Raw genomic sequence first — 144,179 nt, 5'->3', positions numbered from 1 at the left:
TAAGAATATTATGAAAAATCAAAATAAAAGTATAATTTAAAAAATTTAAAAATAAAAAAAGTAAAAAAACAACAAGGGTTATCAAAGTTAACATTATTCCAGGGTTATCTAACTAAACTAATACTTTTTACATTGTATGGTTTAACATTTATTCCATTTATCATTTAGTTCATTAATACCTTATTAATTAACATCAATTATAGGTCGGCGTGATACTGAATACTATGTTAAATTATGTGGACAAAAATAGGTCTTTTAAAAAATATTAAAGTTTTAAAATCACATTCATATTCTACCCTTTCAACCAACCTACAAGGATATTCATGAATGTTTTATAAATAATATTTTTCTTGCATATAATTTAACCACACCAAGCATACCTGCAAGACAAAAGCCACAATATAACCTAATCCATGACTTGAATCCCAAGGATACCAAGAATGTAACATCAAACGGGGTACTGGAACCAACATTGTTTGGTTAAATGTTTCAGGATTAGGAACCTTCCATACACTTTCACCAAAGAAAGTAATAGTTGTCCAGCTGATCGTTGTAAAAATTGTAACTATCGAAACTATAATCAAAAGTTGTCGCATTCGAGATAATGACTTTGCATGGAATCTGAAATGAAAAATGTCAGAAAATAAATATTATAATAATATATATAAAAATAAAACACTTCAACAGATAATACTTATGTATAAGTATATATTATATTTTATATTCATATTTATTCTACCATGGTCCATGACCATACTGCAATACTGTGTAAATCATATAATTGTATTTATTTATTTTACCAAACGTTTAGAATATTATAATTTTCTTTAAATATAGAATAATAAATTATTATACGTAGTCATTTAGTCTATATGAATAAGTACCTAATAAACTAAAAAAGTAAAAATTATTGTATTGAAATACTAATAAATAGATACCTCCTAATCACTACGACTAATTTAACAATTGTCCTGTGATGGTACAAAATTTTTATCGAATAAAAACTATTTTTTTTTTACTGTATTGTACTTTGTATTGTAACTTAAGTTTTATTTATGGTTTAAATTTTGAAAACAAACATCACAGTATTTTATCCCTATAATATTTAAGGAAAAATAATTTCATAATAGTATGTTTAAATTTTTATTTGGGAGCATAAATGTATGTTTTCCTTACCGATGTTTAACAAACTACAATTAATTTCGTTTGAATATAATCAGATTTCTCACTTCTCAAATGAATTGAGTAATTTTAATATTTCACATTGTATTACTTACTATAGCTTTTAATTTGTTATCAATCATACAACTTAACAACTTAAAATTTAATTTACCTCGAATGAGATTCTGCAAATAAAGGATGTGGAGAGGTGTTGTTCCAACAACTTAGAGTCCTGTAGAACGACTTGGTACCCGTGCTAAAATACATGAATTTGATCATCGAATGGGTGAAAAACAATGTAGTTACTACGCCAGCAGCCAGCTGATCCGAATCGTAGGATTTAGTGACCATAAACATTACGATAAATATGAACTGCGAATATATTATTATTGTGGTGATCCAGCTGTAAATTTTCCGGAACAACACAGCCAATCCAGAATAATCGTCATAGTACTCGGATATGAATAGGCCCGACATTTGTATTAATCGAATATTTGGCCATAGATCTTTTATTAGACCATCTTTCTTATAACCCATGTCTGAAAAACCAAAAAAAATTGTTAAATAACAAAATTAAAGCATATTTCAACCACAACGACATTTTATTCTTGATTCATGTGTTCAATTCTTTATATAATATTATGTAGGTTTCTAAGTTGTTGTTAAAATGTATAATCGTTAGACAAATCTTCGAGTGGACAACGGCTGTTGTTTCATTTCGTATAGGTTTTCATATAGGTAATATATCTGGCATAGGTAATAATTTTAATCACAAAAATTAGCATTTAGTAATTTTAAAAATGGGGTGATTATTTATAAATTTAAATTAAATGTATCATAAATTATATTATTTGTAACAAGAACTCTTTTATTTTACAGTGTTTAAGCATTATTACACCTAAACTTATAATATTTATTCCTATAGACTTTAACAAGCGATCAAATTAACTATATATTTATATGTATAATAATATATAGACTATAATTGTTCAAATGTATAGAAAGATTAATTATAAAACTAAGCTTAAAGATAAAATAACTTTTCTATTGCCCAGCTATGTTGTATTCCATATGTATATGAGTATATAAATCCATTTATAATTGCAACTAAACAAACGTATTATACCTTTATCTATAGCATATTATATAGGTATTTTAAAATACTATTTTATGAATCCCATGGGATTTTGATTCAATACAAGGGTTTATCTTAAACTGACATATTTAATTTTAATAACATATGGGCATGTAAAATAATATTATTTAATAATTTATAACATAATATACAGTAAAATTTTGCGTAGAAATAAGGAACAACAAATTATAAATAAAATTATACTTTCTATCAACTTTAATTTTAATCCACAGCAATTGACTATACAATATCTACTTATAGTAGATTTCCTTAAATTTTTAAAATATATTATATTTCAATTAAATAAAGTATACAAACATTACAAACTATCTATAAATTATAATGAATTAGTTGATATCTAACCTACCTATTGGCTATTTTCATATTATATTATATGGAATGTAGATATTATTTATCTTATTGTTCAATGACATAGCTTTAATTTGTGCATAGTTATATGTTTTTTTTTCAAAACGTTATACTGAAAATAAATAATTTTTATTTATGTTAAGTTTACCTGTTAGTTTACGTGTATTTAAGACAATTCTTCATAAGTAAGTATGGCTAAGTAACGGATTTTATAAATCACCCTGTATAATACGTGTTAAATAAATCATCAAGTGCAATAAATCAACCACTCAATGTACGCGTAATAGCAGCAGTGTAAGTGTAAGAAAAAAAATTATCATTCTGCAAATGTAATGTATATTGTATATATTATATTTATCTACTGTAATATAAACCTAAAATGTATATTATATTATAAAGGTATATACTAATAAGTAATAAGTATAATGTATAATATTGTTTCAAAATATATACAATACTCATAGCTGTTAAGTATTTTAATAAGTGATACGAATACAATTTATATTATGTTTAAATTTAAATTTAAAACATACACAAATGCAATTTTCCATTATATATTATATATCTTCATGGACTTAATTTTTATATTTTAGGTTCTTTGACTATATAGTTATCATAATAATATATAGGTTATCATTAAAAAGCAATGATGAATGAAGATGATAAAAATTATAGACAATTTAAGCTTTCTTCGGATGCATTACGCACATGTATCATTTCCAAATATATATCATACACTTATAAAGTTAGAAACAAAAATCTATTAATATTATTTGGAATACACCTATGTATAGAAATTACGTACTCGTACCTTTCCTTTATTCCAATATAATCAACAACGTATATCCGTGTGTTGAAGTTCTTGAGTTTTGAATTATTAAGACTTTCTCCATGTACCAACGCAATTAGTTAAGTCTCGACTCTAGGTTCTAGAAGGGTTCCAATAATACTAAAGTATAAATGGTATAACATGAGTAGCCCGAAGGGTCATAGAATGGGAGGACTTATTGCCATGACCTACCTAGCAAGGGGATGATACCATTTTAAATATTTAGTAGATTTCTTAGTGACTTTTCCCTTATGTAACGTTCGTGTATACATTTTACACTGCAGACGAACCCATGACTATGGTAATTATAGTTTATAAAACACACTATTTGGTCACGAAAATCAATAACTTCATAACTTATTTAACGAACAACGTTATATCTTATATAATAATAATATATATTATATACATAATAAAAATTAAACTAATCATTTTATAAGTCATGTAATAATTATTAGGAATATTTTACATTCTAAGCTATTGATTTTACGATGACGTATCTATTGTTTTTTATTTTTATTTCTTAAAATCGTATTTAGAGCAGAAAAACAAAAAGTGCTTTAATATTTCTGCCCTGCATATTGCCTCCAATCCTTTACCTGCAACCTATATTTCTTCGAAAATAGTTTGCATTAGCCGTCTGCCTTTTGATAAAGAAAGCTACTGGGGTAACCCAATGCACATTTAACTTTTAGCCAAAATGTTATTAACTATTATAGTTACAAGATAATATGTTAGTAATAAAACTCAACAGCTGCCATTAATAACATATAGTGTATATATATTTAAATATCTAGTATAACAATAGTGAATAGTATTATAATAATGCGATGGTATTAAAATGTGCTATATTAAAGTATAATCATAAAATCTAAAACAAATTAAAAGTGTACTATAAGACAGTGGTAGAAATAACGTATTCTAATGTTTAATGACATTACAATGATGATAGGTATAAAGTAATTAGAAAGAAATAATAATAAAATATGGAATAGGTATATTGTTTGTGTAATACAACAGTAAGCCAGCAACAAAGGAAATGAGAGGATTAATTATTAACGCAGTAAGATTTTAAAGACATATATTATAGATGGCGATGTATTATTAGGTAGGTGATATGATTTTATCATAGGAGTCAGAACTAACGGAAGTAAAATAGTTAGGTATTGATAGCGGGAGAGTTGAGAAAGGGCAACACCATGTGTTTTTTATTCGGAATGTGATGGTTTAATTTTGCGTCGTTTTAGAATACCTTTGTACATTGGATAGCATTTGTAATTAGAAATGTAATCAACTCCACATAGGGAGTAAGTTTAAAACATCAAATATTTATAAATAACTGAAAAAAAGTTTAAATATTTGAAAATTATATCATATTGTATAATGCTTGTATAAATATTTAGTGAAAATATTAAATTCGTGTCCACATTTATAACGATCTGAATTATAAAAAAATCGATTTTGTCGAAAAAAGACTTGCATCTCGTTTATGTTTTTTGTTTTGTAAGTTTTCACAATTACTAAAACTGAGAAAATAAGTACTGAGAATTACTCAATTTGGACATCCTAAATTACCAACTAGATCAAATTTTCTACCATAAACCACACTAAAAGTTGATTATAAAAGCATATAAAAACATGTTCTACTCTAAACAATGTAAGTAGACCAATATAGAAAAAAATTTAAAAACACACTTCATTGTAAAACCAATACATTCCTCGCTCTACTCAGAATCTTAAATGGTATACAACTAGCTGTCGAACACGTCGTTATCCGTGCCAAACATTTGTTTTTTCATATATATTTATAAAAAAAATTAGATGCCACAATTCTAATAATAATTTTTTTTTTATTTATTAATCCACGGCAACATCGGGTGGTTTTTCAACTGTGGGGAGGGTACTGTAGGTTGGGTTAACATGTGTGTTTGGTTTTGGCAAAATTTCGAATTGGGCACCCGTAGGTTTCTGCCATGCCTGGTCGGGGGATGGGAATAATTTATTATAATAGTATCTAATATAGGTAATATGTAACCAATGGCAACCATTTAAATAAACAAAAAAAAAATATTCTTTTTTCGTGAGCTGAAAAATAATTCATGTGTGAGCTATCCTTTAACTACCTGTAGGTTAAAAATTAGCTATAAGCATCCTCCAAGTGTCAATTAATATATTGATATGACTTTTACCGAAAACGGTCGTGAAAGAATGAAAAAGTATAAAATATAACGTTATATTATAGGTGTACCTTAGTTTTAGTGTAGGTACCAACCTCAGTTCCCAGCGAGCCAAATTGGTCAAGCCGTTCTCAAATAATGCAATTACTAACGAACAGCATTTTATTTTTATTTATACAGATCACGATTTATATAGTTGTTAATAATGACTTGTACTGAAGGTATACATTTTCCATAATTTATGATTAGTTTTATTATATTTAATGTAGTAATTCGTATTTTATAAATTATAATAATTTAACATATTGTTTTAATTTAAAAGTGTATTGTGGAAGAGGCATCCACAGTTCAATAGAATCAAAAGATCTCACAGATGCAACTTGGAATAGGGTATTTGATTAAAAAATTACTAACAAATCAAAAATTAATATACTATAGATACGTTCAGTAAAAAAATTGGGTTGAAGAGCTGACTAATCTTTAAAAGATAAGACTATACAGCATACTACCACATTGTTTGTAATTGTAATCACCCTAGTAGATAATAATTAAGAATTATAGACTTAAGTTATATCTCACTCAGATAAGATATCATGAAATACCTACACTGTTCTGAAGATTTGTCGTTTAGGTAGTCAATTTAAATAAAGACATTTGATAAAAAAGAAAATTTTAACAGGTATCTTCGGTATAAATATTTCTGTCATCAATTAAAATAATGCCTAATAATGAGCAGGGTCGGGATTTTATAGCACTTAAAATTGCATAAATATGCGGTATAATATCACCTTAAATATCGCTAAGTATGCAATAAAAACAACAAAATATGTAAAAAAAAAGGAAATTAATTATTAATTAAACTTAAGATTTGAAATAATTTAGTCACTCTGATCAGAATCCAAATTAATTGACTATATACAACGCATTCAAAGCTCGTTCGTTTATAATCGCAGTAGAAATCGACAAAAAAACACAACAAAATCAGCAGATACCAAAAATTAGAACCAAATAGGTACCTAATACGATATTAACGTAATAATTCGATTGACAAAAATCTAAAAACACTTTTACTAAATTATAGTTTCATAAAAAATTACCGATTTTGATTCAAAAACAGGTAAAAATGCAAAAAAGTCTCAATAAGTCAAAAAAAGCACTAAAAAACTAAAAATCTTCTGTGTATTATGAAACACATTTTTAGCTTATTTTGCTATTTTTTTAAGCATCTCGTAAGAAATATGCAAATGCTATAAAATCCCTCCCATCCCTGCTAATGAGTAATGGCTAATGGAATTAATTGTTTCATTAAAATATAAATAATATAAAAAAAGATTATCAATATATGTTTCTTAATAAAAGTATTTTCACATACTCAGAATAGATTAGGTTAAGTATATATTCTAATCTATGGTAATTACTAATTATGTGATTTACTTATTATTATTATCAAATAGTAAGGAGCTAAATGCAGTACCCATTATTGTGTATGTATTTAAAAAGTAAAATAATTTTTTTTTTAGTAAATAAATTTGTCATAAACCTTGTGAGATCAATAAATTTCTATAATCAGTTTTATTACAAAAATCGTCCAAATCCATCAAGGTCATTGATTAAATCTAATTATTCCAAATTTTCAAACTCCTGGATCATTTTGATTTATATACAATTATACTTTAATGATACAGGCTCTACTTTTTAGTAAACCCAGAAACAAAGTATGTAGTATGATATTGGAACTGTGCAATACAAATTTGAGAAGTGTGTATACTATAGTAAATAAGTGTACACAAAAAGTAGGTAAAATTATAATTTGTAAAGTTCATATTATCTTTATTTAAAAAAAATAATGGTTGAAGATGTTTTCAAAATTCAAGAGTCCCCCCTTATCCGGGCTTGGTGATAATGGAAATTGTTATGCGAGTATGCGTCTAGTTATGTGATAAGGTAACTGCTCTGATTACTACAAACTACGAAGCATACACCCATCACCGGGACGTACAAACAAATTTATTAGAAACTCCAGTCAGCTATAACATCATAGTAGGTATGTTTTCATATTATAATATGAAAACATGTAAAATATAAAAAAAAATTCCAGTTCGTGTTCAACAGCCGACCGTGCAACACGTGTTCTTATCGCACTATCCGTTTTATAGCTTTTCGATAGCACAGAAAACACGTCGACATTCGGAAAGGTAATATGTTTTAATTAATATAACACCCAACCGCATATATTCACGAAATGAATAAAAACCCTACGGGCACTACGCCCAAAAACTCCACAACCAATCGTTCATACACACCCATGTCAAATCCAACCATTTCTACACTTAAAACCAAAATAAATAAACCACCACAAAAAACCACGTCGATTCAACAATCAACCAAAAATATAGTAGTGCAAGGCACCGACCGTAATATCGGTGTCCCCTTCACCACAATGAGCAATCATACCTCACGCATCGCAATCAAGAACCCCCTTCTACTCTCCGCCACAACGACACCGTCCAGCGATAACAACCGCACCGCAGACATTATCGATAAACACACAAATAATAATATACCCACTAATGACCTACCTATAATATCTTCATCGAATAACACGGACAACAACAATATAAACTTTGCGTCTGCTGTCGCCATGGAAAAAAACCCCAGCCGTGAACAAGCCTTAGTCTTTAACACTATTGATGGAATACCACAAAAAGATTATGTTCTTGCAATAGGAAAAATTGTTTCTCCTAAAAATATAACTTTTATCTCTAGAATCTCGAATAATCGTTTTTGCATATTTTTGTCCAGCAAACAAATACTCGACAATTTATTTCAAAAAACCCAATCAATCAATATCAATGATCAAACTATACCTATACGCAGATTGCTAAACCCGGCAAAAAGATACATTATATCAAATGTATGCCCATCTATACCCAACCAAGCAATCACAAACGCACTAAACGGCTTAGACATTTTTCCCATATCTCAAATCAGCCACCTCAAAGCGGGTATTAACATTGAAGGTTTCGAGCACATAATGAGCTTCCGAAGACAATTATACATCAAACACGAAGACATTCCTAAACTCCCCAACTCATTAGTTATTACAACAAACGAATCTCAATTCAGAATTTTTTTTCACCGATGATATAGTTACTTGTTTTATATGCAAAGCTAGCGGGCATACCTCAAATAATTGCAAAAATATAAATGCTACACAAGGAAAAAACTCATCATCTAGCCCAAACAAACCCGATGAATACGCTATAAATCAAACCGAATTAATTGAAAATATCCGCTCTCTGACAAGTCCAACCCTTGATATCCTTGACCAAACCAAATCAGACTTGACCGAAGATTTCGAAGAAACCAAATTTTTCCCTCTAACTCAAAACCATCTCGATGAAGCACTTTTCCACTCACCAATTGAAACACAAAAAAGACTTATGTCTGATTCTTCATCATCTAAACCTCCAGATTCCCCTAATGCTTTACCACCATCTACCTTAGTTAAAAAAAATGAAAAAACCATCAAGAAACCAAAAATACAATCTCGCTCAAATTCCTCTAACAGTCTCGATATAAATTTGGACGAAAAACTAAATCCAATCATCGAATACTTCACCGCAAATGAGCACTTACCAATCACATACATTCAATTTAAATTCATTCTGGACAATTTCAACAATAAATCAATAAACATTCACACACTTATCGAAGATACAAACACAAGCATCCCTATCTTAATGGACATAATTGAACATATTCATCCTAAAATAAAAGACAAGTCACTCAAAGCACGTATAACAAAGCTAAGAAATCTACTTTTCCAATCTCAACCTCTTCAGCAAAGTTCCACCTAAAACTAAATCTGCCTATACAAAATATATCAAAACCACACAAACAATTTCTAAATCTTCGAACTTCTTAACCATGGACTCTATTATTCAATGGAATATAAACGGCCTACACAAACACAATACCGACATCCACCGAGCAAAAGTTCTCATCCAACCAATCGCCTTCTGTTTTCAAGAAACCAATTTAAAACCCAACACTATTTTTCCTATAAAAGGATATAATGGTTTTTACAAAAATCGTCAAACATTCCTACGTGCAAGCGGCGGTGTCGCTATTTTCGTCAATAACATCATTGAAAGCACCGAAATTCATGTCCAATCTCCTCTAGAAGTCGTTGCTGTCTCTATACGTCTCAAAACTCCCCTATGCATTTGTAACATTTACTTACCAGATAGTACAGATCTATCACTCAACGACCTCAATGATATAATTAAACAACTACCCAAACCTTTTCTTTTCCTCGGCGATTTTAATTGCCGAAACCAAAGCTGGGGATCCAATCACACCGATTCCAGAGGCAAAACGTTCGAAAAATTCCTAGAAAACGATCAAATAACATTACTTAACTCCGGGGAATACACACGCCACAATGCAGCTCACAACTCTTTTTCGGCCATTGATCTCACAATATCAAATAGTGCTTTCGCTCCCAAAACCGAATGGAAAGTCCTAACAGAATACAGTACCAGCGACCATTGGCCAATAGCCATAAAAATTCTTAACGAATTACCCAAAATACACCCACTCCCAAAATGGCGCCTCAGAAATCCAAATTGGAATCTATACAGCGATATTATAACTCAAAATCTTTATGATAAGCCATTTAATCTTGAATCAGCAACGAACCAAATTCAAATCAACCTAATCATTGACCATTTTTGCAACATTATACTAGATGCCGCTAACAAGACCATTGGCAGAACCAATACACAATTAAAAAGAAAATCCGTCCCCTGGTGGAATAAAGATTGCAATGATGCAATTAAGACATATAAAAAAGCACTAAACCGATTCAAAAAAACCAAACTAGCTAACGACCATATAAACTTAAAAAAAGCGCGTGCTCAAGCAAGATTCATTACAAAAAAAAGCAAAACAGAATCGTGGCAAAAATACACGAGCTCAATTAACCCTAACACATCCCCAACGGAAATGTGGAATAAAATTAAATCGATTAAGGGCATAAATCATCAACCACTACCACCAAACTTACATTTTAATGACGATACTCTCTCACTACCTTCAGATATAGCCGAAGCATTTGCACAACAGTTCAAAAAAAATAGTGACTGCTCAAATTATGACCCAGAATTTATTAAATTCAAAAATACCGTCGAAGATAACCTCAAAAAGGAACTAGAAATCAACTTCCACGAAGAAGATAACCACCTTAATATGCCCTTTAGTCGAAATGAACTCTATACTGCCTTATCCGGATGTAAAAGCAAAAGCCCCGGTCCCGATGGGATTCCTTTTTCTTTTATCCAAAACCTACCCACAATAGGTCATGATATTCTTCTCCAAATATTTAATATTATTTGGATCAGAGGTATATACCCTGATCAATGGCACAATTCGATTATAATACCGATCCCTAAACCCAATAAAAACAAATTTGATATTATCAATTATAGACCTATTTCACTTATTAATACAATAGCAAAAACCATGGAAAAAATGGTCAATAAACGACTTATTTGGCACTTAGAAACATCTAACCTAATAATTAAGGAACAATGCGGCTTTCGCAAAAACCACACTACCATTGACATACTCGCCACCCTCCACACGGATATCTGCAATGCTAAAAATAAAAAACATCACCTCATACTAATATCTTTAGATTTAGAAAAAGCATATGACATGGTATGGAGGAATAGAGTCCTCGAAATCATACAAAACAGTGGCATAAACGGCAAAATGTTTCTATTCTTACAAAATTTCCTAAAAAATCGCAAAATCCAAGTCAGAGCCCTATCAGAACTATCAAAAATCCACCAAACAGAAAATGGACTACCCCAAGGGTCTGTTATTAGCGTTACAATGTTTTTATTGGCCATCAATGACATTTTCAAAAACATACCGAAACCCACAAAACATCTACTATTCGCCGATGATTGTCACATCTACTGCAGTGGACAAAACACCAAAACAACTGTGGATATATTACAAGACGCACTAAATATACTCCAAGATTGGTCTCACAAAACTGGCTTCAAATTCTCTGCTGGTAAAAGCCAATGTATTACCTTCCATACTAACCCTAGAGCAAACATACAATTCCACCTTAAAAACTCCCCAATACCCATTTGTGAAAATCTCCGCGTACTTGGAATGATATTCGACAATAAACTAAGATGGGGCTCACACATAAAAAAGCTCAAAAGTACATGCAAAGTCCGAATGAACATCATAAAAACACTTTCCCACCATACATGGGGCGCCAAAACGAAATCACTTATAACAGTCTATAAATCCCTTATATTATCACAAATACAGTATGGTGCCCAAATTTATATTACAGCCAAAGAAAAGCTATTAAAAACATTGGATCCAATCCACAATGAGGGTATTCGTCTATCAATAGGAGCATTCAGAACCCCATTGACAGCATTCTATGCTATGCTGGAGAACTTCCCCTCAACCTACTTAGAGAAAAAGATCTCCTAAATTATGGAATAAAAAGAAAAAGCACTCCAAACCACATGGGATACAATAACTTTTTTAACGACAAAACCACAAATTTAATTTTTCCAATAAAAAACCCCGTATTATCTATACATGACATCTTCTTCCAACTAATCAATAAACAGTCTTCGTGCGGCGTTCATCGTAACAGGTAGTGTGTACACCTATCCCGCTCGCTTATCTTTACCGTCGCGCGTGTTTATAAATCAAAGTTCAGTGTATGGTGCAACATGGCAAAAACCAATACTTCCCAACATTCGGGCCACAAACGTACTAGTAGCGCGGCCCTGTCTCCGCGGCTAACCAACAAAAATAGATACACACCAATCGCAAATTATGAAGATCAAAATGTTGATAACCTCGAAGAAGAGGACATGGATCTCGAAGAGGTAAAACAAAAAATTCCTCCACTGTATATATATGAAATCGATGATTACATTAAGTTCCTTGATAAGATCACACCTATGATAGTAGACAATTTTAACATAAATAATAAAAATGTATTCTTGAAATTAAATCTAACAACTGTCGACGACTATCGTACAATCACCAAATACCTATCTGAAATTAAAATAAAATACCACACATATCAACTTCCCGAAGAACGAAATCTATCAGTTATAATCAGAAACATGCCAACTTCCATCCCTGAAGAAACAATATTCAAGGCCCTTGTTGAGCTAAAATTCAATGTCACATCGGTCACTCGTCTCCAAAACCGTCACAAATCCCCTATCCCAATCGTAGCTGTCTTACTAGACAAATCGGAAAAAAATATTTTTTCACTTGATCGCCTACTACACTGCGTTATCGCAGTTGAGAGCCGCAAAAGCGATTCGTCCATACCACAATGTAAAAACTGCCAACGCTTCCAACATACAAAAAATTTTTGTAATCTTCCCCCTAGATGCGTCAAATGCCTAGAAAACCACCACTATTCTGAATGCACCAAAGACATAAACACCCCACCTACATGCGTCAATTGCAATGAAAGTCATCCTGCTAATTATCGAGGTTGTAAAATTTATAAGCAAATTAAAATTAAAAATAGCTCCAAACGTTTCAGGAACGCTCCTAAACATATAATGCAATCGAGCAATGTAAACGATAATAATAATACCAAAACCCCAGTCTATACTGTCGATCACATAAATACCCAAAATCAAGACCCAATCCAAATAACTCAAAACTTAAGCAACACTCCAACCTACGCCGAAAAAACAAAAAATAAAACTAATCAACATCAAAAAGAAGAAATCAACAACTCAAATATCACTAACGAGCTTATAAAGTCATTAATGCCACTAATCAGCTCACTCATCTCACAGATTATTAAAAAAGTTATCGAAAATCTACCAGCTCTATTAAATAATATCAATGTCGTTTAATAATTTAAATAATATTAAGCTAGTTATCATAAATTGGAATGCCAATGGAATTAAGCAAAATCGTAACACATTTGCAGCGTTCTTATCAGCACATAATGTCGATATCGCGTGCGTAAGCGAAACACATCTAATCGCTAATGACAAAATTAAATTTAATGGGTACACCACTTATCGCAAAGATAGGCTAGCGGTACGACCATCAGGTGGTGTCGCTATAATAATTAAAACAAAAATTAAACATCAACAATCATATCTACCTACATTGAAAACTCTTGAAGCAGTAGCAATATCTATTTCAATAAATCACTCAATCACAACAATAATTAGTGCTTACCAGTCACCTAGCTTTCAAATGTACACAAATGACTTTGACAAAATATTAAATAGCTATCAAAGAATTTTGCTAGTTGGTGATCTAAACTGCAAACACACGACTTGGAACTGCAAAGTTACAAATGCAAACGGACGTAAATTATTCAATTATCTCTCAAACAGTTCCACGATAATGTGTGCTCCAGATACACCTACCTACTTCCCATATGATCAAAATAGAAATTCTGATATATTAGACGTAATTTTACAAAAATCGATTCGTTTTTCCATTCACCAAGAACCACTATATGAACTCGATTCAGACCATTTGCCTGTAAAAATTACAATAGATGCATCTCTATCGTTTTCAACACCCACCCGTAAACTTATCACCGGCAAACCAGATTGGGAAAAATTCAAACAACATATCACTCAAAATCTAATTATTCCCAAAAATATTTCGAACATTCCCAACGCAGATAATGCGGTAAAACATTTACGCGAAATCATTTGCCAAGCGGCCGACACATGCACAGCAAAACAAAACACGATAACAAATTACAGTCCTAATCAACTTCCCCATACAATATTAAAATTAATCAAATCAAAACATCAAACGAGGAGACTCTGGCAAATACATAGACTACCGCAAGATCGAAAAAAATTAAATTATCTAACAAAAAAGGTTAAAAACTCACTCGAAGAACACAGAATTAACTGCTATCAAAAATATTTATCTACAATCCACCCTGCTGACTCTAATTTATGGATTGCAACCAAAAGATTAATCAAACCGAATACCAATGAAATCCCCCCCTTAAAAGCGGGAGATGCTTATCTAAATACAGAAGCTGATAAATGCGAATTGCTTGCTCATACTCTCGAAAATGCATTCACTTTAAACAGCTCACAAGATAACTCTACAAACTATCTAGTCCAACAAAAACTTAATGAGCCTGATATTCAACCACAAAATATTTTACCATACTCAAGCCCCAACGAAATCTTAAACATAATCAAAAAATTACCAAAAAGAAAATCACCCGGACACGATTTAATCACTAATACTATCCTAAAAAATATTCCCAAAAAAGCGATAACATATTTGTCCATCTTATTCAATTCCCTAATAAAAATTGGATACTTTCCTACAGAATGGAAATTGGCCACAATAATACTGTTCAAAAAACCAGGTAAAGATAATTCTAATCCCAGCAATTACAGACCTATAAGCCTACTGTCCTCAATTTCAAAAATATTTGAAAAAATTATTCACTTAAGGCTTACTAATTACTTAAATGCAATAAATGCTATCCCTCATTTCCAATTTGGATTCAAATCAAACCACTCCACTGCTCAACAACTTCTGCGACTAACGGAGCATATAAATGATGGATTTGAAAAAAAACTACATACAGGGGCAGCCTTCTTAGACATAGCCCAAGCCTTCGATCGGGTCTGGCACGACGGACTTTTATATAAATTAAAAACATTAAACACTCCAACCGCAATATATAATCTAATTAAATCCTACCTCTCCGATCGCTGCTTTAAAGTTCGAATCAACGATACTACATCGGGAACAAAACAAATTAACGCAGGAGTACCACAAGGTTCAAAAATTTCACCTTTACTTTTTAACTTATACGTCTCGGACTTCCCTACAACAAATAATACTGAAGTAGCACTATACGCTGATGACAGTGCTATATACTCAAGCGCCAAAGACACCGAAACAATAACCCAAAATATTCAAGCCCACCTGAATGAAATTCAAAAATGGGGAGATAAATGGAAAATTATGTTAAACCCTCATAAGAGCACTGCGGTACTCTTCTCCAACCGACGCCCGAAAACTCCTGGTAACTTAAATTTGTGCGGTAATAATATACCTTGGTCACCTAAAATAAAATACCTAGGTGTAGTTCTGGACAGAAAATTAACTTGGAATCCTCATATCACCTCCAAACTACAACAAGGATACCAGAGGCTAAAAATACTATACCCATTGATCAACCGACAAACTGCTTTAAGCTGGAGATGTTCTCTTTTATTATATAAACAAATACTACGACCGTTACTTCTATACGCAGTCCCTGTGTGGGGAAATTGTGCAAAAACCCACATCCACAAAATACAAGTTTTCCAGTCAAAAGTTTTGAGAACCATTTCTAATGCTCCTTGGTTTGTACGAAATGATGCACTTCATAAAGATTTTCAGCTACCCACAATAACAGAGTACATAAAAAAATTAACTATCAACTTCTTCGATCACATCAATTATGCTCATAGTGCGAAATTCTATAAACTAAGTGACCCACCTTCTGTACGCCGACTCAAGCGTGGACGCCCACACGACCTATTGTTATAACTATTATTTATTAATATATTATTATTTTTGTTTTTTTTTTTTTTTTTTCTTTTTTTCTCTTCCGTTTTGTAAATATTTTAAAACGTAGTCGATAGTTTCTATTTTTACTAATAATTTTTCTAATTATTACTAATTGTTATATTTTTTCCAAATGTTAAAAAAAAAAAATGTATCTAATCACACTAAGTTAAGATGACATATGTCAGTAAAACTTTATTTTAATAAAAAAAAAAAAAAAAAAAAAAATAAACACACCATACACACATCTGTCAAAAACAAAATCACATACCCAAACCATCCCACTTGGTTTTGGAAAATCAAAGTCAATACTGAGCTTCTACAACTTAACAAACACGACACAAATCCCAATATTATCACCTCGCAATTTTATGAAATTATCCAAGACAAATATTCACACTTCGAAAAAATATACACTGATGCTTCTAAATCCACTCAAGGTGTTGGATTTTCAATAATCCAAAAAAATATCACACTCCTTCACAAGCTCCCACCGGAAACTTGTATATTCTCGGCTGAATCTCAAGCCATTAATGAAGCTATCATATTAGCCAATACTATCAACTCAAACCACATTCTAATTTTAAGTGATTCACTCAGTGCTTTACTTGCCCTTCAAAACCCACTACCCTCAAACGAAACTACCCAAAATATCCAAATAATATTTAAATCGACCACCAAAAACATCGAATTTATGTGGGTTCCATCACACATTGGTATTACTGGCAATGAAATGGCTGACAAGGCAGCTAACCTTGCAACCAAAATTATCCTCCACCCAACAATTTCCGACCTACCGACTAATGACATTAAATCATCCATCAAACGCAAAATACATGCTAGATGGCAAAATCATTGGGATGCTATTCCGCCTACCAACAAGCTGAAATCAGTCAAGAAAGACACAAAAAAGTGGAACCCACCGTACTTCCTCAACAGACGCCAAGAAGTTGCCATCACAAGATGCAGAATCGGACATTCCTTCACAACCCACGCTTTTCTCATCAACAAAAACCCACCTCCCACCTGCGACGAATGCCATGCCGACCTCTCAATACAACATATCATCCAGGATTGCTCAAAGTACAGGGACGCAAGAAACAATCTAGCTATACCACCGAATATGGATGAAGCACTAAACGAAAATAATATTTTTAAAATTATCTCTTTTCTTACTCAAATCCACCTAATAAACAAACTTTAACAATGTAAAAACCCTTTCCGTAGTCATTAAGCTATACAATTTTTTTTTTTTGTCTTGTACTCTTAATTCAAGCTAGGCTAATGACCTGTGATGTCGAAGCCTTATTTTCCTAATAAAAAAAAAAAAAAAAAAAAAAAAAAAATTCGTTTTGCCTTAACATCATACTATAAATATACCTGTTACATTACAACTATACAAAAACCAATTATTCTTCTAGTCACCATGAGGAGGGGAATTCGCCCCCACTGATCCCTCTAAAATACATCACTGCTAATGTTCAGTCACTATACACACACAGTCACGTACCTATGATGTATGTTAATAAGGCACTACAGAATTTTCCGCCCCCTAAATGTTGCCACCCTAGATGGCAGCTGCTGCCTTGTCTACTAATGGGAAATCCTCCTCTATCTATGCACGAGAGCGCGTTTACATTGTATCCTTGTTTATAATTTGTTATAACTTATAAAAAATACTAACAATTAATTGTGTCGTTCAAAAAATTGTTATGGTTTTTTTTTATGAACAAATTTAATATTTCAATGTTTATGTTATTACCATTTACCAATACCTCAATACCTTCAGTTCTATAATTAATAATTATTGATAATATTAACCAAGGCTTGAGGCTGTGCGTTGGCTGCAATAGTCATGCAACGTGACTGAGACTTGAGATTAGATAACAGCTGCTGCTTCTAGTTCCCGGATGGTTTAAAAAATACTTAACAAGAAATTAACGATCTATGTCTTCCAATTTCAAGCTGTTATACTCCTATATAGTTCAAATCATCCACAATGCCAGATTTAAAACAGGTGCTACCAACCTAACCTAACCATTTAAATATACCACCCCTACCCCAAGAAAAAAAATTTAATATTTATTACTAATAAATTGATTTTATTTTAAACAAATTAGGTCAGTAACTACTAAAAACAAAACAAGTAGTTATAAATTATAATAAACAATAATACATTATTTTTCAATTTCTTACAAAATTTGCCACCCTAGGCAATAAATCCCTGATCATCCAGAGTTAAAATGTCCTTAACTAAATAAAAATAATTGCAATTGATTTATTATTGATTTGGCAATTTGGGTAGTTGAGGGAGGAGAGACGGACCACGTCATCCTGAAGTCTGAACTAGTAATAATTTAAATAAATATAATTATATGGTGTTATCTAATTGGAAACCATTAGACAGCAGCTATATTCAACCATTATTACTAACTAACATGAAAATATTCGAAACCTCTGTAATATGCATATCAATATATCATATTATGTTTTAAAGAGTAATTTTAAAACTTACAAAATGTGTAATAGTTACGTTATATTTAAAAATGAGTATTGCGGATTTCCGCATTTCGGTATAGTAATGCCGTAATTCCGCCGGTAAGTAATTGCAATAAAATATAATAAATAGGTAAATTCATAATTTGAATAGAACATAATTATATATTAATTAACTTTTATTGGGTTAGTTATATTTTGTGGTATATTTTAAAAAATGAATTCTTTCAATGTATTATAATTTATAATATACTGTAATTAATATAAATTATATATAATATACCTAATGATGGGTTTTCTAACATTATTGACATAAATTATGTGGTTATTGTAATTATCTATAATTTAAGTAGAATACCTATGACAGAGACACAGAGTATAATTTTATATAGGTAGTGGGTTATCATCAGCTTATGTAAAATAATTGATAATAATAATTTTGTAAAAATAGTTTAATGAGATATATTATTATAATACAGCCAGACAGAAAAATTAAATACCTAATTACCTAGTTTCAAGTGATAACTAAAAATATATCATATTTAATCCATATTAGATGTATAATGTATTTATATTTTATTTGCCATAAAAAACATATTACCTGTTGAAAAACGATGAGTACTTTTAACTGCAACTTACAAGGTCGAAGTACTTAAATAAGAATAACGCTAATGGGTCACGGAATTAATTAAATAATTGTTTTTATACAGTTACAGCTTTGTGCGTGATTAACTGATAACTGATAAGTGATAAAAAGACAAAATATTTTATATATATTAAATTCAAACTTTTAAAGTGTGTGTAGGTACCTACTATGATAATATTTTTCATCTTGATGGATTTTGAGTTTAAAAATATTGATTAATATTCTAATTTCTAAAAGTATAAAATCTCAAAAAGGTATTGTAAATTCATATGGTTATTGTGTATTAATTAAAACAAGTCTTCTACTTTATTTTAATTTATTACACACATATTCCATGTTTCTATGACCTATGTAATATAAGACATAAGTTCTACATAATATTTGGTTATGTATGAATAATATATTTGTATGATATTGATTATCGACACATCGTAATTAAAAACATAACTATATCTATATTTCAAACATTGAACACTTTAAAGTTTAAAGGAATATAAGCTAAGGAGATAAGTGTTAATAAATGTCTAGAGCTTTTGTTTGTTAATTAATTTATCATAATATTTGTTGATTTCATTCAAAACCCGACATATAATAAATTTAAATTCCTCTACGCAAATGTCATTATTATGTATCTAATTAAAATGTTCTTAAATTAATTTATGTTCTACCATGTGACATCATAATATAAATTACGATTTTTCGATACTTACTGAAGATTACTATACTATTAGTAGATAAACATAAATTTAAAATAATCGTTTTTGTATAGTCATGCCAAAATATGCGTCTTCTCTTCTCATTTACAAAAAAAAATAAAAAAAAATTGCCAATTATTATACTTTTGCTGATAAAAATTAAAAACAAATATCAATTATTATAGCATGGAATTAATTCTGAAAATATACTGTCTATTGTATTTTGGAGGGGATATTATAACTTGTTTACCTATTATAGGGGCTGAAAATTGTTAGTGCTTATAGCCGTAAAAAAGATAAATCCGCCCATGTGCATAGGCCACGCATATACCTATATTGCATCCTGCCATAAATAACGAAAAGTGTCGTTACCTTGTGTTCAAAGTTATTTCGTCCTTTTGTAATTTAATATTATTACGGTTATCGTTACACAAATAAAATATAATAACTACGTATCTGTGACCTGTTCAATACAACGTTAAATAAGCTAAAGATTATTTCATAATATTATGTTATGGCTTGGAACATAATATAGCGAAGTACCTATTTATTTTATTCCTCAATATACAGTTTAGGCATACTATAGGTATAGCACAACATTTTTATATTTATTGATAATCTTTACTCCGAAATAATCTTTTAATATAATAAAAAATCTTTTATTTTTTGGGGGTGCACAAATTCCCTGCAATGCAACTAGCTAGTTGCACCAATAGGTAGGTACAATAAAGTATAACTATGAAATACCTACATAAACACTCACACGCATACTATAAAATATTAATCAGAAACATTCTGTGAACAAATCGACAGTGTACAATTATATTATTGCCCCTCCCAACACCAGAAAATAGGGTGAGAGGTGTAAAAATAAAAATAAATGGTTCATGAATGGTTTTACTATTGTTTTATTGATGCCAGTTTTTCAATGACCATTCCAATTTTTAAAATATTTTATTTCTGTACCTTCTAATATGATTTCCAACTGCCATATATAAATAAAGGGTAGGTACTCGGGTAATATATAATAAATATATAATGTATACAATACATATATTATCTATACATGTTACATATTGGTATCTTGTATATAGGTACCTATAGTTTTTATTTATCTGGCACTTACATCCTAATTATCATACCAAAGTCCAAAAGTCATAAAAATCCTAAAGAAAATATAATCTATACTAAGATCCACTTAAGTAGGTACAATTTCCTAATATATAGTTACCTACGAACACAATTGAGCATAAAACACCTTTTTTGCGACCCGATCGAGCAAATTTGTCGTTGTATCAAAAGATATAGAAATACTATATAATTGTATTATAATTCAAAATATGGTAAGAATTAAAAAATAACATGATTCTATAGTCAATAATAGTCACTTTTCATAAACCTGTTAATCGAACACTGATATAATTTCTATAATAATTTTGGAATTGTATCTTAATTATCTTATATTATATTCCCCTAATGCAAAATGTTTAACACGTCGTATATTAAGGATAAAACCATAGACCTATAAACTTAACTTTAGTTTATAGGTACCTAATATTTATTGCTCCGGAACTAATTTAATAATCTAAAACATTAATCGATAAAGCGGGCTCAGCTCGCGGCTTGTTTAAGTTCGGAGTCATAATAATTGGTGTAATATTACATGAAAATAATAAATTACTACAATTTCAGCAACGTGAATGTGGCAATGTCGCATAAAATATTCTATGCTCAATCATTCTAACTAAATTTAAATTTTCTTGGAAAGTCTTGAAGTTAGTATGAAATTACAACTGACAAATGTTACAAGATCAGTAAGTTAATAAGTTATATACTTATATCTATTATATTTAGTTAGGAGTTTAGGACTTATAAGTAGGTACTAACTACTAGGTAGTATTTATTCGCTATTCTTGTTGTCAGTATTCTTAGATTTTGGGCCTAAGCGTTGCGATGAATTTATCGATTTTACATGATATTTACAGTGTTTTTTTTGCGTGTCTGTCATCATTCTTCACCTTTTGGGTCAGTAAAAATGCTTCGATTTTCAACTTTTTCACAATTTTTTGTGGTTGCAAGTAAGATCTAGTCGATACTTTCGGGGGGTTAAAAGTAAGAAATTCGCAGAACTTTTTTAAATAACTGAGAAAAAAAATGTGTTACTATTTATAGTATTTATTATGTTTTAAATTATTTTAAACCAATTACAAAAATGTACAAGATGAACATTAAAAACTAATTGATAAAATGTGAGTAAAAAGTTTTTAGTAAGTGGGATTTGTAAAAATCATAAAAATTAGAAAATGAAAAATAAAAAAAATTACCAATAATGACTAAAAAATACCTAAAATTAAAAAAATGCAAAAAAAAGATTCTAAATTAAATTCGTTTGTAATAAATCCAAACTTCGTATTAAGAAGTTATGTTTAACAATAAGAAGTTAAAAATCGTGCATTTTATTCAAATTTACAGCATTGATATACATTTAAATTTCATTTCATTTTATTAATAGGATATAAAATGTAGCTGATATAAGGAGTATCAATATGTGAGGAGTGTGAAGGGTGTCAATATGTATGGTTTTGCCGACAGAAAAATAAATAAAATAATACCTAGTTAAATAGATTATGTCATCAATTCGCACATATGACGTCAAACAAGAAAACAAATAGTGTGCTGATATCCTCTTAATATTACCCTTTTCACAAAATGATATTACAATTTTACTATTCAAAAAAGATGATTAGCCAGGAGTTATAGTATTATTATTATTATATATCTGCTGATTAAATCAACTGAATTAAAAAAGCAACAGTTTAAAATCTTATATTTAATAATTTAGTAATATTTTCATTAAGTAATGACAATATTTTAATTTATTTAATTAATATTTATCAAGTATTACACTTTTATAAGTTTATATTATATTGTTAGAATCTGTGATTCAAATTCTGATATGTTTAATATACTTTAAAATAAACCATATTATGAACTTATGAATATGATATGATTCCATAACATTTAATTCGATTTAACATAAAAATGTTTTTTTTTTCACATTTCCTATGATTCTTTTACTTTTTTATTTTGCTTTAAAATCTGAGCTCTATATTATGTGGTTAAATTTGTAACAATTAGTATTAGTCAAATTGCAAGTATCCAAATTCCAAAGTAATACATTGAAAATATTATATTAATTTTGTAGATCAATAACTGCCTTACTAAAACTTTACCTCATGATAATGAGAACAAATGAAATATTATTGTTTTGTCAAATAATTTATTTTACATCTTTAGCGTAAATACATACATTTATGTCTTGTTATAATGACAACTGTACAAAATATGTATAAAACATTTTGGAGGGTAACAATAATTATATGGGTTCACACAAGTTTTACAATAATATTATATCAAATAATTTGTATATGGCTTATATTCTACATGTACCATGTATAAAATGAAATATCCAATAAGTTGTAAAAATTAATGAATAAATAAAATATTAATGTATAAAATAACTATGGATTTATAACATAATATCAATCCCAAAAAATAACAGTACACAATAATAGCATATTATTAACATAATAATAAGTCATGAACAAATAAATCAACTAATGGAAACTACATACGTAAAATACATAAAAATAAAATCATTACACATAGGTAAGATGTAAAATATGTATATAAAATAATTTATACATTTTCATCATGTAAAATAATCATTTTATTTTCACAAGAAGAGGAACTATCATCATCCTGTTCTAAAATGACGTTATTCATATTATGATGTTTGGGCGCTATATTATCCATTTCATCATCCACTTCTGAATCTTGTTTTAAGCCAACAACAACACTATTTCCTTCCTGTAAAAATAATTAATAATATAATAGTATTATACATACAAAATTAGTTTAGAAAAATATTTCTAATTCTTATTTAATTGCTATTTGCTATTTATTATTTATCAACATTTAGTCGTACCATCAATTTTTGTTTCAAGTGAGTTCTAACATGTTTTTGTAAGTGGTCACTACGCATAAACCGTTTAGGACATTCATTACACTGAAATCTCTTCTCTCCTGTATGTGTTCTATTATGTCTCTATAATTTACAAATATTTGGTTTATAATTAAATATTTATATATTTATAAATTAAAAGTATAATTTTGTACCTGAAGTTCATCTGATCTAGTAAATCGTTTACCACAGTGTTGCCAGTTACAAATAAAAGGTCGTTCACCTGTGTGCCATCTAAGATGAGCACGTAAATGAGATGTTTTACCATACATTTTATTACAACCTGGCACATGACAAATATGTACCCTCTTACCAGCACCATTTCTATAAACAAAATAATAATTGTGAACACTAAGAAATATAAATAGAATTTATCTTTTGAAAATAATAATAAAAGTAATCTAAATACCGTTTTTCACCATCACAGCAATTGGGGCATGTACATGCTACTCTTCTTGTTCGCGGTTTTTCCTCACCTGGAGAATCATATTCAGTTACTGAACTCCCATCCTGGAACATTGTTCCAGCAATTGGAATAATTTGCCATTTTTGATCCATATTTTCTATTTGTTGTCCAGTTGCTATAAAAATAATTCACAATTAAATCATTTATTTAATTCATATAATTATTATATTGAAAAACATACTAGCATTGATAACTTGTATATTTTGTAGACCAGGTGGTAATGTTTGAGTGGCATTAGACGTGCTTTGTCCTCCAAGAGAAGTAATGATTTGTACAGTTCCAATTCCTGGTATATTCACAGTTTGTGGTTGATTTGTGTTTTGGGTAGTTGCTGGTAACTATTGAAATAAATATATTTAATTTTTTTATTTTATATATTAATATATTATATTAGTAAAATTTAAATGGGATAGTTTTTTTTTTTTTTTGAAATATATAATCTGTTATTGTATTTACAATAAGCATAAGTGAGTAGGTAGTTCATATGAACATAAAAGAAAAATTAAAAGAAATACCCAGCAGTAACACTTTTTATGAGATTTTTTCCATAGTAAATAAAAATAGTACCTGAACAACATTATTTCCTCTAATAGTAACACCATTATTGTTTTGTAAAAACTGAGGAAGGTTGTTTGCTGGTATTACTGTTAATTGTTGAGGATTATCTAAACAAATAAGTTTGGTTTAAAAAAATTAATATTTTGTGAAATAATTTAATTAAACTGTTAAATTGTTATCAACTCTTACTTCCAAGAGTTAGTTGTTGAGGAATAAGTTGTAAAGTTTGTCCCGACTGTGTTTGAATTGTCACGGGTTGTGGTTGTGGACTATTTTCATTACTACTCGAAGATGAATTTGGTGATGAATTTGTCTAAATATTTTATTGGACATTAAATAAAATATTTTAACGCTAAATAGTAATTAAAAGAAAGTATTGACTTACATGCATAACGTTTGGTGAAGTAGCTGGAGTTGTTGTATTTTGGTACTGATTATTTGCACTGGATGTATTCACTAACTGTATTTGTTGGCCATTACCAATTGGTGATGTTAATTGCACGGTCTGTATCTGACCATTACTATTAACTATTTGTGCCATTTGAGGTGACTGAGTCATTTGAGCCAACTGGGGGATTTGCATCAATTGGCCTTGATTACCCTGTATGATGTTTGGTAAAGAAGAAGCAAAAGACTGTATAGGAAGATGCAATGTTTGGTATAAAGTCTGACCATTAGACGATATAGGCACTTGAACAGGTATAGTTTGCTGAACAGACGGCAATTGTACAACTTGTGGCATGTTCGATTGACGTACAGAAATGTTTTGCCCTGAAACATTGAATTTAAATTATAAGATACACATGTAAACATTCATCTATTTTACAAACCAGATTGAAGCTGTATTGTTTGCAATGGTCGTACTATCTGTCCTGTTGGTGTAAATATAGTAGGTGCCCCTTGACCATTGTTAGAATTTGTAGGAATGAACAGTGCTTCTTGTCCATCAACTGTTATTGTTTGATTATTTTGCTATTATGATTTATGAAACAATAAGACAATAAGACAAGCTAGGAAAAACTAAAAATATAGAATATATAAGACTGTTATCTACCTGAATAAATTGACCTGGTAAACCCTGAACTGAAAATATTGGTTGTATTGTTGTGCCGTTTGATGTTATAGTTTTGATGCCCTGATTTTGTTGATTCTGAGTCAATTGTTGTACTTGCTGCATAGGCAATAAATTCTGCAGATTGGCTAAAGTAATAATTTGAGGTTGGCCATTGTGCATTTGTACTATAGTTGGCTGTTGGTCTTGTTGTTGTTGTTGTTGTTGTTGTTGCTGCTGCTGCTGCTGTTGTTGTTGTTGTTGTTGATGTTGCTGCTGCTGTTGCTGCTGCTGTAACATGAATTTATTGTTATCTTATATTATGTTATTATAGGAATTTAAACTCAATGACTTTTTCATATTAGTTTAAGTGTCCCATAACATACATGACTCGAAGAGAAAGTAGATGTGTACCTCAGTCATGTACATGACGGTATATATATTATGCATTATGACACTAATTCAGAAACATTTAAGACTACATAGATAGGTAAGTACTAGCTTTAAAATTGACGATATTTATCGCAATCCTGCAGAAGTCAACAAATAAAGGTTTGAATTGTATACGAGGACTACATATTTATGCCAATTTAATATACCCATCATAAATACGTGTTTGCCAAATAGCTATTGAATAATGATTAAATTATACCTTAACAAAAACCTTTGATGAAGCAACCATCTGAACTATGGATTTTAGTTGATTTATTAAAAAACGGTCTATTTGGACGCCTAGCGTCACCTTGTGGGGACAACGGCAAGATAAATTGCATTGATTTGAACATTTTCAAGGAAGATTATAGACCCTTAGATGAGACATTTAAGTCAGACATTCAAGTGACGTAGACATTTAAGTCAAAGTGACGTAGACGATAAGTGCCAAAATAAATATCAACTATCAGCGTAGTAGGACTCAGGTTTTAGATTCATCGCTCTGCCAACAGTCTTGTCCGGTGAGCCGTTACCATCCCAATTCCCATTTCACATAATGTTCACCACCGAGATGGCTGTGGGGAAGGATAGAGCTTGGCTCTTGGTGGGGGGGTGTACGCGGTGTGTACGACGTTCGGAACGCTTTTCGTTACATCCTTAAATATCGCCCCTCCGCCCATTTTCCCGACCCCGCGGCACGTCCGCGATGACGAAGAATGACTCCTCCCCCCCATTAATGTCACGCGTAAGCACGCACACGAACACACAACCACACACAGCACACTTAAGCGAGTGCGGTCGTTCGCTAACTCTGCGGTGACTACCACAAACGTAGGGAATTTGGCGCGTTTTCGCCCGGAAAAGTTATTTTTCTGTTAAGGTCGTAGTCGAATTGAAGCAAAATATGGACCCGATAATTGACGGCGGTTATGACGTCCTACTAACTACCACCAGCCACTTTTCCCATCCATCAATTAACACTGGGTCGAAAGTAGTGACGGGCTCTCACCAACACCTTCACGTCCTTGTCGTCTTCGTTATCGCTCATAGATTCCTTGATTTCGTCGTCCTGATGATCGTCCGCCTCCATCGTGACTTGAAGAACCGCCGCCGTTCGTCTGGTTTTAACGCGGAACGCGCGACGTAAGAATATGAAAATATATTATAAAATCGCGTTACCGTTACTAGTTGTCAGCGGCGGCGACAACTGACGAAACGACTAAATAGTAAATACGAGCAGCATCGCGATAGGTGACCACCTGACAATATAATGCAAATGTTGAAGTCGTCGCTGACGAGTACAACGCGAACACGGTGTAAACAAAATATTATACACACGACGATGAGACGCGTACGCAATACAAAAATAATTTCCAATACTAATTAAATGCAATAATAACAACAACAAAAAAAAAACCTAATCACAACAACAACAAGAAAATAGTGCGTGAACGTTATGAGGCGGTGTCGAAAACCGGAGCCAGATATTACGGACCAAGCCCAAATGTCCCCGATTGGCAGTAGGCCTCGCTCGCCCTACCCTACCGCCCGGGACCAGCACACACAAAAGGCGGCCGCTACGATAATAGAACGTTACGGTATTTATCGTGCACAGGACAAAGTGCAAAAAAACTTATCAAATTTCCTTAGATATTCGCAAACGATTTTATTCGCAATGCAACGTTGTCTCGTCATGACCATAAATTATGGGCCGTAAGTGAATTTTACATCACGTAGCCCCTGTGACACGAGAAAATCGAAAATTTCGACTGTCCCATAATTACGCCTGGTTTCTAAAACAGAGTTGGTAAGCCTGTACCGCACAAACGCACACGACGGCTTGTCACGAGCTACAAACAAAACTGTGCCCGCCGGCGCAGCCGCCGCCCAGACATTGGTTCTCAGTTTGGCGATCAAATCGTTATTTTTTTTGTAAAGAGTAAAGACTTTTATACATTATTTTTGAAAATTTAAGCGTTCTGATCATTATTAGTTTATAGGTCTATGAATCTGACGACCAAAGAACAAACTTGTGCAACGCGCTTACGTTTTAAACTTTTGATCTTGGTCAGATTTACGTAATTATGCTCATTGGCCATTACTCATGTTATATAGTCACATTTTAGGTGCGACAACTTGAAATATTTTCATCATAATTCTTATGTCAGCACACCACACCGAATGCCTAGATTTGAACCAATGCTATTAACATATTTGAGCCTGTATTTTGTGGACCTGTCTGTCGAGTGTCGGAGAGTCGAACTGAGTATTAAAATTCGGTCGAACACTCGAACGAGGCGTTAGAAACACAGAAAAACATTGGAAACCACTGGCCGACGGCAACGTTCTGTTGCTGGCACCGATATTCCTTTCTAAAAGCATTTTTTCACAGTGTCGGTGGCATTGGCTTCGGTGGGCGGGGGCGTAGAGGCGGTCAACGTACGTACTCACGCAACGCACACGCGGGGGTCCCCCGGTCGTTCCTTCGCCGCCGACACAGCCTTCGGGTGACCCACACCCACGGGTGTGTGCCCAACAGCCCTCCGACCACCCATCACCCCTTTTGCCGCGCGGGTGATGGGAGGGAATATAGTTTGCGAGGCGTTTCCCGTGAACCTGGGCGCGCGCGGCATTATATTAATAATACGGGCCCCAAACATCGGCAACACGCATTGCCTCCGACGTAGCGACAACGTTTTGACATTATTATTATTATTACTCTTAATATTATTATCATCATTTATTTTGTCGGCTCTCGGCCACCCGCAGGCGCCCTCCCCTTTCACCAAGGACACGGCGCATACCATTCCAGCATCGTCCACTTGTTATTGTTCGTTCATCGCAAATTATCCGTCGTTGTGGTGGGGGCGTTTCTTGCCTGTTCCCACGTGGTAACATGCACCGCAAATGTATTATTTTTTCACGATGCCGTAGGTAATGTAAATTAAAATACTGAATGGTAAAATTAATTCCTACATAATTTCGATTTTAATATTACAATTATTGGAAAACCTATATGGATATACGACACATTTGGCTGTTAGGACATTTTATCCAAAAACTTGACACGTTTAGACCCTATTTATTCATGCACCTAACACGTGGTTAACACGTTTTAGCACCGTAGTCCATAGGTACAAATAAGGGGAGGGCTTCACGGGCCAAGTGCCCCCCCCCCCACCAGAAATTTCCATAGCCTCAAACATTTCCTAAATTTTGTTTTAAGCTTATTCAGTAATATCAAAGTAGGCCTTTAGCCCGCCCAAAATTTAAACGCTATTTGCGCCTAAACTGTAGTCTATAATAAATATATATATATCTACGTAGGTATTTTAATTTTTATGTAAGTAAAGCATATATTTTTAATATAAGATAAACATTACCTATTTAAAACTAAAAGCTATAAGTGCGTCATGGAAAAAATAATAATAATGGATATTTGATTTCAAAAGAATACAATTTGAACAAATGATTTAGTTATTATTTAATAATTATTAAATATTATATTATTTGGTAAACGGTTAAAAGCAGGTCCGGGGAAAAATGTATTTAAAAAAAAAATTATTCAATTAAAATTATAGTTCGTAAAAAAATATTAGAAAAAAAAATTATTAATTATTAATAATTTTCAAATTGTTTTAATAGCTCTGTATACTTTAAATCAACTTACTAGAACCAATCTACACTTTCGATTTGATTTAGAAATAAGAGGATGTTTTTATCATCACGTCAAAACACGTACCAAAAATACAAAATGTATACAAAAATACGAAATTACAGATATTGTACAATACCTAACTATATCATTTTAACAGAATAATTTTATAATAATAATTATGATAATGGTAAATGCAAAATCAATAATAATTTAATATTATAAGAATAATAAATAAATAAATATAAATTATATAATAAATAGTTTTTTTTTTAAATCTTTTTCCGGTCTTTGTTTTCCTAATATGAGTAATATCATACTATTTCTATTATTATTTTTTTTTTTTTATTGAGTAATAAACGCCCGTAGGGCATGGAGTACAAATAGTATCAATATATTATACATATAAGGATAAACAATTACAATACAAGTAAATAGAAAAAGAATATTATTTAAAGAACTTAAGTAAATAAGGGGATAGTAAATAACATGATTAAAATTAAGTAAATTAAGGGGGATTCCATACCATGATTTTCTGTTTTTGTCTAACACACGCGCGACATAGGATTTTAGACGGATTCTTTGCCAAACATATCAATTGATCTAATGAAGCGATAAGAATTTTGAAAACAGATTTGAATTCGCCGTCAAGTTCACTTGAAATTAACTTTCCCACAATTTTAATTTTTTGATTTTAGCTTCTCCAAAAATTGAAATACAAAAATATTTAAATATTCTTTTTTAATATGACGTTTTCTAGAATTTGGGGAATAATATCAAAAATGTGGGAAAGTCGATTTCAAGTAGACTTGACGACGAATTCAAATCTGTTTTCAGAATTCTTATCGCTTCATTAGATCAATTGATATGTTTGCCAAAAAACACGTCTAAAATACAATGTTGCGCGTGTGTTAGACAAATACAGAAAATCACCTGGTGGAATCCCCTTAAGCACAAAAATATTATAAATTATAATAATTGTTTAAACAACGTTTCAAATCATGAAGAGTAATAGAGAATGGAAAAAAATTCAAAGTAATCAACCTTGTTTCCTAATGTTAACATTCGGTTAACCGGCGCGAAAAGACAATATTTTTTTTTGTATGGAGGAACGTAAAATGTAGAGGTAGATCTGAACTTGAAATTTGGCACATTTAAAAGCATTATAGCTAGTATTTCAGGACAATCTATTTTAGAATTTAGTAAATAATGTAACCAAGACAAATCATTATATTGCCTTCTAAATTCTAATGTTTCAATATTAAACTCTATGGATAATGATTTTAGTGATAGTTCGATTTTATTTGTTTTATATGCTAACATTCTTAAGAATCGGTTTTGGATTCGTTCCAATTTTTGTATAAGATAATTTTGGTATGGTCTCCAAATTATTGATCCATATTCAAGAATTGATCGAACCAGGGAAAAATATAAAACACGTAAGCATATGGGGTCGTGAAACTCATAGCAGTTACGGTTCAAAAATTCAAGTACCCGTAAGGCTTTATTTGAAATAATATTTATACGTTCAGTAAAAGATATTATTCAATATTGTTATGCAAATTAGATGTAAACCATTTTAATTATCATAAATATTATTAGTAGGTATCTACAGTCCTACAATACCTAGGTATTATATAGTATTACATTATATGCCAGGGCCCAGGAGTCGGCAATAAGGTAGCGTCGAGGAGATAACGCCAACAATATTTTACTTTATTGCTGAATTTTGTTTTTTTTTATTATTTGTCTGCGAGAACTGAGAACCCAAAATAACTTGCTAAGCAACAGAAAAAAAGTTTCCTGGACCTTGGCTTTTTTTTAAATCATGATTTAGGTGCATCCAGACCCCCTTGGAAAAACTAATTTCCAACCCTGATACATGGCTTATATATTTTCTTAACACTAGATATAACTTTTTTCATTTTAATGCCCAAACAGCAAACGTGGTATCTTTAGGATATCGAGTGCCCAAATGTGTGGATTTTGAATAACTAAACCGAACAGCCAACAGGTAAAAATACCCAACCCCTATACAGGTATATATTTTGGTGTACACTGTACAGGCGTATACGCGGCTGTAATAGGATTACAAACTACGATGCTGATTACTGATTAGTGATTACTGTAGGTAATATTCTCGTCTTCAATATTGTTTTCAATTATATGTCACAATTTTTTATTTATGATTCATCATGATTATTATATGATATATTGATATGATAGCCGATTTGTCTAAAATCTAAATACCCAAAGAACGTATAATCTATAAAAAATATACAGAAACAAATGATAAATTATTATACACGATTGCACGGTTCTCAGCTTTAAATTTCAATGTTCTTCGAAATTCCATTCAAATGTTTACATTATGGTAGTATGATACTATGATATGTTATAGTATATAAGGTTATTATATTACCAAGGTTTTATTTTGTTCATGCATTAGGTAAGAACAATTGACAATGTTATCGCTTTGTAGTTTTGTACTTTGTATTTAATTTCAATAAAGTATTTATATATAAAGTAGGTATAAATGTACAACACAATAGTATGCAATTTAGTGCTTAATGGACGTGGGACCTATTTTCGTGAAATAATTTTTATTTTTGTACAATCTTTTTTTGATATTTACAATATGTTAAATATTATAGTCTCTCACTCAAACTAATCGCATTTCAATAATTATTTAATTCCATGAAAAAAGTGCTAATTTAATATTTGTATTTTATACAGATAAAGGTAATTTAATTATGTAAACACGTTCTTATAGTAGTTAGTAACAAAGTTGCCCACATCTACCAAACGTATATTCAATTTGTAAAATCCCAGATTCAATACCTCTTCTTAGAAAGTCCTGCAGAAACAACCAAGTTGAACTAACTAGCCTAAATTACTGCATGATGTTGATAGAAATATATATAAATATTTTATCAAAAATAGTTTGGTTGGATAAATTTTGATTTATTATTTTCTTTTATAGGTACCTCTTATTCCCTAATAATTATGATCTATACATCTATTCTGTACTAATAACACAGAATTAATGACAATTCATTTATTCTGTGATATAATACTAAATTCTATAATTTTTCACTCCTGCCAGGTGCATTGCTACTGCACTATAGCTATTATCCACAGCCCACAGTCTATAGTCAGAAATGATTTTCTTTTCTTTTCAAATAAATGGGTACTTACAACATTATTTAGAATAACTACCTAATAAGTACCAGTCCAAAAATATTTAATTTTAAAATTTTTTTTACGCATCCAGTATTTTTTAGATAGAATAAAACAGAAAATGATTTTGTCAAAAACTCGGGTGATATTACTAAAATATTCCCGGGTTTCCGCTTTACAGAATAGACCATACTTTGGTTAGTTTTTTACATAATTATTAAGAAAAGTACTCAGAATTTCTGAATTTTTAACATAATATTATTATGGATCCATATTCACCGGCTCTGATTGACCCGCATGTAATACAACTAATTACAGATTATTTACAAGTAATTGGTAATGGGTAATTACCCATAATTGTTTGGCGCGCATTATTATGAAATAAGGCCTTTTCTAGGGCCATCAAAAACGTTTTCATCATATGTATAATTAGTTATTTTGTACACATCTAGATTTTATAAATCAGGCTATCGTCTGATTACCGTAAGGTTAAGACCTTGACGACTAAGTTAATCCCGTCGGCGTAAAATGTTGATATCGTCGATGTAATACAATAGGCATGAATGCATGATACCCTTTGGCCTTTAGCGTATCTGCCCGCTATTGTACCTAATTCTTTTTATAAAATTAACAAAAATAGATTTTAAAGATTTTTCAACCAATAGGTACATTACCAGTTTCAACGTCAGCACCAGAAGTCCAGAACGCAAATTTTCTACCATTAAAAGATTAAAAAACTATTTACGAAACGAATCAGACCAAGTACGTCTTACATGGTTTTACAAGTCTACTAGCTCTTTTGAGTGTACCATATTGGCGTACGCACAGGGGCAGCAGGGTGTGATCTTGCTGTCCCTGAACCGATCAACTAGATTTGTAAGGGCCGAACAAGCCCAACTGTCTAAACTAGATCATCGTATAATACTATATAAAAAATAAGTAAGTTATCTAAAAAGTGCACGTGTATGAATTACGAAGCTGCTCTTTTCTGTGGTTAAATAGGTCTATCTTTAACACAAACCATAGTATTTTATAATTTTTATTAACATTCAAAAGACTTATATCGCGTATATCTAATATAATCGATCGAAAACTTTCCTGTGTGGCCGTGTCCTGTCATAAGGATGCACTAGGTACACAATAATATTAATTTCATTTCCACCGTTTCCCGAGATCATGTATAGGCCATTTGTATAAAAGAAATGGGTCGGTAAAAATGTTAGCTACCCCCGATTTGAAACCGCGCACGCCTATATATGGAGTGTGTCTAAGTGTATCACTTTGATCGAAAACGTGCCGTACTTATCTATCATTCATGGATCCAGGCCCGAGGGCTTTAGCACCAAATGGAAATGTCATATCTTATATATTATTAAGTACATTTTTATAAAGGTAATAAATAGTCCATAAGTACGTTTTAAAATCCATGAATTTAAAAAAAAAATAAAACTATCAATATATTGTATCAAATGTATCTATAATGTATGATGCATTTATGCACTAAAATTATAATTGTATTTTTTTCTGAAAAAAATGTGTTAAATGTTTAAATGTCTAATTATAAAATATATATTATGTGCTATAGACATGTCGTGCACGAGAAAAAAAATAACAATATACCAAAGTCTGTTATTTCTTGTACAATTGGATATTGCATTACTTTATTTTACACAAAATGGCCAGTTCAGTTATATAGTTGTTATTTTATGTTTTTTACAAGTCATATTTTATCGAAAATATTGGAAATTACATAGCTACGTGTAAACACGAGATACCAAATATTACCCAGTTTGTACCTACAGCAATACGATCTCGGATCTAGTATCAAAATTACACACGTTTATCATAATAAATTGTATGAAAATCCACAACAATAATCATATATTTTCGTCAAGCTTATCAGTAATCCTATTATTATAATATTTACTTTTATAGGTGCATCGTGTAGTGTTTGTATTTATATCATACAATACTCGGTAAACATTATATTATTTATTTATATTGCATTATTGACTTGCGACAATGACCGTCATCGGCGGATATCACTACGGTACAGTCGACGTTTCTCGTATAATAGTAATAATTATTGCCGTACACGCATATTACGTGCCGCCGACCTGTTGTTGGGTGCCGAAGTCCGTTGACGTTTACCACGGCGAAGAAGATATAAATACGTTCAATTGGACGGATGACGAAGACGATGAAGACGACGATACAGACGACTTACTACCGGTACAAGCTGACGACGTCGTTTCGGCCGAAAAAATGACTGCGTTTTTCGAGAAGTTGAATTCACTACGCCAGCGACGCCGCGAAGACCGTTCGAAATCGGCAGACCATTCCTTGCAGAAGCCGTTTAGACTCAGTGGTTAGCGAATATTTGACATTTCGAATTGATTATGAATTTATAGTATATTCATTATAATTAATATAATGTTTGAGAGGGTGTCATCGGCCAGCGCACTATTTGTTTTCTCTCTTTGGCCTACGCGCAACATAGACAAAACGCATTTGCGCAGAATCGTTTTTTCTATGTTTTTAAGTAACCTTAGAGTAAAATCACCCATTACAAAAAAGATAAAGAATAATATTTTTGGGGGAAATGACATATCGATTTTATGTTTTATTGTTATTTGACTTTGTATTCGACTTTCAAAATAAACAAAAAAATGTTGTAAATTTAAATGATGTTTAAATTGTTTTGAAACAATATTTAAAGAAATCGATATGTCATTCTCTCAAAAATATTATTCTCCATCTTTTTTGTAATGGGTGAATTTACTCTAAGATTACTAAAAAACATTGAAAAAACGATTCTGCGCAAATGCGTTTTGTCTATGTGTTGCGTGGGTCAGAGAGAGAAAACAAATAGTGCGCTGACATCCTCTTAAGATCTACCACTTGTACGTGATAACAGGTGGGTCATTTGAGGTATTGCAGGGTAGCGTTTGCATTACTATGCATATACCTATCATTTATCAATATTACATTTTGACCTGACTATAACTTTTCTGCGCAGTGCAAAAATATTTTTTACTATATTGAAACCCTAACTAATACTCTTGAATTACAGAAAAATAGTCTCTAATTACAAGTGGTTGTTATTTTTAAATTATGTATCCATCATATAGATACAAGTTGGTATTAGTAAATTATATTTGATACCATATTCAATATTCATCAAATTATTATAATGAATAATGATAATATACGTTTATAGTTTTATACTAAAACGAAATATATTATAGTATGTTTGTGTTTCATAATTTTTGAGGTTCGACTTCCCGACAGGGGAATATGCAGGGATAAGCATTTTATCTCTGTAATCTATAATATATAGTAATATATATATATAATTGGATATTGATCTGTCTGTAATTAATAGACATAAAAACTACTGGGCCGTTTTCAATTAAAGTTATATCAATAAATTCCTCGAGAATTGGAGTGTGTTTATAGCTTAATTTTTCAACCCCTATAGGTTAGAGCTAAAAGGAAGCTCACACATGAATTTTTTTTCATTTCACGAAAAAATAATATTTTTATTTATTTATTTAAATGGTTGCCATTGGTTATGTACATATTATATTAGTATATTACTATTATAATTATTAGTAGAAATATAATACCTATACATTTTTAGATTAGACCTATTGATTTTATAGGTATCCGGACATTTCCACCCTGTTTTTTTTTTGTTTTTTACCAATTTCGAATATAAAACTATTATTTATAACACATATTTTTTAGCTTCTATTCATATTTATTTATTTTTTTATTTTTGTAAATACTGTACGTTAACTAAAGAATATTAAATCTTAATTTTAATAAAAAAAATAATAAATAATATTTCAAAACAAGTCAAGTAAAAATATAATTTTAAATAAGAGATTGTCTAAATAATATAATACAGTCCAATACAGCTGTCTAAAAAATCCGACATAAAAATAAAAAAAGATTGTATAAACAAAATATAATTAATAGGTACAATTGGCTAAAAATTCAGACATTAAAATGATACGCAGTTAGTAAAAAATTCTTTATTTCTGAATCATTTGTTATTCCTAAACACATATTTTTTAGTCTTTTTTCATATATTTATTTTTTTATTTTTAAAACTGTACCGTTTGAATATTTATAATTTTGTATACATATAGTCTTTAAAAACAATTTTTAAACCTCCTCTGTCTGTTTTAAGAATTTGTATTTTATCCATGACCACAAAAAAAAAAAATTATAACAACAATTTTTATTTTAAAACGTAATAATATAATTACCATAACCACTAAACCACTACTAAACTGCTTTGAACAGTTTTGATATAAAATATTGACTCAATGCTCATGACGATGTAAGATTGTATAAGAATGTTATCTTAATAGTCTTAGTAATTGACTGGGGGGAGGACGGAGTGCCAGAGTGGTCTAAGTCGTCGGTTGCTACGTGCGCCGTCGCTGGTTCGATCCTCGGCTTCGGCTCCGACCGGGGCATGGCAGAAACTTACGGGTGCCCCATTAGAAATTCTGCCAAACACAACACACACGTGTGAAAACCCAACCGTTACAAACCCTCTACTACCTACAATCATAAACACCCCACAATCAGCTAATAGCCATGATAGTCGCCAGGCTTTTGAAGATCAATAAAAAAAAAAAAAAAAATTGACTGGGTTTTGGACACAATTTTAGATTTCAATATTACCCATCTAATTCAATATTAGTATACCTACTACTATTTTACTTTTATTTAAATTAATATTAAAGATTTTTTAGTTAACGTACAGTTTTTACAAAAATAAAAATAATAAATATGAACAAAAGTTAAAAATATGTGTTAAAAATAATAATTTTATATTCGAAGGTAAATAATTAAAAATAAAAAAACAAAAAAAAAACGGGGGGGAAATGTCAGCCATTCAATTTTATAATAATGTGTCATGTGTGTTTATTTTTTTTCTGGTTGTCATCCCCTCTTTGTGCAGTAAAATGCTCCAATTTTCTACTTCAGCATATTTTCTGGTAGTAAAGTGAATCTAGTTAGAAGTTTGAGTGGTCAAAAGTAAGAAATTTCCAGTAGGTACGTCAGGAAAAACAAAACAAAAAAAATGAGAATTTTTACGTAAAACCATTTTTTGACAAAATCAATTCTGTTTTTTTGGTGTAACTCAAAAACTAATAACCGTTGAAATATTCACCAAATGTTTATATGAGCTAGAAAAATCTTAGTAGTCGCATATTATATTATATTATATACATAAATAATAATATTACTAGGATTATGTTTAGTTAGGTTCTTTTTATAATAATAATACATATATTCGTGCAGTACCGGTTGGAATCAAATCCTTAGACAAAGTTGCGGCGGCGGAGGACTACACGGCGATAGAGGTTGGGAATCGTGGCATTTTTGAGATACGGGATAGATCGGCGGCTTCAGTGGTGACAAGTGGTGAAGAGGCGGTGACAGTGGTGACAAGTGGTGAAGAGGCGGTGACAGTGATGACAAGTGGTGAAGAGGCGATGACAGTGGTGACAAATAACAATTATTATTATGAGTCACAGACGGCCAAAACGATCGTAGACGGTTACTTGTTAGATGCTGCAGGTAGACCCCGGGTCCTGCAAGCGACTGCAGCCGTTGGATATTTGCACATGGGTTGGCGAAGTGCACAATGCCTGTGGCGTCAGTATCGGAAAGCTGTCACCGAGCAGGAAACGTTAGCTGTCCTCGAGCGGTTCAATGGTTTCGTCCGGTTCTGGACGCCAGTGGTCGCCGTCTCGGTGGTTGCCCTGTGGTCCATGTTCGGATACTTTCACGAACTGTTATGTTTTTGCGTCGCCGCGCCACCGGCTGAATATGCCAAAGATGTGAACAGGTATCTGATGATGGTACCGCCGCACGTAGTAGTAACGAACAAAGGAAAAATGTTCCGGTACCAACCGTCGGCCGAAGAACGTTTCCTTTGGGAAAGCGCAAAAAGAATCGCAAATTTCAAAATATAAATATTAACTTTATAGGTACGATTGTTAGTTGATAATCGTTATATATTATTTGTGTAATCGCTACACAGTTCCATTTATTCAAAACATAATATACGTTAATATAGCTAATAAAAATAGGTAATTAAAACAATTAAATTGTTGTACATTATATGTATCTAGCATTATTTATAAGTATGTAGTAAGGCTATAATCCATGGACGGGGGGAGTCCAGGGACATAGCAGAAATCGAGGGGGGCTTGAGGGGCTGAGCCACCCAGAACTTTAAAGTACAAGCCTTAGCTCCCCTTCTGGCCCTCAAAATTGTAAAGTGCCTTAATATACAATTATTGTTATAATAATTGTAAAATGCATTATCAATAACTGTTAAATTAAAATAAAAAAAGTTATACCTGGGCAAGAGGGTGTCGCTTTACTTTACAGTAGCCAGTAGGTAACAAGTGGATCACTGTAATGGATGGTGTTACATTTGAATTCAATAGTATAATATCAGTGTATACGAAAAACGATTCTGAGTGAAGACGGTCAGTCAGCCTATACCTAATACCTATATGATATATTAGTATATTAATTGATGATATTATTGTGAATAAAGTAATTTTCACTATAAAAATTGAACATTTTATAAATTTTTAACTACAAAATCAGTTTTAAATTTTAAATTTTATCAATTTTGTCAAAATTTAAACTTTAAATGCTTATAAAAAAATGTGTGCTTATGTATTTTTAATATTTTTAAACCACTATTGTAACAATAAACCAGGAGCCTTGTATTACATTTTCACGCTTTTTATCCAACAAATAAATTTTTTTTTCGACATTTTAATAGAAAATAAATTTAAATTATTTAAAACTGAAAATGTCCGTAATGAAAACGAGTCAACATTTTTTGAAAATTGTATCAATTATAGGAATTGTTAAAATAAACATATGGTGGAAATTTCAAGTATCTATACAGTTATTCGTTTTTGAATAACAGCAAAATAAGAAAATCGCAACAATCCGATGTTGTAAAAATTTGAACATCAAACGTTCATAAAAATGAAATTTGACTTATTGTAGGTATAGATTTTTTTTTTGATAAAAGTAGACAAATTTATGAAAAATGTTGAATTGAAAGATATTTAAAAAAAATTTTATCGTGTATAGACAATGTTAACATAAACATTCAGTGATAATTTCATATATCTACGGTTATTTGTTTTAGAGTTACACCAAAACAAAAATAAATTTTGTCAATAACCGATTTTGCGAAAAAATTACAGTTTTTCCTTAATTTTTGTTTTGTTTTTCCCTGCGCTTTTGAAAACTACTGAGAATTTTAAATGTTGTCAATGTTGACCTCCCGAATGCACTAACTAGACTTCACTTTCCCATAGAACAAGATACTGTTGAAGAAAATTGAAGCAGCGTTACTGCCCCAAACGGCAATGAGTGATGACAGACACAAAAATAAAAATAATATTAAAAATTAAAAACAAAACACACATCATTTTAAAATCAACACATTCATCGCTCCGCTCAGTTTCTAATATTTCGTGCAAAAATTAAATTAAATTCGTACGATTTTACAAACTTACTATCATAACTTGGAACGATCTTAATAATTAATGTAATATTAATAATAACCGCCAATTGGCAGTGGTTGTTTCTGCAATCTGCAGTCGTCCGCGTCTTTGCACGTGACGGTCGTCTAGATTTCAATGAAATTACGTTATAATATGCTATTTTTTTAAACTAATTATGATTTAAGAAGGTGGTTACTAACAATATCTCCAGAATCGGTAGTCACCATAATCGACAAATTTTAAGTATTTTTGTTTTTCGCTGCATATCGCATTGAGACATTGAGTGCTTAGCAATACACTATACACATTTTATAATTATGTCTAAAAATTAATAATTGCGTGCGGCTCAAGATGCTAAAGTACAGTATTACATATATAGGTGTAATCAAGGCCGTAACTGGTGGGGGGGGGGATTTTTAAAAGTAGAAACATTTTAGTTGTGAATATAGTTTATTGACTATAAATTATAATATTGTACTAAGAATAATTTTATATTTTCGTTAAAGCAGTTATTTTAAATAAGATAAAAATATAAAAAGTATCATTTTATTTTATTTTAACGTCGTAATAAGGATTAGGATTAATGGGTAAGATAAGCTAGATATATACCTATAGGTATAATTGTGATCGTCACAGATAATCTGAACTTATATAGGTATACGAACGTCTGGCACAGAAAATTCAAATTATTTAAGATAACGATATTGTAGAACTGTATACTGTATACCTAGTGTATACCAGTGGCGGACCCAGAAGGGGCAAAGAGGGCATTGCCACTCCTCCCAAAATTAAACCCTGGATCCGCCACTGGTGTACTATAGTATGTGTTATAGATTTTTTTTAAATATGTACTGTGTTTACCAATAATTACCATACTATAAAGACCACTTAAAAAATATTACTTTATTTATTTTAGACTGATAATGTCCCCACTGTCCAAACACAAATATAATATATAGATTTATCATCTAATCAGTAAATACTGTGTAATATTTGGTCAAAAATTTGGAGGCAAAGCCAATAATCAAAAACTTTCATCTTTAGTAGTCAAAATTTATAATAATTGGAAATATGCAATTGAAGTAGGTATTTAGTGAACATTCTAAAAAATATTTTCATAAAATCAATGCTTTACAAGGTAACAATTTCATAGTTATTCATAATACAATATTTTATATCCATTCAAAAAACCATCAAAATATTGCACAAAAATTAGACTCAATGCGTGCAAAGATTAATACCGATAATTGAAGATAATTGAAACTATAATCTTATGTGGCCGACAAGAAATAGCTTTTCGTGGTACCTACTAATAATTGCGGACCACTTATATTAGAAAATGTCCAACACAGTGATGGAAATTTGCGTGCTTTATTGCGAATGCGTGTTTCATGTGGTTATAAATACTTAATTGACCATTTGGAAAATAAAAAACTGAATGCTTCTTATTTAAGTTCTCTGATTCGGAATAATTTTATTGATATTTGCGGAAAAATTATACAGGAACAAATAGTTTAAAAAATAAACAAATCCAATAATTTCACCAAATTTCCGCTTATGTATAATGAAAAAACTAACTGCGCGAATATTGTTTATTGACTATTTAATTAAGAATACCTAATTTAATTTTTTTGTAAATGCAGTAATAATGAGAATAAAGATTTTTATATTTTGAACATATTATGATGAGTGTCCAGTTATCTAGCTATATTTAAAAACTGTTGGACCCCCAAAATTTTTTTCAGTTATACGGTCATGATAAGTAGGTATGTAGGTATATACGAATATGAGTATACAACTGTATTTATGTATAATTGGTAAAGCTGTCAAGTTATCTTGTTTTCGCATAATTGTCTCAAAAAGTGATAAGCTATCTAGGCGTGACTGTATATATGTAAATTGTACATAGTAATTTTCGGTGAATTTTTTTTAAATGCGTAAAATATTATGCACACTAGTAGGTAGATACATAATATTTTACAAACATAATATTGTGTTTAAATCAATTAAATTGTAAATCATTATTATAACTGATAACTGCCACCTGTTACAGAATAGTTCTTATTTGATTTACTAATTACTATTATATTACATTAAGTTTATAGGTAGGTATATTTAATTTGTTTATTTTTTATGTTCATTCTTCAAGAAGGAAATGGACCCTACTGAACATAATAATATAGCTATATTCGTTAATACTAAGCATATTATTGTACGTATACGATAGACCTACTATACCAAGTATAATCTATAATGTTAACTGTCGTCTAAGTACCTATTAATTATTTAAAGTATTTATCATTCTAAATTAAACTGCTCTACAATAAAATTTTTAAAATATTATAGGTAATAAAATTATGAAAACCCGGGTAAAGGTACGAACGACAGCCGCGTACCGCTATTGGCCTAACTACATAGCCAGATATGTATGTTATATTTGTATTATCATATATATATATAAATATATACAGACATAAAATTGATTAAAAAACATTTTAATTAGTATAGAAAAAAAATAGAAAATCAAATAATCTAATCTAATATATTATTCCGTATCGGTAAATAAGAACTGCAAATTTCTTCGTTTTATTCCAAACATATTAATGACATCCTGAATGAAAATATCCTTGTTTATATTCACTCTTTCACGATGAAGGCTCATCATACACAACCTATTTAAACGATCTTCACCTGTAGTCGACTGAAGCCACGTTTTTACTCTTCTCAATGTACTAGCTGAACGATATTTCTATTGTGCACGTTGTAGAAAGCAGTGATATAAAAACATTAAGTATTTGAAAAATTGCAGGATAATATTCGCAATGAGCCAATAAATCAACGAACGAAATTTCATCACACTGAGAGTCAATTAAATTTTTATCAATCCAATACTGCTATCAAATATTAGATTCCTCTATCATATTTTAAATTTTATAATGATCACTAATTAGCTTAATTTTTTCTTTGAAATCATTAATTGTGTACTTTTTAATATTTGTAGGATGCAGTAGACTTATTGAGAATGCTATTTTATTTGCGCTTGAAAATCTTAGTGAAAGAGATGATATTAGTGAATCTAAATTAGGAATAAAGATAGAAAGTCTGTAATAGCGTTCAGCAGAATCGGTTTCATAATTTGATCTATTTTTTTGTTTGGATGTAGTACGTGGAACTTTAATTTCTGCGCCAATTTGTTCTGCCAAGTATAAGAAACTATTAAAAATATCATTGATAACAATATCTGATTGCTCTCTATATTATTATTAAATATAGCCAATAAATCTTGAAAATGATTTTGGACCGAGTATAAATCAATAGATTTTTCCTGCAGTTTGTTGCTGGTTCTAATTGAGCTGAGTATTTGGATATGACATTTAAGGATAGGTATAATAAATTGTGAAGTTTATGTCACACATGATAGTTGGTGAGCTTTTGTGCTAGTAGGTGTTAACTTTGAAATCTGAATCATTGTTATGAGATAGTTTTTCCAAAACTGATTTAATACTGATAAAGTTTTCAGCAAAAATGCGAATAGATTTATACTTCGCAGACCAGCGAGTATCACACAAAATCACACATTTTTAGTAGGTACCTGAGTGATGTTTATGGGTTTAACAAAAATTATCTGCGATAAATAATCTTATATAGGTACCTACGGGCTACGGACTACGACCTATATATGGTATTAATATACTATATACTATAACAATATGTATTTTTATTTCATATCTTAAAAGTGATTTTAAGAAATAATTTGCCTTGGTAATCAGTAATTACTAATTAGGTTATATCATGGTAATATTTATTGAACTACAAGTTCATATTATTTTTTGTTCAGGGGGCAAGTGCCCTATCTTGCCCCCTCCCAATTGTTGCCCATGTAGCCTTCTATAATGAATATATATAATATAATATAATGATATAATATATTATATAATGAATAGGTGTCTTTCGTTATAGAAAAATCACTCAAATAAGATTTGATAGTTATGTTTTTGACTTCTTTTATTTTATCATGTAAAAGTTTACGAGTGCGGTTCTAAATAGTTTTATCCGGAGGATCTCTCGTTTGGTGCCATATTTTTTCCGTGCTTTTCGCTTTTCTTTTAGTAGTCCGCCGACTTCCAACAGAATAAGTGGGTGATTTTACGATTTATTCTTGTTGATATTTCAGGTTTTGCCAATCTCACTGTTTTGACGACGTTGTTATAGTTAGTTGTTCCACAGCACTATCAGTTTCAAATAAATTAATTTCAAATTGTTTTGTATGGTAGTTCATTTTTATTACCTGATGGTAATAGTTATTTTATGTTATATAATATGTCCTCATTATTATCTTGTAGTTGTAGATCTACGAAGAATAAAAGTAGTTAATACGCTTCCATTCGCTATTTTTATTTTTAGGTCAGATCTTTTCTTAATCTGTATATGGGATATTTTTATATTTGATTACTTCATGACCAAGGTCGTAGAATTCGTTTATTATTATTCCCTGATTCCCTGATGAAAGGTTTATCATTTTTTAATTAATACCGATGGTAGGTAGGTATTCAATTTTATTTTCCTCTAGTATTTTTACCGCAGTGCTTCTGAATTCATTTTCGTTTGTTGTTAAAACTTTTATCTCGTTATTTGATAAAACATTGAATTTTTGTTAATATTCTGATGGTTTTTCACGTTAGTATCTAATTATTTCAAATTAACAAAGTGTTTCACACATTTGAGTATTTGATAGTTATTGGTGGAGGTAAAAAGGCGCTGGATTTTGAAAATGTCATGGATGGCTGAGTGTTTTTTAAACACACGTACAGTTTCACCAAAATAATTTTATTTCCCATAAATTGTTCGTTAAACAATGAGTAATGACAAAAATATAGTTATTTTTTGTTGTGTAGTTATGTTACAACCTTTTAATAGTATAAATTAGCATCATGAAAAATTGCAAAACAACAATCAAAAAAGAAGAACAACGATTAACGAAAAACGATTCTGAGCGGAGATGGTGCGTGAGCCTAGGCCTAGCTCAGTGGCGCCGAACACGTATGGCTACTGTGGTAAATACCTCAGAATTGTTTAGGTGTTAGGTGGGTAGATGAAAGACTGCTTAGTGCCTGACTATATTATAGGTATTATATAATATAGTGTAAAGAGCAAAATAGTATACATGAAGTCATAAATATAATTACAGGCGACAGACATACAGTTTGACACCTAGAAAAAGAATTTACCCCAGTGATATAAAAAAGGTTTGGGACCACTGACCTAGCTTAATTTGTAATAACAATAATGCTGTAGTAATACTATATGGCCAGAACACGTCTTCAAATAGATTTCACCAGATTACAATTGTCACAGAACTGCCTACTAACAAAATAAAATCATTTTTTAATACAATACAAGATTAACAACAGTTCTATACATACAGTTTGTTTGTAAATTTTACATAATATAATATTAAAACAAATTATTAAAAATAATAAGCATTAGGTGGATAATTAGTTAGTTAATAAATAATAAAAGTCATGACACTTGATATGTTTTGAAACCAGCCAGCTAAGGAAATAATTTAAGGTCTTGTTGCATTCAATAAATTACTACAAAAATATACAATATCGTACAAATTATATATTCAAACGCTCATAAAAAAAATATTGTTACTTAACGCTCAACTTAATTGTTTTGTTATAAGTCAAAAATGTTGTTGAGAACCTTTTTTCAAAATTTCTTATCTTAGCTATGAAAAGAAAAACTTTTATGAATTTCTATAACTGAAAAATAGTTAACACAATTTGAAAAAATTATCATAACTTTAAATAGCTCAAAATGCGTCAAAATAGTTGGAAAATTTTACCTATATGGAAAATACTGACATAAATCTTTGGTGAACATTTCGTGAGTCTTCGGTTATTTGTTTAGGAAAAACTACAAAGTATCAAAAATTGATCAATAATTTACCGCTAAATATAAAATATCATATAAGTTATAAGTTCAAAAGCTCATAAAAAAGTTATGTCTCGTTTAAGTACACTTTTTTTGTTTGTTATAGGTAGAAAAACTTATGCAAAATCTTCTATTAAAATTTTTAATCTTAGGTATAAAAATAAAAACTTTTATGAATTTCTAACTAAATAATAATTTACAACATTTAAAACATTTCTCATGGCTATTAATAGCTGAAAAAGTTTCAAAATTGTTTGAAAATATTACCATGCATGGATAATGGTCGTTTTATCATTAGGTAAAAATTTCAAGTATCTAGATTTATTCGTTTTTAAGTTACAACCAAATAACAAAAATTGATTGATGTAAATACTTTAATTTACCTATGAAAATCCAATAACGTAAATTTAAATTTATACACTAATAAAACATTAATGTTGCTTTTCGGTAATTTTTTTTTTTTTGATTAAGGTAGGTAAATTTGGGAGGAGTCTACTTTCAACATTTATAATGTTAGTTTTAAAAAGTAAGCCATTTATGAATTTCCAACTGAAAAATGTTCGATATTTTATTGAATTTTGTCAAAATTTGAACTACAATTGCATATAAAAAAAAACATGCCTATGTATTTCTCATTTTTTGAACTCACATTTATGAAACTTATAAGGAATCTTGTATTAAATTTTCAAGTTTTTTTACTAAATGAAAAAGTTTTTATGGAGTATAGTTTAAAAAAAATTACAAATTACTAAAAATTTCACAAGGCTATAACAATCTAAAAAAAATCAAAATATAATGAAAATTTTACCAATTATGTGAAATGATAATATAAATATTTGGTGAAAATTTCAAAGGTCTACAGTTATTAACTTTTGAGTTCCACCAAAAAAATAAAATCGATTTCCTCAAAAATTTTCACTTTTCTTTCACTTTTGTTTTGTTTTTCTCTACGCTTTCTAAAACTACTAGGAATTTCCTATTTTGAACTTCCAAAAATACCAATTAGGTTCACTTTACTATCAGAAAATATGCTGATCTAAAAAATCGAAGCATGCTTGCCATCCAAAACGTTGCTGATACAGAAAAAAAACACACAGCATCATTGTAAAACCAATAAATTCTTTCGCTCCGCTCAGAATCTAAAATGCCAATTTATTTTTGAAAGTTTTATATAAAAAATATATTTTTCTGCACTTAAGAATTATTAATGGATTGTTTCGCAACAATTTCTAAATTTATTTCTTCATCACGGTAAGCATGAAGAACGAAATATGATGTGATGAAAATCTTTGAAAAGTCTTTTTCCAATTTGAAAACCCACTAACTGTAAAAGTATCTTTTGAATTCTGACCAATAACAGAATTTATTGGTAAAACAATGTTGCTATCTACAACGTTTTTACATTCAGAACAATACACTTTGTCTAATATACCGTCATGCACAATCTATAGATCAAACCATTATCATAACGTTCAAATATTGACATGGTGACATACCTACCGTTAATCAGACACCAGTTAACCAAGAATCTAGTTGATTACCAAAATCTACACATTTTCTCTGTAATCAATATCGAAAAAAAAACGTTTCTTTCTCAATTAATTTGTTATAAATAAAATTAATATTTTAAGGATGTAATTTACAAATATTGATTTTTATTATAATAATACGTGAATCATAGGGGGGTTGAGCTCCGCCTTACCAAGCTCAAGCTTATGGGGGCATGCAACCCACCTGCAGCCTCCTGGCGTCCCACCGGGAGGTTTGTCATTTGTATATACTTTTTGAGTACCTATCGACGCTAATTGGCATTTTGTTGTTTTTTTGTGTATAGCTATCAGTGGTGCAATCAGGGGAGGGTCTCCCGGGTCCAGATGGGGTCAGCCCCCACCCACTGAGCCATTGGGAGGGTACTATAGACATATTTACTAGTTAATATGTCTATCGCGGGTATACAACCCAAATAGTATGCAAAACATTTCGTAACGTTTCAACAAGTATAGACCCCCTTCCACCACTACCCGAAAATTCTGGTTAGCCACTGGTAGCTATTGCAGCTACGTTATCATCGTTTGATACTGACGAATTAAAAATTTATTTTTATTAAAAACTTTTAGCTTCCAATAACAGTTCGTAATTTTTAAGTTGTAATAATTTTTGACCTGCCTGAAATTCTGCCACTTCGTAATGGAGTTGTTCATTATTTTGCATTTCCTCGGTCATTACATTGTGCATTTCTGCATACGTCAGCGCATCTACGTCCATGGCGGTGCACTGCAGCTCGCGACGGTGGGAACCACCGGTTCGTCGTTGCACGTGTGGCCTACTTAATTATATTATGTGAACACTAACCAACGTACTGTCAGCGTGGTAAGCATTTTTGATTAAAATTACTGAAAATAACACGACGCACAAGTACGGCACCCGAAAGCGAAAAACATACGTGTTGCTCGTTCAGCAAGCAAATCGCAACTATCATCATAAATATAAATATTTACCTACTTACACTACAAATGTGAACAAAATAATATTTAGTCTGTGATTTAAAAAAAAAAAACATTTCAATTTTGCATCTATTTATGATTTACAGTGAATTTTATTAGTTCATATTAAAATAATTTATGATATTTTTCAGTGGCGGTTTTGAGATGTATTTTGACATGAGGTTACCAAGCATTAAATACCCTATTGTCTATTACTCCAACACAGTAACACATGTAGGTATAATATGTTTATTTATTTACTTTACATTACGAGCTATGCTGAAGTATTCTTTAAAATTTAAATGTATTGATAATGATTAGTGATTAATGGATCATTGATGAAAGATTAGCAAGTGCCAAGTTATGATTAAGTCACATGACGATCGACGGCCGTGTAGGGGCCCGGGGGTGCCGCATAGCAGACAGCAGTGAGTAGTGACAACAGCGCCCAGCTATGTGAGCGCACTAGCGCAGTCCCCCCACCCAGCGAGTAGCTCGGCTGTATACATCGTCCCCGGTGGACAACGTTTAGAGGCGGTGGATTTTGATCGCCTACGCCGGTGTTTCGCGCATGCGCCATTTACACTATTTTACGTATTTGCGCGTTTGTGCGTAAACGCATCTCATGCACTGTCTAGGCGGCGGCGACTACTTATAATATACTAATCTATGCTACCGCCTCTGTCGAATGTCGTGCACTCGTGCATCTATCGGTTGCGGCTATAATAGCTCTTAGCGACGCACAGCCATTCTCGCATTTCGACGTTTTGTGCAAGTTCGGTACAAAAAAATTGAATATCCCAAAATGTTGTTTATCTAATGCATCTAATAAATGTATTGAAAATATTGTTTATATTAAATATTTTTAATTAAAGTTAGGTAACGAATATGATTCAAAATAGTACCAATATAATGTAAACAAATATTTTTTTTAATTTCTGAAATTACAATTGAGGCGGTGTCTTACTTGTCTCACCCCTAAAATTGCCACTGATATTTTTAGAATAATAAAAAAAAAAGTTTAAAATTAATTATATTATTTATTAGTTATTACTATCAAAATTATAGAAAAACCGAAAATGTCATAGGTACACACCAGATTACTTGAACATCGTGGACTCTATTCCAAATTTTCAATTTGGTTTTAGATTTAACCACTCAAACTGTCCAACAATTTTTCGGATAACCGTCAACCAAACACATAGGTAAGTTTTTCGTTTGAAAAGTCTCGTCATACTGGAGTTGTTTTTAAAGATATTTCTAAGGTGTTTCTCCGTCAAAATAAATGACAATACATCTGACCTCACGCCTCCAAATTTGGTCTCATGTATAATTTAACATCTGTGTTTCTGACATTCCTCAGTTACCTCGAAGAAATATCGACCTCTCCGCAGACGACACAACTATCTAGTATTCTAGTAGGTAGTAGGTAGTAGGTACCTATCTATAGTAGACAGTAGTCACTATTACTACAGTGAATCACGAAACATTGGAGAGATGCCGATAACTACAAACCTAAAGATTATGTAAACACCTGTAATCTTATTGAAATTGTGTAAAAAATACAAAAAATTAAAAAATAAAGGATCCAAATTAATTATTTTAATAACTACGACCCCCATGCAATTAAAACCTGTAAACGAATATATACGTTGGCAACCATTAGTAAAATACCTCGTCGTAACTTTGGACAAAAAGCTAATGTGGTAATCCCATATTTGAATATTTCAACCAAACTTCGACAGGCATACCAGATATTATTATGTTACACTCGATTCTAAATAAAAAATCTACAGTGCAAAAAAAATGTTATCCTCTAATATACAAACTAATTCTACATCTACTACTAACTTATGCTTGCTCGATCTACAGCGAAATGCGCGATCTCTCACAATAATAAAATAAAAGTCTTTCAAAATAAAGTTAGGTTCTACTAAGAATAAACTCAGATGCCTCTTGATTCATAAGAAACATACACTTACATAAAGATGTCCAAATTCAAGATATACAAGAGTACAAGAACCAAGACCACATAAAAATCCTATTGAAAAATTGACATGGATATATACTGCTCAACTCAACAGGTTCACTTTATACAATCTTAATGTAGACTAAACTGTAGCTGTTCTTACGACCTTCTTAGTTAGCTATAAGTCACTCGTATAATAGATAAAACGTTTATTACCTATTATTATGAATTATTCTATTATCACTAGGTACATTGTTATGTTATTATTACATTATTAATAATTGTCAAATCAACTTTAGTGTATTATGTTTATGTATATTGTTTGATGATAATATTTATTATTATTATTATTCTCAATATTATTTATTTATCATGTTCAGATAGTCAAAATGTATTTATCACTGTAAATATCCATAGATGTAGTAGTTCTATTGGTTAGGAATTTCTTATTAAAATTAAAAAATATATACATAATATGTATAACAATTATTGGGGGTTGCTGGTTGGGAATTAAAATACATTAGAACCAAATTAATTAAATACTGTTTTACATTTTATTAATCACTTACTAATTGTTATATATAATACATACAAAAACCTATTAATATTATAAATAATAATTTTACTACCTACCTATTAAAATTTATAGCTACATACATTTAGATTTTAGAATAATTTAGAAACTAAAACAGTTTTATAAATACACTTTAATTAATTAGAAAAAAAATCAATTATACATTTTATAATTATAATTTTACTAAAATTAGACTTAATTGTGTACTAACATCCTCATTCCACATATGTTTGGTTTGTAGAACAAAGAAATAAAAGTCAATATTTATGATTGCAAATTTAGGAATGCAACATAATTATTTATCAAGTGTTTAATTTTGTTCTTTTGTCATGATAATTCATTGAAATTAACAGAAATAAAAATGACAAATGTACATATAAAAATAAAAATAATATAAAGGAAGTTATACACATATATATTTCTAATAAGGAGAAAAAAGAGACCATAAAATGAGTAACCATCAAGTAATTCATAACACAACTTTTTAATTAAAGTTAATTATTGGTATGTCAGGTAAGTCTGTTTAAAATTTGATCTAAGCTATTCAATATCAACACCACAATTGAAGCTGTGTCGGTTATTTTCACTAGGAATATCATCTGAACCAGAATTATTTTCTTGAGGTGCATTTAACATGTTTAACGTCACATCAGCAGAGTTACATTTTGTACTAAGTATATTTGATGATATTGGTGATGTTAAGGACATTGGTATTCTTGTCAATGCAGCCGGATTAATTGCTCGATTCTCATAAGATTTTCTTTTGAGAGTTGTATGTATTTGTGATCTGGAAAGTTTAATTAGGTAATGAATTGGAAGACAGGAGAATAAAGATCAGTTAATAAATATAACGTATATATTTTAATATAAAATCAAAATTATTTACAATTAAAAGTTAATTTAAAAGTGCATTGAGTTTTTAATAACTAATAAAATATCACTTAGCATTAAACTGTATCACTTTAGTCTCTGAATTTAATACAAAAACATTTTGAAAGACCTTAGGTTATTATTGATTAATAATATAAAATAATTACACTGTTCGCTGTTTGATTTGGTCGCAGATAATAGCTAGGTCATCTGTGAATTTCTTTACAGCACTTTGTAACATTTCTATATCGTCATCAGTCCATTTGCTAATAGTAATCAAATGCAAAAATAACCATCACAAAAATGCAGACAAATAATAATAATAATGTAATTTAATGTTGTACCTGTTGGGTGTAGGAGTATCATTTGTTGGTTGCAATGTCAATGTTAGTTCGCCTAATCTACTGAATGCGGTACCTGCAGCACTGAAAATCTCACCGACCTAAACATAATAATATACATTATTGAGTATTAATTAATTTAAATATTATATTATTTAATAAACTGTATAAAAGTAATGGTTTACTTTAGCCGCTGAACTTTGATTGCTCATTTTGTTCACTCGTTGAATTTGGAATACTTTAAAAAACGTCACTGTAGATACTAAATTTCATAAAAAATTTCTAAAAATAATTAAAATTAATAATTAATAATATTATCGTCTGTAAAAGATAATATTATACTATGTACCTACTACCTAATGATATTGGTAAAAAAAAATTTAATTTTGTTGATTGTTGTGTTCTGATAACATCGAAATGACACAATCTGTGCCGTAATTCGTAAAAGCGATACCACAAAATAGATTACGCGCCATTTTGTACGAAATTCTCAAGTATCTATAAGAATAATAAATAATAACATGTACGAGTACTTAAATCATGATATTCCGCAGGACTGCTGGTAGTTGTTCTCAAACCTCGAGAATTAGAGAATATTAAGTTTTTCAAATAACAAACCGATTAGTGAAATATAAAACATATGTACAATGTACATACCTACACTTAATTATAATATAATAACAATAATTTAACACGATAAAAAATAAAAATAAAATATCAAGTTTGAACGGGCAAGGATTTGTTTTCATTTTTTTAGCCACTCCTGTCTCTACCGCGGTAACACTGGTTGCGGTATTCTCGGCTTGTACCACAGAACATAGTTCTAACTATGGAGGGGGTACTGTCCGGCGGGCGGCGGCTGCTCCCGCCCACCCCGCTCCCCGCCAGTCCAACGATCCAATTCCGTCGGTGACGAAGTTTCAAGTTTATTGAACGGGATCCGTTTGTTTTTTTTTCTCTCCATTCGTATTGTGCTCGTATCTACATTCTACAGTTATAATAACGCAATTAACCGTGCAGTGCGTTAATACTCAATAAGTAGCCGGACGTTTATCGAGAAATGACAATTCGTGTATGAAGGAGAAATAAACAAAAATCATATTCGTAATTGGTGCCGAGCGAACAAGGTAATTAGACGTTTTATGTTTTCGTGTAATCGATCCCGGCGCCACCGAAGCCGTGTCGCTTTTTCTCTTGCCACACCCAGCTTGGTGATTACATTTACTGCGAAATTTTCTCATTTTTCATTTTGATGGGGCCACGGGTGTCTGACATCCGCCCGGTCAAGGGTCTTGCTCGTAATTTATGTGCCGAGCTGGAAGTCCTAATCGTATTTGGCCCACCACTACTCCACAATAATGTCTTCGTTATAATAATATGTACCTACCTTCGATAATATATTATATTATTGACATACCTATTTTATAGGCACTTGATATCTAAAGGTAGTTTATTAGTCGTATTTCTATATAGTATCTGTTCTGCAGTTTCTAAGACTGCCCACTAACTGTAAAAAGTTAACCCATTTAATTTTGTTAATAGGATTTGTACTTTTGTAAATCGACAATATGACATCAGTGCTGGTTTTGCAATGCATGACTCAGTAAAGGTTAAGTTGTTACTATTTTTAAAACCTTAATTAATATTTTGTGAAATAGTCTAATAGTCATGTAATTAAGGACTATATTATATTGAATTTAATACTACAGATATCGTGCTTAGTAAGTGGTGTTTGATTTTATATTTATTATCATAGATCAAAAATATAGTTAGATTTAAATTGAATTAGTTTTTCTTTGGATAAATATTATTTTATAAGACTTTAAAATCATAATTTCTCTAATATATAATTGAATATAAAGACTTCAGACTTGTTAATTATGCCCGTATACGTAATCAATTTATGTGTCACATAAGACATGTTAAACTATGTCTTATGTGACACACAAATTGACTATGCATACGGCCATTAGACATTAGTGTACTAAGTTTCTTAGTAACTAATAGTTACTTATAATTTTAAATACCTAACCATTTAGAGTTAAATTAAACGCTTGTCATATTATGACAAAATATTTAACTGGAGTATACCTATCAAAATATAATCTAAACAATATATTTATTATTTACACATATTATCAACTATCTAGAATATACCTAACCCACATTGGTTGTATCCTACTATGCCTTATATTTGTAAATAACTACTACTAGTTAAGAGGATGACCGAGGATTCTCTCTATTTCTCAAACCTGTAATTACCTACACCAAAAACATTTAACTAAAAAATATTTTAATATCTGTTATTAATATTAGACATTAAAAATTTTAACCTAGCTAAAACAACGATTATAAAATCAATGGAGACCTTTTATCAGAATTAAAACAACAAATAACAAATTTACATCTTCTAATGTTGTGGTAAAAACAACTAGGTATCTTTATTTTAATATTTTTTATTGTACTTAATAAATTTGACCTTGTGATGATTTTAATATTTATTTAAATTTAGTTTAAACTATTTAAAATTATAGCATACTTAAACAAAATAAAATAAAACTATTAACAACTAGTTGGTATGTACTTTCAGATAATTTTTTTGCTAAAATAAGGTAGAAAATCATTTTTATTAGGTACCTACTTATAAACAGATAAAATAATTAAATTTGGAATCATTATACATTTTAATCATAGACATATTAATAAATCTTAAATAATATTAATATGTCTATGATTTTATTGAAGAATTAATATTTTGTGTTTACTATTTACACTACAGTATATCTGATATCAGTTATCACAATATATATCAGTAAATAATAAATAAATAAATACAATAAATCAGTAAACTCAATATGATAATCTACTAATTAATAATTTTCATTCATAATTATTTTAAATAATCATCACTATTTACTATATTTAGCCAATCTTTAAATAAATATCAATCATTACTTATTATACTAACTGAACATATTAAAATGTTGTCACTGATTTTAAATTGTAAATAGATAATTTTAATAAAATACCAATATTTTTAATTTTTAGATATTTTCATAATGGATCCCTTGATTCCAAAGGAGGTGAAAATCCTTGAATCTGCTGAGGATATCCAAAATCGTCGTTTTCAAGTACTTGATCGCTATAGTGAATTCAAAGCAGAAGCCCGTTTAAAAAGAGAAAAACTTGAAGATTCTAGAAGATTTCAAGTAATTTAAAATTAAACTATTTCACTTTTAAAATTATTTTGAGAAATGTTAATTTGTGTGTTATTACAGTATTTTAAAAGAGATGCAGATGAACTTGAATCTTGGATACTTGAAAAAACACAAGCTGCATCAGATGAAAGTTATAAAGATCCTACAAACTTACAGGTTATTATTACTTATTTTAATTTTATACTGATAAAAATTAATTAATGTATTGTACATTTTTAGGCTAAAATTCAAAAACACCAAGCATTTGAAGCTGAAGTTGCTGCACATAGTAATGCGATTGTGGTTTTAGATAACACTGGAATGGGAATGATTAATCAAAACCATTTTGCATCATCAGAAATACGTCAGAGACTTGGTAATTTAATTTGTATTAATACATTTTTGTAAGAAACATCATTCGAATGGGAATATTTTGATGTTATACAAAACAGTTGTATTCAATTTTTAACTAATCTCCTATATTTTTATAACATAAACCAGCGTTTCTTAACTATTTAATATCCACCTACTACCTGTTTTTTTGCTTGTATTGCAACTGAAGTGGGAACCAATATAATATTTATATACGCATACTACCTATACAGTTAGACAATTTTCATGTGACACTTGATCAAATAACGTTTTTTTTTTTTTTGCTTCATCAAAAATGTATAGGTACTGTATTTTACCTGTATCAAATTTTATTTTATTTTTTTTTTTTCAACCCGAAGGTTGGTTTACAACTCCAATTCTCCATTCTAACCGATTTCTCGCCTTTTCTTTGAGTTCTTTGAAGGTTTTGACTTTTGCATCGATTTTAATTTGTCCTATATACGAGTTCCGCGGGCGTCCTGCAGTTTTCTTTCCTTCTATCATACCTTCCAATATTATATTATGCAATTCTTCCGGGTGTCTCAGGGCATGTCCAATCATTTTCCAGCGTCTTTCTCTAATCACATCTATGAGTGTGCGTTTTTCTCCCACTCTTCTAAGTACTTCTTCATTCGTTTTCCGCTCTATCCAGCTTATCCTTTCCATACGCCTCCAGCACCACATTTCGAACGCTTCTAATTTTTTCTTTTCGGTATCATTTATTACCCAAGTTTCACATCCATATGTTGCAATACTCCATACATATGTTTTTATAAGTCTCTTCTTGATATTAAGATGTATCCTTTTTGAAGTGAGCAACTTTTGTTTTTTACTAAAGGCAATTTTTGCTAATGCTATGCGTTGTTTAATCTCGTGGACACTCTTGCCATCAGATGTGATTTTACTCCCTAGGTATACCATTTCTTCTACCTGTTCCAGTTTTTGATTACCAATGTATACATCAGCTTTTACTTTTGGGTCTCTGGCACAGACTAAGATCTTCGTTTTTGTACTATTTATTTTCATTTCTGATGTTCTGAGCATTTCATCCATTTATTTCTTCAACTGCACGCTGTATGTCACCTTCACTCTCCCTTCTTCTCTCTTTTTATTTTATTAGGAACTACAAAATGAGATAACATAAGCATTTATTGGATTAAATGAAAATAAAATATGTACAATTATTATTAATGTCAAATAAACCAAATAATATTAATTATTAATGATTCATTCCATTTATTTTATAAAGGGAGATTTTCTTAGCGTACAACCTTTGAGCTTTCCATAAGTTGAGAAACGCTGGCATAAACTATGAATTATTGGTATTAGGTATATTATAATATAAATGTATTTTAAACAAATTAAAAATGTTTTATGAATATTTATAGATAACTCCAATTCATTTTAAAAACTTTGATAAAAATACAAACGTAGATAGAAATTAATGATAAATTATAAATAATTTTAGAGCAATTACATAAAGATTGGGATTTACTTTTGTCAAAATTGGCTGAAAAGGGTGTTAAATTACAGCAAGCATTGGTTTTAGTTCAATTCTTAAGACAATGTGATGAGGTTATGTTTTGGATTAACGATAAGGTAAATAATTAATTTGAGTTAAATAAAAAAAAATATTTAATATATTTATTAATTATACCTGGTATCACCATACTAGGAAACTTTTGTCACTACTGATGAGTTTGGTGCCGATCTAGAACATGTAGAAGTATTGCAACGTAAATTTGATGAATTTCAAAAAGATATGACTTCACAAGAATATCGTGTAACAGAAGTAAATGATTTAGCTTCCAAATTAGTTCTGGAAGGACATCCTGAAAGAGAAACAATTTTGAAAAAAAAAGAGGTAATTAAACAACTTTCCTGTTTATGTTGTTTTTGTATACAAATTTAATGTATGTACTTAGGATTTAAATGAAGCATGGACTCGGCTTAAGCAATTAACATTAATGAGGCAAGAACGATTATTTGGAGCTCATGAGATACAACGTTTTAATCGTGATGCTGATGAAACTGTAGCTTGGATATCTGAAAAAGATGGTATATTGTCTTCTGAAGACTACGGAAGAGATTTAGCTAGTGTGCAAACACTTCAGGTTTGTTATAAAAATATGATTTATATTATTATATTATTATATTAAGTAGTATTATATAAAGCTGGGTTCACGCTACATCATGTCGTGTAGGGTTAAATATATTCAGTTTCTAGGTAACATGTTACCTAGGTATAAATATATGGAAATGACATGGTTTAGTGTGAGGCCAGCTTAAGGTTGGCTTACTATAAAAATGTTTCATCTGTAATACACTTATGTAATTTATGAAATACAAATCATTTAATATTTAGTCTGTTTATTTAAATTAACATTTACTCATAATTTCGTTCAAAAAGTTAGAAATTGTGTTTACATTTTTTTAGCTGTACTTAATTTTTTATAGTAAAATGTAAGCAATAATTTATGATCTTTTATTATTTTAGAGAAAACATGAAGGAGTCGAAAGAGATTTAGCAGCTTTAGAAGATAAAGTTTCAATTTTGGGTCAAGAAGCAGATCGTTTATGTGGAATTCACGCTGATCATAGTTCACAAATCCAAAATAAGCGTGGAGAAATAGTTGCTTATTGGGAACGTTTGACTGCTAAAGCACAGGAGCGTCGTCAAAAGTTAGATGAATCTTATTTACTTCAACGTTTCTTAGCTGATTTCCGTGATTTGACTTCTTGGATTAATGATATGAAGGCAATAATATATTCTGATGAATTAGCAAAGGACGTGGCTGGCGCTGAAGCTTTACTTGAAAGGCATCAAGAACATAAGGTATATAAATAATAATTATATTTAAAATTTAATTTTTAATTAGTATAAAAATAACTAATTGTTTGCGTAGGGAGAAATTGATGCTCGTGAAGATAGTTTCCGTATTGCATTAGAATCTGGAGAACACATATTAAAAAGTGAAAATGCTCCTACATTAGTTAGTGAAAATTTAGGTAATTTGATCAGTGAAAAGAGTTCATTGTTAGCTTTATGGGAAGAAAGACGTATATTGTATGAACAATGTATGGATTTGCAATTGTTTTATCGTGATACTGAGCAAGCTGATACATGGATGGCCAAACAAGAAGTAAATAAAAACATAAAATACATAAAAAGATAAATAATTAACACAGTATACAAATAATATGCCATAAATTATGATAATAAATAACGGAATTATTTTAAAGTAAAATAATTTTTCATAGGCATTCTTATCCAATGAGGATTTGGGTGATTCACTGGATAGTGTTGAAGCATTGATTAAAAAACATGAGGATTTTGAAAAATCTCTAGCAGCTCAGGAAGAAAAAATTAAAGCTCTTGATGAATTTGCCACAAAATTAATTGAAGGACAACATTATGCCACTGAAGATGTTGCACAACGCCGTGAAATGGTATATAATAAATATCCAATATAAAAATTGTATATTATATTAAAACTACTTTTTTTTCTGAAAGATATTTTAATTATTAGTTAAATTACCTTTTAGTTGTTAGAGAGACGTACAGCATTACTTGCAAAATCATCACAAAGACGTAGTGTTCTTGAAGATTCATATAGACTTCAACAATTTGAAAGAGATTGTGATGAAACTAAAGGTTGGATTAATGAAAAATTAAAATTCGCTAATGATGACAGTTATCTAGTAAGTAGTATTATTTTTTATTAATTTGGGTTATATATATTATTATAATGAGTATTGTTGCTTATTAGGATCCAACCAATTTAAATGGTAAAGTACAAAAACATCAAAACTTTGAACAAGAACTAAACGCTAACAAATCTCGCATGGAAGAAATTACTTCTACTGGTCATGCTCTTATTGAATCTAAACACTATGCTTTGAGTAAGTTAATTTTATGTTAGCAATGTTTTTTTGAAGTGTAATTTCTTTACGGAGTGTACAATGCAAATTTGTAAAGAAATTATGCTCACAACATGCTAATTTCTATGACAAAAAAAAATAAATATAACATAAATCTTAGTGTGGAATAGTGAGATGTAGTGTCGTTTTAATATATTTTACTGTAAGTTAATTCAATTAATACATAAATTATTATTAAGGCTTCTTCAACAATATGTTTTTGAATATCGATATCGTTTTGTTCAAAATATTTTAAAATTATAAATATATATAATAAATAATAAATATTCCGAATTATCGATAACTCTATGACTATAAAGAGATCATGCCGGGCACCGATCAAAACTGTTTCCTCCACGCGACACCCTACCTTTAAGAACCCGGTTTCGATAACAGGGTGACATGGGGTGATGCGCAGAACCGACATGTTCTCTCATGGGACAAGGTATAGTAAACAAATGATTTTTATAATATATTATACAAATTCATTGGCGTTAAAAACAGTTGGTTTCCGGTAACCCGAATATAATAAAATAATTAATTTTGATTATGATATATTTTGAGTATTGATATATCGTACAGTTATCGATGTCTAAATTTCTGAAAAAAAAGTTTGCGATATCGATATCAAATCAAAATATTCATATTGTTGAAGTAGCCTATTATTACTATTATTGTTTATTTATAAATATCAAAACAATTTCAAGTTGTACTATGGTTATAACTTAAGCTAAACAATGTCGTTTATTAAATAAAATCTGTTAATAAGTAAAATAAATAGAATAAATAAAAAGAATCAAACAAATAAATTATTTTTTGTATCACTAACTTGAACTTAAAATCATATCAGTTCATGCAAGTCCTTGCTGTGAGATTGTTCATTTTTATCACTAAAAACTATTAAAGGAAACTACTTCATAGTTCATATATGCGTGCTTGCACTCACATTTTTTATCTCCTTTTATTTTTTGTTAGGTCGTATTCAACTAAGAATGGATGAAATTGTTCATTTATGGGAGAATTTAGTTACTGCATCAGGACAAAAAGGTTCAAAACTGCGTGAAGCTGCACAACAACAGCAATTTAATCGTACTGTTGAAGATATAGAGCTGTGGTTATCAGAAGTTGAAGGACAATTATTAAGCGAAGATTATGGAAAAGTAATATTAGTCAATAGTTCTTTCTTAGTTTTTTGTCCGGTTTATAGTTTTTTTTTATACTTAAAATAATATTTATTTGTTTTCTTAAGGATTTAACTAGTGTACAAAATCTTCAAAAGAAACATACTTTGTTGGAAGCTGACGTTGCCTCACATCAAGATAGAATTGAAGGCATAAAGATAACAGCTGATCAGTTTGTAGATGGAGGTCATTTTGATGCAGACAACATTCATGCAAAACAAGTAAGTACTCAGTTTTGTTTCTGACAAAAAAAAATATTAGTTAATATTTTATTTGCATATTAGGTTGTGTTATGTGATCGTTATTCATCTCTAAAAAAACCGATGGAAACACGTAGACAACGTTTGGCAGATTCACTATTAGCACAACAATTATTTAGAGATGTTGAAGATGAAGAAGCTTGGATTCGTGAAAAAGAACCTGTAGCAGCATCAACAAATCGAGGTGAATATATGTTTTGTTTATAATAATACAGTAGTAATAAGTTTTTATAATTTATTATTTAATATTTAAAATGAAATAATAAAATTAATAAAGTTAATTAAATGTATAGGTCGTGACCTAATTGGTGTACAAAATTTAATGAAGAAACATCAAGCTGTTGTGGCTGAAATCAACAATCATGAATCCCGTATAGCTGCAGTTACTCAAGCTGGACAACAAATGGTTGATACTAAACATTTTGCTTCAGAAGATATTAAACAACGTTTAGCAAATCTCAATAAACATTGGAATCATCTTAAAGAAAAAGCATATCAGGTATAAATTTACTATAGAAATTGGTAATTACTTATTTTATTTAGTTATCATTGATAGGTACTACTTTAAAGTGTAAAGTATCAAAATAAATTATTTTTCTTATCTCACTGAAAACCTTACTAAGCTATAAAATAGTTTTGAGTTTTCTATTTTATGAAAGAAAATTATATTATTTTCAGCGCAAACAAGATTTAGAAGATTCTCTTCAAGCGCATCAGTACTTTGCTGACGCTAATGAAGCTGAATCTTGGGTTAAAGAAAAAGAACCAATGGTACTAAGTCAAGATTATGGAAGAGATGAAGATTCTTCTGAAGCTTTATTAAAAAAACACGAAGCATTGTTGTCAGATTTAGAAGCATTTAAAACTACAGTTGGATCACTTTCAGAACAAGCTGCTGCATGCAAGGTAAGGAAAAATAGTTCTCTGTTCAGTCATTAAAACTTTTTATTGTATTGTTTCTAGTTAGGTTTTTGTGATAAATGCATTTTTATTTTATTATTTTAGCAACAAGAAACTCCTGTAGTAGATGTTAGTGGAAAGGAGTGTGTAATGGCATTGTTTGACTATACTGAAAAGTCACCAAGAGAAGTTTCCATGAAAAAAGGAGATGTTTTAATCCTATTAAACTCTAATAATAAAGTATGCATTTTTAATTTTTATAAATTATAGTCCCAATAATTTTTTATTTTTTTTTAATATTTAAAAATATACCCTTATTTAACCAATTATTATTTGATTTTATGTTATATATATTATATAACAATATTATATATTGTTAATGTTTAATAATTTAGGAATGGTGGAAAGTAGAGGTTAATGATCGTCAAGGATTTGTCCCCGCTCCTTATGTCAAGCGACTTGAAGTTTCTGGTCTGAGTGCATCTCAACAACATTTGGCTACTGGTGGATCTATTGCAGCCAGACAAGCACAAATTGAAGCCCAATATACCAGGCTTTTGAATCTAGCTAAAGAACGACAAACTAAACTCGCTGAAACTGTTAAAGCATATGTACTAGTTAGAGAAGCTGCAGAATTGGCCACATGGATCAAAGATAAAGTTAGTTCAGATTTTACACTGTTGATAAGAGTTAGTAAATTAATAAATTATTATGTTCAATATTTAAGGAAAATCATGCTCAAGTGCAAGATGTTGGTGAGGACTTAGAACAAGTGGAAGTCATGCAAAAGAAATTTGATGATTTTCAATCTGATTTGAAAGCAAATGAAGTACGATTGGCTGAAATGAACGAAATAGCAATGCAGTTAATGAGTTTAGGCCAAACAGAAGCAGCATTGAAAATAAATACTCAAATTCAGGTATGTAAGATAATTATTGCTATTGCTGTTAATTATGTATATTATCTACTGGCTATCCGCTATTGTAAACCAAGGCATTTTACACTTTTATCAATGATTTAAACCATTTTGTAAAATACTAAAATGCAGTTTAATTATGATTTGTTAATTTTTGTCAAAATTTTAACTTCAAATGTCTTTAAAAAAAATGTGGCTGTCCGGTAACTTTTTTTGTTATAGATAGAAAAACTTATATGAAATGTTGTATTACATCTTAAATTTTTAGGTAAAAAAAAAAAGGCTGTTGCATGCGGCTAATTTTTTTAGTGGCCTCGGCTATCAATATTAATTAATATAATTTAAGTCTTAAATTATGATCATATTATTTATATAATATATTAATAGTAAAACATTGCTAATTATTATAATTATTGAATATTTATTGGTATATTCATATTTTATTCCAATTTAAATATATTTGTTAATTCTTACTAATGATATTGAATAGGATTTGAATGAAAAGTGGACATCTCTTCAACAACTTACTCAAGCCCGAGCTACACAATTAGGATCAGCACATGAAGTACAAAGATTCCATAGAGATGTTGATGAGACACGTGATTGGATCCGTGAAAAAGATGATGCTCTTAATAATGATGATCTTGGTAAAGATTTAAGAAGTGTTCAAGCTTTACAGCGTAAACATGAAGGATTAGAACGTGATTTGGCTGCATTACAAGATAAGGTTAGAAATATATTTTTTTGTATTATTAAATAATAATGTACTGAAATTCAAATAAATACCCAATCTTTTTGTACTAGATCCGCCAATTGGATGAAACTGCTAATCGCTTAATGAACACACATCCTGAATCTCGTGATAATACTTACATGAAACAAAGAGAAATTAATGAAGAATGGACTCAATTAACAGCAAAAGCTAATTCAAGAAAGGAGAAACTTTTAGATTCTTATGATTTGCAGAGATTCTTGTCTGACTATCGTGATTTAATGTCTTGGATTAATTCAATGATGGGTTTAGTTTCTAGTGACGAATTAGCATCTGATGTCACTGGAGCTGAAGCGTTATTGGAACGTCATCAGGTAAAATAAACAATTTGAAATAACTGAATTTTTTAGATACCAATATTAGGTTTATGCTTAAAAATATCCACAGTATTAATTAAAGCATAATTATTTTTTATTTATGTTCTATCATTTTTGTAGAGTTTGAGAGCTGAAATAGACTATCGTTATGGTATAGCTCAGGTATAAAATGAAGTATTGGTTTTTGTGTATATGTCATTTAAAGTTTGCACTTCACTGACACTATTAAATATATTTCTAAGTTTGGTTTTTGATATTCTAAAAACATTATTTACTCAATACTATTTAGTATTTAAAACTATAGTGCCCAGATCCTTTATTTTATTTACATTTGGAAACAAGTTGTATAATTAATAGATTTATCAAAATAAAATTCTGAACACAATATTTTACAACTGTGAATGTTATTAAGTGCGCTTTATTGTTGTATATACAACAACACTGATATTTGTTATCTAATCAATTGATAAAAAAAAAAATATTGAAGTTTCATGCAGTTAAAAATTTCCAGGGTTCCTTTGGCGTATATGTATATTATAAAATCAATAAGAATACCTATTATATAATCGGTGATAAAACTTTCATTATTCAAAATTGTTTTAACAAAACATTTAAAATTTAAATATTGAATAGCAAAGTGTATCCAGCTAATTATTATTATGATAACAGATTAAGATATTTGATAATTATTTAGAAAATTAGGGAAAATGTACTTATATTTAAGAGTTTATCAAAGAATAGTACAATTTTACCTATAGAAAAAGTTTTGCAATTATCTGGGCCTTGATAGTAATTAAAATAAAATTAATTAATTGTTTTAAGTTTGTATTTGTATATAACTCTATAACTTATTTTTTTATTATAACAGTATTATTACTTATAAGTTATAACTTATGATGTTACAATCATATAAAGAAATTGTACACTACTAAAATACACCAATATATTTTTCACTTCAGATATATATTTTAGACATTTTCAAACTAATATCAGTAATAACTATCAATAACATTTTACAAATGATATTTCCGTGTTTTTAGTATTACTAAAAAATTAATATTTCATTCTGTCACACTTATTCACTACTAAGATTCATACTATTATTATTCTTTTTTATATTAATTTTATATTTTAGGAACATCGTACAGAAATTGATGCTCGTACTGGTACTTTCCAAACATTCGAAATGTTTGGACAACAACTCTTGCAATCTGGACATTATGCCAGTGTTGAAATACAAGAAAAAATTGAAAGCATGACTGAAGCTAGACAAGAGTTAGAAGAGTGAGTTTTCAGATAGTAAGAATACATTTTCTCAGAGTCTATTAATATTAAATTGTACACGCAGAGCATGGATAAACCGCCGAATGCAACTAGATCAATGTTTGGAACTGCAACTGTTCTACAGAGATTGTGAACAGGCTGAAAACTGGATGTCAGCTCGAGAGGCATTCCTTGCATCTGAAGAAGTTGATTCTAAGGGAGATAATGTGGAAGCTTTAATTAAAAAACATGAAGATTTTGATAAAGCTATTAATGCACATGTAAGGCTGTTATTGAAATAATTATTTTCTTAGTTTTAATTTTAAATGTACTAATTTACAGGAAGAGAAAATTGCGGCTTTACAAACACTAGCTGATCAATTAATGGCTGCACAACATTATGCTGCAACTCCAATTGATGAAAAAAGGCAACAAGTTTTAAATAGATGGCGTCATTTGAAAGAGGCTTTAATTGAAAAAAGATCAAAATTAGGCGAATCGCAGACATTACAGCAGTTCAGTAGAGATGCTGATGAGATTGAGAATTGGATTGCGGAGAAACTTCAACTGGCTACAGAGGAAAGTTATAAGGACCCAGCAAATATTCAATCTAAACATCAAAAGCATCAAGCATTTGAAGCAGAATTAGCTGCTAACGCTGACCGAATTCAAAGTGTTTTAGGCATGGGGCAGAATTTGATTGATAAACATCAGTGTGCTGGATCAGATGAAGCTGTTCAGGTACTAGTTAAACTATCAAATATATTTTTCATATTTATGAGAATATATGTTTTTAATTTAGTCAAGATTAGGATCAATTGCTGATCAATGGGAATATTTGACACAAAAAACAACTGAGAAATCATTGAAACTTAAGGAAGCAAACAAACAGCGTACCTATATTGCTGCTGTAAAAGATTTAGATTTCTGGTTGGGTGAAGTAGAATCATTGTTAACATCCGAAGACTCTGGAAAAGATTTGGCATCTGTTCAAAATCTAATTAAAAAACATCAACTTGTTGAAGCTGATATTCAGGCACATGAAGATCGTATTAGAGGTTAATATTGTTAAATAATGTATATTTAAAAATTAGAAGTTATTATATTTTTTAGAATAAAATGTTATCATACTCGTTAAATAATTAAATGGTAAATACATTTTTTTTATTCAGATATGAATAGTCAAGCAGATTCATTAATTGAAAGTGGACAATTTGAAACAGGAAGTATCCAAGAACGTCGTAGTTCTATCAATGAAAGATATGAACGTATTAGAAATTTGGCAGCCCATCGCCAAGCTCGTTTAAATGAGGCTAACACTTTACATCAGTTCTTCAGAGATATTGCAGATGAAGAATCATGGATAAAGTAAATTGAATATTATATATATTAATTATGTTTCATGATGATATGTATTTATTTATTATTATTAATAGGGAAAAAAAACTTTTGGTTGGATCTGATGATTATGGTCGTGATTTAACTGGTGTTCAAAATCTTAAAAAGAAACATAAGCGACTTGAAGCAGAATTAGCGTCACATGAACCTGCTATACAATCAGTTCAAGAAGCTGGAGAAAAATTAATGGATGTTTCTAATCTTGGCGTTCCAGAAATTGAACAGGTAACTTTTAAATTGTTTTAAAAAGATTTTTTTATTGACTATTTTTTATTTATTTTTTTGAAGCGATTGAAATTATTAAATCAAGCATGGGATGAATTGAAACAAATGGCTTCAAACCGAGGGAAAAAATTAGACGAGTCTTTAACCTATCAACAGTTTTTGGCCAAAGTAGAAGAAGAAGAAGCTTGGATCAGGTCAATTAATATAACATTTATAAGTTACCTATGTAACTATAATGTATTATTTAAATTTTTTATATACATGTTTTATGTCAATTATTTTATTTATTTTATTATTTTAGTGAAAAACATCAATTATTATCTGTGGAAGATTTTGGTGATACCATGGCAGCTGTACAAGGTCTTTTAAAAAAACATGATGCATTTGAAACTGATTTTGCTGTTCATCGTGATCGTTGTGAACAAATAAGTCATGGAGGTATTGACCTTGCAGATTCAAAGAACCATCATGCAGATAGCATATTACAGCGTTGCCAACAACTTCAGGTATCTGTACAAGTTATTTGTTAACTTATAACCTATAGTTTGAAAATATTTAATAAAATTGTGTTTCATAAATAGATTAAGTTGGACAATTTATCTGCATTGGCTGCTAAACGCAAGTCAAAGCTGATGGATAATTCTGCTTACTTACAATTTATGTGGAAAGCAGATGTGGTTGAATCATGGATTGCTGATAAGGAAACTCACGTTAGATCAGAAGAGTATGGTAGAGATTTATCTACTGTTCAAACTTTACTTACTAAACAAGAAACATTTGATGCTGGTAAGGGATACAACTAATTTTATTTATAAAATGCAACCAACATAAGTAATAGTTAAAAAAAAAATTATTTAGGTCTTCATGCGTTTGAACACGAAGGAATACAAAATATCACTGCTCTAAAGGATCAATTGATTACTGCTAATCATAATCAATCGGAAGCAATATTAAAACGACATGCTGATGTGATTGACAGGTATTAACTTATTATTTTATTGATTGTATAATATTGTACTTTATTTGTTTGATTTAATATTAATACTATAAAACATTTTTTAGATGGCAAAAATTATTGGGAGATTCTGATGGCCGTAAACAGCAATTATTACGTATGCAAAACCAATTCCGACAAATAGAAGAACTGTATTTGACTTTTGCTAAAAAAGCTTCTGCATTTAACTCCTGGTTTGAAAATGCTGAAGAAGATTTAACAGACCCTGTGCGTTGTAATTCCATAGAAGAAATCAGAGCACTTCGTGAAGCACATGCACAATTCCAAGTAAATAAATGATTTGTGAAAAAAATTGTTTTTGATAGTTATTTTTTATGTAAATTTATTTGAATATTATATAGGCGTCACTGACATCTGCTCAGTCAGATTTTGAAGCATTGGCTGCTCTTGATCATCAGATTAAGAGTTTTAATGTAGGCCCCAATCCATACACATGGTTCACAATGGAAGCTTTAGAGGACACTTGGCGTAATTTACAAAAAATCATTAAGGAACGAGATATTGAATTAACTAAAGAAGCTCAGAGACAAGATGAAAATGATACACTTAGAAAAGAATTTGCCAAACATGCCAACACTTTCCACCAATGGTTAACTGAAACCAGGTATAATTAATACTGTACTACTACTACTGTATTAGTTATTATTTATTACCATTGATTTTAGCAGTTATTAATGCATTTTTTATCTATTCCCATTATAGAACATCAATGATGGAAGGATCTGGTTCTTTGGAACAACAACTGGAAGCCATTAAAGTATTATTTTTATACTAAATATTTAAGTTAAATATGCGTTTTATTTATTCAATTTAATTGTTTATTAGCGTAAAGCAACTGAAGTGCGTTCTCGTCGTTCAGATTTAAAGAAAATTGAAGACCTTGGGGCTATTCTTGAAGAGCACCTAATATTAGACAATAGGTATAACGTTTTTACCAATCTTGAATCTTAACAAAATACAACAAAATATACTAATATTAATCAATCATTGATTAGGTACACAGAACATAGTACAGTTGGTTTAGCTCAGCAATGGGATCAACTAGATCAATTAGGTATGCGGATGCAACACAACCTAGAACAGCAAATTCAGGCTAGAAACCAATCAGGTGTCAGCGAAGATGCTCTGAAAGAATTCTCTATGATGTTCAAACACTTTGACAAGGATCGGTCAGGGCGTCTTGATAAAACCGAATTCAAATCTTGTCTCAGAGCTTTGGGCTATGATTTACCTATGGTAGAAGAAGGACAGCCTGATCCTGAATTTGAAGCAATACTGGGTATTTTGTTTTTATGATATTGGTTGTGTTGATATTTAATTTGTTCGTTTTTTTCAGATGTGGTAGATCCAAATCGTGATGGTTATGTATCTCTTCAGGAGTATATGGCATTCATGATCAGCAAAGAAACAGAAAATGTACAAAGTTCAGAAGAAATTGAGAATGCGTTCAGGGCAATCACAGCCGGTGATAGACCATATGTTACAAAAGAAGAACTGTATGCTGTAAGTATCAATATATACCTGCTCATTACCACGGCTCTTGAAACTTTATATTACACCATATATTTTGGTTGTATTAATATTGATTTGTGTTTACTCATAGAACCTTACCAAGGATATGGCTGATTATTGTGTTGCTCGTATGAAACCATTTGTGGATACGAAAACGGAACGGCCAATCACTGGGGCCCTAGATTACATAGAGTTTACTAAAACACTTTTCCAAAATTAAACAATAATACTATACTGCACGCTACATCAGAGATTTTTTTATAATAGATTTATTTACGTATACTTAACTATTTATTTAGCTTAAGACTAAATCATGTGAGCAATTTATTAATAATTTGCATTTGAAATGTTATGTCAATAAAATATTCTATTTTTATTTTAAGTGTCTAAATTTTAATTGAGTGAATTTTTATTTGATGTATTTTTATGTTTGACATTAAAATGTTAACCATCAATGAATCTACCTACTACTAACATGTTTTTTTTTTTTATTATTATTTATTTATTTTATTACTTAAGAATAGAAAGAGATGATTATATTTATATTTATTAAATTGCTTATGCTTGTGAGTTTTATTAATGCAATTATGTTTTACCTAATTTATTTTTCACATTAAAGTCTCGCCAAATAATAAAACTTGTTTTTTCTTTCATTTTGTCTCTTAGTTTTTAAAATGTCAAGAATTAACAACTTAAATCTACTGTATAATATTTGGTTATTTTCATGAGGTGGGTATATCATTATTAAGTACAGTGGCATACAAATAGTATAATATGTCTTCTCGAGATAAATTAAAATTATAGTTTAACAAAAATTGATCACTTCTAAGCCAGTAGCAGATAACCGAGGTACATTATAGTTTCTTAAATCATACTTATTATAGTTGAACATTTTTAATTAAGTGTGATTGTTTAATTTAACAGTTTTTAGAAACTTAAATTTATATTATGTTATTATTTTTTTTTTACTGAACACCTATTATTGATGAAAAGAATTTTTTTAAATGCAACTATATACTATTATTATTGAAACTACCGCCTTTCTGTTAAATTTAATTTCTGGATTACTAACGTTCTGTTCATTTATTTTCTGGGAAATAGTGGGTGCCCATCCCAGCTTATTAGGTGAAATTGGCAATTAAATCTATAGCTGTGTTATCTATATAATGTGTAATGTGTATAATAAATATTTTATACTACCAACACTAAACAAGTAAAGATATAGTTGCAATGACGTGTAACATAGGGTCCTTAGGTTGCTCAGGCAACACCATACATATGGGTGGAGTGGGTGAGTATTGATAGAAGAAAAATAGGAAATTTTATCGGTAGGAATACAACAATATTATATGAGAGGTGGGTTACCTAAAATTATTTGTGCAATTCTCATTTTTTTTTTTTTTTTATACATGCCACTGTTTAGTTGTTCATTTGTTGTTTGTACTATATCAAATTTGTATATTAGTGCATTACCGCTATGTATTTATAATAAATGATTATGTGTGAAATAACTAATTTTTTTACATGGTAAAACAATATTTTTTTTAAGTTTTTACTTTTTTGAATTACAACATACAGTTTTAATATCTTCTTCGAAAGCAGTTTTTTTGTGTATTTTGATACATAAAAATTGAATATAGGATGAGTAGTTAAGTATTTAAAGTTTAGATGAGCAGAGTAGTGGACCAACATTCTGTGGGGTAACCACGTAATACTACACCGCTCATCTAAACTTAAAATACTTATAACACTCATAAACTACTAGTCCTATATTAAATTTCTATTTATTGAAATACATAAAGAAATATGAAATTAAAATTGAATTGTGACAATTAAAAAAGTAATAAATTTAAAATGTTGTTGATAAAATATATATATATATTTAAAGTTTTTTGTTTTTTAACGATTAGAAACTATGTAAAAAAAAATGTTTTCAAAATCATTTATACTTTTTGAAATAATAAGTGTGCATTTTTCAATTATAAAAGAATCACCAGGCTTATACATAAGATGTAATACTGATGTATAACTATTTAAATGTATAGAACTATAAGAAAACACAGAACAATAATGAGGTGGGATATCCTCCAGCAATAGAACCCAGCATGATAACACCACTCTTAACATAAGTATGTGTTTACTACTATAAACACAAATGTACCATTAACTCAGGCTATTGTAATGTAATCGACTAATGACCTTATGCATATTCTTCACTTATTTAAAATGTCTTAAACCATTTAAGCATTATTATACAATACATAGAACTAGATTTTATTTTGCTAAATATTTTACATATTTATATACTTGAACAATAATTTAATCATATTATATTAATATTGATGTTCATCAAATGTAGTTACAAAATATATCAATCACTTGCTATTGACAACATCCAATAAATTTATCAAATATTCTGCTAAATTCTTGTAAATTTTAACCTAAAAATTAAAATACAATACGCATTAATAATAGAAAGAAATTCAATAATTCCAAAAAAATATTTTCATAATTAAAATTACTTGTGAGGATTCCGGATGAGTAATGACAATGGGCTGACCAGAATCACAACCATTAGTTATAACAGGATCCAAAGGTACAGAAAACAATGTATCTATTTCTGAAAACAATATTAAACATTACTATCTATTGAACAAGTTACCAACAAAATAATTAAATACTTTCTTGTGTAGCTAACTCTTGAACACTATCTCCAAAAACATAATTTTCATGTGAACATTGCAAACATTTCATGGTACTCATATTTTGTACTATTCCCAATATAGGAATGTTCAACTTTTTAAACATTGTTATACCTCTCCTGGTCACACCAAGAGCAGCTTTTTGACCAGTAGTAACAATTAAAACACCTGCAATTCATAATTTTGTTTTTAAAATATTTGATATAGTTTATAAATATCTAACTTTATAATATTTTTTTCCATTACCGCTTATTGGAAGATTTTGAGCAAGTGATAAGTGTGTATCTCCCGTCCCTGGAGGTGTATCCACTATAAGGTAATCTGTATGGTCCCACGAAACACCTCTTATTAATTTATCAATGGCTCCCATAACCATAAGACCTCTCCAGATGGCTGCTGATTGATCAGTTATCAAGTTACCCATTGACATGCTGTGATAGTAAAATGAAATTAGATTTCAAAAAATAAATGGACTTGAAACAAATAATTTACCACTTAACCCCATAGTTAACGAGAGGTACCATAAGGTTATCTATAATTTATAAATAAAGTTTAATTAATTAATATTTAATACTAATTGATTCAAGTACAAGGAATAGCAACCTTACCATCATTAATTAAAGGGGTTTCATGTAAATCCATCATTAATGGTATAGATGGACCGAATACATCAGCATCCAATAATCCGACATCTTTATTAGGTGCAACACACTTTAAAGCTGTTGCTAGATTTACTGTGCAATATACATTTATTTTTATTATTCAAGTATTATATAATTTACATTGTAAAGATTACAGCATGAATTGTAATAGATTAGCTTACCGGCAGTCGTTGATTTGCCAACACCTCCTTTACCGGATGCCACCAATATTATGTGTTTCACACCTTTAATTGGTTTTTTTTGAGGCAACTTTTTCCTCATGAGTTGTGCTTGTTTTTCGGTTAGTTGTGATAAATGTTTTGCACATGAACATTTTAACTTATCCTGGAATAATATAGCCGTTTAACCAATTTAAGAATACCGAAATTAAAAACAACATTTTCTCACATTAATCATTGGATAGATCCGGTTAATTGTAGATACTAAACTCGTTGTAAACATAATAAAATATAATATTCTAGATTGACAAATAATTTATATTATTTATATTTTTAATTTCTGCCACAATTCACATATCAGTAGTATAAATTATTCTGTGGTAGTAGCAACGAATTCGGCATTTATTTCGGCAGAATATTTCGAAAATCACATCTTATCTCTAATCTCCATGTTTTAAACAATTTATCAATTTATGATAAGAAATTATGTTTTGCGTGATAAAGACTTGGAATGTTATGAATGCGTTGGAATGTTAAAATCATGACGGTGAATAGTAATGTTCACGGTTAAAATGAAACACAGACCACTTCACTATTGCTATAATAGCCGAAACTACTTCATAGTTATTAGTTGGGAATTGTCCCGACGCAGATCCAATTGTAATTTTGTAATTTATTTAGATTAGAATATAAGACCTACGATTATTTTCTAAAGACCAGATACGAGTATACTATCAGTGTTTTATTCTGTGATACGACTCATAGATAGGTTCGGCCGTGCGTTATTATGTCGTGGGCGTGCGTGGAAAACGGGTCAAGTCAACAGCTATGAACTTTTCAGAAAATTGAGTTTTGGAACAACATGTAAGATCGTGTATTAGGGCAGGGTAGATATTTTTTGAACAGGACAATACTACACGTCGTTTTGTACTAGGTACATCTGATAAAAAATTGAATTCATAAAATTAAAAAACAAAATAGTTTTAACTTTTGGAAATTTAAAATACTGGATATTGTTTATCCATTTCGTCATCGTGCATTTTATAATTTACGTCTAATATATACCTGGCTTCATTAAATACATAGAAAAATGTTCGTAAAATACCATTTAATATTTTCATAATTTAAATTTTCAAAACCATGTCATAATTTATATTGCTATCCCTTCTAAGTCTATAATCTATTATTAAGCCAAGATATGGTTGAAAAATAATATTCACCCCGCCCGAAAAGATGATATAATCACGGCTGAGTTACCAATTCACCAGAAATATTCTATATTATTTGACATACAAACAAACCAAATTATCCACGGTCCATGCGGCCAATTAAATCCAAATTCTAAAAGTATGAAAAATGTAAAGTGTAAATATAACTAACTTTGACTGTTGCTTGATGCAACGAGGATGAATTCTAATGGATACCCTTTGTATGGAAGTAGTATAGATATCCAATGTTGTAAAAATTTGAATTTCAAACGCTCATAAAAATGGATTTTGACTTTTTTTAAGACATTTTTTTTTTTGATAAAGGTAGCCAAACTTATAAGGAATCTTGTGTTACATTTTATAATCTTAGATTAAAAAAAAAGATATTTAGGAATTTCTAATGTTCCTTTTAATGCAAATGTTCGTGATTTTTACGCGTTATTCTTCCTGATACACCCAGTATTATTCCTTCTTTATTAACACTTTTATAAATTAGTTTGTTTCTATGTTGTATGCCTTTGCTTAAATTTGTTAATATAGACGATTTGGATTTAGAATCTTTACTTAAAGTTTCCACCTTACAACTTCTTTAAAAGAATGGATATTATGATGAATTACAATTTACAATAAATTATTTGTGTGTTTTCATTTTAAAATACCTATTCATTTTTCATGTTTTAAATTTAATGAATGGTACCTTCTGCTAAAATGTATAATTAAAATCGTTCAGTTAAAATTAATAACAACAATATTTAAAACTCCGTTTAGAAAACTTTTTTATAAAGTTGACAAACAAAGTTTTTATACCTATTAACTATTAATTAGGTATTAGATGATATTTTTTTTAAAAACCAAGAAAAATATGCAAATAACAAAAATAAATGTTGTAAATAAGAATATACAATATTAAGACTTATTATAGGCATTTGTTACATATTAACATACATTACATTATATACCTACTTAAAATATATGTAGCACGTCCTAAGTGATGATAGGGCTAATCCTCTGTCATCCTATTCTCATGCACAATTTAAATTGATTCTATGCAAATCGTATAATACTCAGGAAAAAAAACGTTTGTGATAAAATATGAAATTTAAAAATCTGCTAGCTAATGCATTTAATTTTAATGTATGGTACTAACTACTAATTAATTTAATTTGACAACCGGGACAACGTAAACGAAATTGTGACGTATACGTTGTACGGCAGTACAACATGTTATTCTGGAGGTCAATTCATTATATAATTTACTAACACGAATCAATTGCGTGTCGACCAAGCACCTGCAATTTATACATTCGACCATTTTCAATTACATGTCGCAAACGTCGTCGGTAAAATATTATTAACACGCATATTTCACATTCTGCCGTTGTAATTTCTGTGCTTACATATAGGTCACTATTGGATAGGTGAATATTATATTATATATACCTAAATTTAAAAAAAAAAACAAACAATCAATAGTCAGAGGTAGGTAAGTACGTTATATTATATTATGCATGTACCAAACTGTCATATCCGTTTATTACAATAAATACATATATAAAATTACTTTGCAGATAATATGGTTTACTATAGGTATACATGTAGTGTAGGACCTAAAGTTTGATGGTGCAAAACACAATTATGCGGAAATTATTAGTTTTTTAGTAATGTGCGAAAAAGAAATATAAAAACTTAAAAACGTATTTTTGTATTAATTTCCTTACAACAATGAAAATTGAAACAAAAATAAAACATTTGTTTTTACCCTGTTACGTGCCTGAGGTGGTTTTGCATAACAACTAGATAGACATTTTTTATTTAAATTTTAAACTGTCCGAGCAAGCGACCTTGTCTGGTGACTGGTTTGTATAATTACCTACAGGCTACAGCAAATTATTGTTTTTAACACCCTGTGTAAACTGACCACGAGGTGCATAAAACCCCTGAAAATGAGGCATTTAGATAGATACCTACATAGGTATATTTTAAAGCTCGACTTAAAAACTAATGATTTTCACATCACATTTTAATTGCACCATCAAACAAATAGGTATATACACGGGTTTCAGAAAAAAAAAATATTTTATGGGGTTCTAAACTAGATTTGTTCCGAAAATGTAATAATTTGTGAGTGCAAAATCTCGACCTTTTCGAGACCGAGTGACCGACAATAAAAGAACAGCTATTCGCGCAAGGGTGGTATCAGTGAGTTTATTGGATTTTGTTCTTAGTCTGTAGGTTTACTATATAGTATATATAATAGACTATACTGACTATAGAGTATAATAATATAATGTATTTAATATTATATTATTATATGGCGGTTATTCTTTTGGGTATTATATTAAGCTCCCAGACTCATTTCGATTTGTATGTCGTGGGGAGGAAGATGGGACTATTCAATTATTCAATTAAAATAGATTTTCTCGGAATAATGCGTTAACTTCGCTATAGTACAGCTCCTGCTGTTGCCACTGACGCCGCCGTCGGACAACGACCGTGTTTAAAATACAATTGCGCTCTGTGAACCGCAGCCGCGATTCCTGGTACCGCCGCCACGCCGTAGTTACCGCAGCCAAACCCAACCGACCTCCTCTTGGATATTTCGATTATCCTTTCGCAATGTGCTAGATAATAATAATTCGATGCACCATAAAATAGTTGTCCTAAAATAAAAATAATTTTCAACCTTGGAAATGTTATAGCGGCGTAATTTTTATTATATTATCGTATTGCTTAAAAGTGGTGAGAATATACCTATTATACCTATACTAATAATGTTTAGAATAAAATTAGAATTGTACAATTATGTTAATTGTATATTATAATTATTTTATTAATTTATAATACCTCAAATAAAATACCGCACATCGATCCAATGTTTGTAATTACTCTCATACTCTTATATTTTAAATATTTTTAAATTACTTTTAGAGCAACTCATGTGGGATATTAGTATATTACATTAAATTCCCATTTTTCCTTAATTTAATTTTTTCTTGGTTATTAAAAAAAGTGAGGTACGATGAATTTTTTTAACCTATCATAATTTGTTACTAGAAACTACCCTACGAGTTGAAAATGCAATTATTTATACCATTCAATAAGGTAATACCTTAAGGTACAATCATTATAAAATTAAGGTAAACACGGAAAAACAAATAAGTTAAATGTTGATGTTATAGGTCAGTAGCAGCCAAACGGGGGGGGGGGGGGTAGATCCCCCACCAATGAATTTTTTTTTAAATATTTATAACAATTTATAATTAAGTATATTCTATAATGCATTACATTTTGTTCTATTTTTTTCTAAAAACAAATTATCAACTATTGTAAATTTCGACAGAATGTCAGAATATGTTTTTACGTGTTTATATGACATGACTATATTACAAGGTGTATTGATATCAATACACCTTGCTATATTATTATCTAGACTCATATCTAGGATATTATTATTATTATTAATATTTAGTTGTTTACTCAAAATATAATATGGGAATCATCCCTCTCGATGATCCAGAATTCTCAATAACAACCAGCTCTACACTTTCCCAGAAAAATAGTTGATGGTTACATCACTTGGCCTTTCCACTAATAATCCAATAGGCAATAATAGATAAATAATAAATTGGAATTTTGGATAGGGTTGTTAACGGCTGTCCTTTGTCGATTGAACATTTATACAATCATTAGTGTTATTTATTAGGTATATTAGCAACACTAATAAAATTGCCGTCACTTGTCACCAATTATATTAATATATACCTACCATATAAATTGAAAACATGGCCAAGAAATTGATTTTCCATAATTTATTATTTTTTTTTTTTTGTAACCGGAGTTTTTGAATGAAAAATATTTGATAGATACAAACAAAGGAACGATTCATTTGAGCATATAATCTGATTTCATTCTGTCTTTGAAGCCCTGCTCATACACAATTTATATTTATATTATTCTATTTTCCATAGATTCAATATAAATATACCTACAACCTACTATATTTTATCAACTTACTTAAATTTGATATTAAAAATAAAAATAAATTCGAATACTAAAAAGTAGATGTATATACATATTGTACATTAGAAAGTACTGGAAACCTAAAAACTGAAAAATATGTATAAGTACTAGGTTTTGAATCTTTGAACTTTCCAGAAAACTTTGCTTGCAATTATTTATCAATTTTTTCAATCCACTACAGTATTTAAAATTTTTACTCAACTACAACTTTTATTGCAATTTGTGTTAATATTTTTTTGTGACAATTTGTTTATTCAAAATTTAATTCAATATTTTAAAATTATTTCTTCTAACTGTTTTAAATATTATAATATAAGTTGAAATGATTAAATCGTACTTATATTTTAGTAAACGTAACGTACCTACCTAAATTTAGTATCAAACATATTAATTTTTTTAATTTTAATTATCCGGTAACACACGGAGTACTTACAAGTTGGTCTATAGTTGGTTAGTCCTATAGTAAGGTAGATTGAACAATTTTTAAAGGTTATTTAACCACTAACAACCCATGAATTCACTATTTGGAGGGAAGTGAACAAATATTTAGGATGGGTGGTGTAAAATTATTTAATGTGGGTCAAGAAAAAAAAAGTTCAAGCCACCGTCTGTCTACAACTTACACGTGTATTATAAATCACGGATATAATAATTAAACAATTGACAGCAAATCTTATTATATAATACTTAAATGTTTGGTGTGTTAAATGGGTTGTAACTTGTAATACTTTCTATGTAATCTATAATGGAACCTACATACAATACAATGATAATATGTTTATAAATCACGATAGTAAATTAAAACGATATTAGGTACAAACATTTTGTGTAAAACAAATTTGTGTATTGAGTCTTAAATAATGCTGATTAATTTAGTACTTGTGGGTTAGGATTAATTATTTATACAAGGGACCTATTAATTGATTTAATTTCGACTTTCCAGTGAGTTAATTAGTATTAAATTTGAAATTGTATTAACTATTAGATATCAATGAATGATATTAATTTTATTGAGCATATAAACGTGATGATAATTGATCATAGATGCCAGAAAAAAACAGTGGTTTGTTAGCATCGTGCGGTGTCAGACTATAAGTAAAACATTATCATATATTTACCAACTGAATATATTATATCGACCAAACAAGAAAGAAAAAAAAACACTCAACCTAACCTAACCAACCTTTTTGAATTAATCGCCCACTGAAAACAAATAGATGACCTGGATGACCTGATAAATTTCTTCAAAGCCACCGCAGATTAGTCAATCAAATATGAACATAATATTAAAATTTAATGCCACTATCAGATATTTGTGTCTATATTATGTTAAAAACTTAAATGTTATGTACATAATATACATATAGTCATACAACATCAATGTCACATGCGTAACATGAGACTGAAGTTATGTAAGAATATTAAATAAATTAAGTTAAAAAGTAAAATATATCATCAATTACATAATAATATTATAATATTATAATAAATAATATTATTATAATAACAAAAATATAATATATTATGTCATTATTTATTTATTGGCTTAATAAATTTAACCATTGCGGCATTACATGTGTGTTTTATTTATAAACAATAAAACTTTGATGAAAACAAGTTTTTCAGTTTTTCAAATTAAATTTTTTGATTTTAATACTTGTTGCTTGAGGAGCAACATACATTTGGAACTCGTTTAAATATTAATGTTATAGATATTTTCCAAATTGGTCAAACCCGATAACCAGTGGCGCAACTAGGGGGGTGCAAAAAGGTCTTTAGCACCCCCAAGTTAAAATTTAGCACCCCCTGTTTTTTATATCTAACTTTTATTATTTTATTGAAATACCATGAATGTTATGTTTTTAAATATTATGATAAATTTCCTGAAAAAATATTTAATTATTTGGTCGTAAGTCTTATAATATAATTCAATATAATTCATTCCATACACGGATATTCCCATAATATTGTTAGACAATTAACGATAAGGACGTTGCGGAGAAATATATTGCTTACGTGCTATTTTTAGCCAATAGGTCGTATCAAAAAGCACTATATCTCAATAGTATAATATTAAACTATATATTATAATATATATCATGTACACTGCGGTGGACTGCAATTATACTGGTAAACCCGCATGAGTTCTATTATAACGTTTTATTGGGTAAATCTTTATTAAACAATCTTTAATCTTACATTAATGATTAATATTCAGTCTTGTTTACCGTCAACTTTGAAGACGTGAAGTACTTATTCGAGTGTCTGTTGTGTTATTGCGTTAAGAAATTTACGATTTACTTGTTGGTTGTTAATATTTATTAAGATACTTTAAAATGTTCAGTTTATTTAAAAAACATACAAATGTAAACTTGCATGACCCAAGTGTGTCTTGTTCGTCGGGTACATCAAAAAATGACATAGGTGTTAATGATTTGGGAACTCTAAGTACTGGTCCTCGTCGTCCAGTTCTAGCAGTAAGTATCGCATAAATCTTAACCTAACTGTCCTAACTAAGTCGAAACACTAAATTCTAAACATATTATATTTATGTGCTATTTAGTCATATAAAAAAAGTCAATTTGGAAAACAATTAAGATCATTTCGTAGCCAATGGTTTAATGACTATGAGTGGTTAGAATATAGCATTGAGCGAAATGCTGCATTTTGTTATGTATGTCGGATTTTTAGTACAGGAAACTGTACCCAGGATGTATGGACTCATTCCGGATTTGATAATTGGCAAAAAGTAATATTATAAATAATTTACCAATGCAACTATTATTATTAAGATTAGCTTGGTCTATTTTAAATATTTAATATAATTTTTTTTCAGTTTGGTACAAAAGTAAATGGTCATTTCTCTTCTAAAAACCATCTGACAAATGTAGAAAAAATGAATTCATATAAAAAAACAAAAGAAACGGGATCTGTAATAACTCAAATATCATCTTTCCATAAAGAAGAAGTGGCAAAAAATAGAAAATATATGTCTTACTTAATTGAAATTGTATTGTATTTAGCCAAGCAAGGTATTTCATACAGGGGACATGATGAAAAATGTGATTCTTTAAATCAAGGTAAAATTGTATAAAAAATTAAAAAATAATGATTTGTTCTGTGTGATTGATAACAATTAACTATGTATATTGTCTTAGGTAATTTTAAAGAATTATGCAATATTGTGTTTTCAAAATTTATACCAGATTTTGAAAATTTTTATAATAAAAAAATTAGTCAAACAAGTTGGAAAGTACAGGAAGAAATTATAGGAATCTGTGCAGATCTTGTTAGAGAGACAATTATTGACAATATTGTTAAGACTGGACATTTTGCTTTAATGGTGGATGAAGCCAGGTACAATAGTTTTTAATTTACTCATCTAAACAATCAGTATCATAATAAATATTTTATTTGTGTTCCGTATGTTAGTAGTTATTTTTGTTGTAATTGGTACTATATTTTTAACTTTATAGAAGCCATAAACAAGAGCAGTTATCTGTGTGTATTCGGTATGCAGTCGGTCTTGAATCTCATGAAAGGTTTTTACAGTTTGTTGATGTTTCCAGTGGACAAGACGCCAATAGTATTGTTGCTGCTATTTACCAATGTTTTGAAAATTTGAATATTAGTATGAACTCATTGCATATAGTAGCACAATCATATGATGGTGCTAGTGTGATGTCGGGTTGTCTCGGAGGTGTACAGGCCAAAATAAAAGAAAAATATCCAAATGCAATTTACACACATTGTATGGCACACAGGCTTAATTTAGTTGTAGTAGATATGTGTAAAGGAGTTAAGGTATAGAATGTTATAGAATGTTCAATTTTTAATAAATACTAATTATAACAATTATAACAAATTTAAATTATTTTAGTGTGCCCGAAATATATTTAATACACTGGAGATGCTGTATGTTCATTTTTCACGACCATCGAACTGTTCTAAGCTAATTTCAATACAGTCTAAATTAGAGTTAAGAAAAGGCAATGTACTTAGAATATGTGACACACGATGGGTATGCCGATTCAAAAATTGTGATGCAATGATTAAAAATTACCCTGCAATATTGAAGTTTTTAATAAATGAAGTTGAGGAACAAAATGATAAAGATGCAGTTGAGGCTATAGGTGAATTAATTACGATTAATTAATTAATTTAATTAAAAAATAATTCTATAAATTCATGTGTTGATAAATATAATATTATTGTTAATTCATATTTAAAATTGCTTACTATAGGTATTCATTTATATATTAAATATATATATTTTTTTTTTGCAGGTATTCTTAGCCAAATAAATAATTGTAACTTTTTGATTGGGGTAACATTATTGAAAGATGTTCTTTGTATAATTAACATGCTTAGTACTACACTGCAGTCAAAATCCGCTACTTTAGGAAAAGCAAAAGAAACCATTAATGGTGTTATAAAATCTTTTGAACAATTAAGATGTGAAGATGAGTTTTATAAATTTTGGAAAAAAATTGAATTGATGGCTGAAGAGTTTAATATAACTTTACAAATTAATCGATTAGGTATAGTTATTAGTTATATAATATGTAGTTATAATTTGTAAATAATTAGTAATTTATTTATTTATTGTTTTCATATATTTAAATGCTTCTAATTTATGCAAAAATAAAATTGATTTAGGATCAAAACGTAAAAGAACTCAACCTAAATATTTGAATAATTATCACCTACAAACTGTAACTGCAGATGAAGAAGTTGAACAAAATTTCTCATCAGTAAGCGATTTTTGGAAAATAACTGTATATTTTCCAATAATTGATACTGTGATTGCAAATCTAAAGTACAGATTTTCAGAAAAAAACTTATCAATGGCTTGTTCAGTTGATAACTTTATGAGTTTAAACTATGATGGGAGCCAAGAGTTCATCAATCATTATAAGGTAAGGTTAATATAAATTCAAAAGTAAATTTTAATCATTACTAAACACTAATTTATAATAATTGTATAGGATATTTTATGTGTAAAGATTGAAGTATTAAAAGCTGAAATGATGGTTATTAATAATTGCCTACCACCAAACTTTACACTAGAAGATTTGAAAGATAAAGTAAAAAAAGATTCCTTTCCAAATTTGTACAAACTTTTGCAAATTGCAATCACAATTCCAGTAAGCTCTGCTACTTGTGAGCGAAGTTTTTCGACAATGCGGCGGATAAAAAACTGGTTAAGATCAAGTATGCTTCAGCAAAGGTTTACCAATTTATCTTTGCTGAATATTGAAAAAGATTTATTAAATCAGCTTAACACTGAAACTATTTTAAATAAATATTGTATGAAACCTAGAAAAATTATGCTAATTTAAAATGTATTATATATATATAAGTTATTTACTAACAAAATTATGAAATTATAATGTATCTTTATGTTACTGAAATTTTAGTAAAAAAAAGTATTATAAATTTATTTTCTTTTATTTATGTGAAGTGTGTTAATATATGTTTTAAAATTTTGAGTTATCAAGCATTGCAGGCTTATGTGTAGGGGGTGTGGGGGGCGAAGCCCCCCACGGCTCTGTGGTGCATTCACATATTTAGCACCCCCTGTTTTAGAGGTCTAGTTGCGCCTATGCCGATAACACCACATTATTGATACTTTATTGTTGATCAACTATGATCTATATACTCTATACTCTATGTCTATAGTATCAACTATTATATTATTATAAGAATGTGTAGATTTGTATAATATACATTGCAATTTTTTATCAGAAATATAATTACCTATTTCTTAGAAAATCATTTAGACGGTTCAAAGTTACAAATGATAAATAAATGCGTCGAATATAAAATCCGTCAAATAAACGATTGCCTAATATTTTTGTTCGGTTAATGTTTTTAAAATGGCATATATTATAATATTATATGATCACTATAAAATAACAAACTTAAAGTCAGCATTGTATCATCATTTTATTATTACTGTTATTGCTCATAAAGTTTATTTTATTGCTTATATTAAATTGATTAAATATATCTATTAAAATAAACGTATTGTTTTAACTATGAAAATCACTGCAAGGATTCTAAAGTTCGGTAAAAATACATATGAAATACATTACCACTACGATTAAAACACATTAAAATATAATTTACACCTTACCGAATAACACGTAATAACTAGTTTATATAATATACATTTGTACACACATGATCAAGTTATATAGTTTCTAAGTTGAAATATTGTATAATATTAATATAGGTAACTATATAACTATTAAGTAGCTAGAGTGCTAGACGCTAGTCAACTATATTATTTAGTAAATTGAGATGATGTATTACCTATATTTAAAATAACTTAATTTAAGTTTACTGATAGTTTTTGAATATTTGCGATTAATTACGAATCTGTATAGGTACGTTCATTTAGGGTGCGTAGCATTTTTATTATTATTAGTTATTTAACCTAGGAAAATTTACAAAATACATCAACGTACCTATATTTGTTCCCGTCAATAATTTTTCATATAATTTATTTTTTTTTGAAAATTATTACTGCATTAAAGATTAAAAAGTCACCATTTATAAACATTTTTAAAATTTTTCTTTGTTTATATAAGAATAAATTAAAAGTAAAATTAATTTTTTTATTTATTACACTAACTAGATACTTAGATAACACGATAAATATAGATTTGAAATATGTTTGTTTCACGTCCAAATGTCTAATGGACAATGAAATATTATGCATTCGTCTAGCTCTCTAGCTTATATAAGATCCCTTTCTAAACTTACTATAAATGCTGTATTGGATTTTTAATATTATGTTTCAAGTCTTTAAGGTACATTGAAGATCAAACTTTATAAAGTATTGGAATCAGATAGATTATGAGATTTGGCCCTCTATATAAGCCCTGTATAAAATAGCATACTTGACTAATTCTTTGTTGTCAGTACTCAGTAACAATGTTTCTTTGTACGTTGCACTTAAAAATATCCAAGATTCTGAGCTTGATTATGTTATACATCTTGCATTACTCATAGATCAGTTTACGTATTTGTAATGTGATATTGTCTTATATGATTGAAATACTATTTATAACAATAATTTGAAACTGATAACAAAATCAGTCATTCGTAAGAGTAGAGGTTTACCTTTTTTAGATACATATATAGTTTTGGTCCAAAATACTTGTTAATTGTTTGACCAATACGTTTTAGTACAAAAAACTTACCTATTTGTTCAATTTAAACGGTCCAATAAATGTCTAACCTACAAAGTTTTAAAAAATATACTTTCAAAACGTATTGGATTAAATGTATTAAACTACAATGTAAGACAAAGTAAATATATTGCAGGACTAAAAATTAAAGAACATAATAATATAATACCTCACCTAACCTAACCATCCTAAGCTAAAATTCCTCAAGTTCAAAAACAATTTTTAATTAAAAAATTTGGATCATTTAGGTGAATATGTTTGGTTAGGTATATTGAGGAAGACATACTGTAAGTCTTAAATATTGCTCAACAAAACTAATATAGGCAATATTTAAACAGCTGAAACGCCATAAATCGTCGAGTAAATTCACGGGTATTAAGAAAGTGCCGTAAAATAAAATTACTATGCAAAGGTTAAAAATACCGTAAATATTGTAGGAGATACGACATTTTTGCTGAGTCCGTAATAATATATTTATAAATATTTATTATATTATGATTATAATTAGTTTATATGCTATGAATTATAATTATTTAATAATATATAATATTATCCTAAATTCTTACACATACGATAATTTGGTTTATTAATCAAGTTTCTGTAACTTATATCAATACTAAGGATCAATAAAAAAAGTGAAATACCTAGGTATATTGTTAAAAACGTATTTATATTATAGGTATTGATTTTTATTTTATTGCATTTCTCAGGTAAATTTTCATGTTATAAAAAAACACATATCTTATACTATAATATAAAGTATAATTTATATGTACAAGGTGTTAATGATTTTCAGAAGATGTAAAATATTAAAACACGTTTTTCTAAAAAATAATGTTCGGTGACTTTCGACAATTTAGCTTATGAGCAGCATTGGAGACTAATAATTGGACGAATAAGTAACAATTTACGATATCATAGTGGTCACTGGTCACGACTCACGATAACCCAGATGTGTGACGCAAAATTATAAAGGTAGTCTTGGAACCAAATATTCTGATATCGTGGTAGTTACAACATGCGATAACCCAAAAATAGGTACTTATAAATACCTATACTAATATACTATATTATTATAATATGTTAAAATATATTATAATTATACTATAATAAAATCATACGATATTGACAATAATTAAAAAAAAACTTTAAATAGCTCAGAGTCAAAATATTTTGAATAGTTTATTATATATAAATAAATATGTTGATAGGTACAGTTCTTAGTTTTTGAGTTACACCAAATTTAAAACGTAAATTTGCATTGAAATCTTCTAGGCATTTTTTACTTTTGACCCTTCTACCAGAAAATATGTCGAAGTAAAAAATGTTAGCATTTTTACTGTCCTAAAAGGCGATGTCTGCAGACACAAAAAAAAACATCACTATAGAACCAACACATTCATTGATTCGCTCAGAAATTGAAATTCCCAGTCTACTTAGTTCTCAAAATAAACGGGAGAAACCAAAAAATAAAGGTGGGTAAGTTGGTGTCGCTCAACTAAATAATTTGTAAATTTTCAATTTGAACTTTGAATGATTATAAAAAAAAACCTGCCAATGTATTTTTAATATTTTTCATCTTCTATTGTAAGTATTTGTAACAATATATCAGGAGCCTTGTATTAATTTTTCACGCTTTTTGATCTAACAAATAAAATTTTATTGATATTTATGGAAAAAAAACTAAAGAAGTTGTAATTTGAAATTGTCCGTAAACAGCTCAAAACAAGACAAAATATTTTCAAAATTTTAGAGTGTATAGAAAATAAAAATATAAACATTCAGTAAAATATTTCATGTATCTGCAGTTATTCGTTTTTTAATTACAACAAAATAAGGAAATCGCTACATAAGAAATCGAGTGGGGGACGGAGTGGCCGAGCGGACTAAGGCGTCGGCTGCAACGCAGCCTGCCCGAGTTCGATACCTTGGCCGCGGGCGGCATTTTTCTTCGGGCAAGTCACGGTGTCCGGAGAACAAGTGCCGCCATCCCCCACCCGGGCATGGCAGATACCTACAGGTGCCCAAATTAAAAATTCTGCCAAAACAAAATCACGTGTAAAAATCTACAGTACCACAGGCTAATGACCTGAGCAGTCGAAGCCTTAACCCTAATAAAAAAAAAAGAAATCGAGTGAACGATGTAAAAATACGAACTTAAAACAGTCATAAAAATTTAATTAGACCTTTTTGTAGACATTTTTTTTTGATAAAGGTAGAAAAATGTATGAGGAATCTTGTATTACATTTTCAAATCTTAGATTTAAAAAGAAAAATGCTTAGGAATTTTTAACTCCAAATAATTTGCACATTTTCGTGATTTTTACGTATTTTGTCAAGATTTGAACTTTAAATGTTTATAAAAAAAAATGTGACCAGATTTTTAAATTATTTTCCAAATGTCGTTGTAACAATACAGTAGGAGTCTTGTATTAAGTTTACAAGCTCTTTTAGCCAACAAATAAAATTGTATTTACATTCATAGAAAAAAAAACTAATAAAATTGGAAACTGAAAATGTCCTTAACAGTCCAAAACAAATCAAAATATTTTGAAAATGTTATCGTGTAAGAAAATGCCAATATAAAAAACCATTAAAAATTTCATGTTTATGCGTTCATTTGTTTTAGAGTTACACCAAAAACCAAAACCGATTTTGTCGAAAACAGTTTTTTCTTAGTTTTTATGTTGTTTTTCCTAACGCTTTTGAAAATTACCGGGAGTTAGGTTAGCAAAGAAGGTTAGCGAAGCACCAACTAAGTTCACTTTTCCATCAAACAAGATACTGTTGAAGAAAATCGAAGCAGTTTTACTACCCCAAACGGTGATGACACACTAGTATAAAAAATTAAAAAATTAAAAAAAAACACATCATTGTAAATTCAAAACATACATCGCACCGCTCGGAATCTAAAAAATTGGGGAATTCAAGACATGATACCTTTGACAACTAGTATACAGTTCACTTATATATAGCAGAGTGACTTTTTATTTGACAACATATTTCAACGTACCTACCGGCTATCCGGCTTAAGTATCCCTTGTAATCTGTAAAGTGAATAAGTATTTTTCATATTTTGCGAGTCACGAATATTTATTTATTTTTTATAGATATCGAAAATTAAACGATTACATTTTAGAATTAATAATATAATATATTTTTAACCTTTAAATTGTTTTCTACTTTGTAAACAATATATTGTGAATACAATTTGTATCTGTGTGATATTATTATTATAGCCATTACTGCCCTATTAGACATTGAGAATTTTGCATATTTACATTGTCGTTGTTTATTTTTTTTCTCAGACACTTATATTAAACTACTTACCTATTTAATTAACTTTATCTTTATGTATATTATCTAATATTGGTATATTAGGTACCTACTAATAGGTGTACCCATCGTGTACCTACTTAGAATTATGTATTATAATAATTTCACACATTGATACATTTTAAATATATAAAGTTTGAAATCGGAATTATTATCACATAATATTATTATCATCTTACATAAAGAACCCACAGAATGTTGTATAAAGAACATTTTAGTCGAGTCTGAAATTTACAAACTAAATCTCAATTTATTTCTGAGGATATATCTGTATTCTGTATGACTGCATATCTGAAAATTATATCGGTACCTATAAACTTCATTAGTAGGTAGGTTAGGTTAGGTTGTATAGACTATTACTTATTAGTGTTCCTCGATTTTATTTTATAGCCAGATTCCCAAAGCTTTTCAGTTTTCCAAAATCAGTATTTTAAAACTTGTTAAAAACTTTTATTTACTGCTTCTAAAGTTTCTTTTATAAAAAATGATAAGTTCTGAATAAGTTTTAATGATTTTTCTATATGATGACATTTGTTTAAAGAGTTTTAATGGTATGGACGGTAGAATATTGCATATTGCAGTATATCTGGATATTAACACCAGGATCGCTAGTAGATTCAGCGTATTTTGGACCACAGTGAGTGGTTTAGTGAGATATTTTATAATATTCATAATCAGTAATAGCCAATAGGTAAATTGTATATGAATTCAGACTTGTATTGTATTGTACTATTGTCTTAAGAAGTAATATAGTTTATACGATTATTTTTCTTTCTAACCTTGTTCCATAATAATTGTTATATATTCATCGTATGGATATGACGTGGTATAGTTTATAGTCAGATGACATTCAAAATACTTGGAATGTAGGATTAATGCAAATTGCATTGCCATAGACTATTGACTATTCAAATATTGCCTAAACTAAACTCTAGAGCCAAGAGGTATTATAATGTGTGCGACTTATGTTGCAGTATAAAATATTTGACCATATAGCCTTAAACAATATTATGTTATTTTATCCACAAATTTTACCAATATAACTACGAAGCAGTTATATTTTTTATTAAAACTTCTAAGTATCTATAAATAATCGTATTATAACGATTAATGAACTTCTTAAAATATTTTAGGAAAAATAACTCTCAGCCATATCAATTAAGAATATAAAGAATATGAACAACAAGCTTATTTATCTTCATATATTATTACCTATATAGTATATGTAATGATATAAATCTGATAAATGTAAGTTAAGTAATACAATGTATGCAATTCAAACCTATATATGGATTGTATATATAGGGGGTATAATAGCTTTTACCATTTAAAAAAAAATGTGAAATTATGTAAGTACCTACAACTTGAGTATGTTAATTATTTATTTTTTGGAATTGAAGTACCTACTACCACCTATAATGATTCATGTGTAATAAATATTCATTTATAGATGATATTATACTTAAGGTATTCATTTAGTATGTGACCTAGGACCACGTGACCTAGGACCACGTGACCTACCGCGTATTGGGTATTAATTTATTATGTGACCTATACGGGACCAATAATTAATTTAAAAACAGTCGAATTAAAAATCATAAAATTATGTTAATAATATTTTAATTAATCAGTAAATCAAATATAATAAAATAATACAGGATTACATTTAATAATGTCAAAATCAGTCAAACAAAATATCAGTTTAAAAAAATGTATGAATACATACAATATTATTCAAAAAATTTTATTTTATTTTAAAATAATTTTTAGCAATATACTTTTTGTATATTAAATTATTACTTAATGTATCTTACATGTTGATAGATCGTTACACGTAAATTGATCATAAATAAACGTCTTGGTAGGTCACATACTAAACTCGATTTTCACTCGGTAGGTCGTATACTAAACGAGTATTAATAATATTGTAGATCATTTTAGTTCCATATATTCCGAGATGACTGTTGATATCTTTATATTATATAAATTTAATACTTAATTAACGTATCTCTTGTTTATTTTTATCTGTTTCTTTGTTCTCTACACACTCGGAAACTACTGAACCGTCTTAAATAAAAGTTATATCAATAGACAATAGATTCATTGATATTTAATAGCACTATACACTTACCTTATTTTTTCAATCCCTATAGGTTGATACAGGTGACGCAAACATGCATTTAAATTTGCTTAAGGAAAATTGAATTTTTTGTTTTGTTTATTGAAACGGCTGCCTTTGGCTATAGCCTATAGATGATATTACTATCATAATATTAATAGAAATATGGCATGTACAACTGTTAAAAATGCAAGACTGTAACACATTGTATTACATAAAAATTATTTACTGGCAAAACAAGGTTCTGAATGAAATATCGTTCTAGAAACAAACGATGTACTTTCGAATATAATAAAATATAAAATGCAAATATAAAACGCGTACGAAGCAACTAAACAAACATGTAAATAACTATTAAACACATAAATTAAATTAGTTAAATTAAAAAGGTGGTACAATTTCTTTTAAAACCCTACAGGTGCGAAGCCGGTCCTATATTCAGTTATATTTTATACATAATAGGTATAAAAAATATAAATATAAAATTAAATAATATATTATTATTATTTACTATCTACCATTCCTACAATATAGAATCATACTGTATTTTCCAAACACCATTTAAATTGTTATTATAACTACTTTAAAGCTTATTTATAGAAACAAATTATTATATGGTATGTTTCAGTGTTTGTCTGCAATAGGTAGCTTATTCTATCCACGGTAGTGACTTTAAGTACCCATTAAAAGATAAAATATAAATATTACTAAAAAAAAAAAATAAAATATATATAATAGTACTATTAGGTCACACTAAAGGTATTTAAATGATGGACCCTTTACTTATTTAGTTAAAAAATAATAAACACTGAAAGTAGGCAATCGAAGTGTATTAAAATAATATTATTTTTTTTAAATTTATTCCACCACGTCTTATACATTTGAGACGATTCAATAGTACTATAAGAACTTGATTATTCCTCGGTGATTGTGGTCAAAGCTGATTTTATACACATATATGATATTAAGCTACACTCGATAATATTGAAGTAGAAAATATTGAACTCTGTGCTTGCCTCTAAACCTCTATGTCCTATAGTTATATTCCGACACAAATGGTCTAGACGAATTATAGTTATAAGGTGAATGGACTGTGCCAACACTGCCAGTAACCAGATCGTTACTTTGCGGTTCTGCGAACTAAAGTCCCGCATCCGAGGTGTACGGCGAATGCCTCATGAATAACATTTTATTAACGCTAATGAATCCTATTTAATCCCTCACGTCGTTCGTCGTTATTCGCGTACGCTCGTCAAGTTTTCATTTACATATGAAAGCGCGGGCTCTAGTTGGTCAATTTGGCCAACTCAATTTGGTTCAAAACCACGTTCAATGAACTCCTTATAAACAGATTTCAAGTTCGACCACGTATAATTTAAGTAGGTACATTTTATCTGATTTGCAATCAAAAACCACCTTCGATTAAAATTTAAATCATTTTTAATACTCCCATATTATAATCGACGCCAGGCACATCACCAAAAAAAAAAAACGCAAAATGTTAAACCAATACATTCGTCGAATCTAAAATGATGAGTTTGATTTAATGAATTGAAGGGCGATAATATTTATATTAAACAATTGAGATTAGTAAATATGTATCAATGGTTTTTATTGTGTTATTGTGCTTTGTAGTTTGTATAGTGTTGTGTAAATAAGCGTTTTTTTTGTACACATTCGATTCATTATTGTTTTTTTTTGTAATTGATTAGAGAATATTATGCATTTTATAAAAACCCGTTATTATTTAACAAATAATCAATTGACAAACTGTATCTTGTTTTTAATTTTAAATAATTTCTTAATTAATATAGTATTTATGAACGAATAAATCAAAATTTGTTAATTGGACTTAATTGTACTTAATTGATCATAAAATGTATTGTATACATCTGTAATTTATTATTATATTAAACCTATTATTTATTTATTTAATTATTACGGACAGTATCCAATTTAAAATATAGTAGTAAGTAGTAACTATTGTAAGTTATAAACAATAAATAACATAACGAGTTTATACAATTTGATTTAAACAATATAAGTATATAACGAGAATAAAGAAAAAGAGAAAAATACTATACTTTTACACAAATAAATATTATTTATACGAGAACACGAGAATTTTTTTTTAATCCACTATATGATTTTCTAGGTTATTATATATATACAAATAATATACATTTTAGTTATACCTAATTTTTTAATGTTCACTGAAATGATAAACTATCAAGTTGAGATAAGTTAGTGTTATATAAAAACGTATTTTATTAAATTTTTTTTCAAAAAATATTTTTTATTACACGAATAATGAATGAACAAGATAATTACATTACTTTTCACATTTTTTTTTTAGCTATTTTGGTCTTTTGGTATAATAAATGAATAACGCAAAATAAATAGCCATTTTTACAAGCAACACAACAAATAACAATGCATAATTTACAAGTATTGAAATATATAGAAGTACCTACGTTTGACGTAAACGAAAAAATGTCCAAGGCCAATTAGGAAGTATTGAGTATCACTATATAATTACGACTTACGAGTATAATAGGTTAACTTAAAAAGACTTACGAGTCCATAATACAAACAATCAATATAATATTGAAAGGAGCGCAGATTGTTTTCGTTGTGGGATATTGGACATAATATTATTATTATGGTTAGGTATCTACCCCATAGCATGACAAAATACATAGGTATCATCACAGTTTTTTGATACGCAACCTCCGCTCTTTACTTCACCTATATCGTAGTTCTCCACTTTTTATTGGCTGCCAATATACATATACATCAGAAGTGGAGAACTACGACATTGACCGGAGGTGAAGGAGTTGCGCATACTGAAAAAAACTATTACAACTGTGATGATACATTGATACCTAACTATTTTGTCAAGCCCCATCGACCTTTTACTGATAAACCAGACCACTTCATGTTTCCATCTATAGTCAAGATAGGTGGTGCTTTTCGGTTATAGGGTTTAAGGGTTACTATGATACGGTACAAAATATATCTATATATTCATATTATATGCATCACTGCGCGCCATGTCGGCTAGCGACTATCAATGCTTTTGGTATAGGATGAGCCGGTGTATAAGTAAAAGGTCTATGATCTACCCACAGTAATTTTATCAGATGAAGGTATCATGACTCAATAGTTAAATACTATAAAAGTACAACATTATTATTGATCATATTAAGTTTTTATGGTATACATATTATAATTTATAGTTGCGTTTCTTTTATATCCGTTTGCATAGCTACTTTCTTTGCAATAGAATTTAGTAGTTACTATTTACCATTTACCGATAAAATATATTGTACATTTTTAATTAATTCCTTTATAAAATATAATAAACAATTTGATGATAATATATTTTGACCTAGAGCCCTAGAGGACTCCTATATAATAATATTATAAAGAGGTATCGTTGTCTTTATCATAATATTATATATTATTGTATTGGCATTAATATTAACTAAATCTAATCTCATACATTTACTATATCTACAATATGTTTTATACAGTATTCAGTATTTCAGTAGATATTTACCACGCTTCGTTTAGATGTGTTTATTGTTTAAGTTATGTACATTTCTACACAATATTAACTTGATTAGTAAATATTAACTTTATCATTGGTTATATTTTATTTTATACTCATAAATTACGCATAGAAATAGGTACCAACAATCTCCAAGAACACGCAATATTATAATATTATCATGCTCTTAGAGTGTGCTTTTCTTTATAACTTGTTTAAATATTATAATATTATTGTTGTTATTAGTTAATATTCTATTGGATGGACCATAAACATTACATTATAAATTTAACAAACAGTTAAATCGTCATAAAATAGGTTACACATAAAATTTGATCTAGAAAAATAAGTACTAATAGTACAATAAAACTTATGGTGTACACAGAACATGTACACTTTACTTTCTATTCATTATCATAACTTATTATTAACATGTCGTATTGGTCAAATATGAAAAAGTGAAATCTTTGTGTTTCAAATATTTTCTTCTACTGAAAAGTAATGAAATATAGCTATAAGTATGTAATAATACTATAATAATACTTACTACTAGAAAGTACTTAGTATAGTAGTATTAGTATATAGAAATTATATCACTAATATCTAATACAGTAATACCTTGTATGTATAATAATGCATGGGTAATTTTAAGACGTACAAACAATTTACAATTTTAAAATACTCATAACTCGCTTTAAAATTAAAATATAATAAAAAGCCCACGAGGTTGTCTAGATAATAATCTTACCTTTAAATTTTATAAGAGGTCAATTCACTCTAATTTTTAAACTAACGGAGCTACACGTGTTCTGCTGAACGTACAATTTGCTATTTACGCACTTGTAAGACGAAAACAACATATTTGGGTGAGGCATCCTATTCAATTTTGTTATTTAACAATCAATTGGTTAGTAATAATTATTATTAAGACATGTATCCATGCATAATATTGTATATAAGTAGTATTTAAGGTATATTTATAGCTTAAAGTTTATACCTATGGGCTATGTACCTATACGATAAGCATAATTTTACAAATACATAATATAATATCAATAAATAATAATAATAAATGATAATACACCACATTGATTTGTTATAAAACTAATTATTTATAAGAATATTACACTTTAATATTATAGTAATATTTTTTGTATACATTATTATTATTCCACTTACATTTTGGAACAATTACTATTTATTATACTTCAATTATTTCAAAGATTACATAACACTTTTTAAAGTGGTTCAACATAATTTTTTTAAACAGTGTCCTATTATTTAGTATGATGTACTATACCAAGTATACTGTATACATTTAAACAGTTCTTTGAATCTGGAAATTATTGTTTGTGACTAAATTGCTCTTTATTATTGTATACTTTAAAAAAAATGTGAAGCATTAATTTGTTGTCCTTATTAACTTTCTTGTTAGTTAAATGGATTTCAATATATGATAACTTATAATGCTATAACAAACACAAAGATTACCTATACACAATATGTTATTACTGTTATGACATTGGCACATATCATATAGAATACATAATATATCTATATGTACGTGGCCTGTGCGTACTGCTTAGTGCTCACTCTAAACAGACAAGTGACAACTCATTTTGAATGTAGCTGAACAAAGAACATGATATTTTATAATTAATACACTACTTACTTAAACAATATATAAAAAGTTATAACGAATTAATTGATAATAATATAATATACCAAAATAATTGACTTTGAACAGGGAATAATAATAACATTCTAAATAGTAAATATTATGTTTTAAAAAAAAATTACTAACAATAAAATGCAAGTAAATCATTTGTTAATTGTTTGTTATGTAAGTTAAGTACACCTACATGTATTATGCTTAGACAATTTTATTTATTTAAATTGTGATCAAGGCCGGATTAATAGGGGGCATGGACCCGGGCCCAAAACGGATATCGAACCATATAGTGGGGTAGTACGTTTCCCATAATATATGGATAATTGATATTACATTATTATTATTTGGCCCCAGTCCCAAAATTATCTTAATCCAGGCTAATGGTAATACAACGTTTTTAATAATTGTTTTCATGATCCCATGTATATAACGTATTTAATATACAACACATTGCATTCATTAGGTAATTTTGAATACAAAACATTTGATTAGTTATACAGCGGAGTACCCAGAGAGTATAAATTATATTTGCTACATTTAAATCATAAATCCAAATGAACACAAAAATGAAAAATCCAAGTTATTTACACTCATAGTATCCACATAATATTATCATCAATATACTATAATAATTATATATATGTTTTTATGTTTCATTTTATAAGAGGTCAATTCACTCTAATTTTTAAACTAACAGAGCTAAACGTGATCTGCTGAGCCTGAGCTTAGAATCTGCTATGTTATGCGTTTGACAGATAGAACGCATGCGGGTGTATGTGGGTGTAGCGCCCTCTTAAATTTTAAATATGTACCTACCTAGTTATATATTTAAAATTTTTACGAACTAAGTACCTAGTAATAAACTTGTGTTTATTATAATTATTACATTATTCCCATTTATAGCGATGGATACCTACACCTACATTATTTTTCGCCAAGGTGCATCAATAATTCTCAAGGTCTATGTACCTATATGTATTTATTTTATTGTTCATACTTTTTAAAAGTATCTTAGTAGATATTCACTTAAATATAGTATTTTATATTTAAATTCATTAATTAAAATAGTTTTTAAGTAGTTTCTATCTTCAACAGCTTTTAAAAGAACAATTGATTAATTTTTAAAAGTAGGTATTATTTACAAAATTGATAATATAAAAATATGTATTTATCACAGTACATTAATTATCTAAAAGGATTTATTCTAAGTGTTATGGCTCATAAAACTCGTTAGTAATAAGTCGTAATAAGTATAATAAGTAATAACACTAATGTATAATTTCACAACATCATAACACCATGAAGTTATTATCATGGAAATTAGTTTTACCTAGCATTACATATTAATATATTATATATATTATAGTTATTAAATATACAACTAATAATCGATGCAGTATTAATAATAATATCCTATTAACAAGGCTAGGGTCAACTTTTAACTTTCCTCGAAATAATTGATAACTGTAATAAAAATAAAACGATTAAGTAATTAAAAAATTAGCTTCATATTTAAATATTATTATTTAATATTTATTATGCGATTACAAATTTAATGTTTAATCATCTCCTCGTCATTCGTCGTACATAAAAAAAAAATGTTGAGTTTTACAATCACTAGATGGTGAGGTATTTGAACAATGTTTAGGTTCAATGGGATAATAATCGTATAGTTTTCCCGTACATCGTTACGTTAATGGCATTTGACAAGTTTAAAATATGTCCAAAGCCACGAGTTCACGGCAGTAGTAGGTATATAGTACTATATTATATATAACAATAACGTCTCAAAAACAAAATCGAATTCTTGCTTTAAAGTAATTTATTGTTGTCTGTCGACTGTTGGGTACTGGACGCAGTGGCGTAACTAGGGGGGGGGGGGTGTAGGTGATAAATCACCCAAAACCTTTTTTTCTACTATAAATATTCTTATTTCTTAGTAAAATATATATGTACATACGCATTACAATATATCACCCCTCAAAATAAGGTCGTATAGTTACGCCACTGACTGGACGAATGTGCCTAGTGTGGACTAGCACAAGAGCGTATTGAATATACAATATTATACGCCAAAGAACTATATATAGCATCCCACTATTGTATTGGAATGTATTACGATTGAGGTGTTCAGCGTGATATCTTGTGCAACGTTGTCATATTTACATTTTCACAATTTATTGTATACACACAATATTAATATGTTCTACCTCCGGGCGATACCCGTCTGCGTACATGTACATTTACCCTTTTTTGAGACTTGTTTGCGTACAAATGTACAACTCAATTGAGCACATGCATTTTTAATAGCTGCTTAAATGATCCACAAGAACTTACAAAAATAATGTTTAAATGCTTTGTAAGATTGTTTACAAATATTTTACAGGCTTAGAGCTGTCTGCATACAACAGGCGTGATTAAAAATGTCTTTTTCGTTGATTTAATTTAAATTTAATTTGTCATGTTAGTTTGTTAATTGTTTGTTATGTTATAACTTATATTAATGGTTAATATGTTATATATATTTATGGATTTGTTACTTAATTGATTGAAAAATTTGTCTAAACAATTGTATTTATTCATGGTGTAATTTGGCTGAACATTAATAATATTTTTTTTTATTGAATTTAATTTTAAATCTGATTCTGATTGAATTTGTAATATTGTGTCGATAACTTATTAGGTACCTACATGTTTGGATGTGGCGAGTAAAATTGGCTATTGTAATGATTAATGACGATGAAAACTTTCTATACCATTTGCTGTCTTTGGTTTATTACTTAAAGCACTTGCCCAAATAACTGCAGGAAAATCAGAGTTAGGCAAAATATAATTTTACAGAATCAAATCTGTAAATTCGGTAAACAAAATCGTAGGCACAATTGGTATAGCAAGTCGGTAAAACCGTCCGAGATTTAAATTGGTGGTGAATAAGATAAACCGAAAAAAACACTTAAGCCACATGCCAATTTCTGATGATTTGATTAAATATTCGTCTAAAAGTGGTTTATTTTGTAGGATACGTCGATACCAACTTTGCCCAAGATGGAAATTGCAACAAACTAAATACTAATGCACAATTTGGAAACTTTTTTAATATAGCATTATGAGAGGCTTTTTCGAAATCAGCATAGAAAACATTTATTCGAAGTGGTTAGTCAGTCAGTTGTACACATAATTTTTCATAATTCATAACATAAAATAACTCAAATCTTGTTTGTTACGTGAAAAACAATAAACAAGAGAATTTATTGTAATAGTTAGTTTTGTAAATATGTAATATATAATATAGTTGCTTAAAAAAAATTGGATCATAAGTAAACGTTTCAAAAACATGTTCCACGTAAGAAATTGACTCTAAATTGATTTTACATGTAAATACAATTATATTTATTTTGTCACTCATAAAACAAAATCGTTCACCCTTGTATTGAATTTTATTTTGACATTTCTTGATCGATCGATGTCTGCAGTAAATAATTCGGAATATATATTATGCTTTCTTCTTATGTCGTGGTTAGAACGCTGAAATAATTTCATATATTAAATATGAGTTAAATTTATCAAAATATCTTCTATAGTTTGTAAATCACGACGTATCAATTTACTTGGATGTATATAATATGTAAGTCATAATTTGCTTTACGTTTTAAAGAACTTCCTATAATTTCCCTAGAAATTACCTGCGGTTAGTGTGTGTCTCGTGATTGCGTGTGTTTGATGTATTAATTACCTTTGTAATTGTTTCATTCAATGTAACTCTTGATGTACATTTTTGATTGGTACATCTAAACAATAGATCACTTGATTTTGAAACACGAAACTCACTAATAAATATTAAAACAACGTTTTCCTCTGCGCGTTTCAAAAACGTTTGATATATGAATATCTATGGTAGTATGGTACTTCATGAAATAAAATTACTAAAGCACTGGCATCTCGTGTCTCGTTAGCATCACACGTTCAACTAAACTATATGCATGTAGTAAATATAGCATAATGTTAACTTAAAACTTGGTTGAATTATCCAGCGATCGTCAATAACGCAAACATTTATTTAAAATTGTATCATAATTTAGAACCGTACACCAGTTGATCATATATAATAAAAATAATACTTTTGGGATTACTTATCAAAATTTTTTAAATAATGCATATCATTATTGGGTGGATACTGCAAGTTACAATATCAGTCTAAATTGGGAATGTGATTTAATAGTTGTACATAAACTAATCGTTATTTTTCAGGTCAAAATTTGTGTATACTGTGCGCAGTGCGCACCGCTATACCTTCTGCACTTTTACACTTTGAGAATGGGTCGGTGTCGGGTCATCTAAGCATGCTCAGATAATTCAAAGGAGTCAGAAGGGGCTAAAATATTTGAGTTTTGGGTTCAAAAACGGGTGAGTAAATTTTTTTGCTGGTTTCTGGTCGAAAAACAAATACAATTGTACTGTAAAAAATTTCAAACTCATTATGACCCTTTTTAGTAATTAAATTGGAAAATTTTCTTCCACGGAAAAATATGTAAATTCACGCTAAAATCAAACGATGTACAGGTGCATAACTGATTCAAGATCCTCGTTGTGTCCACCCTTGCAATATAATATTATATAATACCATTGCAATTGAAAACTCTCATAAATAAGGTTATAGTAGGTTTCTAATTCTATTTTGAAAACCAAATCACTTTTTTTTTAGCTTGCGTAAAAAATGTAATTTAGGTGAAAACCAAAAGATTGATTTTGGGCGAAAAGATGAATGTCTTTGACTTTCTACTCGGAACACTCGGAACTAAGAAGTGTATTGGAGTAATGCAAGAGAGCAGCTGTTCCGTATAGAAACATTATTATCAATATTCAATAAAAATAAAAGGATGGCACAATAATCACCGATAAAAATATTAACGATTAACTGCGTATGCATACATTATTATATTCTGTGAATACACAAAAATAAAAATATAAAATAATATCTGCGAGCACTTATTTGGATCATTTCGTCAAGAGGTCTTAGAGCATAAAATGAACGTTCATCGTATCGTAAATCTTAACCCGTTTTTGCACCGTACGTTCTTGTTGTGTAATTTACGAGTTGTTTCATATAGTACCTATTACAATATATTATTATACACGCGGAGAGGCTGTTATTGTACCGGTGCGCCGTCGTCGGGTCGGCGATAATAATATATGGTAATGTTGTAACTTATAAGTTATAACTTATAACTAATAAGTCTACACGATCATGATGGTGATTGGTGACCATAAGGCTATATGTGCTTGCAGTGTGTGTCGTGTGTGTGTTTATAGGATACATTACTTCAATTGTACAGTATTTTTTGTAATACGTCCTTAACTTCCAATGTCCGAAATGATTATGATCGTGTATTTGTGTTATTGTGATAAGCGATTTGTAACTCTAATTATCTTAATAATGTATTTACTATAGTTATTACACGCGAATGACGTATCACATATATTCACATCTATAATACGTAGATAATCTATTGCATCTGCTGTATGTCACTGGGTTTTTTAGTTTTCTACAAGAATAAGTATTATAATAATATATAAAAAAAATAAAAAGCACAACCAAATTATTGTACTGTAGGACTATAATATATGCATTTAGGATCAGGTTCAACGAATATAATATTAATTTCATATAATATGTAATTATTATAATTATTATAAATGTTACCTAGGTACTTGTTATATAATATCTATGATACTATGGTCTGTGGCAATATTGTACATCCTGCTTAATAACGAGTACCAGTGTTATATAGTAACTACTGATTTTTTTTTCTTGTTAGTTGAATAAAAACGTTATAAAAATAAGTTTCAAAGAATCTATCATCGATGAAAATTATAAATATATGGTCTTCTGAACAGCTTCAAAGTTGTTATCCTGCGGCGTTTTATTATAAATTACAATTTATAATTATTTTATCAATCAAATTATTTGTTTGAATTTGTTTAGACTTTTAATTTGAATTCAACAAATCTTAACCGTAAGGACTTCATATTTTTTAATTACGTATATTATTATTATATTTTTAATTTACAGAATGCAAATTATAAAATATTAATTAGTCTAATTTTAATCTATTTACACCCCGAACGACAAACCTATATTTACATTGTTCTATTGTATATCTGTATTAATGATATACAATGATGTTACTATCAATAATATAATATTATTATAATAGTTATTGTTGGTATAATATAATATATAGGTAATTTTGGTAAAATTTAGTTTGACCTGTGCATTACAGTAATAGTCACTATTACTATATTAGATAAAAAATTACTTATTTTAATAATATGTCACCGTCTATGGTCAAAAGTCAAAACATTCTCCTAGAATCATTTTTCGTATGCTATATGATTTATCATTGAGTTAAAATATTTAACACATCCATTACAGTGACCTACATAATGACGAGGTACACTCGAAACTCACTAGCACTAGCGACTTCCCCTGTTTTTTACTTAAAAATTATTTTAATTTTAATTTAAATTGTTGATAAATATTTAAACATTAACAGGATAAATGCTATAGCCTATATTATAGTCTAAAATAAGTAATAATACAATTGTATAACATAAATATAACAATGTACATTATGTACATAGTTGTGTTTGTGTGTCACTATGTGTTTCATTACATATATCTTACGGTTTCCATTGTATAATACTATTATATACTACAATATACTTGAAACGCTTTTAAGGATTAACGGTTAACGCCGTGGCTGGTATAATATTATAATGATAATTATTACACTGCCCAGGGACAGATTGGAATTTTGGACCAGCCGACAAATACCGAAGTTACATGACCAAGACCAAAACAAAATTATCACTGCAAGACTCCTGCAGTCTTGCAAATTTTTTTCCCCGAAAACACATTAGTGTATCTAGATTTAATTAACTAATAATTTATAACAAAATTAATAAGAAATTATTTGTACCTATTGTTATTCAATTTGATCAATATTCGAGGAAATGGCGAATTCGGAATTATTGAAAAAAGATTAGAAATAATTAGAATTAATATTACAAAATAACATGGTTGTTTCGTACTAATTAGTAATTACTGAAAAATGATTTTATTTTCCCAAAATCGATATGATGGTCTATTGCCAATATATTATATTAAAAGAAACTTAAACATTTACTACTGCACTGGACACTGATGAATAAAAGTTTGATTATAAATAATACATATTATCATTATAACAAATATAATTATTAAGCAATTTAATATTTGGAACAAGTCATATAGTTTTTTTTAATATTATTATTTGTTAAAGTGAACATTAAAACAACAACAATTTAATTTTTATGAATATTATATTGATCAATAATTAGTAATTATTAATAAACTATTGATGTTTATTATAAATGTAATAGGAACTTACAAAGTTAATTATGCTGGTAAATTGATTCATTAAATACAAATACAAGTAAAATGATATAAGCATAATTTAAAATGCAAAGTTTTAAACGAGTATAATAAAAATTAAATTGTGTGACTTGTTTTATGTTAATGTTTGAATTTTAATATACTATATAATATATTGGATTTAAGTTTCATCTTTTAGATTCATAGTAAAAAACCTACACACAGCTATAACAGGTATTTAGTTTTTTTTTTTTGTATATTTTGTGAAAATAGCAAGTCTTGCAAGAGTCTTGCGCAAGACCAAGACCAATACTGAGTCTGCAACTCTGCAAGACCAAGACCAAGACTAATATTAAGGTGTATACTCAAGCCCAAATACACGATTTTGAAAGTCTTGGTCTTGTTTTGATCATCACTAGCCCAATCCGTTCCTGCACGTCCCACGAGCGTCACACAGTGTCGTATTTATAAGAGTGAGGCACAAGGGAATTTATCCCCCCCTCCACAGATGCTTTTTATTATTTTGCTTAATGCATATTTATTTTTCTGCATATTTATTTTTCTCAACCAGGGGGTAGCAACCCCCAGGGGGGCGAGTCACCAGTGGCGTATATATGGGTATAGGGGCTCAACCCCCCCCCCCCTACCCGTAATGTATTGTTTGTACGGCACGTAAAATGGCAATTAATTTATAATATTAACTAAATATATTATTATTTTATTTTTTAAGTTTTTTATTTTTATAGATTTTAACATTATATGCTTTTGCACCAGACAACATTGTTATATTAATTAGTATTACTTTACATGTTTAAACTTAGATTAAAAATGTATAATATTGAACTAAAATATTGAATATATAATTTGTGAGTATTTAAGTATAAAAAGTATAAAAAGTATAATAAGTAATAAGTATGATAACTGAATAGTAGTAAGGGCGGACTGGGAATAAAACTTGGCCCCGGGGAAACAGAAAATGTGGCACAATTTTGGGCTAATAATAATAAAATTGTTTCAAGTTATCGGCCTAAATTTTCACTTAAGCCCCGGGGGACACAGGTGGACGGTTTATTTTCTCTCTTTTTTTCTACTGTGTGTTTAATGTATACCTATCACATAGGTATGAATGCGCTCCGCCATTTATTATTATTTACTTCACGCTCGTGTACGATATTCATATTTTAAGTAGATAGGTGTACCTGTTTATTCAGTACCCACAACGACAAACACATTCTTGTGAAATCGTGACTCGTTTTCAAAAAAAAAAAAAAATGTTTTTTCCACATTGTCGTCGCTGCAGTCGGTTGAGCTTGAATATTGTGGGAACGAAAAAAATCATCTTCGCTGGTTGACCGGGGGGCCAGTGTTGTGGTGGAAGTGGGAAATGATGTCGTATGGAAGGGTTGAGGAGGGGGGGGCGGCGGCTGAGCGCTGAGAGAATCGTAGGCGACCGCGCTGTGTACACACACATCACATCACACACGCATACAAACACTATATATATAATATGTATATATATACTATATATGTATGTTTTTATGTATATAATATAATATATATATGACGTACAGTATAATATTTTTATATTATAACAGGAGGCGTCGTCGGCGGTGGCGGTCGGGAGTTCCGAGAATAGATGCTGAACTGTTGAAGGTCTCCTGAGCGTGCGTAGGAGTTCCGAGAAGCGCGTCGCGTTGTAAAAATATACTGGCACACGCGCAAATGCGCAAGCGCTCCGGACGAGCGCACACATACTCACTCACGCACACACACACGCAACTTCCTAGCCGCCACCGCGGTAGTGCTCAGCTTTTCTCGCTTCTGCCATTCGCCTTCGCATTTCCGGACACACACATAAACACATAATAATATTGTACTAAAAGCGGGCGACCGAACTCAACTATGCATAAGTGCGCGAACCATGAAAGATGCGTCTAAAGATGACTGCGCGCTTTCGCGTCACCCTGCTGACCTGCCAACGGTCGGCGGTAATTAATGGTGGGTTCACATGTTATCATGTTGTCGTGCAGCATGCCTTTTATCGTATTCTGATTGATCGTTGTAACCGTGTAGTATCGTTCACTAACCACGATCCACCAGGAAATTTTCAAATTGGCCCGATCTCAACATTTTGAAATGGGAGAGACTGACATAATTATAACTTACTCCAGTCATTGAAAAAAATAACAATATTTATTATTTTTCTGTGTAATTTTAATAACATAATTTATATTTGATAATAATACATAAGTTTTTTTTTTAAATTCGTGTATTGCACATTTGCACGAAACGCCGAAATTGCTTATATATGGCTTTATATAAGTTGTTGAAAATGTATATACACAACACAAATCAGAAATACTTATCAATGATTTAAATTTTAAAATATATTTAATTTAATTTTATATAAATATATAATTTGAACTTTGAACTTTTTTCCAATTGACAATTAAATTGTATCTGACAAAAAATTTTTATTTCAATAATAGAAGATGTGACAAATAGTTCACCTCGAGGCTCGTGGAGCGCTTTAAGTTTGCTTTATAGTTTTTAATTCATTCATTGGAAGCTTTTGTATTAAACAATCTAGGTATAGATCAAAGATTCCCAAACAGTGGGTCACAATTATATTTTTGTAGGGTCGCGGAAAGTTTTAAAATATATTTTATTCGTATGATATAAAACATAAAACATATTTATGTAAAAACACGAGTATATGTTAAAGTATTTTCCGTGCAACTATCTTGTACGTTTTAATACTTTGGGTATAAATGTAATTTAGATCCCATGTGAATATTATGTGATTAAATTGAATTGTTTTAATCCGTGACGATTACAAGGGTACAAGTGACGTTCAACTTTGTAACCACAACGCCGGCGTACTTGTGGTTATCTCAAAGATAGCGATCATCAACGATTAACGAAACAAAAAAAAGGTCACTATAGTAAATAGTGGGTTAGGGTCGAGGGCGAGAGTCGTTCACATTTAAAATGTTTCCAAAATGGGTCTCACAGTAAAAGAATTGGGAACCTCTAATCTAGATTATATTATAAATTAAAAATAATTGAAACCAAGTTAACAAATTAGAATACCAATAGTCAGTGCCGTGTTAATGTATAATGCCGCCGGAGGCACACATATTTTGCCACCTCATAACCCCAAGTTATGTATAGTTTTGTTGTACTTGAAACTAATAAAAACGACTTTAACGGCAAAAAATATAATGCTGAATGATGTCAATAATATAAAATAAAATAAAATATAAAATATAAAATATAAATTATTAAATATAATATAATAATGTTAATTGATTTTTATGTGTAGAAAACAATAAATTGATCATTTCGAAAAAATGTCTAATAATAATATATTAAATATTAAAAGTACAGCACTATGAAAATTTGAACATAAAAACATCAAAATATTAAATTTTGGGGTATGTATTGTGGCTAAATAGTATGACTAATTAATAATAATTATTTGTTTAAGACATAAGTACTTACCTAACGCTGATAGCGTACAAAAAGTTTGTAATTTTGTAATTTTTCGTTTTAATTCTTCTAATTTTAACTGTTTTACTTTTGCTCTTTTTTATATTCAGCGCCACCTAAATTTTACTCGTTTTAAAGACATTATTTTCAAATATAAAATAAAATACACTGACAGCATTACAACCAACTGTCTACAAACCACTTACTAATGAGCACTACAATATTAATATAGTGATAATTCTGTTATATACTTATACCTATGTAGACAATTTTTAAAAATAAATTAATAATTAAACACGACTGGAAATTGAAAAGTTGCCGGCTTGCGTCGTTTCTAGGTATTTTTACGAATTCACAATAATGTGGGTACGCTAATACCTATCATAGATATGAATCATGAATGTATGATATTAAGGAGAACTATAAACTATTTATAGTTCATAGTGTTGATACATATTATTTCTATTTACTACAATAACTTCATGTACGTCTGTACAGCAATATTCTCGTCCATCGAGTCTCGACTGCGTTTATGCATTAAAATGCGTGTAATATTGTAATCATTCGAATAAGATCAATGTATAGCCGTATGGGTATAAGTTAATAAGTTTTATTATTGTTAAAAATATATTTCATACAATAGGTACTTAAATCTTTTAACATTAAATTTATAACATATTTAATCACTGATGGAAAAATTAATTTATTATGAAATAAGCAAAAAATGTATGAGCAATAATTAGTATATGAATGCCGTCTATGAAATATTTTCAAATTTGGCCGCCGGGGCAAATGCCCCCTTCGCCCCTCGTTAAACACGCCTCTGTCAATAGTTCATACTTCATATCAGTACTGTGCCACTGTGGTCTATTTTATCAAATGCCTGTTCGAAAGTAATATAGATTGCGACATTATTACGGTCTAACTGAAAATTAGATTTAAAAAAATCTAAAATAGATTGTTTAAAATTTGCAATATTATTGAAAGTAGATCCATTACAAAATGTGTATTCATTAATAAAAATATTTTTAAGGAATGTTGTTATTTTTAAAACATTTGTAAGGTTTTTTACAATTAATGAGGTTTTTGATATAGGTTTATAATTATTTATTTGTTCGCGAACGTGTTCAAGGTTCAAAAGTGCACTTATTTTAAATATGGGAGTGATAAAGGATGACTAAAATATCAGGATAAAAAAACAAATGATAATTTTTTAAGAAACAAAGGACTATTTCATCTGGTTGAATATCATTATTTCAATAAATAAATAGGTTCTATGAAATTTAAGCAAATACTATGTACGAAAATATGGGAAACTCGTCAAATTGTTTTTTCGGAGACACTGGTCTGTATAGCGAGCAATGTCACTAGTGGTTGCCTATTCATCTCCTTAATACAATAATATGGCTTATTAGTTATTACTTATTATGCTATATTTTAAGGGATATTTTGTATAGGCAACTACCACTATTTATATTGATCGCTATATCGCAACCTTTAACATTAAGTTTCCCGTGTATGTCGTAACCTCGTATATAATATTTGATTTAAGTATTGTAAAAAAGGATTGTATACCTATTTAAAAAAAATTGTATTACGTTATTTATAAAAATATATGATATTTTTTATATAGGTATATCATTTTGGATTTATTGTTATTTAAAACTAAAACGTTACATAGAAATGTCGTGTTTTTCATTTTTTAATTCTGAGCGGAGCAATAATGTTGGTACTTATTGATTTAACAATGATGTGTGTTTTTTTTTTGTGTCTGTCATTACCTTTTAGGGCTGTAAAATGTCTTCGATTTTCAAGTTCAGCATCTATTTTCTGGTAGGAAAGTGAAACTAGTTGGAACTTTTGAAAAGCATCAGGAAAAACAAACATACAATTAAGGAAATATTGAGATTTTTACACAAATTTTTTTGAAAAAACAGATTTCGTTTTTTGGTGTAAGTAACGCCAGATGTGTAGATGTGTAGATATGTAGATACATGCATTTTTCACCGAATGTTTATATTAGAATTTCTATACAACAAAATATTTTGAGATTTGAGCTATTTAGTCAATAGAAAATTTGGTTTTTATAATTTTTTTTTTTTAAATTGTTGAACATTTTAACACAAAGCGCCTCATAATAATTGTTGTTAATTGAAATTAAAAAAAAGTTAAGCATAAAACCACAACCATTCTTTTATGAGTGTCTGAAATTAAAATTTTGACATAATTCATCAGAGACACGAAAATTTGCAAATTATTTTAAATTTTTTTATGTTTTTCTAACTCAATTTGATTAGCAAATGTTAGTGATTTCAATGTATTTTTTCAAAATTCTAATTACGTTTGTGTACATTTTTATGTACTTATATCTAATAATTGAAAACTCAATACAAGATTCCCCATAAGTTTTCCTATACAGTTAAAAAAAGTATAGCGGAATTGCATATACATTTATTATGAGCATTTGAAGTTAAAGACATTGGTTACTCTCCTGTATGTCTCGTGGTACGATTTTCTTATTTTGTTGTAATTCTACTCACTACTCATCTAATGCTTATTAACTATTTGTGCATGATAAAATTTTAAAAATACTTTGACTCGTTTTAAGTTATTTATAAACATTTTCAATTTTCAATATTTTTAATTTTTTTCTCTATAAATGTCAATAAAATTGTTCGTTTTGGTCAAAATGCTGAACATTTAATAGAAGGTATTCCTCATAAGTTGTTATAAAGCAGTTGAGAAACATTAAAGATCTATAGGCACGATTTTTTTATACATAAGTTGGCTAAGTATTTAAAGTTCAAATTTTGATAAAACTCATCGAAATATCCAAAATTTGCAAAATATTTTGTATTTTTAAAATTTAAAAATATTCAATGTGTAGCTAAGAATTGTAAATTGAAAACAAGGTTCCACGTAAGTAATTTATACTGTAACAATAAAATCTAAATAATAAAACAGTAAAAACAGTTCTTTTTAGACATTTTAAATTAAAATTTGGACAAAATTAGATATTGTTGTTTATTAGATTATGTCAATTGTTCATTGCACATAACTTGCTTCAAAATAAAAACATCAAAAATACTACTTCTATATAGATAGATGTTCTATATAATATTTTTATCTTTAACATTGATAATAAGTCAATTTCGCTCTAGATTAAAAATAAAAGAGCAAAATGGATACTTCTTCAAGTAAAATTTCAAATTTGATATGTATTGTGTAATTGTGTTGGCAAGACGGAAACATATTTTAGGGCGTCAAAAGTCTACTGCGCAACAGTTGTTATAAATTGATGAGGGTCTGGGTGTAATGTTACATTTCTATTAACTATAAATAAAATACCAATAATATTATAAATTTAACAATAATATTTAATTGGTAATGCCGTAATGATCAGGATAGTCAGGATACGAAATATAATGTTTGGATTTTTCGCTAAGATAAAAATAAATAACGTGGAAAAATATTTCTACGAAACCTATATAGGTAAATGGAAAAATAAATTTTATTTGTGGTATAATATCGAAATATAAAATAGCTTTAATTATTTTGTTTTGAGTTATGTTATTTAATAATATTATGTATTATATTTTGTTAACCATTTTGTTTTGTGGTGTTTTCTTTTTTTCGTTATAATTACGTTTACCAATTTCAATCATTTTTTGTCATGTATAACGTTATTATAATGTTTGCAAGCCCTGATTGTAAATTATTATGGACATAATAAATATTTAGAAGTGGGTCGTGGGTGTAACTTATTGATTTTTGCAAATGATTTGTATTTTCAACCACATAAGTATTATTCCGATTTGAGATATCTAAATATCATTATCTAATGTACCCAATACCGTTAAAATTTATAATATAAAATTTATAAAATAATTGGGATAGGTTTAAATTTAAAATGTATGGAGTTTTTAGCAAAAATTAGTTCAATCTACCGAATTAAGAAAACACAGATAATAGTAATACAAACTATCCTTAGAAATGTATAGTGGTGTTCTCCTTCGCGCATAATCGGTTTTTATATATAATTATTAAATTGAAGTATTGAGCACAATGTGTCATCCATTGGGCATAGCGGTTTTCACTTTTCGACCAAAATCGTACCCTTCACATTTTTGCCAAAACGAAAAGTTTAATATATAGGTACTTACTTAATGCGTACATACATACTCTATATTATACATAATATTATAGACAATTATTAAAAATATAATAAATATTATATATTATATAATATTAATATTAAACTTTTTGGTTTATCTGCAATAAGTAACCTAACCGAAAAGCCGAAAAGGAAAGGGTACGATTTTGGTCAAAAAGGGTCCGCCTTTACTGTCTACATTGACTTGCTCAATTAAGTGGTACACTTGAAACCCGCCGGTGGCATGGTTGTATCTTGTATGTAACACGCCAACGGAACTCGTGTGGAAAGGTATGCGATTATATTGTAAGGACAAGCGGTGGTGAAGGCTGCGTGGAGATTACGTTGTCCTTCGTCTTAAAAGTAACCGTGCACGGGCCACGGGGTGACGACGTTTTAGTGGTTAATTTTGACGCACCAAAATAAAACGGACACAGGCGGGTTACCAAGTAATGCAACTGAGAGTAAGTAATGCACTTTCGAGAAGGAGCGAGTGTAAATTATACTGGGATCACCAGGAATAGCTTAATATATAATCTGTAAATATAACTAAAATAATTAATTTCTGCACACTATAGTGATTTACAGATTTATTTAAATTTTTAATCACCATAAGGACTAAGCCATACTTACAACGTACAAGGTGTAATCTATTTCGTTTGCTATAAATTTATAATAAACTTAGTAGCTATTGTTAATAATTAATTTTATAATATTTAAATCAACATATTTTAAATACATGTTATGTGATTATGTGAATAGAAATTGTCGAGCGCAGCAATAAAACTTTTTTTATATATCGAAAAAATAAAAAATAAAAGTTAATACTCAAAATCCCATTGTGAGCCACAGAATATTATAGTCATCTATGATATTGAACTTGATAATAACCAATCATTATCTTCTAGTCATTATTACTAGGTATATATTTTCGGTTTTAATGTTTTTTTTTATTTTTTATATTTTATAGCATAAAATTTATAAAATTGCGAGGAACTTTTGCACGATCCACTGCACATTATGGTTGGAAAATAAACATTTTAGCTCAATCGATTCAATATATAGAAGACTCGCCCCTGTCCGCAAAACGCGTTCCGTCAACACCATATTGCTATGTCTAGAGACATACATAATATAATTCCAGTTCGGTACTCAAAAATATATTTACTATTCAAAAATAAAATATCGATATTCAGTTCATATTATTTAACCTTTATAAAGGTTTTAAGACGATTTAGTATATAAAAAATAATAATTTCTTAACACGTACTATACTAACTCAAAACGTACTTGGAAAATGGGTTGACAAATTAAAAATCCGTACTAATAATAATACAACAGTTGTTACTATATATTTTTTCAAACCGTAAAATATCCGTCGAGTATAATGTACTTATGTATATAGTATAGGGACAATATAATATGATGACAATGATATTATATTATTGTGTTTATTGCATGCGTCCTCGCGGGCTAACATCATCGCTATAGGCAGACTAAAACTCGCCGAATTCTCTACCCCCTCCAACAATCACTCCACCTACACCAACCCACATACACATCCCGCCACCGACGCCTACACACCCAGCGTGGTCAGGGGGTGGCAATATTTTACACACGCCCGTTGCCTAACATTCCTCTGCCAGACGACGCGCTAGACTCATGTAGTCGTGTCTGCTGTCTGCATGCTCCGTCGCCGTGTTTGAAACACCCGTCCGATTTTACTACTCTCGGCATTAATATATTATTTTGTTATGGGCTTACGGCCGTGTCGTCTTCGTTTACCACCACCGCTCGGAGGCAGCTGCGGCGGCCGTGGTCGTGTGTTCGACGCTTGTGCGTGCGCGCGCGCACCGCCGTCGCCGTACTATGTGTGAGTGTGTAGAAGCGATTGCCGCGGCGGTCGGCGGACGGACGACACCGGAGACACACACCGCCACACCAGTGGTAAATACTAAAGAACGGCCACTATAATATTATAGTCAGTACTGGACCGGCACGCCAACTGTTTCGGCGTGGTTCATTCAGCGACCGCTCCTACAAATGTTATGTAATATGTTACACTTCGTCGGTGTACCGACGCACGTTTCCATTTCCGCCCACACGTTTGTTTATGAATTATGTAGATGATGATTTGAAAAATGTGTTATTACTATTATCGCTTAAATTATAATAATAACGACGGTTATCGATTCAAATTAAATCTTTTGAGTATATATATTCGCCGTTCCGTCAAACAATGTAGCATACTCGATGCGCACTCAAATTGATCCATAACAATTTCAAAAGATTATACGTCGTTTATCTTTTCACGCTCTTCAGTTCGACAACGACTTATAAATCTATCGGTGTTTTTTTACGGACAATACAAACACGCATTACAGGTATTAAGATTTTATTCGTTTTTATTATTTCAATATTTTGATATCATACTGCAAGACAACAGTCATGGCATGTTTGAATTGAAAATACACATTTTTCTAAGGGTCCTGCTAACACCAGCTAGCTTTTAATTATTTACAATACACTTGAATGTAAAATCTAATCGACTATATTAAACTATATGAGTAACCAATAGCCGATAACTATGTCCATAATGTGGTTATGGGGTAACCACCACCCGTTGAGATTGTCCACTTCGACTAAAACTTATAATTTGAACTTACATATTATTATATGTACCTAATAGCCAACACCGAATAGTGAATATAGTTACACCAAAACAATAAATTTGTGTTAATAATTAACAGAAAAGTTCAATAAATTTTGTATAGTTCGTGTGTCTAAAAAAACTAACAATTCGATGGTACCTAATTGAAGATAATATGAGTCAAATGACCATGACGTTCAATAAGTATCAATTAATGGTACTTAATCTAAATACACTTTAACAAACATTACTAACATTAGTTACGACTTAAGTTATTTATTTTATTGTTTTTGTTCAGTTCGCCTTAGATGTGTCAGTATTTTGAATTAAGATATTTGTTTTAAATTTTAATGGCATAAATAATAATATAAGATTAGGCAATATGTTTTTCAAGTTTCCTCTTATAGCTAGCTGTACAAAATTAAGAATTACATTAGGTAATGTGTGTATCAAGTGGAGTAATTATTGAAAGTGCAACTAAGCCATCCTAACGTCATAATAAGAATAACACTAGTTACGGAATTCTGAGAAAAGCATAACGTACATATTTGCTTTAAATCGAGTCTTTAGGTTATTTATAATATTATTATACTGTTCAAATCGTTCAAGCTAAATGAGACAACATTATAATAAATAAATGTTATCACTTATGACTTCTATTTATTAAGAATCACTATTCAGTATACCTAATGTTTTCTTTACCACGGATGTATAAAAACTATTGAGAAATTACGTCCATTACAGGGAAAGGACAATTTAAAATGTACAAATTGTTTTAACTCTAATTAAATATGTGTTATTTTCGTAAAATATTTACAATATCACCAATACAACAAAATATAACTAATGCACACTTGTAAAACTTCTGAAATATCCTGACAACCTACCAAGCTGCAGCGGGTAAAAATTCAAAATCAAAATATTTTGAAAATTTTATTGCATAATATGGCAAAATTTATAATTTTATATGTCTTCACGAATAATATTTTTGAATTATAACGAAATTACCAACATCGTTATTCTTTGTTAATTAATAGTATCGATTTTCGTCCGAATTTAAATTCAAAATGTCTAGAAAAGAAACTGTTAATCTATTTTTTAGATTTTTGGTTACAATACTAACTACCTACGGCCTACCTACTTATGAGAAACTATGTTTCAAAAGTTTTTTGACCAATCAAAAAAGACCAATAAATCTAAATGTCAGAAACTGGTTTTGCGTAATTTTTTTTTCCAACGCGTTTGAACAGTAATAGGTGTTATTAAATTAAATTTTAAGCTCATTCGATTTAAAAACGGCTGTTTAGACGGTTACCTAAAACCGCTCGGCGAAAATACCGCAGTGTAGCCGGGGCCAAAATAAATAGTAGGTAGGTAGTTAGATAAATTCGTAGTAATACGCTTAAAATTTTGGAGGTATTCGCTGTTTTTATTTGAGATACTGTATTTTAAATACTGTAAGTAATATAATATAAATTAATATTTCAATAAAAAATATATTATATCGAAGTGAATTATTTATTAATTACCATATTTTATGTATCTAATAACTAGATAAGTATAAGTATAACTTACTTTATAAGTATATTTGATTCAGACATTCAGAGTTTACCTTTCAATTATTTGTACGAACTATGATCATTGGTTGTTCTTTGAGAATGTATAAATGTGATAAATCAGAAATTACTAGGTATACATAGATATGTTATGAGATTTAAGACGGTGGCACATAATATTATTATTACCACATAGTATACAATTTATTTTTTAATTTATTTCCTTAATTTAAAATTTGAGTATTCGTAAAATATAATTTATAATATATTACCTATGTCCTATTACCTACTTTTTACGTGCAATTTATTTTAGGATCCTATATATTTATGAATATTATTTGTTTAGTTACCCAGTTTACCTATCCGCATATAGACATAATAAAGTAACCCTATATCTTTATAATGACTTTTAATTTTTTTTACGTAAAGAAACGACATGTGTAACTAATTGTAAGTAGTGACGTGATTTCGGTAACTTAACTTGTTGGTTGTCGTTATCCAGTTAAAACTTTGAGAGGAAAGGATAAAAAACCAAAATACTGACACCAAATGCAAAATTAAATGTGCCTATACAATGGATATTAGATTTTATTAGAACGAAATACTAATATGAATTATACAAAATCACTAAAAAAGGTCGGTGCCCAGACTTGGCTGGCAGTCTGTCGGTGGTCGTCATCACGGACCTGGTTATTCTCTTAAGGGGATTCGATACCGTGATTTTCTGTTTTTGTCTAACACACGCGCGACATTGTATTTTAGACGTGTTTTTTGCCAAATATTCCAATTGATCTATTGAAGCGATAAGAATTCTGAAAACAGATTTGAATTCGCCGTCAAGTCTACTTGAAATCGACTTTCCCACATTTTTGATATTATCCCCCAAATTCCAGAAAACGTCATATTAAAAAAGAGTATTTAAACTTTTTTGTATTTTAATTTTTGGAGAAGCTAAAATCAAAAAATCAAAATTGTGGGAAAGTCGATTTCAAGTAGACTTGACGACGAATTCAAATCTGTTTTCAGAATTCTCATCACTTCATTAGATCAATTGATATGTTTGGCAAAGAATCCGTCAAAAATCCTATGTCACGCGTGTGTTAGACAAAAACAGAAAATCACGGTATGAAATCCCCTTAAATCGAAACCAACTTTTGACTTTTGACGCTGTACTCCAGCAGGATCGGTTCCCCATTCAACCTCTCATGCTGTCGGGTAAGGTTAGTCAACCTAGTCGCACTGTCCTTTTGGCCATGGCTTCGGATCTATGAACTTACAAATTAAAAAAAACAACTTACTAATTAAGTCTAACAACTTAGGTACACTTTGTTCTGTGTAAATTGGACAAAGTGAATAGGAAATACTTCTAAACGTATATAACAACTAACGTTGAGTAAAAAATTAACGTAATATGTACTCAGTAGCATTCATTAAAAAGCTTTAAGGCACGATAGTGTACATTTAAATTATTTGATATGGTCATTTTTTTATACAAATACCTGCATTTAACTCTGTATATACCTGTTACAGTGCAGGGTACAATTTATTTATGACAATGCTTTTGATACGAAAAGCATATAAATAACAAACATATAGTTGATAGCCATATTATCAGTGTTTGTTCATATCATGCAAATATCACTCACTTAAATCAAATAAAAGGCGAACAGAATGCATAGTATCAATTATTTTTTTTAAATATTTTTATCGTATTATTGTATTGAAATTTTATCTACACGAAGATACTAGATCGACAAATTCATATTATTATACAATATTTAAGGTTTTTTTTTTAATGTCTCGGTATTCATTTTTAAAAATACGTTGTATGGGCGTTCATTGCGGTTACTTCTTTGGTATTTATTTTATACAAGTTAAGACTTCTGTTATAGTTTATCATTTATCTTGGTAATTATAATTATATTTTTATAATTGATAATAGTTATATAGATTGAAATGGAAGAGGACAATTTCAACTTTATAATTTATATTTGAAACGATAACCTATCTATCATTTTTTTCAAATATATTTAATATCGCAGTTTGAAGTTTTAATTTAGATTTGATTTTAGTAAATTTGGTGATTATATTGGATTTAATAGTAAACATGTTTTATTTTATAATTAATTTAATTTTAATAGAAAATCTAATCATATAGGCATAAACTTAGTAGAGGGGTATAGGGGAAATTTGTAAACATAAAAATAAAGAAAAATATGAGTGCTAAAGCTTCCCTCAAAAATTGGTCTTAGTTGCTCACTTACGCCTAGGCATGTTCCTGAGTGAGCAAAGAAAGTATTAATTTTAGATTTTATATGATATCTGAAAATAAGCTAGATGTGCTGCTTAAACTTCTAAAGTCCTATAAAAGTTTCAATATAGATCTATTTGTGAATTTAAGGGGATTGGAAGAGTCGATTTTCTGTCTTCATTTAACACACGTGCAACATAGGATTATAGACGTGTTCTATTTCCAACGTACCGATTAATCTATTAAAGCGATAAGAATTCTGAAAATATATTTGAATTTGTTGTCAAGTCTACTTGAGATCGACTTTCCCACATTTTTGATATTATCCCTCCAAAATCATAAAAACGATATATTAAAAAGAGTAATTAAAAAATTGACATGTTTCAATTTTTGGAGAAGTTTAAATCAAAAAATCAAAAATATGGGAAAGTCGATCTCAAGAAGACGACGATAAATTAAAATCTGTTTTCAGAATCCGTATCGCTTCACTAGACTACGCTTCGCTCGGTACGTTGGAAATAGAATAAGTCTATAATCCCATGTTGCACGTATGTTAGACAAAGACAGAAAATCGCCGCTTCCAATCCCTTTAATACATATGGTATTTACTAAAGATAATTTTGAAATTTGTCGTTCTGAACAAAATACATTTTATTTATTTTATTTGTATCTTGTAATTTTTAAAAATCCTGCAGCCTAGAGATTATGTTGAAAATGTGTAGTTTTTATTAGAAAGCTTTGCAAACGTATAAATTATAATATAAAGGCATAAGCTAATGTATTAATATTAATATTTATTAATTTGTTATTCTGACTTAAATAATCAAAAATTTAATTTTTAAACGATTAAAGTTTCAATTGTACCAAAATGTTTTACTTTCGTGAAAAATTGTGTATTTTATTATTTTATTTATAACTATCAGGGGTTATACATTTTCTTTTTGGCTAAAGAAATGTGAATTCTTATTGCTATTATTACTCATACTATAAGATTGGTTTTATCAACTTATATGTTTATGAGCTTATATGAATTTATAATAATATGTAATAAATATAAATTATAAACGACAAATATCGAGTAAATAATACAGTAAGTACCTAATATAATAGTTTATTGAGAAAAATGATGAAGAAGGTTTTTGTAAAATAGTACTTAAAAAAGATGGGTACCGCTCAGTTGTACATTAGATACTTTGTGCATTTGTATCTTTAATATTTTTAATCTAACAATTTATGAAGAACCTTACATTCAATTTTCTAATTTTAACGATATTTATTGAAATAAACCAAAAAAATTTCAAATATTTATAAATAACACAAAAAAAGTCAAAATATTTTAAAACTGTTATCATTTATGTAAAGAAAATTATGAAATAAAAATTTGGTGAACATAAAAAAGTACTTATCTACAGTTATTGGTTTTTGAATTTCACCAAAAAACAAAATCAAGTATATGGTTTTGTGTGAAAATTCCCATTTTTTCTTAGAAGTATAGAAAATTTAAGTATTTTTTTTGCCCCAATAGTTGATTATAGACACAGAAAAAAAACACTTACCATTGTAATGCATTATAATACATTATAAAATCAATATATTAATCACTCCGCTTAGAATCTAAAAGTGGAACGGTCTATGTATAATTAAACAAAAAGATTAATAATATCTTTAATGTTTGATTCAAAGATTCTACTTTTTTGGTTATACATGATAAATAGTCAACATAATGCTTTGCATTTCAACTGAGGGTGGTTATTTCATAGAAAATTGGATCTAGTTGGTACTTCAAACAGGTTAAATTCAAAAATTCTCGGTACTTTTTAAAAGCGTTGGGCGGAAAAAATTAAGGAAGAACGAGATTTTTGCTGTAAAAATTTTTTGTTGCTACTTAAAATTTTTAAAGCGTATTATTTTATTTTATAACACTGACATTTTAAAGTACAGTAAGTACAGTGTTTTCGGCAAAAATTAATATAACCTACTGCATTACTAATATGTATTTGGTAATAGTATATTGTATGGCAAGGGCAAGAAGTGAGCGGGCGACGTGTGCGACACACTGGCACTGCAGGTGAGGCCGCGAGGGCCGCATTTCGCCCAAGACTAAAATTGCCTTCTCGCATGAGCCACACATACTATTTTTTAACACGCCTCTGCGTTCATCGATCACATACGCCATCGCAGCCAAGGTAATGCGGGTTAGGATCTATGCAACAACCAGACTATTCTACGAAAACAATATTTCATGAAAGAAACGATTTGGTTTTATTTATTTTAAGCGTCATGTATGGAGGTTATAATGTGAATATAAGATGTAACCAAAAGTTTATATTTTGTAAGGACCGTGGTATAGATTTCAGTGTTTGGTTGTGCGGGGGATACGTGTGATATGCACGTACAGCACTTTTGGGATTTCCATTTTACCACACGGCACTTTTGAGGATTTCCACATTACCACCCGACACTACGGGGATTCCCATTTTACCACCCACTGGACGGAAAAGGGTCACTTTCCAACGTTTCAACCGTCATCGAAAACTAAACTTTCATTACAAGCGTGACAAAAAATAAATTACTTTTATAACAACAGTATCATGAATCATGATTCATAAAATATATTTATGCAGTACCTATTAAGTAATTTTTCGAACCTATAAAGTTATTTTATATCATTGAATTCAAATTCCACACATCCATTGATCCATTACAGTATTAAATATACTGTAATCATTACAGTGACATTACATTTGACACCTACTATACCTACTACACCAATTTCCCTCCTATTTTTAATATTTAAAGTTAACAACAAATAACAATGCTAAACTTTTTTTACCCTTCTCCTGTTTGTTCCAAGAAAAATTAATCATTCTAAAATAAACTTGTTAAAAAAAAATTTATAAATATTTTTAGACTCATTGACGGAAATCGGGGGAGGGGCTTAAGCGGGCTTAGTCCCCCTAAAGTCCGTCAAGCTCCTTCTTTTTTTAGTTTTGTAGGATCGAAGCCCCCCCCCGCTCATATTTATGTTAATAATGTTAGCCCCCCCTGAGATTTTAATGGATTTCCGTCTATGTTTTTAGCTTTAACTAAGAATGATGGCGAATATAAATATTTTTACTATATTAAAGTAAAAAAAAAAAATTGTATGAAAACGTAAATATATTATTTTGATGTACAATAGACTGCAGTGTCATTCATGAAAGTGAAGTTTTTATAGTATCAATATATCATATAGGTTAGGTATACAATATATACAAATAATCTTAGGCTTACTAAAAACTCGTCAACATATTTAAAAATTGCTCATTGATTCGTCAACGGTTTCCGTTCTACAAATTATGTATACAAAATATGACGCCACATGACGTGAAGTCGTAAGTGTAGGTATTATATAATACTAATACAATTCAAGACCAATATAATAAACTCGTTGGGAAAATCATTATGACCTTCTACACAATATTTATGACGTCACATTTCAAGAAAATTTGTTATTCCAAAATGAATTCACAATTATTATTTAATCTCAGTACCGGATCTACAAATTATGTAACCCGGGGCACAACATAATATGAGCGCCCCTATGCTATATGCCTTATGAGTTTAAAATTTGAAATTTGCACCCCTCTATTATTAGTGCCCCTTAGATCCGGCACTGTTAAACCTATAATACAATTTTTGTTTAAAGAAAAACGTCGACGTTTTATACATACCTACCTAATATATCATATTATATCTTATAAACTATAGTCAACTAAAAAACTACTTAGTGTGTAAAAAAAAAAATAAGTATAATAAATATACCTATAGGTAGTTATTATTATTATAAGCGTTGCCAGGTTAGGTTTTATATATTGTTTAATCCTGAAATATTTCTAGTTTTAAGAACAATTTTCATTATTTTTTTATAATAAGAGTAAGACAAGTTATAAAATAAAACAGCAGCCCAGCACAATATCAAAATAAGTTGTTTCCCTTATTATTCTTAATGACTACCTGTGTGTTTATTAAGTAATTAATACAAATATTATTTCAGTATAACCTGAAAATTGTTAAAACTTCCATTTCAATAATCATAATATTGTTGATACACTTGTAATTGTGATTGTTTAAGAGTTAAGAAAGAAAAAAATTGTATTTTATTAATTTACATGATTGAGATTGAATTTTAAAATTTTTTCTAATTATAATTGTTTTTAATACGACATACCAATAGTTAAATTTCAATTACACGATCTTGACGCTATGCTTGTGAAACTCGTTTAAATATGCTATGAAAACCCGGCGACGGCCAGCATCATTGGCCGCGATTGCCATACCCATAACATTGATAAGTATTTTTATCGTTTTATATGACTTTTATAATACTTATTTACTCTTTCATGCGATATTTTATAATTAAATATGTTGCCGCTTCCCGGTATTGTTCGGTATTTTACTCGTATTTCAGGGGTTTATGAATTATGGATGTTTTCCAAATATTCTGGATCGAGAAAACTTTTATAGTTATTCCTTTAAACACTTCAAAAGTTTTACTAATTTTTTTTTAGTATATGCTTTATAACTTATAACTGTTTCAATGAATATAATTTAATACGTGTCTTAACTTTTTGAGGCCTTCTCTGTTTCTGGTACAGTGGTACTTAAGTGTTATTTTTATTTAAATTACTAATAAAATTGACGGGGTCAGACGTCAGAGTCTGATGTATGATGTTTATCATAAACTTCTTTATAACTTAAAAAATAATTATAATTAACTATAGGTACCTAGTAAATATATAGGAAGTATAAAAGTAAACATTAATAGAACTGTCAACTGACAATTATTGTTTAAATTACATCATAATTGGAGAACGTAGTTTAAAACTTAATGCTGTATACAATATTATGTAATATAGGTATATATGTGAAATCAAAACCACAGTTTTCAGTTGTAAATTTGTAAACATTATGTATGCATAAAAAAACAATATTACATTTCACTGCTCCACTATACATATCTCAGAACCTTATTTTTAAATGCGATAACTCATCTTTGATTTCAATTTTTCAATAATTGAATTTTCAGTAGACGCACCTATAAAAAGTGAAGGATGAGTGCCTCCAATATGTACATCTTTTCCGTGCTTTTATATATAATTATTAATATATTTTACACAGAATAATAATTTTACCTTGACTTTTCTCTGCGTGTAACACAATATATACGTAGTATTATATTGATTAAAATTTCTGAGAAATATGAACCCAAGGTATCCATAATATGGTATAACTCCCCTCGTCTGTTTAGAAGTAGATACAAACAAGTGACGCTTCTTCATTTTTTTTTATAACATGTTAAAATATAATTTAGATTTAGTTGTATGTAAGTAAGATTTTTTGAATGAGGTCAATAACGTTTAAATTTTAAACACATACCTACATAATTACAATACATAATATATAATATATATACAATATATAATATATTTAATTGCAATATATATTACAATATTGTAATTTTTAAGTACTATCAAGTATAAACTATGTGACCTTAGTATAACTTTTATAAACTGCAGAATTTGTAGAATAAAAACCATTTAATTAGTATGCTTAATTATTGTACTATATAAATGTAAAGAATATAGATTAGGTATAGGTATATAATATAATATGTTATAATGAATTTGAATTATATTGTTTATGTTTAATTTGAAGAAACGTAAAAGATGTCCAAGTTAAAACATAAATACACATTCTCGGAATCATAATTCCCTTAAAACTGGTGTCTAGTGTTATTACATCTATTTTATGCTGATGAGTGATGATAGAAAATAATTTAAACAACTTCATATTTATTTACATTACAAGCTCTGAATAGACCTTTAAATATTTCATGATATAGGTATATGCGTTTGTATACATAATATAATATATTATAATAGGTATTATATTACGCAGGTACACGTTCTTTTTAATACCTTAGAAATCGTGATTCGCAGAAATTTGTGTTTTATCTTGAACATTGTTAAGGCTACTTCAAATTAAACATAAATAACATAATTCAAATTAAAATTAAAATAGAAAATAATATGTACCTCTAAACCTAATCTATATATATATATATAACATATATTAAACAATGGATTTTTCAAAACTTAAAATTAATCCTTGAATCAATCATACTATCCAATAATTAAATTTTGTTTTTATCTTCAATTTCTGCCACTTATAAAAGTTACTAATTTACGATCATTTATAGGTAGTAATTAGAAAATAAAATATAATGTACTCAAAATGTAATTAAATATTTTGTACATTTAAATATTTAAGCATTTGAAAGTTTGGGAGGATGATTGGTGTATAAATCATAGACACCAAGAAACATTCCGGGTTTTCATTTTTTTCAAAACTAATATTTATAACAAAGTTAAAAACCAAATTACCTAATCTTGCATATTATTTTGATTTTTAAAAAATTTAAATGTTTGGAAATAAAATGGGTTTTGTTTTATTTTTATATAGTTCTTTTCAAATCATAAAAAAAACGGGTGCCTTAGATCACCAACAACTTAATATAAGTCTCCTGATTCTCCGTATATCAGGCGATGGTAAAAACGAATACATAAAAAAATATATATTAAACAACTTAATATTAATTATTTACTTTAATTTAGCTTTTAACCTATAAAAAGTCCCTGCCATCTTGGCTATCACTATTTAAACGACGGAAGAAATAATTTATTGGTTTCTTCGCTTTGGAACGGTTGGTGAGTTAATACTACTCAATAGTCGTCCATATTATGACCTCAGGTCACTGCCGTACAAAGTATTTTAGTGAAATAAGTGATTACTAATTAATAATCCTCAATTAAATTGCATCAATACAAAATAATATGCATACGTTAATAGTTGATACTAAAATAATATAATGTCTAAATGTCTTACCTCATTTTAATATATCTTATTCAAATCGAATACTTTATATTGATGTAAAACAATTTATTATACTTACCTACTGAATTAAATTATGAAAAAAGTTGCATTTATCGAATGTGTTAGGTGTAGGTATCTACTAGGTATATAATAATTTTAAAGAATATAGTAAAAGCTCAGAGCATGTCCATAATCTCAGCCCAAGACGAAAAAAAGTTTCGTTGGTATTTGAAATTCACGAAATCGGTAAATGAGTAGGCACGGTTTAGAGTATTAAAATAAGTTATTTTTACAAACGTAACCAACTTCAAAACTATTCAAAAATGTTTGATATGGTTACAAAACTTAAAAACATGTTTATTCAGCTAAAAAAATGTTCGAACTCGTGGTTAAATATTTATACTATATAAAGTATTCATCTTATAAAACACCCGTACAATATAACGAAATCTGAATTAAATTAAGTACTTATTATAATAATTTATAAGTACGTGCATTTAAAATGAACAGCACGGCTGTAGTCTATTCAACTATTTCAACTGACTGTGTGCTGTGCGGTATGATTATAAGTTATAAGCTTATAACATATATAAAAGTGTTTTCTGTAAATAAATATTGTAGATCGTGATTTGTTCAGTGTAGTTGAAATTACTTTTTTTATAATACTTAAACATATAATCACCGGGTCCGCAGACACGAATCTCGAGGGTTCCCGAGTTCGAAGAATAACAAGTATATGAAAAGTTTCCGCCGCCACTATATAGGTACCTTATATACAGTAAATATATATATATATGTTATATTTATATATTTATATATATTTATATATTATGTTATATTTATATGCATATAGTCCACTGCCTCCGTGCGGTATATTATCATTATTACATTTAAGTTTATGGATATAATAATTTGTCTTCTACTTCAGGTGTACTGGAAACAACACCTGGTTACGGTATTTTTACTTTTAATGTTAATTCGTTTTTTTCTTTTCAAAACTGCATTCGCATATTTTCAGTATTTTATTTTTCTTGTTCGCTGAAACGTGCTTAAAATTGTAATCACAGTTTTATAATGCATCGGAAGCATCATTTGAGGCAGGCGCACTTGCCATTTTAGTTTTTACACTAGCAAAAGTCAGTCATTAATTTCCATTAGGAGTTCTACGAAATTGCTTTCTCCCGCGTATATTATATGCGTTCGTCGATCGGCTGTCGTATAACAGTCATTAATTATTATTACATTAAACTTTCACCGAAGAGTAAAATTTTCGTTATGACGTTGAATTATGAATGAAACTTATTATTATTATTCTTAAAGCTGGATCGTTATATTATGATAATATATCTGTTTCCCATGAAAAAATTATAGAAATATATAAAAGATAATAATAAATAATAATATTAATAATCAAGAATGACTGAACTAATTAGTAATTAGGCCAATTTAACATCGATTATCGCGCGGATGAGTAAAAAAAAAAAATAAGAACGAAAAAACCAATTCCTGTGCAACATGTGAATGCGTTGCAATGTGTATCATACCTAAATAACGTTTTTTTTCTACATACACGCGTTCTACGAATCGCACATCACAACTGTTTCGATATAATTTAATACGATTCGATAACGAAAACAATACATATATTGTTCCGGGTCGTTGTTGCGCCAGAGGGCCGAGACCATATTATTATAATTTATAATATTATGATATATTAGTATACCATTACCTATCTTAAACAGTGATATGTTTTTATTTCCGTTTTAAGTATAAAAGTATTTGTGATTTACTACAATATATTTAATAATATATTATTTATTATAATAATATAATTTATAAACAACGGATGTGCGTGTGCGTAACATACGACGGTTATGTGACTACTGTGTGTATTTTTCAAATATTGTATGACGTGATCACTGAATATTATATTATTATAGTCGCTACTCACCGCAGTAATGTTATAGGTATAAATATGACGTGTTCTTTTATAATAAATGTTATTCTATGTTTACCGGGAATGGCCACTCGAGTCCTCCGTGTCACGAACATCGAATTTTTTTAAAAAAATGTTTAACTATAAAATAATATACAATCTGTACTTCAATGCACAATTAAGTTTTAATACAAGATTATGATAAAAGGGAAAAACAATGAAAACAATTTGAATATTTTTGAAAAAGAATCCACTCTAAGGACATTTTCAACTATAAAATAAATAATTTAATTTAAGTTGAATACTGCGTTTTTTTTTATTGTAATATGTTGGCTAATATAATAGATCACGATACCAGTTCCACTTAAGTAATCTTGAAAGGTTTCGAGGAATTGTTAGGGGGATTGAGTGGGAAGCTTGTCTGTTGTGAAACCTTTTTTTAAAATACATTTGCTTCTTCGTGCATGGATTTAAGTTTTATTTAAGATTAGAATAGAGACACGTAAAGAAGTTTTTAAGAAATTCTGCAAACAATTCTAAATTCTGGAAATGTTGGATTTTATTTGTTGGCATTGCTCCAAATAGTTCTGTAGGTCCAGATAAGCTTGAATAATGACAGAATAGGGCATTATTGGATTAATTTGTAAACCTAATCTAACTTGTGTAATAAGTAAAATAACATTATAATTTCAAAAATATTTATGATTTTTATAGGTAGGTATTAAACAATGTATGATCCATCACCAAACATCAATTTATTGATATATCATTATTTACCTATGCGTGGGCGTGACAATAAAGACTACCTAGTAAAATCGTATAGGAGGAGGAATCCACGAGATTCGTTATCGACAGTCGTGCGTGGTTTAAGTAAATGTCATTAATGTTGTTATAATATAGTTTAATAATTCGTGTTCTACATTACACAGTTCGGTGTCAATGACGCCGCCGTTAAGTCTCCCGACATTGTTAATCCCGTCTGGTGCACACTCGATCTCCGTAATAATAATTTCATAGTTAATTTACTCTCGACAACCGCGCGCACTCGTATTTTATACATAGTCAGTCAGTGTTCATACTTCATACTAATATACTATAAGCATATTATGTTATACAACGTACGTGTATCTAAACCAGATAATATATAAATTATAATATAATTCAATTTAACATCAGATTATATCGTGTTCATAATATCGTTATCTTCATCGTTTCGTTTCGGGGTATGTATTGTAAATTATAATGTAATATCACTAATATATAATATATTTAAGCAAAAAATATCACTTCATTGAGTACGACAATATATTATAGCATCGTATATAATTTATGATTTGCATAACAGTGATAACCTCGGGTCGTAAACGTCACAAGCGCCGCCGTGCGTAAATTAATATTATACAATAATATGTAATATTGGATTCAAAAAACAAAAATCACGTCGAAACCTTTATGCCGATGCAGTGTTTAATGTTTATAAGTATGTGCACCGAATCGCGGATATTTCCCCCCCCCCCCACCCCGATTCACAAGCATTTATTAAATTGTTAAATATTGTTAACTAGTACAGTTTTAACAAAAAATAAAAAAAATATAAGTTAAGAAATAACAAGAATCAGAATTCAAATGTTTTTTTACAAAATGTATCATTTTTATGTCGGAATTTTTAACCATTTTTGTTAATTATTAATTATATTTTACTTTATACCTACTTATTTTTTTTTAATTTTTACTGTTTCAAGTAAGTAGTTCAGTTGATCAAACATATACATTTATAATCTTTTATATTTATTATGAAAATAAAAACTGTTGAATATATCTTATATTTATTTTAAAAAAAAATTGCATATTAAATAATAAATAATATTATATTAATAAATTCAATATTATTAGTCAATAATTAACTTTAAAAAAAAATGGGGGGGGGGGCAAATGTCCGCATCAAAAATATATCGGGGGGGGGATGTCCAATTACCATGTGCACCATGTCCGAGTGTGTATCCGGTCCGTTGAATATGCTCAAAAACCATTTATCGCCTTGATCATGTACTTCATACCTGTACAATTTAATAATATGCGATTTTGCGTGTGATTCAGACGTTACACGTTATTGCACGATAACGGATCTCTTGACGAAATTCGTGTATATGGGTGTATCGTGTATGGTTTTAATAATGCACCTGTCCCGGACATAAATTATAAATTTTAACATACAGACGTATTCATATAAACATATTATAATCCGCCCGGTTTTGCAGAGAATATTTATTGTCCGTCGCCCGTCACTATTTTATACATAAACATAATATGTAGTACCTAGGTATACCTACTGTGTAAATTCACATACTATAATTATATTATTATATATACACTATACAGGGTGTAACAGGAAGACCTGACAGATGTAATAACTTTTATTCTTATCAATATTTAAAATTATTTTTTATATATATAATGTATAGTCACCTGCGCTAAACGTATAACATAAAATAATTATTTTTATTCTTTAATACAGAAATAAAAACATTTTTTTTTTTTTGAAAGTTCAAAATTGCCAATTTGTAAATCTGATTATAAGAACAATTTTGATGGTAAAACATTTATATAAGTCATGTAGTTTATTTTTTAGATTTTTTTAAATATTAATATTTTTTTGAGTAAATTAATTTAGAACGTAATACCTAATTTTTTTTCAAAATATTATTTTTGAATTTATTATTTTCTTAAATTATTTATTAACCATATAATTTTCACAATGTTTGTCATACGTTTAAATAGCATCATTTTTTTTTGTTAGGTCTTTTTTTTACACCTTCGTCTATATTATAAATGTAAAAATGGAAATCTTTGTCACTTATGTTCTCTGGAACCACTCGTCCGATATACATGCGTTTTTTTTAAAATGATTGGGTATTTTGTGGAGTAGGTTTAAACTATAGTATTATGGACCCAACTTCTGTCCACAAAATATTGAGAGATTAAATAGGAATAAATTGATGATGCCACCTGTGCAGTTAAATAAAATTAGAAAATAATTTGTAAAATATTGTTTCTGTCGATGTTGAGTAATAGTTGTGCTAAAAGGCACTAAAAGTGATGATATCAATGCTTGCCTCAAGTTATCATATCTGTAGTCTTACATTACATCCTTTAAGCTAACAACCAATATGCGGGTGCACCTTTTTGGTGACCATAATTCAGAACGCTTTTCTTGAACATTGGAAATGGAACTTCCCAGAATAACGACGATAGCACGGTACAGATACATTCGTCGTTTGCAATTTTGGTTCGTGAAAAAAATTATAGCTGTATAAATTCCTACCGAATTCCTTAATCTTTAAACCCATCAGGTCTCTCACAAACTTTATTTAAAAATCAGTGCTCTTATATTATTCTTATATGTGAAATTTTGATTTGTTTTGAACAGTTTACGGTCATTTTAACTTTCAATTTTTTTTAGTTTTTATTTCTATGAATGTCAGTAAAATTTTATTTGTAGGGGAAAAAATCTTGAAAATTTAATACAAGACTCCTAATATATTGTTACAATGAAATTTGAAAAATATTAAAAATCCAGTCACAATTTTTTTTTTATAAGCATTTAAAGTTTAAATTTTGACAAAACGTATCAAATTTAAAATATAATAATTATTTTGTAGTTAAAAACTAATAAAATGTTCAACTTTTATAGCTAAGGATTGAACATTTAAAACAAGATTCCACATTAAGAGGTTATATATAAATTACTTTATTCACAATAATATCATCAAATATACTTAGTAATATCATTTAATTCAAATTTAACACCATCCATTACAGTAACCTACTGTACAGCATAGTGACACCCACTTGTCCACCTTTTTAGGTTTGATTTTACATTTTTATTGCAATTCACTGCAAGCAGGGGAGGGGCATGATGGGGCCATGGTAAAATCAATGGAAGTCGGAGTGGAGCCGTTGGGGTCTTACCTAGCTTATCATTGTACGCTTGTCCTAGCCTGCACCTTAGTATCTATAAAAACCATTGAATAATACATTTTAATATTTTAGATTTACAAATCATGAACATAGAAAATGGTGGTAAATAGGTTGATGTATAATAAAAAGATGATAATAAAAATAATATAAATGAATATTTAAATAAATATTTTGATTGAAAAAAATTCCTTATTATTATTTGTGTGGATCCATTCGCTGTAGCATACTCAAATATTAAATTAAAATATGTAGGAAATCACACAGTTTTAATGCAAAAAATGGTTATTTTATTACCTATATATAAGTTTACTTATTACTTATACAATTTTAATAATGTTTCTTCGAGCGGAGCGATAACATTTTTTATCACGTTCAATCCATCATAAGTTAATTATCAATGTTTAACGACCCCACGGCCACGCGTGTCAATGAGATTTTGGATACCAACTCAGATACGGCTCCAGGTATTAATTTATTTTTTTGCGGGGAGGGGGGGGGGGGGTGTTAAGGTGCCTATAATCAAAATCTTACAAAAAATTTTACTTTACAAATACATTTTTTCTTCTTTATTGTAGAGGCGTCGCCTCCCTCACTACCGTGGCTGCACTTTTCGGCTGCCCCAACTAGCTTCACAACGGTTGACGCAAAACAGAAAATAAATTATTTTAATTTCATACAATTTTGTTGCAAATGGCAACGTTTATATTATATAACCAAATTAGACAACGTTGTATTGCAATACATGCGTCACGCAACGTGAGCGCTGGGCGGTAGCCACTATATATTATAGTCGCAAATCAGAAGATAAATTATTTTCATTTCATAAAATTTGGATGAAAATGGCAACAACATCCATTTATAACCAAATTAGGCAATGTTGTACCGCAGTACATAATAATACAAAGGAGATGAAACGTAAATTACGTATAGAGGTGTCAACGTCACAATAAAATATGAAATATAATATATTATTATTATTATTTTATTTTTATATTCTCTTAATGGTTCATAAATCATAATGACACAAAGCGTATTCCATTGATAATTCCGGAGAACTAATAATTAATAATAACGTGTCATGATATTGGTAAAATGGTCGGATGGTCGATTATATATTATATACTATCTGTATATCTATAATCTATATTATTCTCAATGGTAATAATATGTAGTGCAGCGTGTTAATGCCTTATTGGCATAGACTTCATATTAACCACTATACCTTAGTATAAGGTCTATGGTTATGGGCGATAGAAATTGATAAGCTGTAACGGGCACGCTGTGTATCATTAATATGTTATTTTTCCAGTGGCCCGTTACAGATCCACACCCCGCCGGCCTAAAAATTGATAAGCTTCCAGGCTTTCTATCGCCAATACGTATTCGGTGGTAGGTTGGTGCGCATAAAAAATTCCAGATGAAATATTCTGAAAACAATTTTTCATCAAATTATATGTTCCCCGTAGTATTACTCGTGCACTCCCTCGCCTTAAATCCAATCGCGTGATGTACTACCATGTATATTACACGTCTGACGTTTTATCATATTGTCTCCGTATTCATCGTATCGTTGTCAGGAGATTGTCCCTATACACATGAGAATATACGATGATCCTATTCAATTTGCACAAGACGGAGGGGGAAGGAAGCATATAATAATATGTATGTACGATGCATATACGTATACCATTAAATTATATTATATAATACGATGGCGTGTAGTGTGTATATAGTAGGTACCTGAATCTATAGTATATAATATGTATTATCACCGTGCTCGTATGTATATTACCCCAACGTGCATGATGTATATGAAAATATATTTTTTTTACTTACAAATGAAAAATTATATCCTTTTGTAGCGGCGTATTCTCGGTAAAACCGCGTTTCACCAGAAATATATTAATATTCCGCCGTTGCCTGCAAAACAAGCCCTATGCACAGTGAAATAAATTGGTGGAATGGATTTCGCGGTGGTTATCAATTAATTTTGCTGAACCCAGCAAGTCTTGCTAACCGGACTTGTTCAATATTTTCGCCACAATTTTTCAAATATTAAGTCATATTTTTACATAATTTGATTTGACTGCAATTTGGTTGGAGTGCAATCGTTTCATGGGAAAGTTAGTTTCATTGGACCAGGTCCGTACGTTCATAACGTCATGTATAAACAAATACAAATGTACAATGTTAAATGTTAATTAGGTATATAAATTGTAAGTTATAATAATACACAGGTATATTAATATAATAAATATAAATTAAAATGTTGATACCTATAGTACATAGTACACCACTATGGCTTTAACCCACTCATATAACACATAGTATGTTGATATTGTTTATACAGCTTAAAAACGTCTTTATGTAAACTTTAAAATTTGCAAATTATTACTGTTTAATTTGTACCTAGGTACTTAATAATTAATAAAGAGTGGAGTATTCACTAGCCAGGATTGGGGCAAACATATTTTTCTCAGTAAAAATACAAAAACTTGAAAATATAACAGCTGCAGGTTCTTTAAAATTAAATTTTTACTAAATATTTGTTTTAGAATTTTCTAGATATTATTGATTGATATTATTTTCAAAATAATTTTGTTCTTTTTGATACCTACTTATACTTATATATTTGCATTTGAACGTTTTTAATTTTATTAATTTTTTTTATATAATTGTAGATAATACTTAATGCTTGATCAAAAAGCTTGTAAATTTAATAAAAAGTTCCTCTTAAGTCTGTGATAGACGATAGTGAAATAAAAAAGAAAAGTTCAGCGTAAATCCACAAAAAAATTTTATGAGCGTTTGAACTTTTGAACTTTACATTTCAACAGTCACGAAAATGTGAAAATTATTTTACGTTAATTTAAAAATTCATTACATTTTAAATTTTGCAACAACTAATTTTAAATTCTGAGCTGAGCGATAAATGTATTAATTTTACGATGATTTTTTTTTAAATATAGTATGTATACACGATTTAAAAAATAAAAAGTTCTTCAATGTTTAACTTCAATATATTTTCTGGGAATATAGCAAATCTAATTAGTAATATTGGGGAAAAATCGAAATTAAAAATTCACAGTACTTTTCTTAACAATTGGGAAAACAATATTGGAAAAGTTTCGAATTTTTATGCAAAACAAATTTTCAACAAACTCACTTATTATTTTGTTGTATAACTGAAAACGAATAGTCCTAGTCACTTGAAATTTTCACCAAATGTTTATATCAGCATTTTTTATACATGGTATAATTTTAAAAATATTTTATTCTTTTTGAACTATATTATAGAGAAATGAGAAATGCATGAGAAATTTCTTCATTTTCGGTCAATTTTATTTGACTCGTATAATATGGTAAATTGCTTATACAGAGATCTAAGTGGAAGTACATTAAGTTCTATATAATTTTCTGTGGAGTATCCTTGTATATCTTTTTTATTTTAACCGAACCATTGAACTTTAAAGGTTTCGCTAAATTATTAATTGTATAACATTTTTTTGGAAAATATTTTTAAATGTATGCTTCACCAGCATTACCAAAATAAACATTAAAAACATTTGCTGTATCTAAAGGATACTTTTGCTGATCATACATGTTGTTATCACACTTGATTTTACTTATCATGTCAACACTAATAATATTTGCCGTGTAGCCTTTGGATACTTATTATTAGTACAAAATCAAAAATATCGAATACATGCCGTTAAATATGCCGTGTATTGCGTAATAATTTACTGTTATTAATTCATACCTATGTAATATTATATGATAGGTAATTAATAACAACAACGGTACGTGCTATTGTGCGAATTTCGGTGACTTTGTTTACAAATAAATCGAAAAAAACGCGTCTGCGTAACAATTTTAATTTATAACAATTACGCTGTATGCATTTCTCACATTGAAAATACATCGCGTACCCATGTAACGTTTTAATAATATAGTCATCGATACCTATTATACACTTACACGCGGATACACAAAATTTCATTATTTTATAATGCAATAGATATTGGAAATCAAAATACAAATAGAAAAAATAGAAATAGGAATTTTATTAAAATAATAGATATTTTAATTGTTGTTGAACGTTTCTATGATGCTGTGCGCATAATAATATTATCCAACCGTGTGTCGAGCGACTGTTATTGCGGTCTCGTGTTGAAATCAATACCGCCGCTATAAGACCACACGTGACGGGACTTCCAAATTGTAAGGATTTCGTTCTCTTTCGCCAACAATACGATATTTATCTCTTTTTCCACCTTTTTTAGACTTTTACCCAACGTAATTTCCTCGGCACTCATATAGTTATTAATTATTATTTTTTTATAATAATTATTGTTACCTACCTATAAAACGAGATTGACGTGATAGGATTGATCAAAAGATGATATAAATCATAATTTTATTATTGCTATTATTACTATAAATACATAACTAACATGACGTATATTGTTGATTGAAGCCACGAATTATGTTATTATTAGTTACAATGATGAATGAATATAATATTGTGTGTTGGAACTCAGCATATACTTACCTAAATTATTATTTATTGTTGTTATTAATATTGTTTCAGTGGCGGCGATAGTATAATCACCACTTCCGTGCACGCGTCATTGACGTCAGACGCAGTTGAGTGTACGGGCCATGGGTAGAAGATGTTAAACACTCAGTGCTGGAAAACGGGCCGACCGGACAACGGGAATAATGGTGGCGATGCAACCGCAGCCGTTCTCCAGGATGCGGACAAGTCAATGCGATTGCAGGCGTGTTGGATACGGTTGTGGGACAGGTGGGCGTGCGAACAGCGCAACGTGGTCCTGTACCAGATGCACATCAATCACGCGCTGTCTCGGGAACGGTCCAAGCTAACGCTGGCCGGTGGCCGGGTGGTGTCGTGCAGGCGCATCAAGCAGCAGCAGACGGGAGTGGGATCCCGGTGCTGTAGCACGACCGTCACGGCCGCCGCAGTCACGACGTTGCAGCAGCCTGTGGCCAGGTCAACCGCGGTGCATTCTACCAGTAGGTGCAGCATCGCTTCCTCCACTGCTGATGACGCTACGTTCTGCAACGTCATCACTGAAGTCACTGCCCCAACAGCCGCGTCGGCCACCGTATCGGACGCTGCGGGCGCTCGCGACCTGCGCGTGCTGTCTACAGCCGTTGCCCGGCTTCGGGCGTCCGGCTGGTACTACGAGGGTGCCGAGGCACAGGCCTGGACCGCAGACGCGCTGGCCAGCATGCCGGCCGGCCGATTTTGTGTTCGAGATTCCAGACACTCGGAACACCTGTTTACAATGGACGTGCAGACAGGCCGCACCGGTGAGTCCCGGCTCATGAGCGTCCGGTTCACGTACGTGGATGGCGTGTTCGGGCTGGACTCGATGCCACGGCGCGCAGGCGCTCTCCGCGTCCCGAAGTTCCGGTGTCCGATCGAGCTGATCGACTACTACGTACGGCTGTCCCGGATCGAGGCGGCCCGCCAGATGCTCGTGTACCCCGTGTGGATCGACCAGTGTGGCCAGTTCTTCTCGTGGATGAACCTCCGCCGGCCAGTGGTCAAGGTCACCGCTGCAGGGTTTCCTTCGCTGAAGCACATAGCTCGCCTGGTGATCAACCGACACAAGCGCCTCATCACCATCACTCCTACATCACTACCAACCGAACTGATTGAATATTTACTTCAATATCCGTATAGCCTGTGATTAAATTATTTTCTACATCATCTACGTTATATTTTTACTATTATTACTATTATTTTTATTTTTTTGTCGTATTTTTACTGTTAATCTTAATTTATGTTAGGTAAGTATGTAGGTAAGTTATTAGCGCATGCGCGTGTACAAATTATAATTACGTATTTATATATAGAAATTAGAGGAGGATAATATATGACGTAGGTATATATAATATATAGATTATAGATATACCATATCCATACCTACTATTTTTATAAACAGAAACAATTATAATTATAATATTATATTTATTTTACTTTACTTTTTCCTTATTAAATTTCCGCCATTGTGAGTTTTTGATAAAGCATGCGTAATAAACATTAAACAATGTATTTAAGTAGATTTTGGATTTTACCATTGTATAAAACCACTTATAATACAACCGTACAATTTATATAGTACATTGAAATGTTTAGATAGGTAGGATAACTATTTAGTCACCTACAGATGAAAATGACTAAATTACGCAAGATGAAAAATAACACACGCTATCAAATGATAATTTTTTTTTTATTTCGCACTCATTTTCTTAAATATATATGTAAGTATTTTTTAAATGCATATTTAAATTATATTATACTTTTTATTGTAAATTATTATTATATTATGTTGTTGTTTTTAAAACCATATTTAGTTAATTTTGATTTGTATAATGACAATTTTGTTTCGAAAATACACAAGATAATAGATACAATCAAACGTTGAATATTTATGGTGTGAAAATTAATTTGATTATATTCGTATACAAATTCAATTAAAAAAACTTAAAATAACTATAATGTACATACATATGTCATATATATATATATAGAGGTATGTATATTTATATTTATAAAGCATATCACAAGGTTATATTTAAATATTTAGTGAACATAAGTAATAACATAAAAAAAATTATCATCGTTATCAAAAGAATGCTCATACAAATAACACGTATATACTCAGTATGTATTTATTAATTCGTATATCGTACATACATTTTAGATTCCGAGTGGAGTGATGAATGCATTGATTTTACAATGATGTATGTGTGTGTTTTTTTTCTTTGTCCGTAACTATAATGCGAGATAAATAGTAGAAAAAATATTTCGATTTTCAACTTTGGGTGTGGCTTCTGATAGAATATTCTAGTTAAATTTTTATGAAAAGTCAAAATTGAAAATTCCTAGTATTAAAAATAATCGGTGAAAAATAGGTAACGAAATTTGAGTAATTTTATGCAAAACCGGTTAGTTTTTGACAACATCGAATTTATTTTCATTTTATTTGGCTTAACTCAAAATCTAATGCAATTTTCACCAAATGTTTGTATTAGAATTTTCTATGTATGATAAAATTTTCGAAATATTTTGACGGTTTTGAGCTATTACTAGACATTTGACATTTTTGGTTTTTTTTTTAGTTTTTTCTTTAAATATCGTTAAAAATATTAAAAACCGTGAAAATTGAACATACAAGGTTCCTAAAAAAATTGTATACACCAGTTATAAATATTGAAATACATAATCAGAATTTATGAGTACTTAAAGCTACAATTTTGATTATGTTCGTCAAAATAGCGATAATTTGTTAACTATTTTGTATAGTTAGATATTTAAAAATGATGTTCTTTTTAATTTTTATAGCTAAGATTTAAACATTCGATACACGATTTATCATATAAGTTTTTCTACCTTTGACAAAAAAAAAAAAGTTTACTGGTAAGTCACATGTTTTTTTAATAATTTTTAAGCAACATAATAATAGAAATACATATACCGTATGCCAGTGAAAACAGAGTACACTGTATAATTAAAACACCCATATCAGTCAGTACCCTATAACAATATTTTTGAATTCTGTTTGCTGGACATGAAACTAGACTATTAGATCACCAATTTCCCTCTGACAGAATTCTAAAATATGTATAGGGTACTCAGTAATGTAGGTAACTGAGTTATAGAGTGTACCCAGTTTTCACGGACACACGGTATCAACACTATAAACTTAATTTAAACTTTAACAATGGTCATAATACATTGGATTAAAAAAAACTGTGAATTTATCTATTTGTGCGAAATGTAGAAGTAAGGTGGTAGGTGTATGTATAAATAATTAATATTTTAGATCTATCTATATAGAACAAAATATGTATAGTTATGGTTATAATTTATATGTGTGATGTGGATCACTAGAAAAAGTATTCAGGTTAATGTACTTCAAAATTCAAATAGTTTTACATGATAAGTTTTTTAGGTATAATACAGGTATTCAATCTGTAAGGAATATCGTGGAAAAATAACGTCGTCTATAGACGATATAGAAACTATTGAAAATTATAGTTGTTCACTCAAATGATAAGTAGGTAATAAATTATGATAATTATCACCCGGTTAACACCGTAAACAGTGTAAACGAATCCGTGGAATTAAGGAGTCTAGGTGACTGTACATTCTTCGTTTTTAATAAATGTAACTAATCCCTAACTGATAAGGTATTCGTATTCTATACAGGGTGTCCGGCCTTTTTTATGATGATGGTAAATTATCGTCAGTAGCAACATTTTTTTAAATTAATTAGAATCTCTTGTATCTATAGATTACATTATTTATTTCCATCAGAAGTATCTATTCGTATAGTAATGAATGTAAATTTATTTATGGAGCAGCTACATAGATTTATTATAATAATAAAACTAGGTAGGTTATGAAACTAAACGTGAACTGCTGAACGCAAATCTTATAAGATATGCGCATGTAAGTCTAAGATAACAAATGAGAGTGCAACTTATTTAAAATTTTAAATAAATAAATCCTATGGTACCTAGGTAATTTTTCTTGTTGTATATTTTAAAATGGTCATTGGTCACTACGGAATAGATATAGGTGTGCTCCAGGTGTCCGGTTCTAGTATAAATTTGTTAATACTTTAAAAACTCATATAACTTAGTGCAGGTAATATATAATTTAAACTATAAACTTTTATAAAATAAAAATATGCCACTATATACCTCTATTGAAAAGGCAGGTCCATGAGACAACCGCGTAGCCAGGGGATGTTTTAGGTTGTAAAACACCCTCTCCCTATGCCGAATGATCCAAAAATATATTATTTGCTAATTTTCATTATTATTTAATTTTATACAGTAATACATTTTGTTTAAACAAATATTTAAAAGTTAAATGCATTTTAGAACTTATTAACGAGACGGTATGATATATGTGTGAACAGCCACCTCCTCCAAGTTATATTTACATATTAAATTAGACACCCCCTTTAGAAAAATCCCCGCTACGAGCCTGTATAGCGTGATATATGAGAATGCGTAGTAGAAAAAAAATTTATTGGCGAGGACGAATTCATTGGCAAGACATCCTGTACCATAGTATAATATACATGACCTACTACTGGAATTTTGTTTTAAACACCATTGTTAAAAGGATCGATAACGGTGAGATTGCATTTAAGAGCCAAGGGCGCTGTCATTTTGACAGTTATTTCCGCAATGCTACACGCAATTGATTGCGATTTATTATAGTTAAACGGGGACGGGTTCGTTCAAATTTGTATAGAATATTAAACCAGATAGAATTTATCTGTGGTCTTAAAAAAAATTGTTTTTAAACGTATGTATACATACTTTGACGACAGTCAAACTATGTCGATTTTTTTGTCCGTTTTTCCCCGAATTAGTTACGCATAGTATTTGTTATGCAAATTGTATGAGGTGTATGATTTTTCTGAAAGCAAATTTCTGACTGTTGTAATAATAGAAAACAAAATTAATGTTAATTTCATGCAAAGCTTTATTTAGTGTATAATATGCCATACACAAACAGCTCACATAATATTATATAAATGGCAAAAAGAAAATTCCTTTCCACGAAAACAGCTTTATCTACGATATAATAGGTATTAATTTACACGAGCGAACGAGCTCGTGAAAATTAACGAGTCTAATAAATGATTATGATTATATTATTATTATGACGATATTATGACTACAATAATAATACGATGATTATTATACGGTGCGAGGAGGCATTATATTATACAGTACATAATACATAAATTTAATGCTCGTTGTCAAACACCCGATATGTGTTTGGGTTTGTGTGTGTGTGTAATTAATGTTATTCTCTTATCTAAACACATATTTGGCACCAGTGATGATAATTATGTTATAATAATGCGTATCGTTTCCGTGAATTCGGCTTCTTCTTAGATATCCGTTCACACATCATCATCACCACCGCCACTATACAGTATATATATTATTATTACCACAGACACTGCAGAGTTCAATTAAAATATTATAATAATAATGTGTAATCAAAACGAATGAATAGAAAGAGCAGCTCAACCCACGTTTCGATACGATATAATATCAATATATCACAAATAAATTATTATGGATATCCATTTATATTGTTGTAAACTGTAATTATACCGATATTATGGTGGTTATTAAAAATTCTCCAAATAAAGGTTATAATATTATTAATGTGATGACTGGCACACACAATAATTATTATTTAATATTTTTTATTGTGTTTAAAATTTTATATAATTAAGTTGTCAACGAGTTTGTCACGGTGTCCACTAAATAGTTTTACACTTCTACTGTTATTGTAGTCGCAGCGTCCCACTCCATCCAACCGAGCTGCGTACCTACAGCGCATGATCATAAAAAACAAAAAAAAAAAATAGCTTTACATTTTCACGTTTAATTTAAAAATTATACTTGTATTGTAAGAATACAATTGATAATGTTTTTTTTTTAATATTAAAACTACAATATAATATGTCATTTTCTCCGAATCCTTTACGCTGTACCTACAGCTTTATATTATAATTTTGTGAATATCTTATACGTGATTCCGCGTAATATTGGTTGCGGGTCATCTACGTACCACTTCACGTAGAACCAAATTATTATGGTTCATAACTCATAAATAATATGCACACAATATCATGTCAGTGTGTATGTGAGTGCGGAGACGTTATAAATAAGCGCCGCACCTATTCGATGCACCTATATCATGTATCATGTATGATATATTGATGTACCAGTAGAGTACAGCTGAAATGATTTGTAATTTTTTATTCCAATAACATGTTTATAGTTTATGCGTATTATTTGTACGTGTAATTATTCACTGTACTAGCGGATTTCCTGTTGCATGTATCATGTGCTGCATTTCCAAGTATTCAAAGTTCAAATTTTGACAAAATACGTAAAAATGACAAAAATTTGCACATTTTTTGAGTTAGACATTAATTAAAATTTTTCTTTTTGAATTTATGATTTGAACATTTTATACAAGATTCCTCATAGGTTTGTCTACCTTTATCAAAAAAAAAAAAAGTCAAATTAAATTTTTATGAGCGTTTGAAGATTGTTGGATATTCGTTCCATTTACCATTAAATAAAAAATCTGGTCAAAAACTGGTAAAAAAATCATTTTTTATACTTGATAACATTTTCAAAATATTCTGACTTGTTTCGAGTTGTTTACAGACATTTTCTATTTTTTTAGTCTTTTTTCTTTAAATGTCAAAAAAATGTAATTTGTTGATCAAAAACGTGAATATGTAAATATGTAATACAAGGCTCCTGATATATCGCTATAATAGCAGTTGAAAAATATTAAAAATACAAAGGCACACTCTTTTTTTTAAGCATTTAAAGTTCGAATTTTGACAAAATTTATCAAATTTAAAATTAAAAAATGATTTTGTAGTTAAAATTTATAAAATGTTCAACTTATAGCTAAGCATTAAACATTTAAAACATGTAACCAAAAAATCAAAAAAATATTAAATCACAGTTTTTCTTATAGTTATATTAAGTTTAAATTTGAACAAAGAAGAACGATGTTAGTTTTGTGATATATTTAAAAAATATTATTCGCGAGTACCTACCTACTTGAAACTTCTAAAATATATTATCATATAAAAATATGATAGTAAATAAATAATAATAAATCAATTTAACTGGCTACCTTATTAATAATAATATAAAAATATATCTTAGACTGACAAACTGTCTCCGCTCAGAATCGTTTTTCGTATATACAATAATATTATATCTTTGAATTTAAATTTAACACCATCCATTACAGTCACTCACTTGTAACCTACTGTACACCTACAGAACGACACCCACTTATTATTAGGCTCAAATTTTCTTTTAATTTCCACTAACAACTGCTACTTATGAGAAACCTTGTATTCAATTTTAAATTTTTTTGCCCTTGCGAACTTTTTTCTATTACCATATTTATTAAAAAATACTGATACAAATTTAAAATTTCTTATGTCTATAAATAGATCAAAATAAGTCAATTTTTTGTAAATGTAATGGTGTATAGAATATTCGAGTGTTAAAATTCATCGAAAATTTCATATGTACGGTAATTTGTTTAGAGTTACGCCAAAAACCGAAATTGAGTTTGTCTAAAACACATTTTCAGTAAAAATTCCCTTTTTTCATTAATTTTTTTTTGGTTTTCCTGACGCTTTTGAAAACTACTAGGAATTTTAAATCTCGACCTTCCAAATGTATCAACTAGATTCACTTTGCCACCAGAAAAAATACTCAAGTTGAAAAACGAAGCATTATTTCCACTGCTTATCGTGTAAACAGACACACAAAAAGAACACGCATTTTAAAATCAATACATTCATCTCTCCGCAAAAATTTATAATAACAGAAATACTGAAATCCGTACTAGAGTACTAAAAATCGATTTTCTTACTCACAAGTATTATATAATCCATAGAATATATTCTTGTACAGTTGTTCATTTAAGCTGCAGCCTGAAAGATTAAATATATATTTAAATCTATATCCTATAGAGTCTATATCTTATAGAGTCCTATAAGGTCTTACAATGCATGGTGTAGTCTGGTAGTCATCATGTAAAGACACTAAAAACCACTTCATTCCAAAGCTACTCATTTTTCT

The 144,179-nt window shown here is 29.4% G+C and overlaps 8 protein-coding genes and 1 long non-coding RNA gene across 22 annotated transcripts in view; 5 read left to right on the top strand and 4 right to left on the bottom strand.

The window, feature by feature from the left end:
- LOC132942162 (odorant receptor coreceptor) overlaps positions 1-3,603 on the bottom strand; it is a 9,352-nt gene extending 5,749 nt beyond the window's left edge. The window contains exons 1-3 of one of the 2 annotated variants that reach the window (XM_061010480.1): positions 3,477-3,603; positions 1,334-1,700; positions 381-621 (exon numbers count right to left, since the gene is read on the bottom strand). In XM_061010480.1, the coding sequence (XP_060866463.1) occupies positions 381-621; positions 1,334-1,698 (606 nt within the window). In that variant the 5' untranslated portion in view covers positions 1,699-1,700; positions 3,477-3,603. Of the gene's footprint in view, positions 1-380; positions 622-1,333; positions 1,701-3,470 lie in introns of both variants that reach the window. The other variant, XM_061010478.1, reaches the window with a different exon arrangement.
- Positions 3,604-23,564: 19,961 nt separating this feature from the next.
- Positions 23,565-49,324, bottom strand: LOC132941602 (specificity protein transcription factor 3-like). 5 transcript variants are annotated; one of them, XM_061009728.1, is made up of 11 exons: positions 49,184-49,324; positions 26,246-26,533; positions 26,022-26,163; positions 25,577-25,962; positions 25,381-25,504; positions 25,201-25,298; positions 24,815-24,971; positions 24,577-24,748; positions 24,323-24,491; positions 24,132-24,251; positions 23,565-24,013 (listed from the first exon to the last, which is right to left on the bottom strand). In XM_061009728.1, the coding sequence occupies exons 1-11, from the start codon at positions 49,280-49,282 to the stop codon at positions 23,843-23,845; spliced, it is 1,926 nt and encodes a 641-aa protein (XP_060865711.1). In that variant the 5' UTR covers positions 49,283-49,324; the 3' UTR covers positions 23,565-23,842. The 5 variants fall into 5 exon arrangements, with proteins under 5 accessions (XP_060865711.1, XP_060865712.1, XP_060865713.1 ...); XM_061009729.1 differs by lacking the exon at positions 49,184-49,324 and adding an exon at positions 27,684-28,191; XM_061009730.1 differs by lacking the exon at positions 49,184-49,324 and adding an exon at positions 27,684-28,191 and having other exon boundaries at positions 26,246-26,530.
- LOC132942091 (uncharacterized) lies at positions 35,335-39,511 on the top strand. Its single transcript, XM_061010395.1, has 3 exons — positions 35,335-35,364; positions 35,445-35,877; positions 38,835-39,511. Exons 2-3 carry the CDS (start codon positions 35,532-35,534, stop codon positions 39,509-39,511), a joined length of 1,023 nt encoding a protein of 340 aa, XP_060866378.1. The 5' UTR covers positions 35,335-35,364; positions 35,445-35,531.
- On the top strand, positions 49,248-50,007 carry LOC132941604 (uncharacterized). Its single transcript, XR_009664179.1, has 3 exons — positions 49,248-49,387; positions 49,653-49,734; positions 49,822-50,007. It is a non-coding gene; the product is annotated as an uncharacterized LOC132941604 (long non-coding RNA).
- A 1,985-nt stretch (positions 50,008-51,992) lies between these two features.
- LOC132941874 (chromatin complexes subunit BAP18) lies at positions 51,993-54,016 on the bottom strand. Of its 4 annotated transcripts, none has more exons than XM_061010090.1 (5): positions 53,604-54,016; positions 53,440-53,536; positions 53,258-53,355; positions 53,081-53,179; positions 51,993-52,830 (listed from the first exon to the last, which is right to left on the bottom strand). In XM_061010090.1, the coding sequence occupies exons 2-5, from the start codon at positions 53,464-53,466 to the stop codon at positions 52,584-52,586; spliced, it is 471 nt and encodes a 156-aa protein (XP_060866073.1). In that variant the 5' UTR covers positions 53,467-53,536; positions 53,604-54,016; the 3' UTR covers positions 51,993-52,583. The 4 variants fall into 4 exon arrangements, with proteins under 4 accessions (XP_060866073.1, XP_060866074.1, XP_060866075.1 ...); XM_061010091.1 differs by having other exon boundaries at positions 53,608-54,016; XM_061010092.1 differs by having other exon boundaries at positions 53,611-54,016.
- Positions 54,017-54,157: 141 nt separating this feature from the next.
- On the top strand, positions 54,158-71,140 carry LOC132941871 (spectrin alpha chain). Of its 2 annotated transcripts, XM_061010086.1 has the most exons (40): positions 54,158-54,381; positions 56,303-56,463; positions 56,533-56,628; positions 56,692-56,827; positions 58,292-58,422; positions 58,499-58,687; positions 58,749-58,937; positions 59,321-59,659; positions 59,730-59,966; positions 60,085-60,273; positions 60,370-60,525; positions 60,594-60,726; positions 61,720-61,904; positions 61,994-62,146; positions 62,210-62,369; positions 62,479-62,684; positions 62,864-63,091; positions 63,191-63,325; positions 63,481-63,744; positions 63,813-64,004; positions 64,492-64,728; positions 64,806-65,087; positions 65,211-65,252; positions 66,226-66,374; positions 66,439-66,634; positions 66,696-67,094; positions 67,156-67,411; positions 67,526-67,721; positions 67,790-67,976; positions 68,040-68,170; positions 68,278-68,482; positions 68,558-68,762; positions 68,835-68,955; positions 69,039-69,258; positions 69,333-69,595; positions 69,694-69,748; positions 69,817-69,911; positions 69,987-70,270; positions 70,328-70,494; positions 70,595-71,140. In XM_061010086.1, exons 2-40 carry the CDS (start codon positions 56,314-56,316, stop codon positions 70,721-70,723), a joined length of 7,287 nt encoding a protein of 2,428 aa, XP_060866069.1. In that variant the 5' UTR covers positions 54,158-54,381; positions 56,303-56,313; the 3' UTR covers positions 70,724-71,140. The 2 variants fall into 2 exon arrangements, with proteins under 2 accessions (XP_060866069.1, XP_060866070.1); XM_061010087.1 differs by lacking the exon at positions 65,211-65,252.
- A 1,677-nt stretch (positions 71,141-72,817) lies between these two features.
- LOC132941872 (iron-sulfur protein NUBPL) lies at positions 72,818-76,354 on the bottom strand. Of its 2 annotated transcripts, none has more exons than XM_061010089.1 (8): positions 76,197-76,354; positions 74,029-74,191; positions 73,814-73,939; positions 73,698-73,737; positions 73,452-73,636; positions 73,185-73,373; positions 73,026-73,123; positions 72,818-72,944 (listed from the first exon to the last, which is right to left on the bottom strand). In XM_061010089.1, the coding sequence occupies exons 2-8, from the start codon at positions 74,126-74,128 to the stop codon at positions 72,879-72,881; spliced, it is 804 nt and encodes a 267-aa protein (XP_060866072.1). In that variant the 5' UTR covers positions 74,129-74,191; positions 76,197-76,354; the 3' UTR covers positions 72,818-72,878. The 2 variants fall into 2 exon arrangements, with proteins under 2 accessions (XP_060866072.1, XP_060866071.1); XM_061010088.1 differs by lacking the exon at positions 76,197-76,354 and adding an exon at positions 74,255-74,603.
- A 4,722-nt stretch (positions 76,355-81,076) lies between these two features.
- LOC132941217 (zinc finger MYM-type protein 1-like) lies at positions 81,077-84,683 on the top strand. 2 transcript variants are annotated; one of them, XM_061009161.1, is made up of 10 exons: positions 81,077-81,730; positions 81,817-82,002; positions 82,090-82,333; positions 82,412-82,610; positions 82,730-82,765; positions 82,823-83,057; positions 83,134-83,386; positions 83,540-83,794; positions 83,913-84,172; positions 84,242-84,683. In XM_061009161.1, the coding sequence occupies exons 1-10, from the start codon at positions 81,590-81,592 to the stop codon at positions 84,593-84,595; spliced, it is 2,163 nt and encodes a 720-aa protein (XP_060865144.1). In that variant the 5' UTR covers positions 81,077-81,589; the 3' UTR covers positions 84,596-84,683. The 2 variants fall into 2 exon arrangements, with proteins under 2 accessions (XP_060865144.1, XP_060865143.1); XM_061009160.1 differs by having other exon boundaries at positions 82,730-83,057.
- A 29,184-nt stretch (positions 84,684-113,867) lies between these two features.
- On the top strand, positions 113,868-137,929 carry LOC132941689 (cytokine-inducible SH2-containing protein-like). Of its 3 annotated transcripts, none has more exons than XM_061009840.1 (2): positions 113,868-114,138; positions 136,069-137,929. In XM_061009840.1, exon 2 carries the CDS (start codon positions 136,151-136,153, stop codon positions 137,195-137,197), a length of 1,047 nt encoding a protein of 348 aa, XP_060865823.1. In that variant the 5' UTR covers positions 113,868-114,138; positions 136,069-136,150; the 3' UTR covers positions 137,198-137,929. The 3 variants fall into 3 exon arrangements, with proteins under 3 accessions (XP_060865823.1, XP_060865821.1, XP_060865822.1); XM_061009838.1 differs by lacking the exon at positions 113,868-114,138 and adding an exon at positions 114,162-114,575; XM_061009839.1 differs by lacking the exon at positions 113,868-114,138 and adding an exon at positions 128,417-128,722.
- The last annotated feature ends 6,250 nt before the right edge of the window (positions 137,930-144,179 follow it).

Source organism: Metopolophium dirhodum, chromosome 3 (assembly GCF_019925205.1).
Source record: "Metopolophium dirhodum isolate CAU chromosome 3, ASM1992520v1, whole genome shotgun sequence".
Lineage (NCBI taxonomy): Eukaryota > Metazoa > Arthropoda > Insecta > Hemiptera > Aphididae > Metopolophium > Metopolophium dirhodum.
The sequence above is the reverse complement of the archived record's forward strand: the minus strand, read 5'-3'. Positions and strand labels throughout refer to the sequence as shown.

Excerpts from the sequence above, each read along its gene's own strand:
- LOC132942091 (XM_061010395.1), top strand. The coding sequence starts at position 35,532 with ATGACCGTCATCGGCGGATATCACTACGGTACAGTCGACGTTTCTCGT. Across the intron at positions 35,878-38,834 it reads GAAGCCGTTTAGACTCAGTG|TACCGGTTGGAATCAAATCC; the intron begins GTTAGCGAATAT and ends ATATTCGTGCAG.
- LOC132941602 (XM_061009728.1), bottom strand. The coding sequence starts at position 49,282 with ATGGACGTAGATGCGCTGACGTATGCAGAAATGCACAATGTAATGACC. Across the intron at positions 25,963-26,021 it reads AACAATACAGCTTCAATCTG|GGCAAAACATTTCTGTACGT; the intron begins GTTTGTAAAATA and ends TCAATGTTTCAG. Across the intron at positions 25,299-25,380 it reads TCAACAACTAACTCTTGGAA|ATAATCCTCAACAATTAACA; the intron begins GTAAGAGTTGAT and ends TTATTTGTTTAG.
- LOC132941874 (XM_061010090.1), bottom strand. The coding sequence starts at position 53,466 with ATGAGCAATCAAAGTTCAGCGGCTAAA. Across the intron at positions 53,356-53,439 it reads ATCAAAGTTCAGCGGCTAAA|GTCGGTGAGATTTTCAGTGC; the intron begins GTAAACCATTAC and ends TATTATGTTTAG. Across the intron at positions 53,180-53,257 it reads GATACTCCTACACCCAACAG|CAAATGGACTGATGACGATA; the intron begins GTACAACATTAA and ends GATTACTATTAG.
- LOC132941871 (XM_061010086.1), top strand. The coding sequence starts at position 56,314 with ATGGATCCCTTGATTCCAAAGGAGGTGAAAATCCTTGAATCTGCTGAG. Across the intron at positions 60,526-60,593 it reads CTAATGATGACAGTTATCTA|GATCCAACCAATTTAAATGG; the intron begins GTAAGTAGTATT and ends GTTGCTTATTAG. Across the intron at positions 64,005-64,491 it reads AAATAAATACTCAAATTCAG|GATTTGAATGAAAAGTGGAC; the intron begins GTATGTAAGATA and ends GATATTGAATAG.
- LOC132941872 (XM_061010088.1), bottom strand. The coding sequence starts at position 74,308 with ATGTTTACAACGAGTTTAGTATCTACAATTAACCGGATCTATCCAATG. Across the intron at positions 74,192-74,254 it reads GGATCTATCCAATGATTAAT|GATAAGTTAAAATGTTCATG; the intron begins GTGAGAAAATGT and ends ATATTATTCCAG. Across the intron at positions 73,738-73,813 it reads AACCCCTTTAATTAATGATG|ATAACCTTATGGTACCTCTC; the intron begins GTAAGGTTGCTA and ends TATAAATTATAG.
- LOC132941217 (XM_061009160.1), top strand. The coding sequence starts at position 81,590 with ATGTTCAGTTTATTTAAAAAACATACAAATGTAAACTTGCATGACCCA. Across the intron at positions 82,003-82,089 it reads GATTTGATAATTGGCAAAAA|TTTGGTACAAAAGTAAATGG; the intron begins GTAATATTATAA and ends ATTTTTTTTCAG. Across the intron at positions 83,387-83,539 it reads AGATGCAGTTGAGGCTATAG|GTATTCTTAGCCAAATAAAT; the intron begins GTGAATTAATTA and ends TTTTTTTTGCAG.
- LOC132941689 (XM_061009840.1), top strand. The coding sequence starts at position 136,151 with ATGTTAAACACTCAGTGCTGGAAAACGGGCCGACCGGACAACGGGAAT.